This window comes from Agelaius tricolor, unplaced genomic scaffold (genome assembly GCF_023055355.1).
Source record: "Agelaius tricolor isolate 1412-34295 unplaced genomic scaffold, bAgeTri1.0.p SCAF_4, whole genome shotgun sequence".
NCBI lineage: Eukaryota > Metazoa > Chordata > Aves > Passeriformes > Icteridae > Agelaius > Agelaius tricolor.
Window position 1 is genome coordinate 6,374,627 of NW_027269264.1, and position 118,359 is coordinate 6,492,985.

Below are 118,359 nucleotides of genomic sequence, written 5' to 3' on the forward strand. Positions count from 1 at the left end.
GTTTTCCTGAAACACAACCCCAGACGTTAGGAGGGTATGACAGCAACTATTTCTTGGTCAGCTGACTTAGACTCTGCTAATCAAAATGCAGCACAGGTGCATGGGAACTCCCCAGCTATGCAGATACTCATACTTGAAAAACATGAGACACAGCTTGTGCGTTTTTTATACAACATGATTTGAAATGCCTCATAAATTGTTTTCACTTGATTAAAGAAAAGAGTCAACTTTGCAGAAAACAATTTATTAAATACATAAGACTTGGTTGCTACACCTAATTACAGACAAAATACTGTGAATGAAGCATGCACTTACCACAGACATCAATGACTATTTTCATTTATTTTAAATGGTCTTTATTTCTGTAAGTTAAGGCTGTACCAATACAAATTTTAAAAATCAAAAATACAAAGTCACACTACAATAGTAGCAAACATTGTACAGACACTGAAACCAATCTCTAATGCAGCAGAATCAGACTGCTTAAAGATTATCATGAGAGAATAAAAATGGAGGTGAAGTGCAATAAAGATCTGAATATCTCTGGAATTTACAGACCAGTAACAGTGAATGTCATACTCCAATTAGCACAAAAAAAATCCATTATTTTCAAAAGCCTAACTATCTGAGAACTAAGCAAGAGAGAAAACTCATAAATACCACCTTAAAAAAAACCCTCTTGGTCTTTATTTTCTTATTGAGGGCACTTCTGTACTCAAATACTTAAAGAATATTTTTCAAGACATTGTGGCAGACAACAGTACAATACACATTTGTTTAGTCTATCCCCATTAACAAACAGTGGAGTGTCTTGAAGAAGAAAAGTACATCACAACAACAACAACAAAAAATTTAACTGACACAAGTGACAGACAACTTTGTTGACCATATCGATCTTCACCAGTGAAGGAGCTTACCATGTATGAAGTTTGCTACTTAAAAATATGCTGCAGGCATGGCAATATGACATTCAATGGGTCAAAAATTTATCCAGTTGATGAGTAAAAGAATTACCAGCCATGGAAACACCACTGGGGATCTGAGGTTCAAAGTGGGTTATGAAATCCTTCTTCGTTTACAGCCACAAAGCCTTTTTGCTTGTTTTTCTCCTGATGCTGTGCAAGTACAGAAATAGGGTAATTTGAGGACAATGGGGCCAAACAGTTAATTGAAAATGGACTAATTCAAAAACTTGACAATGTTACTCACGTTTTCAGAAAAAGATCCAGTAATCTCCTCCTTCCCCCCAGATTTCTAGATTTGCAGAGCTTAATGCATTAAAATGCATCAAAATATTACTTCTCCCTAGTAAATTTCTGTTCAGTTAATCTCACAAATCCCAGAACAAGGGATCTGTGTAAGAAGGTGCCCTGTGTACAGGCAACTGCATTTGGAGTGGATGATACATAGCACTCCTCATGCTAAAGTCTCTGCCTTAAATAGCTGATTACAGCTGGGGCTTGCAAGGGGGTCTAAAAAAAGCTAGGTCCCAAATTCCACTGGGGTTTGGATAGATAATTCTTTCCTGGATCCTTTCAGCAGCATAGGCTAAGCTATATTTAAAAGGAAAAAGGAAAGCTGGTCCTGCAATATAAAGCACATCAGACAAAATGCAATTACAGGACTGACAGTATGTACACTGAAGGAATCACTGTGATTGGAAGATGGTATCTAAACCAGCACACCATTAATATAATCTAATCTGCATCTTGAAACTGATTAATTGTGGTGAAAAGCAAACAAATGCAACTAGAGACTGACATGCTACAGGCAGCAGGCTAGATCAGGTCTGCACCTATAGAACCCTTACTGCATTTCCAGTGTGCAAATGGGAAATAAAGGATGTTGATGGCTTTTCTGATTCAAATCTAAGCTGGAGATAATGCAGATATACCTAGCTTCACAATGGAAAATAAGAAGATGGGAAAAAAACAGCTGCTGTGTTGAAATCTGTTTTTTTGGCACATTAGGCCAACACATAGCAGTTAGAAAGACAAGTTGGTAAGACAATTAGTGCAATGGTGAAACCACTGAGACTCTGATCTACTCATACATAGAAGAAACATAGGATGAAAGACCATGCCTTGAATATTTAATATTAGGGCCACGCAGGCAGGAGTTCTGTGGAGTGAAAACTCTTCACTCATACTAGTGGAAGCACATGCTCATGTGTAAATGGCTACTAGACAACCAAAACAATGGAGAACCACACTGTAACTAGTCCCAGCTGGCTCCTCATCTGGTAAAGCAAGTCTGAAGAAGCTTCCAGTTTTTAAAGGACAATTACAGGACCTAACATTTCTGATGAGAGCCCTATTCCCTCCAACTGATAGAAACTGAGGTGCTGCAACAGGCTTTTCAATATTCTATCACTTGTGAAAGGTTTTAATCTTCAGCTGGAGTTTTGAATTCACCAGGTTTTGGGGGACCAGCTCACAACCTACTACACCAGATAATTTTCAGTGTATTCTGTATGCTTCCTTTAATATTGCCTTTTGTAAATGTCCTGGGTATCACTAAAAAGAACAACTACATTGAAAAATTTGGCATAAATGTTAACTTTTGGAAGTGTTTTACATCACAAGGGCTGTCAATTTTCCTGCTTGGAGACAGAGATGACTTCAGACCAATAATTCTAAGGATGAACTAAATGTATTCTTATTTTCCCCAGTCATGCAGTTTTTCTCATGACTTGTTATTTTGATTTGAAAAGTCTTTTCAAGACAGCCTTCATGTCTCAACAGAGATGGAAATATTATCTTAAAGACCAGCCTAGGTACAGTGAACCATGCCTGGTGGCTGGGAAATCCACCAGAAGTATCTCACATTTCCCTCTTGCCTGTTCGTTGTATGAGTACAGTATGATGCAATTTCAGCCTGTCAGAATCTTACAAAGATCAAAACGAATGCATATGCTTGTGCATTTACAATACTGCCAGATTTTACGCAGAGGGTAGAAGAGGAACTGAAAATGCAATGTCAGAATTTTGATAAACAGGGCTTGTCTGCCATGCAAGCAGTTGGAAAGAAAGAGACCAAAAATCTTGGGCTTGACTTTTATCCAAGTCTCATTTGGCAGCAATGTGTGGCTTCCGTAGAGGCAGAGCAGAGACTGGAATCCACCACTTGACCAGGGTGACACTTGTTTACAAGAGCCAGTTCACAACTGCTATGAGAGCTAACAGTTTCTTATGGTAATCAGAGGACTGCTTTAATTAAATGGTATTTTTGCATGCTCCAAAATTACTTGAGCAGGCCTGGCTATTCATTAGATCTATTACCAATGGTGTTACACATTCCCTCATACCCCTCACAATTGGTAGACTGTTGCTGCAGGAGGTGTGGCAAGAGAACATGGCTTTCTTTCAGGTCTGTTAAAGGTTTTCCAAATTAAAATCAATGAGAAGATACTTGAAAGAAAGATGGAGAGTTAATTTTTTTTCCCTTTTATTTCTTTTTTAAGCTTCAAGCTGGTAAGTGATAGATAAGCTGTGCAGACAAGATAGTAGAAATTTGGCACATCCCATCTACCACAACATATTGATTCCTTCTACAGAAGGCACTAAATACTGGCATAAACCAAGAAATGATCAGCAGAATGCAGTTTTAGTATGACACACAAAAATCCTGGCACAGCTTCATAGTACAATTTTCACTTACCTAAAATGGTGGTGATTATAGCAGAAATGGTTAGGGTTTTTACAAGTACCACGTAAACATACAAATGTCAGAACATCTAGAAGACATGCAAAATTTCAAGAGCAACATCACTGAATTACACAATGCATAGAGTTATTATTATTATTATTATTATTATTATTATTATTATTCAAGACAGTGTAATATTTTTAATAAACAAAAGGTTTTTTAAAACCTACAAACAGTTTTGCAAACTGTTCTTAAAAGAAATTGTTAAAGTCAGTGAGTGAGTGTTAACCTTTTAGAGCTTTAACTCTATGAATGAATTGGTCACTATGGAGAATTCAGTTAGGTGGAAATTTAGTTATACTTAAGCAAAATATGTTGGTCAACTGCTGTTTTGGAAGAAACTGTGCTAATCTTGTCAATTTACAAAATGGCAAAAAATACATTCACATTAAATATTAGAAAGATTAAACATTGCATGCAGGGGAAGACAAAATCCTTGTGTTAGCTGTTTCTCCTGGCACTGCTCACCATGAGACTAAGGGCTGTCATAGCAAAAATGCTTTTCAAAAGCAGAGTTAAAGCCTGCAGATAATTGATACAAATGGAAAAGATTTTCTAATTCTGGTGTAAAACAAAGTAGGATATTAAAGGATAAGGATTACGCTTGCCTTCTTTAGAAAAAAGGACAAAAACTTCCATTGTGTTTGCCAGGCTTTTCCACTGCCTTTCCACTGCTTTTCATTGCACTTGGATATTCTGTCACTTCTTTTCTTCCAGTATTGAGTAGTTTTTCTGCCTAGACAGGTCTCCAGATGAACCCTGATATGGATGTGTCACATGGACAAAAACAAGCACTGACACACATCTATGGCCAAGTGATGTCCCCTCCTGCACACCTCAGACTCATTTCCAGTGGGGCTAGTCATGTGCTTGGGAGGAAAGTGCAGGAACAGCCCGAGCTTGGTGGAAGCAGAGGCAAAGGCACACACTTCTCACAGCACTCTGCAGAAGTGGAACCAAATTCTCTCCGGCAGCAGCCCCACCCAGCTTTCAGGTACTGCCACAAATAGGTGCAAAATCAGGTTTGCACCATCTCCTTCCCTGACAGCTTTCAGATTTCATTAAGACATTTCATTTCACATTTCTTCTGCACATCTCTGAATGCCTCGGATACTTCTGCACCTGCATTTCACATCCATGGCCCCAGCCTTGTGCAGAGGAACTCAGTCTTTTAAGCTGCTCACAGAGAAAGCTCCTGAAGAAGGCAAAGCTTCCAAGATCTGAATCATAGGCACCAGGCAGAAAACAAAGGTCTCCACAAAGTGACTGACACTCCAGTCATTGTTCAGTGCACCTTTAGCCTTAGAGACAGTAGGATATTTGTCTCCATACCCAAAAGTTACTAAAAATCAATTTGAAGCCATTTAGTATTGATCCTTGGCTTCTATATCCACCACTGAAGATAGTCAGACAATGTCTCCTGCATCACTTTGTTTTCAGGCTGGAAATTTACATATAGGAAGTGAATTAAATGCGTGATAGTAGAAGAGAGAGAGGAATCCCAGCAGGAGCAATGTGGAGCAGACTATAAAGCTACACATGATTTAGTCCAGCTGAGAACATGCTATAAAGGTAACAAGGGCAGATTACAACTCAGTAAGATTACAACTTTCAGAGAAAGCAGATCAAATTCTAGGCATGAGGAATGTCAAAGAGTTTTATTTGTTCATAAAAAAAAGAAAAAAAGAAAATACCAGTTGAAGTGGCAAAGATAGTATCTGTTAAATTAATTAATTATTTTAAAGCATTTCGTCTTCTACTTTTTCCTAAACATTTTGCATTTTCTTGATGATTTTTCTCTCACTTGACTGTTATTTTCTTGACACTAAGAGACTGTATCAAACAGTAGTAACCAAAAAGAACTCACTAATCGATTCCTACAGTTTTGTTTGAAAGAACTTAACACCCCTTCTCATTCCAATTGAAACTACCCCACTGAATTTCAAAGATAGCACCTACCTTACCAGTGCCTTAAATGCTGTGAAAGAAACCTCTTTTAATTACAAAAGATCAGATTGAAATCTGAAATGGTACTGTTTTTTCAGATAGTGAGAAATGCTGTCTAATGAGTACTGAGCACAAGAACAAAAGATTAGGCAAAAGAATCCTAGTATCTTTGAAATAGTTAAGTCCATCTTTTAATGCACAAACAACTCATTTAGTGGCATTTATATAATAAAATAAATGGAGTTTAGTATGTATTACCAAATGCACTACCATTAATCGAGTGAGATACAGAAGAAATAAATTAATTTCTTGAGACAGAAATTCATCTGTTCACGTAACAAGAAAATTTTGTGGCAAACTCTTATTTTCCCACATCAGTTTAGGAATTAAAGCTTTAGATATCACCACTGCTTCAAATATGTTCCACTTGAGAGGATAGTGTCAAACTTTTCAACAAACTCAGAGGTGTCTCTGGGCTGTGGGGCTTCACAGCTTTGCAGGATTTTGCCACCGTAAATGCCTCTCTGCTGCTTCCAGGAAGAGTCAAGGTGCTGGAGAACAATGGCAGCAGGGCTTTGCAGGCATCAGCCACAGTGCAGTGGGGAGGAACAGGCTTGGAACCTGGTTTGCAGGACTGCAGCTGGAAGCAGTGCAACCATGCAACTCACCGGGGCTCAGAGAACGTGGATATGTCCTCGGAAGGGCCATTCCTCCACCGGCTGTGGTTATGCTCGTGTGAAAGAGGTGGAGCACTGATGTCCCTGGGGGCCCTTAGCCTTCCAAAACCCTTGAAGAGATCAAGCACAGCCTCATGTGTTTTTCGCATGCTGTCCTTTGGAAAGTATCATCATTTAATTGTGCTTAAAGCCTTCTCCCTTCTTGGCTTGCAGATGCCCAGCTGATAGGGATGCCCTTGAAAAGCTGCCCTTGGGCTCTCTGTTTTTGGAGAATCGTGCTGCAACTTTCCTGTTGGCTCTGCACAGAGCAAACAGACAGCTGGAAGACACCAGCTATTACAATGTCCACAACCACCAAGACATGGCCCAGCACTTGGGGACCATCACCAGAAAGTGCAGTACCAAGTTTCTGGCTAGGAATATAGCCATACTTTGCAACGGATGATCTCCTCTCTCCACTGTTCCTCAGCACTGAGCGCACATTCAGCACACGCAGGAAAGCAGAGAAATAAGAGAAAATACATCCTGCTCCTTAAGAACATGGAGAGCAAAGAAGCCATCTCTCCATGGTGACATTTAGCAAAGAACCCTCATTAAAGAGTAGACCCATTTCCTGCCATGTTTCATAGTGAGAAGTCCTTCTCTGCACTAACCCAGAGAGATGAACTGGTTCATTTCAGGCAAATAAAATGACAAATCTGCATCCTGTAGGTTCTCTTTTTTAACACACGTTCATGCTGCCTCTGGAAGTTCGGGGAGCTGGATGTGTCCCAATGTCCTGTTGTTTGCACCATGAGCTGAACTCCTCTCCATGACAGAGGGAGCCCAAAAGTTGCATACTGTTGAGGACCAGTCATCTCAGTGCTATTTGCCAGTCCATTATGTCAGTAGAGGACTACACAGCACACAGACATGGGCCTGGTCCTCCACATAGGAGTAAATTTAATCTCATGTCAAGTTATTTCATGACTTGAAAGCCTCTCACAAAAAGCAGAAGAGGGAAGGAGAGTGCTTCCAGCATGCGAGATGCGAGCCTCCAGAGTGCTCCCACACAGTATCCCATAACCCCACATATCCCATGCAAGGTGGGCTGCCCTGAGCACGTTATCCCCAAAGCACAAGGTCACTTGATGGGCAGAGCTCCCAGCCAAGAGCAGCCCTGCACACAGCGGTCCCCCTGCCCCACAGTGCAGACACCAGGAAGGAGGAATATTTGAGGATCAGAAAGGTAAGAGGAGTGAAGCCTTTGGGGTTGGGGAAGACCAGTCAATCACAATCATTTCCAGCTAACTGCTAGATGGAATGATCAGCCCATGCACCACATGTGCTAGTCAGGTCAGTCAATTCACTTATGGGATGTACACAGACATGATGACAAGAAAGGGTAAAATATGAGCTGAACAGGAAGAAACCTAGTGCAACAGGAATCTCATTTTCCTTTAAGGCTGTCTCGGCCTTAGGGCAGCCTGGGCTCTAGAGTGACACAGCACCTGCTCTTTCTGATCCCCATCTTACCACCCCACATCACTTGCGCAAACAGCAGAACAAGATTTGGTCACAAACATCTAAGACACGAACAGTTAACAGTACAACATTGCTTGTGTGTCACTCTCTACACAGCTTTCTAAGAGGGTAACAATATTGTAGAGACGGAGTATCAATCCATAGCCACTTCTAAAAAGAAAGTGCTGATACTCTTCATAAACAAGAACGTGCAACAGGGACACAGATTCCATTGTTAGATTATCCTCTATGTCAGTAGCCCTGATGCTGCTATCATAGAATTATTGCATTATGCAAGTGAACAAGGTATATGCTGTTATTTTAGATATCCCTTGGAATTTAGTTTATAATGTAGTTCATGACAGTATGTCATTCTCCTGCACTTAAAAATACATTTTGTTGCATAAATACATTTTTGAAAATAAAACAGGCAGTTTGTGACACCCAGGCAGCACAGACTTCAGTTTCAACTAACTGCATGAAGACGTAACATTGTGCAAAACCACAACATCATAAATACATGCATGGATGACTAAAAAACCAGAGCTTACACTGTCCAAAGTGTCCACAGCTCTGCCCATCTACATGTGCAATCATGTGGACAGATCCAAATGCATGTATTGTGCACAGCTGCATCCAGATCAGTCCAGTGACATCCACATATAATCCCCATGTTTGACTCTTATTGTGGTGTCCTGAGAAGGCCACGTGGGAAAGTCAGCACTAACATTAGTGCAGACCCCTTTGCACTGTGTAGGCCTGTGCTTTGGCACTTAGCCTCTTAAGTTCAAGGCCAAATTTTGCTCTTGGTAGCACTGAGCAAATCTCCCAAAAGCCAGTAGATAATTCTCAAGGCATCTAATACATCTACAAATGATCCAGAAGGGTCTGAATCTGCATTATCCTTTTGATATGCTTCCAATGGGACGCAGTAACTCAGCCAGGCTAATGACTCTGTGATGCTGGTAGATGAACACCATCCTCTGTCTCCCTGATGGGGTCTGCACCTCAATTTTTTAGCAGATTCAGCTCAGTACGTTGGCAGAAAATTACCCGACTTCCCCCTTTTTTTGCTGTCTTTTCTGCTGGGGAGCTGAGTTGAAATCACTCACTGACGAGGTCTAACATCAAGTTGAAGAAAGTGAGTGCTTAAAAAAATGAAGGCAAAAGAAAGGAGAAAAGCAAGCCCCATTTTGGAGCCAGCTAACCTCATCTTAAGGAAATCACAGCCTCACTGCTTCCACAAAAACTCAGCTTTTACATCAGAGTATGATGTAGTCAGGAGTGCAGCCACCCACCTGCAGTACCTCACTGTAGCCACTGCACCCAATCACCATCATACAGCCTGTGCTGGACAGGAGCAGGACAGTGTTTTGCCAGCTGCCCTTGAGTTCATGGTAAGAGGTGCTCAGTAACAAAAGCCAAGGCTGGAGACCACAGTTCTTTGTTTAGCCAGAGGGACAGGATGTTAAGACTTGGCAGCACTAGCCCGTGGCCACACTGCTGTATCTTAGCACCAGGGAGGGTGCACACCATTGCTATGAGCTTCAACTTGCTGCAAAAGCAGGTGTGATGCCCTCAGTCAAAACTGCAAATAACTGAGTTGTCCTCTCTCACCTAAAATAACGAGATCTACATGTACTCTCCTACCAGTATTAGACAAAACCATGAGAGTAGCTTAAACCCAAAGTCTCTCTCCCAGACAGTTAATAACCTTTCACAGTCTTAATACAAATGGCAATTAGACAAACTGTGATCACTCAATTCCTTTAACTGTCCACAAATAAGACTGAATAATAGGTTATATTAAATGCCCTTCAAAACTAGTAAGTTTAATTTTGTACTATATTACATGGGTATCATATTCTGTCCATATTCCTATTCTGTCCATTAACTTCTTCAACAAGTAGTCTGTGTGGGGCTGGCCCACCAGAACTTACCAGGCAATCTGCCATCATCACTGCTGGAGTTACTACAGATAATCACAAAGCAGAACAAAACTATTCCTATAATCACAGAATCAGAGTATGGGTAAGGTTGGAAGGAACCACAGTGTGTCATATGTTCCAAGCTCCCTGTTCAAGCAGGGTCATCCTAAAGCACACAGCACAGGATTGTTTTCGTACAATTCTTGTTTATCTCCAGTGAGGGTGGGTCTTCTCTGGGCAATCTGTTCCTGTGTGTGATTAGAGAGATGTCCCAGTGCCTTAATCATCTTTGTTGGCTTCCACTGGACCTGATGGAGGAGTTCCATGCCTTTCTTGTACTGAGGAGCCCAGAGCTGGACACAGCATTCCAGGTGAGGCCTCTCCAGGGCTGAGTAGAGGGGCCGGGTCACTTGCCTCAGCCTGCTGGCACTGCTCTTCATGATGCAGCCCAGGATGTCACCGCCTTCTTGGCCACCAGGGCACTGCTGGCTCACGGAGAGCTGCTTGTCCACAGGACCCCCAGCTCCTTCTCCACAGAGCTGCTTCCCAGCAGGTCACCCCCAGGCTGTGCTGGTGCCTGGGGTTGTTCCTCCCCAGCTGTGGGACCCTGCCCTTGCCTTGGCTGAATTTCAGAAGGTTCCTCTGTGCCCATCTCTCCAGGCTCTGAGGTCCTTCTGAAGGGCTGCACAGCCCTCTGGGCTATCGGCCACTGCTGCCAGCTTTGTGTTGTCAGTGAAATTGGTGAGGAGGCCTCTGCCCTTCATCCAAGCCATTGATGGGTAAATTAAACAAGACTGGGCCCACTACTGTACCTTGGGAGACACAACTAGGAACAAGCCTCCAACTAGAGCTTGTGCCATTGATTATGACTCTGGGATCTGTTGCTCAGCCAGTTCTCAATCCACCTCCCTGTCTTCCCATTCAGTCTATTCTTCCTGAGTTTGCCTATAAGAGAAAGCCTCACTGAAGTTGAGATAGACAAGATTGCTGCTCTCCCTTCATCCATCCACACAGTTGTTTAATGGTAAAAGGCAAATCAGGTTGGTCAAGCATGATTTACTTTTAGTGAATCCATGCTGACTATCCTGATCACCTTCTCCTGTGGACAGAGGTGGTCTCCAGAATGAGGCACTTCCTCACCTTTCCAGGGATTGGGGTGTGGCTAATTGGCCAGTAATTTCCTGGGCTCCCCTTTTTTCCTTTTGAACACTGGGGTAATATTTGATCTGCAGGCACCTCTCCATGACCTTTCAAAGGTGATCATGAGCAGCCTCAGGTATGGTGTCCACCAAGTCTCTAAGCACTTGTGGATGCATCCCATCAGGGTCCATGGACTTGCGGATGTCTAGGTGTTCTCCAACACCTTTCCCTCTTTGACCAAGGGAAAGTCTCCCTTACAACATTCCTTTATCCTGATCTCCTGGGTCAGACATCCCTGAGGGCTGGTGTTGCCAGTGAAGACCATTGCAAAGGCAGCACTCAGTAATTCTGCCTTCTCTATGTCCTCTGTTACCAGGATCCCTCCTTCACTTAGTAACAGGCCCATATTATCCTTCCTTTTCCTCTTGTTATTGATGTATTTGCAGACATCCTTCTTGTTGTCCTTAATGTCCTTGGCCAGATTTAATTCCAGTTGGGCCCTGGCTTCCCTCGTGATAATATTGAGGCTATCACAATAAGCACACACACGCCAATGCTTATCCCCTAACCAGACAAGCAAAGGTTGCTCATGTGCCCAACTAAGTCAAGGGGACCAGAGATGCTGCCTCACTGCTGCTGGACATCAGCACAAACCACCCTAATACTGTGGTAATCAACAATTTAGGCAGCATGTAGAGTCAAAAAGTCATGGGAAATACTTCTTTTGACCTCTCAGTTTAAAACCCAGGAGCGCCAGTCTTCTTTCTTCTGAGATCTGTGTTGAGGCTGAATTACAGCACGGATGTGAAACAACACTTCAAAGTGCTGCTTGCAGCACAGCACATGTACTGCCAGTGACTGGCCTCCTCAGAGCAAAGGGGTGGGCTGGGCAGGGGAGGAGAGGTGGGAAACAGAGATCTGCTGCCCCACAAAGGCCAGCTGATACCCATCCCCTCACTGCAGAACAGGAAAGGAAATGTAGGGAGCTATGTCAGATACTGCAATAGCTGTCACAGGGAAGTGTTGAGATGAGTACCAGTGGGGAGAAAGAGAAACCAGACTTCCCTAGAGGTCAGCTCCATGGCTGGAGCTCTCACCGGGCACTTTGAGAGAGGTCCTTGGCATGGAATGCTCACGCTACAGCACACACTAAGCACCACTGCATGAGTCCTCAATGGAAAACAGTAAAGAAATCCCAGAACAAGAGTGGTCTTGCAAAACTATTTTTCACTGTATCATACTAAAAGCACTGCTGTGAAAAGTCAAGGCAGTACAAACAGCAACCAGATATCTGGCCTCATCTAGAAACTGGGCAGCTGTCTTTCTGCCTTCACCTGAAATCTCTCTGTGCTTCTGTCTCCTTCACCAACAAGTCAGATATGCCATGGCACTGAAAGTCACAGACACAGCTTGTAATCACTTCAGTACAGTTATAATTTGGCGTCAAGTCCCAAAGCTAAGTTACAAAAGGAGGGCTCTATAATATGAACAATTGCTTGTGCCCACCAATCCACTGCCTACCCTGAGAGACAGCAGATGGTAAATGGAAGACTGTAGAACTGGTGGCTACACTACTATGGAGTGTCAGACACAGGAAACCAGACCTTTTACCAGCCTTGCTACATGTGGAAAAAAAAAGAGATTACAGCCAGGTTGTGTCCCCTGCATAAAGCTCCCTGGGAGGACAGATATTTATTATAGTAGAAATCTCTGCCCTTAGGCTTTTCAGTTCCACATCTGCTACCTATTTCATCCCCAAAACATACCTTCAGTAAGGCTTAAGTGAGGTGCAGACCCTCTGCCACCTCCCTCTCACACAGGAACATTTCATCCTAGGAACACAGAAAAAAAAGTTTAGAGGTGCTAGGTGGATTACTTGTATTTCTATTTGCTACCTTTCTTTCACCTCTTCTTTGGAATTAGTGATGATTAAAGTCATTGCACAGTTGCAGATCTAAAGAATTTGAAGGATATGCAGGAATGTGAAGAAATACAGACAAACAAGCATAAAGAAACTCAACAATTAAAAACTGCTATACAAGAAAGCCTCTTGAAAGGCTGTTTGGTCCAATACCCAGCAGAAGTCGGCCAAGGTTGTCTTTCATTGACTTCAGCAGGAACTCAATTACCCCAGCAGACTTTTCTAAAGCCTCACCACAGCCCTAGCACATCCTTGTGGAACTTAAACTAAGTTTATTTCCTTGAAAAGCACTGTTCCTAATTTTAAGTGTCAAGAATTATAACTGTTCACTGAAACAGCAAATTTCTTAGTGTTTTTCCCATACTTGTAGTAGAACAACTACATTAAAAAGTAGAAGAGTAGAACTTGTTATTTCAAGGCTTTAAGGTCCAAATTCTGCCTTCAGATTCACATGCACATTTTCCATTGTCTGCAATGGAAACAGATGATGTATAGCTAAGTTAAATTGGTATTCCAGCACTTAAAACTATCCAGCTTTTTACCTCTCTGTAGAATTTCTTTAAAAATTTCTGTAGAAATATCATTACACTCTCTATTGTTTTGTGGATTTCAAATGATGGCTTAAGACATAGTTGATGTCATTTTTCTGTACAGCTGGGATAAGACTGCAGATTTTTCTGTACTGTTCGTTTTCCCAGAATACTGAAAGAGTGCTCTATGTCAACAGATTTTATATTACATACACACATTGATAAAATACTAACAACCTATACTTAAAGAGGTGAAATTATGTGTGACAATGGTTTTGCCATTATACTTTTGCATACTGTTGAAAACAATACTTTTTAGCCTAAACAACAGCAACATTTTGATCCCAGAAAATCAACATACCCAAAAGTTTAAAATGGCATTTAGCTGACTTCAGGATTTTTGTAGTGTAAATGAGCCTCAGGAAACATAATAAAAACAGACAAAAATGCTGTAAATGGTTTTGTGAACTTACATTGATGCATTTCTTATTTCTTGGTCTTGCTGATCAAGAATAAGCTAGCAGGTAAGAAGCTGCAGCCAATGTTAAGTTTGTCTCCTCCACTGTGGGAGGTCATGTTACAATACTAAGTTGAAAAAATGCTTTAGAACAGAATTGCTATGTAAGCCTCCCTGGGGATTTACACTCATTAATGTGTGCATGTTAAAAATGGTATTTTCAGTCTATCTTGTGTTGCCTGAGAACCATTTCTATCCTTTTAAAATCTGCATTTGTATTATAACCCATAAGTACCTTTCATTTTTGCATTAACACTATAAATACTGTTAGTAATACTAAACTATTTCTGTTGACTTATTTGTAGAAAGAAAAATATATTATATGTTTATATATTCTTATAAAGTGATTAACACTGGAGAGAGGGCTGAGAGGGGGAATAGTGTACAATCACAGCTGATGTGTATTATTGAGCACAAATTCAATGCTTGAAACAAAAAGGAAAAGAAAAAAGTATTTGGTGTTCATTCAAGCAGTGTCAGATGACGAGTCATAGGATGCTGACACTATGAAGTTGCCAGTATTGGAGTGGCTTGCCATGGACTGGGCAGCCTGCTGGCTCAAGTTATTGCAGATCAGCACCAGCTGGTTGCTCTGAGCTTCTGAGAGGGTGCTGCAGCTCTGGTAGACACTGAAGTTGGTCTTGCGGCCAGGGATGTTCCCTTTCTCACACATTGTCTTCACCATCTTGGCAAGCTTGTTTTTCCCCAGGGCTTGGCAGTTGTACCAGTGAAGTGCAGCCAAGTTGACAACGGGTTTGATGGACAGGTAAAAAGGCGCATCCTCGTAGCGCATGGCCGGAGGGCGCCGCTGCGCGTACTCCTTGTAGTCCTGCACGGGGCAGGTCTGCGGGGAGTGCTGGGTGGCGTACACCCGCGAGTCCGTCCCGCCTCTCTTGCTCTTGGTACTCACATCCCCGTTGTCTGGCCCCATCCACTCCAGGTACTCCAACCCAGTCTCTGTCACTCGCAGCCGGATGTCTCCCCACTTGAGGGTGGACCCGTGGAAACCCGTGCAGTGTCCAAACGCCTTAGTGTTGTTCAGCCATACTAGGTTCAGAAGCCCTTCAGGATTGTACCTGCTCAATAAGCCTCTTTTGCGCAGGATAAGCTCATCAGCAAAGGTAAGCTTCATGGATTTGTGTGGCTTGTTTCCTTTGCCTTTACACCTCAGCTCTATCTGCTTTTGCTTTAGAGCTTCCTGGGACCTCTTGAACTCCTTATCCCTTGTAATACTGTATCCATACCTGTGCTCTTTGAGATACCGCTCCAGTCCACACTGATAGTTGGCCAGACTGTTTGGCTCATATTCAGACCCATCCTTTTGTCTGGCATCCACAAAGAAGGATGCAAGATAGGCGTCAAGCTCTTTGCAGGGGATGACATAGATCTCACGGGTCTCAGAGGGGTACTTGGAAATGAGGAATTCTCGGAAATTGCGGAGAGCGGTCTGCGTGCTGCGAATGGTCTTCTCATTCTGCTCCCTGCTGAGCTCTGCTGCTCTCTCATCCTGGTCTGGAAGAGGAAGAATGGGACAGAAAAGAGAAAGTAGAAGCAGTGAGTTTATGTGATGCACTTTTTCCTAAAACAAATTTCCTCAAAAAGGAAAAAACTCAAAATCAAGTTCACGAAGAGCACTGGTAAACATCTTTACATACCTGTCACATGACTGAAAAGCCAACTTCAGTTTAACAAATGACATACTATATGATACAAAACTAAGTGAGCTCCTCATGACACCGGGGCACAGTTTTGTGCATGGAGATTTATGAAAAGCACTGAGATTAAAGGCAATAGGCTTTTTACAACTAAGGCAAAGTGGAAGGATTTTCCATGGATCCCAATGTTGTGTGCAAGGCCCAGACTCAGGAATAAGCCCACTTTGAATTGTTTCATTTGTGAAACGAGAGGTTGTACTGGTTACATGTTTTTCCCCTAGGAAAAAAAAAAGAGCTAAAGCATCATATTTATGATGGTAATATTTATCTTTAATCAGATACATTTTTAAAGAGTGAAATAAATATAGCCAGAATGTACAGTACAAAAAAAGGCAGCACATCCAAGAGAAATGACAGGTAAAATTGCTACAGAACAATGTGCAATTTACAAATGTACAAGAATAAAGAAAATATAGTCAATATGTTCACATCAGAAAACATGGAAAAAACCCATGATTACACAGCCTCTCTATGTCATCAGATTGTATCTTGACAGAAAAAGTACAATTGTCTTTTCATTTTGCAGAAAAATCAAATTCTAGAAAAAATTTTATATTTAACAGGTTATCCTCATAGATCCTTACAATCAACAACATATCAAAACACAATATTCAGATGCTACCTCTATGATAGCTGTTACTGACAGCTGATTTTCTGGCTGATCATAAGAGAAGCATAAAAAGGAAAAGCTTTAAAGCTATGGGTGTTTTTAAGGACTGTTTTCTTGGCATGTGCAAACTATCTGTTTGAACAAGAATGGAGCTCAAAGCATACAGGTGGAACTGTCATTCTGAATGTGATAAATCTTTATGGTTTTAGAAAATTAAAAACAAATGCAAAGAAGGAAAAATTCAATTATTTAAATATTTTCTGGAATTGTACGTAAAACAGTTTTGTCTCTCTTCCACTTAACAAGCAGAAGAGGGGAAAAACTCCAAGCTCTTTTCTATTTGGTCTCATTGCAAAACCCATACATTCTGCCATCCTTTTAGCAGTGCCATAGCAACCCTCACCAGGTGTCTCCCACCTTAGATACACACACAAAGTGATATGAGACCAGGTGAAGTTCCCATTGCCTCTCTGTCAATCAGGTAAAGCTTACATCAGGCTGTGTAGCACACCCATGGCTTTGCACCAGTGTTTAGACACTTGCTCCTCTCTTCCCTGCAAGCCTATTAGCAGGGGAGAGGGCAGCAGGGAAAGGAAGGCAGTCTCTCCTTCCCTACCCTCCCTGCAGTGTTCCATGTGGTGCAGAAACACTGGTGCAGAGCTGGGCGGCTTCTCCTTCCACCAATCTACAGAGTGCCTCTCAGGAAAGTTCACCCCATCACCTCCATACCACATCTGCAGAGAGAGACACAGGGAATGACTTGCCCCAGGACTTCCCAGCAGGATAGAAGCAGGACTGAGCTTATAATCCTCATGATCAGGCCCTGTGCTTTCAGAGAGAGGCATCCTGCATCCACACCACTCACCCACTAAGAGAGGTTTCTCAAATCCTCTGCAAAGCACAGAGAAGTGGGCATCTGCTACTGAGGCCTTTGGGGGCTTCTGCAGGCAGGAGAAAATGCTGCTACAAAGGACTGAGGTTTTCTTGAACTGTGCTCCAGGGGAGCAAGAAAGGTCACCTGCCTGATTCAGAAACTCATTTTAATACTGATGTCAGTATCAAAGAGCTCTTCAAAGCCTACAGTGAAGCCTCATGCTCTAGGCAGTGTACATAATAGATCCTCTTAGTGTGGCTAGATGCAAGCTAAAAAAAAGAGACAGCCCTGTTCAAAGATCCAAAACAAACATTTACTCTGGTATTTTGTTCACTGCACCCACCACCACCACTTGTTATAGAACTGTGTAAGTAATGATTGCTTTGACTGACAGCCCACATCCTAAGTTCTATTTCAATATAAACAGCACATATAATGGCTCAGTTTTATAAATGTCATCAATCACTTCTTCTTAAAGGATAGCCTGTCACAACACAGCAGTGACACCCAGTCAGTCATTTATGTTACAGCATCTTTCCTCAATCTGCAAAGGAAATTGCCCTATCTACAGCGAACAGTTATAAAACCCATGCTGAATTAAAGATTCCCCCAACTTACATTACGAAAACAGTACCCCAGAAACACTGCATTCCTGCACTGGTTTGTTGTGTGCTACTTCACACGGCAGGTGGGAAACATTAAAGAAGAATGGGTCAGGTTTTCCTGCAGCCACATCAGGAGAGCTACCTCTACTTTGGTGAATCCAGGCTGAAGTAGTAGTAATGGATTATTCTCCTCCTACAAGACCACTCAAATATTGGTGGCGTATCATGTAGCATGGCATAAATGTGGGGAGTTTCCCATGTAACAGTTCCCAGATGTTTGCTTTGTCTCACTTTGCTGATCTTGCTGAATAGAGACCAAAGCTCTTTTTAACGTTCTGTGGAGCTGGTAGAAACTACTGGAAACACTGGTGGGGGTCTACACTAATTCCTTGACTACTGCAATCAGGAGCCTATTTGCTCTTGAACTTGAACTACTCAGTGTATCATCAAGTCTTCAGTATCCATGGGTTCCAAAACAGGGTAAAAGCACAGAAAAAAAAGCCACCAAGTCCTCCTAGAAAACACCTCTATATCAGAACATCCCCAAGCTGCAAACTGATGTGGGATAGAAGAACGGGGAAGTGTTATATATGCTTCCACCTTTCTTATAGTCTTCTGTATGCCTCTGTTGTTAGGTTTGAGGAATACAAGTACTCTTGTGTTACAGTCTAATTTCTCTCAGATGGTTGGTCAGAACCAATCAACCAAAAATTACTGTCATCATTGATCTATGAAGCCAAGCTACCCTTACTGTCTTTTCCTTGTCATAATGCAGTCTTTGGAACTAGTAGTACTGTTACCCCTGTTTCACAGATCACAAGCAGAAGCATAAAAAAATAGTGGAGATACATTTCCTGAGGTCCTGCCCCCTCAGCTGCATCACTGCACAAAGGACCTGGTTATAGGTCTTGTGTTTCTTATCATATCCCACACCACAGTTTCATTTCCAAGAAAACCAGAGTGTGGCAGAAAAAGACAGGAAAACCCACCTTACTGGGGGGTCCAGGGTAAACTCACAACTATGAGTTTGAAAAGGTGATGAGTACTTAAGATGTTCTAGTTCAAATGAAGTGAAAGAGATAAAGTGACCAGGCAGAGATTAAACAGAAAACCTAGTGGGAGCAGATGTCCCAGGCTAGCCCACGACCATCAGATGATCTCTCCCACAGAGGAACAGCTGTTTTCTGATCTTTTCATAATCTGATCTTAACACAGCCAAGACCTAATATTATCAACAGAGTTATCAAACTCAGGCTTGTTTTAATTTCAGCTCACACACATACACACACTTCGACTCCCTGGAAAGGATGTAACCTCTGTAATTACATAGGGCAGGAGGAAAGGCACTTGCTTTCATGACAGACACAGATTGTTAATGTTCAGAGAGCATTTGCACATCAGTGGGAGTCACAAACCTGAGTTATTATTGCAAAAAGTCTTAAACTCTGCATATGGTGAGCAGTGAGATCTCACAGATGTACATTAAAAGTAAGGTGGGTTTTCTTGGTCATAATCACATCACCAGCTGAGTCTTCTCTGCCAAATTTTTGTCCTGCCTAGGAAAATGCCTCTGCAGCAGTCCTGCTTCCACCAATATGCTTTCATTCAAGTGAAAAAGCATAGTTAACCACACACAAAGCACCACATATCTCTATTCTGGAGCGAACTGCCCTCTCTCCACTCCCCAACACCTTGCAGGTTGGCTCTTGCCCCTCTTTTTTGCAGTTTTGCAGTAACTGAAAAGTAGTGATATCCAGCCTTTGGGCCGTGGCAATACGCAGCCCATTATAACAGCTAAGTAAACCACAGCCTGCTCCTACCATTTTCTCCAGTCCCCTCCTGTTTCAAGAAGGAATCTATAGGCAAACAACACTCTCAAATCTACAGTCTCAGTGAGCAGAGGTCACGCTGTTTTACGAGGTAGTTATGGTCAAGTCAAAATGGGGAACAGCTGCATTAGCCTCTGACAAATGTGTCCCCCTGGAAGCCATGCTACTGCCGCCCTGTCAGAACCAGCTGAATGCCACTGTCATACCACAGCATCCCAGAATATTAGTACTTGTTCTGCATGCCAAACTTAGAAAGCTGACAACTGGTTTTCACCGTATCACAAGAATAAACCAGTGAATACCATTCTCATGTCTTGCTGCCAAAAATGAGGGTAAGGGTAAGAGCAGAAGGTGTCCACAGCAGAAGTGCCTCTAAACATTTGCAGAAACATCCTGAGATTAAGTAGAAAAAACTGCTTCTGTATTTTTTCTTGAATGTCTAACCCCTCTGATGTTGTTACTAAATTCTGTTTAACAGTTAAAGTTCCCTGTTCCCACTATATTAAGTTAAACTCTATTTTAACATTTAAAATGTTCAACTCTATTTTAACATTTTCAGAAAATACTTTCATTGGCATGTAAAATCTTATTAGAGAATTAATTAATATCCACTTATGAAAGACACTACGTTTTTGGCCAAAAAAATTATACTTCTTTTCAGTTAACCTGCTCCAATGAAATTATCTGCAAAATGTTTTATGATTCTAAAATTACAAAGCTTTAGATTATATCAAAGGAAAAAGGACATGGACTGCAAACAAATGAGTATGGGAATATTTATTCATAGGTATCTCCATGAAGTAAAGTCACTAAAATAGGCTGTAGTCACCTGTATATTTTTTGCAACGTACAGCATGGCCTGGTAATGAATGCTCACTCAGACACTAGAGCTGACTTCCAGTTTGTGCTTTCTTTCACTACTTTCTCACAAGAGCTTCAAAAGATTTGAGACGCAATTTGACTGCTGGTAAAGCCAACAACAAAATACAGATCGATATTAAGGGGACTTCTCCACAATCCTTAGATGTCAGAAAACCTGTGGCTATGACAAGGGATTAAGTTATGTTCTCCTACAACTGACTGTCTCACCAGTTTTTTTGGGTTTTTTTCAGTGGATAGAGCAATTGCTAACAAACAGTGCAAAACAGCAGCACTGTTGGAACTCCAATTTTTAAAAGGCTGCCTTCCTTCTCCACCTGATGCATGCGACATCTGAGCCATTCCAGCACAAAGCCATTCTAAAAATGCATTTTCTAAATAGAAAGTGTTCCTATTGGTTCACTTCATCTATTCAGCTATGTTCCTATCACTTCACTTCATCTGTCTGGTTTTGTTTTCATCATGGTAGTGGAAAAGAGAAGTGCTGCATTCCAGTTTTACCTTGCATTTCCCTTCTTCCACTGAACAATTTCATTGGCATTTCTGTAGTATGAGGCCATACAGTTTCCTATCTCCTTTTGAAGCTGTTCTGAGATGCACTGGCACGAACTGCTGCAATGCAAAGTGGGATGTATTTCCTGTGCATCCTGGGATATTTATCCATATTCAACCTTCATTTGACAGGAAGAAGTATACCAACTCCAGCTCTCCCAGGCTTGCCCAACACTGCAACAATGCAGAGCAGGATGCTACAGCTTGGACACAACATGGAGAACAGCAGAAACAGAAAATATTTTGAGAAACCCATATATCTGGTACATAGGTAATGTACAGACAAAATATACTCAGCTGGCAGCTGGAGTGGAATCTGCTATTTTATCTGGCCCATTCCAAGTCAGTCACCTGGCCTGTAACTAACCCTGCAACCATCTCCAGGTCTACCTGCCACACCTCATCCCACTCTTATTTCCATAGCTACTATCTTTACAGGAGGTATATAAAAATAAATTATTTGGACCTTTATATAATTGACATTTAGGGACTCAACCCTTCATAGAGGAGGAGGAGGATATAAAAGTCACACTTAGAATCTTCAATACTACAAACCCAAAACCATTAGAAAACTTTTTAAAAAATGTGAAACTCCATTCCTTTCAAAATAACTGACTAAACTTCCTTCAACAATATTCAGCTCTAAGATGTAACTTCTACTCTTTCAGAGCTCAGGTTTAACAAATCAGGTTGTTTGGTGAAATGGAAATTGGAGTAGGTAAGTGGGAAAATATTACCTATAATGTGAAGCTACTATCAGCTGTATGTTGAGCATGTGTCTTTTTATTCAGCCATATAATATTCTAATAATTCCCAACAGTTAATGGCTAACACCATTAGAAAACTCTAGGTACTGGTTTCAGTTTAAAAATGAAGAGACACTTTTTGATAATTATTTTCTTCAGATTAAATATTTAACTCTGGAAAACAGATTTTTTAATTTTTTTTTTTTACCCAGGATGTCTTAGCAACATAAAGAAAAGTTGCCTATTCAAAATACGTTGGTTACTTAATGCTTTGTGGCAGAAGCAATTAAAGGAATGATGGTAATGCTCTACACTACCCTGAGAACTGGAAGTTGGGTGATGCACAGAGAAGAGACACACTCATTTTCAAAGAGGACCTGGCTCAGCATGATTCTGGAAAGTGTTGCATACATACACTCAGCAGGGAATCAGTTTTTCTTCCAAGTAAGTTTCCAATTCCATAAAGCATATTTTAAGTGTGTTCTGGATTGGTGTCCCTATGATTAAGTATCTGCTTATGTAGAAATCAACTGCACTAAGTCATTATCTGTATAGAAGGTGGAACTGAATAATATTTATATGTATACAGTGACTTGATTCAAAAGCTGAAGAGAGGAAAGAAAAGAAGAAAAAAACAACAATGAGGAGAGTAAAACTGTAAAGATCTGAGACACGCTTCCTTTATTAAATTAAGTTTATAGTTTGAAAATTATACCCTTCTCATGGTGAAAGATCCTCTTCCAGCATAACAAAACCAAGAGTCTATATTTTTGTTAAGTCTTCCATCTTTCCATGCACCTACAGAAAAAGCCAGATTTATAGATGTGCAAGCAGATATCAGAAGCAGTGATTGCTTAGCCAGAAATTTAACTACTGGGCTGGTTTGCACAAAATCACAGGTAAAAATTTATATAGCGTTTTGGAATATTTGGCACACATTTTGGAATATTTGGAATTTTGTGCCTCTCTGCAGTTGAGAGCCCTGTGGAAGAAGAATGAGAAACAGGGCCCTTTCAGTTCAGTTTTCTCTAAGAAGAATTTTAATGTAAAACATGCAAAACATGCCACCTCATTTCACCAGAGGCTTAGCATGTTCTCAGCTACAGTGTAGCACCAGTTTTAATGTCATCACATTTAAGAAAAACCTTTAATAAGCACAGCAGAGAAAGCAATGCAAGAAGTCTGGAACGAATAAGGCAGGGCTATGAAATTTGCCTGCTTTTGGTTCACTCTAAACAGCAACTGAGAAGCAGAACTGGGAAATATGGGAGAGAAACAAAGATGAGGGGGAGAGAAGAGAGAGTAAGAACAAAGGATATGAAAAAAACATAACACCAAAGAGAGAGATTAAAACCAGATGAGAATCCTCATCATCTGAAATCTAATTTACATCCGTGTTTCAAAATGAGTCAGTCTAACTGGGGCAGCAAGCAGAGAAACAAAGAAAAGGAGAATGTAATAAATATTTTATTACATTAATCATAATAAGCTGCACTTTAAGTCTTGGCCAAAGCATATTCTTAAATCAAGCTGAGAATGTGAGCAGTTTCAGACTTAAGAGCATGAGGCCCACATGACTGTAATTAACATAATAAATCATACTGTGAAACTCTCTACACAGGCTGACAGCACTTGGTTGATATATTGCTTATTAAAGACTGCAGAAATTTTCCCTCTATTTTATTAAAGTGAATAAAAAAAGTACCCCTTCCTATTCTGTCTGAACTATCTACTAGTTCAGCCAGGGGAAGAGGAAATGTGTTGGCAGGCCATGGCATTTACTTCTGGTAATACAGATTGCAGCACATGCACTCCGAAGAACTGCATTTCAATATTTTTTCTCTTACCATTTTTAACTTAGTAAAGTACTCCAACTTCCTTGTTAGAGATCTTGATGTATCATTTCTGAAATTCTCTGTTGGTGATTTTGCCCAGCAAGACCAATTTGTTTTTACCTTTCACTGTTTATTGTCCAGTAGGAGTGAAGTAAGCTACAAAGGACATAAATTCTATGAAGAGCTCATGATTTACAAACCTGCATAAAGAACTTCCGTGCACACTTTGAACAGACATATTTCTTTTGTCTTCACTGGCTCAGAAAGCAGTATTTGAGAAGCAGCTCATCACATAGTTCTCCAGAGAGAATGAAGTCTAACACTTCAAGTGAAACAGCTTCTAAGATATATTTTTAGCCTGCTTTTCTGTTTTGTGCTGAATTCTCTCCTCCTCACACTCTAGAAAAAATGACAACAGAGCTTTAATTTAACCTTTACAAACACAACTCTCATCACATTAAAGGGATGGAAGTTTAAAATGCAAAGGCCCTACAAGACTGGGGAAGATTCAAAGCTAGGCAGAGGGCAGAGACATGAATACATCCCAGCTTTCGGAAGGAGGACAGCCCTCAAGCATCAGATACTGTGATAAGCAGCTGCTCACACACCCTGGCTGACCAAAGATCTCTTTATTCCAGACTAGCCATGGCATGCCCATGCATTTGCAAAGACAAAGGCTCCCAGGAGGTGCAGGAGCAGCTGGAAATTTTGCACAGTGAGGAGACAAACCTGCAAGAGAAGCGCATTCATCAATAGCTGGACTGTTGTTCATGGCACAATTAATTTCTTTCTGTCCTTGGATACGTGTTTAAACCTAATTTATCATAGTTTGATTGAGTAAATATTTAGTCACATTTTGCAGCTCTACTTGAGTAAAGTCTCCTTAAGTAAAATGAGGAGTTTCAGATGTTTTCTAGCTATGTATATTCAGGAGAATATACAGAAATTACATACCTCTCTGCTGCTCAGAATATTGTTATTATTTCTCTTCTGTATTTACACTGTCAAAATTTTCCTGTCAGGATTGTTATTTCCATAAAAATAATTTGTTCTTCTATATAGGATATGAACAATCAGTTCCCCTGCTACTGAATGAGTTCATACCAAAACTGACACAAACTAATTATTAGAAGAGGTGACATGGGACATAGTTTAATGGATATAATAGTGGATGTGTTATACATATACATGGCTATTTTAATAGACACCAGCACAATAAACAGTCTGATGTATTTAACAATTCTGTAAGTGAATGGTAATGGGACAAGTTATTGTCAAACTGTAAGTTTTCCTCTTTCTGAGGACTATCTTAAATGGGGGGGGGGGGGTGAGGGAAACAGAGGCATAAAGCCAATTCTTTATATAGAGAGGAAAAATAAAATTGCTAGGAATAGTGTTCCTGTCTGTTATTTTGTTTCCTTAGATTTATAGTCATAAGAGAAATGAAGTCCCAAACAAAAGGCAATGTTCCATCAAAGGACAGAAAGAAACTCCATATTCTGGCATGTTAACGTGACTGAAGGACAGAGCCTGTAACAATCAGGAGAGGGCTCCAAGTTGTGGACAAAATGAAATTGCTTCCATACAAAAACATCAACGCTTCTCTGGCTCATTCATACTGCTGTGCTTGACCAGTCACTGTCAGAAAGCAGAGATGAGGTACATACCCAGTGAAAAGAGAAATGAGTGTAAACATAAAATCAAAACAAGCTGTTCAAGGATCAGAGATTAACATTCTTATTTTTCACAGGCTTGATCTTTTGGTACAGGTTTCCTGATTGAAATAATACAGTACATTCAGCTGTTGCACTGAGGTGATGTGACCTGGAGTAGAATAGCTCAGAATACATTTTTTCCTTCTCTGAGCAAAACAGAAAATTGGCTTTTTTCTTTCATTTTTTCCTTCCCAAGTACACAGTAGAAAGCAATTGATTAAATATTATCAATCTATTGTTGTATGGTTTCAAGTGATGTTTTCATCATGAAGACCTATGAAGTTAATGAAAAGCTACAGCACACAGTGTCACTGCGATAGTCACCCGCAGTTCAATCAACAGGAACACCTGCAAAATTTCCCTTTGTGTATGTGCATTTACTGTTCAATTAGAGTTAAAGGGATTAACAGGTATGTATTAGAAGTTAGATGCAGCCAATGCACTTAATGACCAATGTATATAATTAAGTAAAGTTTTATTCAGACTCAGCAGGGTTCTCAGCAGCACTTTTCAAAAGAAATGTAGACAGGAAACCCCACCCCCCACTCCCACCATGGGCAGGACTTAGTGGGAACCATGACCTGGGAATTGCCATGTCTAACACAACATTTTTGTGATCAGCAGCATTCTTCCATTTTTGAAGGGCAGCAGACAAAAGTAGACTTATTTGGGAAATGAAAATGCAGTTCTGCCACACTGTTCCACTGAGGCCACCAGCCACATTCAAGCTGTTAAAAACAACCAGTGCTGAGAGCAGCTTTCCTGTGACCATTCTGTGGAGTGTCCCAGCAAGAACAAGTCATGAGGGAAAGCAGCCGTTCCACTTTCTCTCCCTAGAGGCTTTGATTTAATAGTCTGTTTCAACACTTCCTGGAATGGGCATATGCTTCATTTAAGCATACTTTATCAAAGAAAGATGGATTTCATGTTTCACTGTTTCCAGGATCTGAATGTTTTAGCAAGTACTGCTCTGTGCTGTGCCAGCCACAATAAAATACCTAAAATATCATCATGCTTCTGTTTTCTTTTCTGGAAAAATTCAAACAAGAATTTCAAATTTGTATTCCAAATTTTTCTCTGGCTCAGAGAGATACAAAATACACTTAGATATTTTTACTGATCTGTTTCATACTCAACCAGATTCTAGGTTCACTGCAAGCACAAAAAAAAGAGATGACATGACAGAAGACTCACTAAGAGGGATATAATTTAGGTATGAAGAAAATGGGAGAAATGAGTAGTCACTGCGTGCTGGCTTCACAGAACAGTTTATGCAAAAATGCCATATTCCCATCACTGAGACAGGTGAAAATAGCTCTCCCCCACTGTTAAAACCTTAGATCTTGAATACAAATGTGAAGTAGTCCTTCTGTGGGTATAGAATCATTGAATCATGGAATCGTCAAGGCTGGAAAAGACCTTTAAGATAGCAAGACCAACCACCCAGTTAGTACAATCACCATGTTCACCACTAAACCATGTCCTCAAGCACCATATCCACAGTGTTTTTGAATAGTTTCACAGGGATGATTACTCTACCACTTCCCTGGGTAGCCTGTTCCAATGCTTTAGAGCCCCTTAGATAATGAAATTTTCTCCAATATTCAACCATAACCTCCCCTTGTGCAGCTTGAGGCCATTTCCTTTCAACCTGTCATTTGCCTGGGAGAAGAGACCACCACCTACCTGGCTGCCCAGGCTAAACAACCCCAGTTCCTTCAGCTGCTCCTCATCAGACTTGTGTTCTGGATCCTTTCCCAGATTTGTTGCCCTTCTCTGGACATGTTCCAGCACCTCAATGTCCTTCTTGGAGTGCAGAGCCAAAAACTGACTACAGGATTTGAGGTGTGGTCTCACCACTACCCAAAACAGGATAACGATCACTTTCTAGGCCCTGTTTAGCCAGCCTCACACAAAGTGAAAAATCACTCTCAGAAAGTGTCCTGATCTAAACCATAAAGACCTGTGTTCCCTTTTCCTGCCAGCATCCCATCTGAAGTGCAAAAGTAAAGTGACTGTCTGAAGCCTTTCCAGGGTCAGCATCTCTCTTGGCTCCTGTGTTGCATCTCCTCTGCAGATCCAAATCTGACCCTTGTTTCTTTTTTCTTAAAAACTCACAAATCATAAGCTGAAAATAGCTCCAAAATGAAACAATTGCAAAGATCACACAAAGGAACTGATCTCTGATCAAAAGCACCATGTTAAATAATCTATTTCCTAAAATTAAAGTGATGTTCAGTACAGATGTGTCCAATTTTTTTTTATTCTTTCCTGTATCTTCCCAGACAGATGGAACCAGCAGAGGCATTATTTTCTTATTTTATACGACAGTATCATAAAACAGAGCACTTCACACAAAAAGTTGCCTATTTTAGACACCCTAGAGAAAGGGAGAACATAGCGTCTCAATTATGTTGGTTTGCAAAAGTCATTGTTTTCTACTTTTCATTGTGCATGCTGTTTTTTGCTGTTCTGAGTTTCATGTTAGGGTAATGGGGGAGAGAGTATATGCCTAGGTCTGAAATCAATTGTGATGCTCCAGAACACAACCATTCATTGAAATGGGCAGTTTGTCTTGTGGTATCACACACCATCTTCCTCAATACTATTCATGCTATGGTACTTAGAATGAAAAATATATATTTAAATGAAGAGTCAATAATTTTCAGTGATGCAATTTCTTCAATGTAGAACTCCAGTGAATATTCTCAACTGTTTATCAGCTGAACTTGGCATGCTTTACAAAACTAATCCTTAAAAACTGCTGGGGCCTGGCTGCAATAGTCCTTTTCTTTCCCTCCTAGCTTCAGGCAAATAACTTTCACAGATTGTATGGAAACAATCAATCTTTCGCCTTCCTCCATTACACAGGATTAGCAGGCCTATGCACCTTTTATTGCAGGAATTCAACGAAAAGCCCATCATCCCCAAACATCTCCTACACCAATCTACTTTCAGTATGAATACTCATGAATGGTTTCCTCAAAGAAGTGTATATATCTGTATCTATATCTCCAGTAAGACTGCTGCCAGGAGATGTCTCTTTGTGCTGCAGGTAGTTCCACTCAGAGGAGGTCCATGGTGAAAAGAGGAAACAAACCCTTGACATCAAGGAAAGCAGCATCCTAATCTTTTGCATGTATAGGTTTGTGATAAACACTTAGTATTAGGGAAAACCTCTACATGACAAAGTCCATTGCTGATTATACAAAAAGGCTGGCATGAGCTTTCTGCGTCTGAAAGGAATCTTCACTAAAGAAAATAAATGGGAAGTCCTGAAAGGTAATTGATACATTTCTTAAGCACAGCAAAAATCTAAAGATATTGTAATAATTGATGAATTTTCATTTCTGTGTTCTTCTGCAAACAGAACAGCTGTAGGAACAGCTGCATAAACAACTCCTGTATTACAGTTGCTAGTACTACAGGTTCATTTCTTTTTTAAAAGTTTGTTTGTCATGCTGTGCACCCAGATGATAAAAGCAATTACACAACTACTCTGCCAAGGCTGAACTTGTCCTCTTTATGCTACTGTCCTGCTTTTAAACAGAACTCTCTTATAATATTAGAATGGTAAGTAATCACAACCTAGACTTCTAGAATAAAGATGTCTAGCTAGAATTCTAGAATACAGACCCCAAAACATTAGATTATAATGTAACAGCATTTAGATGAGGGTAATTGAAGGCAGGAGTGGGCTTGCAAATCACTGCTGCAAGATCAGGTGATTAATCATGTCAATAGCTTCTTTTTTCTGATACTTATAACTATAATGATGTAATTAGTAATTTTAGTCTTCTAAATAAGCCAGGCCCTAGCAACTAAAAAAAAAACAACCAAAAACAAACCTATATTTTTTGTAATTATGTATCTCAGCACTTACTATTTTTAGTCCATTGACTAGAGCAGCAATAGATTTCCATTATGGGACCTAAAGAGTCACCAGTGGACTCTGATCTCTTTAGTACAACACAAAGAGAAGAGACAGTCTCACCCCTACATATATTTAAGTGGTCACTTGACCATATTCAGCAGCATACGTCCCTGCAGATAGGCTTCAAGCAGTCATTTTAGCCAAAACTCATCAACATTTGTATGTAAACCAAAAGTACAGAGATCAGCAGTTATTTAATGTTGTTGGAAGAACATAATTTAAATAAGAGTTTTATAAATTTCTTTCGATGTGATTATTTTTCTTGTGCTATTTGGCACGGTTCCACTGGGCTTGAAATAATTACAACAAGGATTAATTCTGCCTTTCTGTATGCTTTATATACACCCCTAAAAAAGGTGCTATTTTTTCTTCTTTGCACTTCTTTGGAATGTGCGAGGCTGACACTTTTTTTTATAGATAAACAGTGATTAAGAAGTTAGAGCTAAATCTAGTCAAAACTGTCAGTTCATAAGGTGTGAAGAGACTCCTTTCACCTCGAAGTTTTGTAACGTTTTGATGCTCATCCAACAGCTTCTAATCCACAAATCTTATATGAGGATCTTGGTTCTCATTTAATTTAAACTCACACCATTGCAGGCATTGCAAACAGAAAGAAGAGAGGAAAGGGAGAGACCCTACTTCTTCTGATAACAGAGAAATACTTAAAATATTCCACTAAGCACTCTACCTCGATATCCACCATCCCCAGATGCACTCCATTTTATAATGGTCATGTTCAGACAGACATTTATGAACACCTGTAACCTAAAGGGATATCCACACTGTTACAGAAAATGAAAGAATTGAGAGGATCTCAGAGCAGAGACATCAGAGCCAGGAAGGCTGAGCACTGCCCTCAGCACAGACCAGCATCCATCACAGCTCACATTCAAACACAGGTCCTTTTGATAACCACAATGCCAGGACAGTGAGCAGCACTATGAGAGGAGAGGTGCTTGTGGACACTCTTTCCCTTCCACACTCTGAAAATGCCTGTACACATAAAACAAGCAATCTGGCGATTCACTGATGGATCTACATGAAGGCATTGTGATGGTACACACAGAATGTAATCTGCTACATCTCTGACAGAAGCAACAACTCCAGTCAATACAGTCAATACTTCAAATGATTTTTTATTTTGCATCTCTGCTTACTACTATGCATTCAGCACAGTTTGTACATAGGGGTTGGATATCTTTTTTTTATCATGGGACTCTTTGCTCCTGTATTTATAGTGATGCACTAATGTTGAATCAGAAATGTCCTGCTGCACTGTCTTGTTAATACAAAACATATCTTCAGCCTCAGTCTTCAAGTGGAAATTCAGTATTCTTCACAAATTCTTCAGCAATTCTGTTTACAAAGCAAATCCTACGTCTCTCAGAATCAAAACTTGTGTTCATTCAAAATAAACTCTGTCCTTCTCTGAGCCACAGTCTCCTTCCATAGCTTTCTGCAATAACACCAAATCATTTCCATTCCTCATTTCAGACATCCAAATGTCACTAATTGACTTTCACCATCTATGGAATTACTATCAGCTGTCTCTGATATAAAAGCAAGGATGTATCACTTAAACTAAAGCTCAAGTAGTATTTCTTGCTGGTTGGATTGCAGCCTTTAATGATAACTTAAATAAGGCCTTAGTCCTGTAGATCTTAGGCCTTACACCAACAGTTCTAATGGGACCAGAAGCAAGGCTTCAGATATTGGAGATGACAAGGCAGAATTTAAATTCCCTGCTCTCTTTCAACTTTGTTTAGTTAAGCAGGCACTGAGTCTATAAATTAATAAAAGCTCTAGACTTTTTGACCTTTTTGACCTTTTTGACCTTTTTTTTACTTAGTTACTGCCTTTTTTTTTACACCAGAATGTAAAAGACTCACATCTGTCTGTTTAGGACAGAAAATTTTAACACAGAATAGATAAACATCCTCTTGTAGTTCAATATTGCTCAAATTTTATAAATCATGCCCCACTTTCAGTACATCACTCTTCATTAGGAGACAATCTAACAAAAGCACTGTAAATGAGCATCTAGTCTTTAATCAAACCCCTACATTTACCTGCAAGAATATGCTGTGCATCTGTAATAAATTCAATTTCCAACATTGCCCATCTTCTTGCAACTTGAACATTTAATAATGCCAGCTCTTCTTTCCCGAAGGAGAAGGCTCTATGGAAATGTGGGACTTTACTCACATATCAAGTTTTAGTCATATCTCAATCAGTTTATCTTCATTAAAATGCCACTACCTCTGAGTAAAATAACAGCATGTGACACCAACACTGGACCAGTCTGAGGAGAGGAATTGTGTAATGCTTTTTTGAAACAGCACAAGAAATTTAACCACTGAGAACATAACTGAATAAACTGGAATTTGGACAGCACTCTGAGAACCCATCACTTGGAGGTTCTGAGGGTTGATTTAGGCAGTGGGAGTAATCCAGGTGCAATCCCATTTTGCCCTCAAAGTTAGACACTAGACATAGACCAATCCTGTTTTTGAAACTATATAAATGCAGAAGTGTTGTGCTGCCTCCATTCTTGTAAAGTTTAACTCTAAACAGTAACAACTGCTGACCTTGTTTAGCTTCTGAGAACCTGGCAAAAACAGTTGAAAGCAGCTTGGATTTTTTAATGGATCTGTTGAAATATCTCTCCCAGATAACACACATTTAACATGGAAAAATTCTGCTTAGGTTTGTCTTCCATTGTCCCAAATTGCAAGTTTGAGACTTGAGCAAGTTGCAGAGGGAGGCAGGTAGAAACCAGGTCTACATATAGCAGTGATAGGTTACAAACTGAAAAAAGCAGAATAAGTACATTTAACACACAATTTGGGTTGAGTGGCATCAGGCATCCTGCCTTTCTCATATTTAGCAGTGCAGAGTTGGTTCTAAACCAGATGGAGTTTTGCAAGGGAATTTCCATGAGGTATGTTACATGACAGGACTACTGCAAAGTAACATCTGAGAGATTCAGTCATGCAAGAAATGGGTCCTAAAGAAGAATTTGTTTTGCTTTAAGACAATTATCATCCTTCCAAATTTCTAATGTTTAGTAGGGTTTTACTTAGTAAAACTGTATTTAACTTTGTCTGTTGTTTTACCTGGCAAGAAGATCTGCAGGCTCTTACCAGTTGCAAGATTTAGTAGTCTTCAATCAGATTTCAGGATGTTCAAGCTAAAGTCATGGGTTTTAGCTCTTGCAGTACCTGCTACAAGGACTGCATATAGGCAGTTTTTAGCCCATTTACTGTTTGTCTGTACTCTGTTTGATCAGGCAGTCCAAGGGCGCAGATGGAGAACTTGCTCTTGCCTTGTCTCCTCCTGGGATGGCAACACTAAAGAAGAAGCTGGAAGAGTGAGAACTGTCTTTGCTCAGGCCCAGAGGAAGCTGACAAGTCTGCTCAAGAAACAGACTGAAGACCTGTAGCTAACAGATATTCTTCACATGGGATAATCACTCAGCAGAAGTCAGCTGTTTTAACATGCTCTTTATCCAATAATGTTGATCTGTTTATGCCAATTCTATGTGCTTTGGCAGGAGATGAGAAAAATTATGGACACAGTGTATGAGAACTTTCACTGGGAAAATGGAAAAAACCCATTTTATTATGTATTAAAGTTTTATCAGTTTCATGGTTAAGGTTGTACTGATACTTCTTGTGTCCACAGACTGCTCTGATTTATAGGTAACAATTTATAGAAGCAAAAACCTCTTTCCTGGTACTGATAACCTGTCTCCTTTGCCTGTCCAGGTCCAAGAGTACCCATGTGACAAGGTGAAGGAAACATGAAACTCTCCAACTCTAGGCTACACTGGCTGAGACCCCTTTTTTTTATTTCATCAAGGGGGCATGGCCCAGTTCATGTTCTCCCTGACCCATGCACACAGCAAGGTCACTGCATGCTCTCTCCTATGACACACCTGTACCCATAATGGACCTTGCAAACCATTTTGCCTGTGGCTGCAGTACACTTTCTCAGGTGCTGGTGCTTAGTTGGTGCTTAGTTTCTGAATCCCCTCCAGGTGTATGTGGCTTCCATACCTAATGACTTATGTACCAGCAGGACCCTGATGCAATGCAACACATACACCCCCGCTGTACCCTCACTGAGCCAGGTGTGGGGGACACCCCCAAAATGCCTCTACCACCCCTCTACTCCCGCCCAGTGTCCTACCTGGCATCAGCTGCGCTGCTGCCTCAGGGGTGGTGGTGGGCACTGCCTGGGGCTGCTGCTGGCTGGAGCTGACCTCAGGGTCGGCACCCACCGAGGGCGAGCCGGCCAGCTCACCTCCCGGGGCCAGCTGTGGGATGGACGGCAGGGTCTCCTCAGCAGCTGCTGGTGGCTCCTCCTGACCAGGCAGCTGTAGGGCTGAGAGGGGGATGCTGATGGGTTTCCCAGCAGTGGTGATGGCATTGGAGCTGGTGGCTGGCACCTGCAAGGCAGCCACAGGGCCACCACCTGCCCCCCGTGCCGGGGAGGCGAGGGGTCCCCGGGGTGGCCGCTGCACAGCCATGCGGGGCGGGCCAGGCGGGGAGGCGCAAGGGCGCGGCGGGTCAGGCTCGGGGCCTGCGGCTGGCTGGGGCACAGTTCTGGTGGGTGCCAGGCAGGAAGGCCCAGCCGGGGGCTGCGGCTTGGGCTTGGACATCTGTGTCAGGGCCAGGGCCGGCCCATCAGCGCCGGCTGTCAGCTCCGCGTTGGCCACTATATAGTAGTCCTCAGGGAGCTCCTGCTTGATCTTCTTGAGGAGCACGTCACCGCCACCCTCGTCAGCAGCCTGGGCCTGGGCCTGGGCCGTGGCTGCTGGCCGCTTGCGGGGCCCGGTGGGAGCACGGTGCGGGTGTGGCTCAAAGTCACTGTCCTCGTCGGTGACAGAGGACTCACAGACCATGTCAAAGAGGGTGGCCTCATCCTCGTACTCCTCCACAGGCTCGCCCAGGTCTGACGGCTCACTGCAGTAGGAGAAGTCGCAGGAGTCACGAGTGCGGGTGCAATCCAGCTTGGCTTTCCCTGGCCGGCCTGGGTAGCGCTCCAGGGGGCTGGCCTGAGCCTCTGACGGCACCCCCAGCATGCTGGGGCTATCTGAGTTGAAGCTGCGGCTGTCCTGGAAGCAGACACGCTCCTGGGAACCGGCCCGGCAAGTGGCGGCCAGGGGCCAGTGGTAGGCATGGCCAGCACTACAGCCCCACATGGCTGTCAGGTTGCCATGGGCCCCCTCGGAAAGCAGGTGCTTGAGGTTGGGGATGAGGCTGCAGATGGTCCCATGGCTGTGGGCCCAGCTCACCAGCTTGGAGAGGTTTTCGGAGGAGGTGTGAAGGCAGTCCTCCATGGTACAGGATCAACAGCACCTGGCCGCTGGGAAGTCAGCTGAAGACACAGTTCAGATCACAGGGTCCTGGCACTGATGGTTGTGTGTTGCCAAGCTCATATTTACTTCTCACCTGCAGAGAAACAGAGCAAAACCCCACTCTTCAGTACTCCTAAAGCATGACCATATTTGCATGCGAAAATGAAACATTTGTACGCTCAGCTAAACCCACCCATTCCACTCTTATCTCATGTCCTTCAAAATATGCCTCAAAACTACACCTGGTCTTAAGCAGCCACATTCCTCATTCTCAGAACATCTCTGCAACATACAACTGAAGAGAAAACTGCTTTTCAAACAAGACAATTCAGTTTCAATAGCAAAATGATTAGAAATTTAAATCTCTGACAAAATATAAAAGCAGCCCAAAAGATGGTGATTGTGTGTTCATACCTAGGAAATGAAAATTAAACAAAATCTTAACACATACAATTAATCTTGAACACCAGGGTGGCAATCAAGCACCAACTGGATCTGAAGAAACAATGAAGTTTTACATCATTTATGCAGATTTCTCAACTGAATCAAATATCTCCTTTTCAACTGAATTTAAGAGGTATCAAAAGGAAGGCTCAAAACTTGAGTTTTCAATACAAGGAATAAGCAAACAAGCTCACCTTTCACTGTTCTATACTGATAGTCATCAGTTGCTCAAAGACTTAAGAGACTCTTAAAGGGCCTGCAAGACTTAAGCCAGAACCTTCTTTTAACTTTAAGACTTAGCATTTTGCTTTTTATCATACTGTCCATTTTCCAACATCTAAATCATGATTCAGTTCAAGAAAAACTTTTGCCATTTTCATCAAAACTATTTAGAAATTTGACATACATGATGACAGCAAAGTCTGCATGTTTTTCTTTGTATACAGCTAATGACAGAGAAGTCATCTCCAGTGACCACGGACAGCTAAAGTATCTGTGAACTTCTTTTCATTTCTGCAGGTCTGTTTGGAGGCCCTCCCTAACCCTCTCTCTGCTGTGCTTTGTGAACACATGTAACCTGCAAGCCTTGGAGTTCCTGTTGTTCTCATTTCACTTTTGTTTTCATATAAACAAAAAAGCCCATTACATTTGTCCCAGATCAAATGAAGTATCCATGGCAATGTTATACCTCATTTTATTCCTTGTCCTCATCTACACAAGCATTTTTAGATACAAAATGAACTGCGTCAAGGCTCAAAAAGACATTCACACAGTGGCTAATTGCCCCTGGGGAATGCTTTCCCTAAAAATCAACACAAATCACTACCTGCCTGCCTAGTTGCTCCTCAGTCACCTGTCACCAGTTAGCTGCAGATATCTGTGTTTGCTCTGCTGCCAAGGGAGATGAGGAGGCTGTGTTTCAATGATTTTGTAGCTTGCACATCCCTGCCCCTTCACTCCTATTCACCAGGCAAGGGTTGGTCTGTGGAAACCAAAACTGGAAATAAAATAGACAAGTACTGCCTATGATTTTCCCCACCCTCCTGGGTTTTTCCACCCCACCCACTGCGAGTCTTTGGTGGGGTCAAGAATGGAGCCAGCATGGGAATTTCTAGAAACTTTAATTTCTAGGTATTTTTTCAACATCTTCGAAATTAAGTATGGAGGAAATGAATGAATAGGAAGAAGCACATAATTAGGAAACAAAATTGTGTAAAATTCAAGCTTGTTTTTGCAGTAGCTCAAGACAGAGGGCATACACAGAGAACAACTGCTACAATAAATTGAATTCTAGCCCACATGCAAACAGAGATCTCAGAGCATCACCTGCAACACAAAGCTCCTTGCATGACCAGTGAATCTGTGAAGTATAATACATGCAAGAAGATCCCTAATTTGCAAGTCTTTTAGGCACTGGAGAAGACCTCCTTTTTCAAACATACGACTTTCAAATATCTAAAACTTCCTTTTTGTTATATTTTATTTGTTTTAAAGCTTTTAAAGATCACGCTTAAGAGGGGCCAAAATATCTGTTTCTTCTAAGAAATCCCAGTTTCTTCTTAAAGACTAAGGAATCCATGTTTCTTCTACCACTCATATTCAAAGATATGTACTCACAACGTACCCTGCCACAGAATAAACACCAAAACACAGGAGGAGGAATACCATACTCATAGCAAGGCAAAGAAGACAATCTGGGAAGTGAAAAGGGGAAAGGAGGGAGAGCTAATACAGTCAGAAGCTGCATCTGAGTAAACCTTGTGTGGTATCATGGAGCTGCTCAGTCACCACACAAACAGGAATGTATCTTGGGAAGACAGAAAGACCCATTTGGCTAAAGGATCACTTTCCCCTTAGAGAAGTGAGATAAAGTCTGCCACTGTCTGACTGCCAAGGTCAAGATTGCTTGTGCAGTTACTCAGAAGCACTGTGTCTTCAGTTTGCCAACTGCAACAGAAGTTGCAAATGGCAGTTTGGGAGGGAGGGACTCATGCTGTAGAAAGCACAGAAAATGCATCATTATGTCCCTGGTTTTCTGGAGGGTATCTTGTCTGCTCAGTCAGCAGGATCCTGGCTGACAATCTGCTCTTGTTTTCTAAATCACATTTTAGAGATTATGTAAGTTCTTCATTCAGACTGGCAAGATCTGATAAGATGACTCATGCTTAATAACCTGATAACATGACAACCCTGAAATCATACAGTAACATGATGTAGTTTCCATGCAATCTACACTGGTATTTTAACTGCATTACAGAAGTCTTAATCTTCCACAGCATTTCTTTGCAGTTCAGAGCCTACAAATATCTAAATCAGAGTGAAGCACATCTGGGTGCTGGAAATTCACTGCAGCTATCTGGACCCTCAAGGAAGAGTTGAATTTTATGTCTTTTTTTAGATCTTAAAAACTCATTTACAATGTACCAATATAATGACTAATGTGGACAGAATGTGTGCTGTGCAAGAAAGTGGTATTATTGCAAAACCATGCCTTGAGATCTGTTAATACATTAAGGGGAACACCATTTGATTTAGGAAAGGCAATATTTTCTCTATCCAGAACCAGAGTTTTGCCATAGTAGATCCATTTGATGACCAAAGGACAATGAAAAATAGCAACATTTAAAGAGTAGCCCTCCTTCATGTTCTAAGATGGGACTTGGCTTAGCTACTTTATTGCAGACAAAACTCTTCCTGATTTTGCACAGAGCAGTAGCAAGACCCCCCTTGTTATGAGAGGCCCTTGCAGCAGGCAAGTCCCAGGAGCAATAGCAGCTGGCAGCTGTCCAATATGAACCCTTTCCTTTATCCTATGAAAAGAATGAACAAATACCACTGGGGAGCAGAGATCTGGCTACCTCAACTACATTTTATCTTTTGGCTCCTTGCACATGAAAGTCATAGAGTAGAGTTTTGGTTAGGACCTTATGGAATGTTCCTCAGACTCAAAAGGAATTCTGTGATATGGCTCCCTCAGAAAGGAGGCCAAAAGAGATGAGGATGCCAAAAGAGGTGAAGGAACTGAGTGCAAAAAATGGGATGATGCAGAGGAGTGGAGTGGGAAGTGGGTGTCCTCCAGCAGTGCCTATACAGTGGAACATGGATTTGGTGGACCGATAGCTCAGAGAGGGTGATGGGTGCATTTTGTTGTAAAGAAGGAAAAAAATAATTTTGGGATTCTGTCCTCTCACAGAACCCCAGGTAGTTAGCAATGGATTGCCTCCCCAGGGTAATCATAGATAAGTTGATTCACACTAACTTGCATCACACATATCTATGTTTGAAACTCTATTACCATTACTGATTATTAGTACTTCCATACTGATTTTTTTCAAGGGACCAATATAGCCAGGACTACATTAAGAGTCCTTTTGAGACATGATGCTAAGGCTGATACTACTGAAAATTTTCTAAAAGTTCAAGATTCTCAAATAAGAATACAATGCAAAATTTACTTCTATTAATAATAAAAACAATTGTTCTAATCAGACAGCTGTATAAAAACTAAAACCTGATTCCTAAAACATTAAAAGGTGTAAAAAAACCTGCATTTACTCATTTTACATAACATGGATTTCAAACTAGTCTTATAGCAGCTGAAACCTGACTTTTAAGTGTTTTTATGGAGAAGCAATGCTTTTTCAGCTTCTACATTTAAAAAAAGTCTTAGAAAGCCGTTGGGCTCTGCTTTCTCATACTTGCAAAAGAAGCTAAGAATATTTCCTCTGTTTTCAGTCTCTCCACCCTGTACAAACTTACTAGGCTATTACTCCATCACTGTCTGAAGGAGAAGCATTGCTTCATTTCTTGAAAGATCTACCTTTCCATATTAAAAGATTTGGCCACCATAGTGTAAGTATCTATCTAATTCAAGATTTTAGCTAATGGACAATACTGGGGCTTCTCTTATTACTAGAATCTCATAAGCCAAATGTTTAGCCTTGATAAATCATAGAGGTCAATAACAGCAGAAATCCCAGTGTAAATTCATCCACAAAGGCAGAGTAGTACTGAAGTCTTCACAAAGGCCTGCTGCAGTCCCACAGGCCTTGCTAGCCATCAATCCAGGATCACCTGTATATTTCTCTTTCACAAAGTAAGTTGCTGAAGTAAACTCAGCAGGAGCTGCAGCCTTGCCCAGATAGCAGGTGCTGCAAATGCTGGGGGCCATAGCCATGCAACAGAACACCCAAAATCACACCACTGCTAGTCACCTTCTCTGCTATCTCCTATGAGAGCACTCCTGCTCACAGTGGTGTTAAAGCTCAGCCTCTTTGACTCAGTGTTTTGATTTCTTCACCGATATTACAAAGGAGGTCATCAAGATGACACAGGACCAGGACAGACAACCAAAACAGACCAGCAAACTGGAAGGAATGGGAGTAGGTGAGTGCATTTTCTCTGATTTTTGGTTTCTGGAGTACAAAACTTCCATGTCAACTCAAATATTACTGCATTTACTTTCTGCTTGAAATAAAGGCTATGAAGCAAGAAGAAGCAGAAAGAAAGAGAAAGAAAGCACATAGAAAACAATGGCATTGTATAGGCAAGGTATGAATCAAGTAATTTACCCAGTTCACCACAGAGAGAAGGGGTTGACTTCCACCTCTGATACCAAGCGTATATGGCTCCTTTTGTTTAGCAGGGTGTGTTTTTAATTGAATGTCTCTTAAGGAAAGAGAAGGGCATACATTACAGAGGAAAGGCTCACAAATCCTGGCAAGGTCTGCAAGCCTGTGAGATAGTTTGGCAATATCATGTATTCTTAAGCTAGTGAGCAATTCTCCAACTATGCTCATTTGTCACTTAACACAATCTCTGAATGGTGTCTTCAAGGGAAAAAGAACCTCTCACCTCAACAAAATCACTATTTTCAACTTATGTAAGTTTATGCTGTTTGTCTGTGATTTTAGCTCTGTAAGAAATAATTTAGAAATAAATAGGGATACACAGTAGGAACAAAACAAAACCTTCATGCTAATTTTCCCCCTCCAAAATTCTAGGATCCCAAATTTTACATAAAGTCAGTCATTTATGTGTAGCAAGACCCGACCCTCTTGTGAGTCTCAGAGATTTTTTGCTTCTATTTTGGGCTTTCTGAAATCTGTAGGAGCTCTGCTGCTGAATAAGCAGGCTTTACTCTCAATGAACCAGAATTACAATTCCTATCAATAACAAGCAGCACCAAGAATGCTTTCCTGAGAGAGGCGCTCAGAGGGTAGTAGGAAGAAAATACAATACATTTGTTTCTGGGCAAGTAATCCTGTACTCCGTTCAGAAAAATGTCCTGGTTGTCTATCACATTTACTCCACAAGGCTGCAGCTCCTTCTAAGTTGATGGTTAGTGTTCAGGATGCTTTCCTTGCCAAGTGTGGCACACCTTCAGCTGCAGCCATCATCATGGCAAGCTGAGCAAAGCAGCAAAACCTGTTTGCTGGAGAAACGCCTTCAGCTGGCTGCGACAGCATTTAAGGGTTTCCTCACCTTTTCATGTGGAAGACTATCACAGGATTTAGAACCTCTCAAGGGCTTGCCTCATTCACAAAGTAAAATGATTCACCCATTGACAGCAGAATTGACTAGGGAATAGTTTGGGGGCTCAGTCCTTAATCTGAGTGTAATGCTACAGGTACCACTGCTTCTATTTTGGTAATCTTTTTCACCAGCACCTACTAAATGGATCTGCGTGAGTCCTGCTCTTGCAGTGTGGCTGAAGGTCTCAGAGAGACTAAAAGAGCACCAGGAGAAGCAGGTGAAAAGGGAGCAGAACAGATGGTGCAGGAAACCTGATCAATCTGAGCTAGACTGTGTACGTAAGAGCCTCTCCTATTACCTACATGCCAAAGTCTCAATTAAGCTTCCTGAGACTCTTCCTCTTTTTTTCCCCAGCTCACAGTGATTCTTTTGATAATTCCTCAGACATGTTAAATCTTTACCATGAATCCCTGACCAAGCCACCCCTGTGCTGGTGCTTCCCTGTCATGAGTTTCATTCCTCAGAAATATAGGCCTGATTTGGTTGTTCTCATTTGCAGGGTATAGAATCATCAGAGAACGGTGCAGAAATGCACAGAACTGCTTCTTCTTGCTGAGGAAAGTTCTTCTTTCCAAGGACCATGTCTGAAAAAAAAGTGACTTTTCGACAGTACTTGAATGTATCTGCTAAGTTGCTGAGTACCTCCAGCTCCAGAGAAGTCAAAGCACTTGGCAGTGCAATGCTTCATCTTTTTTACCATGTCTTCCTTATGCATCCTATAAAGGACATGTTCTACCACGTTCTTCACAGAAGCTCTATAGCACTAATATACTCTTGTAAAATATCAACACTCCATGCTACTTACAACTGAGCAGTGTACTGCTGAACCCAGAAAATATTTTAGGATTTTGAAAGCACCAAATGCTGCTTGTTCAATTCAGCGTTTAGCAAATGCACCCCTGAAACTTTCTCTCAAATGACACATATCTCATTTTGTTAACAAAGATACTTCTCACTGTGATCTGCAACAAAGACCTGAGAGACACATTGACTCTGTGGCCTAGCTTAAAAAGACTGTGTTCCTTCAGACTGACAAATGAAAGCAAGTTTTAGGACTAGCAGTTCTGCAGACTTACCATTAGATGAACTGTCCAATGACCATTATGTACCCCTGGGTTAGTGAGCAGAGAAAAGTGTGGCAGGAACAAACATTTTAGTTGTACTCATGTTTTTCTCCACTAGCAGCAATGGAGGTGATGTAGCAAGAATGATGATCCGTGCAAAATCCATCCTGGGTTTCCAAGCACTTGGAAAACTGTAACTGTGATTTGTGTGAATTTGTCTCTACCTTCCACTGAGGTTATAATGGGTTTGACACTGAACTTTTCCACATGTTCAAACAAAACTCATCCTTTTCATCAAGTATCTTTCAACAGCAAAGGCAAAATGCATGTTTCCATTTCTAACATTTTTACTGTTGCACTGTTCCTCACTCTTCCTCACTCCTTGAATACATGTAGGACCACTGTTGCACAGAAAGAAACAGTGTTGCAGTGCAATCAAACTATCCACCTTCAAATTTGCTTAGAACAGCTTAATACCCACTGAAGTGAAGACTCCACTGAGTGCAGTGGCCATTGAACCAGGTCCAAAGGTCTTATCTGTGAGGCTGGTCTTGCTCAATGAATAATGTCACTGCAGCCACCTCCCTTGATGGATGAATTTTTGACAGGCTAGAAAGATGGGCTAAGGCCTATCGTATGAGGTTCAGCTAGACCAAGTGCTGAGTCCTGCACTTTGGCCGCAACAACCCCATGTAGTGCTGCAGGCTGGGGGCAGAGTGGCTGGAAATCTGCCCAGTGGAAGAGAATCCAAAGATGTTGGTCAACAGTAGCTGAACATGAGGCAGAATATGCCCAAGTGGCCAAGAAGGACATCCTGGCCTGTATCAGCAATTGTGTGGCCAGCAGGACCAGAACAGTTCCTCTGTACTGGGCACTGGTCAGGCTGTGCCTCAAGTGCTGTGCTCAGTTCTGGGTCCCTCTCTACTGGAAAGACACTGAGGTGCTGGAGTGTGTCCAAAGAAGGGAGCTGAGAAATGGTCTGGAGCACAGGTCTGATGAGAAGCAGCTGAGAGAGCTGGGGCTGTTTAACTTGGAGAAAAGGAGGCTCAGGGGAGACCTTATCACTACATCTCTGCAACTCTGAAAGAAGGGTGTAGCCAGGTATGTTTGGTCTCTTCTTCCAGAAAACTAGCAAAAAAATAAGAGGACATAGCCTCAAGGGGTTGAGGTTGGACATTAAGAATTTCTTCACAGAAAGGGGGACTAAACACTGGAATGGGCTGCCCTGAGATGTGTGGAATCACCATCCCTGGTGGTGTTTAAGAAAAGATTGGATGTGGCACTCAGTGCCACAAGTATTATACTTGAGATATCAGAGATCTTTTTCCAACTAACTGATTCTGTGATTCTGTAATTTTGATTTCTGTTTTTTGAAAAGCTCAAATGGATGAAAATATGCCTCTACACTCACATAATTCTTTCATCATTGTTCTTAATAAGATTTTTTACCTCAGTCACCAGTACTTAATCCCTTTAGTAATCCAGATTCTCTTGCTTTGAGTTCACATTTTGTCTACCAAAAAATAAGACCTCTTGCTCTATTTTTCTCAACCCAGTATCTCTTATAAGTGTTAGAAATTCTTGCCTCCACTTTTAATGACTCCAAACTGTGTTTTACACAGAGCTGGCATCATCACTCAGAGCAAGCTGAGCAGGGTGCTGATGTGACAACAGCAATACAATTTTCCAGTGGAAAAAAATGGCCCTGGTTTTGCTTTTGCTACAAGTGGGTCTTGCAATAACCAAGCAGGGATTCTCAGGTACACCAGTACTCAATGCAGAGTCTCTGGGGTAAAGCCTTCTCTGAAAAGAGACAAAAATCATAGAGACAAGGAACTCTGCATCCAGTCAACACCTTAATAGTTAAACAGCTCTGGTGCAGCAGTGCCAGGGTGAAAACCTGATATTCACGATGCCTCCATGAGCTTTGTCAATATGAGTGTCAAAGGCAACATCAGCATAAATGTGATGGTGACAACAATGTACATTTCTACATCTTGCAACCAGTGCTACAACACAAAGGAGTACTTGATAAGATGCCTGTGCATCAGGATTAGTAAAACATAGCAGGGAGTTTTACTGTAGCCTCAGGTAAATCTTGGCTACCTCTCATATTTTATTATCTATATATTCAGTGAAGCCATTTTTAGAGAAAGAACACATCTTCTGGGAAAGCATTTCTGAAAAGTATATCAAGAATAAGATTTTAAGGTCCTGAGCACTTGAAAAAAAAATCTCTATTTTACTGAAGTTACCAGGGAGCTTACCTATCATGGATTAGTTGTCTTGTGTTGTTCTTAAATTTGTTCCAAAATCTGCCTTCACACCATTTTTCATGATAACCTGAGACTGAAACTGGATTATATAAAAGACTCAGCTTATGTGTCTCAGCTTGCAGTTCAGAATCATTCTTTATTGGAGAAATTGTATGTTTGGAAAATGTTTAAAATATATCCTTCCCTGAGTTTACAATGAAGTGAGTGTACCCTCTCTAACTTTAGAATTACAGTTAGAAGAATCAAGCACACAAAGCCTGAAGGCAAGATGTTTTTCCCCTGGCTCTTCGTTTTCCTAGAAATTATATTAAGAGAAAGTCTGCACATGATTTACTGAAAAGAAAACAGAAATATTAAAACTGACTTGCACAAAAATTATGAAGACCAAACATCCCTATCTTCTTACAGGGAAACCAATGCCTTCAGTTCCAGCCCAAACAATTTAACTATTCCATGCTATTCCTCACAAGCAAACACAAGCAGCTTCTGTGGATGAAAGGCTTTACTGTGCCAGATTTTATTTGTAATTTTTATTTGTAGGATTCCTTTCATTTCAGAGCTTTTCTAAACCAGTTGAAAATTGGAATAGTGCTATTATAGCAATACTGAAAACATGCATTACTTGGCTAAAAAGTGCCAGTGAAATGAGACTATTAACCACCTATGAAAAATGGAGGTTGTTTCCCACAGAAATTAGAAAAACTGTAGAAACTCAGCATTTCTGTGTAAGGATGAAACTTCACTCCCTTTACTAGAATTGAAGGATTTGGGTTTTTCCTTTTTTTTTTAACACAGGGTTGGTTTTTTGATGTTAAATCATTCTCCAATTAATTCTCTTAATTCTCAGTAAGAAAAACATTCTGAACTGTCTTTACAGTGTGCTTTTTGAAGTATCAACAATTATTGTTATAACTGAGCTATTGGCATCACTCTGAGGTCCTGTCCTGCAGCTGCTTTTTAAAATCTTTTAAAAAACACCCAAGTCTCAGAGAAAAGAGTTGTTCTTGGCAAACAATTTTGAAAAAAATACAGGAAACTTAAAGAGAGCAGATTATTCCATGAACAGGCTCATATCCAACTGTGCATAACAGATCATATGCAACTAAGTCCCTAATAAAAGTTCCTAGACCTCACTTTGACATGATGTAGAAAAAGCAGTGATATAAAAGCTGCCCTAGAAATGAGCCAGCAAGGATTTGCATTTAAATGTAAGCCAGACAAAAATACAGGGTAACATCCTCTGGCTGACAGAGGACAAAAAGAGTAGAAATGCTTCACTCAACTATGTATCAAGTTTTTTTTTATCCCTAGAAACATATCTAGCTGTGTGCCTCTAACATAATATCACTCATCAACTGAATTAAAATTAAAATTAAACCAAGGTTTAAACTAGATTATATTTTAAGATTACTGTGATGAGTTCCCTGAAAGTATGCAGAGATCAATGCCTCATGATGCTTACCCACATACAGGTGAGGGGTTGGTGGCAATCCCACAGGGCAAGCAGCCTGACCTACCATTCTCTTGATGAAGAAGATGGGGAATGGGACATCCAGAGATCTTAGAGACTGAGCCCACCCAGGCCACTCTGCATGCCACCAAAAAAACTTGCAGGTCTGAGTTCAGTGGGGCTGGAGCTGTGGAGGCTTCAACAGCTGTACATGAACAGCCCTTTGACATTGGCTGGCTCAGTCAACCCAGGCCTCAGTTCTTACAAGCATTTATGTAATCAAAAGCACTGAATGGCATGTTCAGAGGTCTATGTGAACTCAACATCTATAAAATCTGACCCTGAGGATCTGAAAACCTAACAAAACTCTAACTAGGCAAGTACTGGAGCTCTGGTCAAAAGAATTAAATGTGTTTCTCAAGCAAGCAGAGTTCTTATTAACATCAATGCAGGATTTGACATGCACAACATGTAGATTTAGGGAAGATGCATGATTAAGAAAGAGACAGAAACTCCAGAATATTCAACTGGCATGCAAAAGACTTTGGAAGAAGAGCTCTACCTATTATGGAGGACTCTCAAGTCTTACAACTGTGGTTTATTTCCTCCTAGAGATTCAAAACCCAAACTGTAGCCTTTGGACAACTGAAGTTCAAAACAATGTGCTACATACACTGCTGAATGTTTGGCAAAGTAAGTGAAAACAAGACTGAATATATCACATGACCAGTAAAATGGAAGCAGGTGTGTAAGAAAAAACACTCATATATGCTTGGATGTATTGTTATATACTTGCATCACAAATCTTCATTAACCTGTGGGTGCCCCATTCCTGGAAGTGTTCAAGGCCAGGTGGGATGGGGCTTTGAGAAACCTGATCTGGTGAGTGGCATCCCTGTTCATGGCAGAGAGGGATGGAACTAGATCTTTGAGTCCCTTCCAGCTCAAACCATTCTATGATTCTGTGACTCATTAAAGTCTGTTCTTGTTATGCTTTATTAGTACTGGACTTATTGCAAAAATAGATCAGGAAATTCCTTCCAAAATTACCCATTTCTCTTCATACTGGTTTATTTCATTAGAGTGAAAAATGGCTCTAAATACAAAATACATGCTGGTCTAAATAAAACCAATTACAAGCAGGATAGGAATTTACTGTAAGGTATACACCTCCAAAGCAAACCTTTAACTTTCAAGAAATGGATCCTGACAAACTTCTTAGTCTCCAGAAAGATAATTAAAAAAAAAAAAATCAAAAATACACATTTTTCCATGTGTGATCCTCCTCTCCTCTCCTCTCCTCTCCTCTCCTCTCCTCTCCTCTCCTCTCCTCTCCTCTCCTCTCCTCTCCTCTCCTCTCCTCTCCTCTCCTCTCCTCTCCTCTCCTCTCCTCTCCTCTCCTCTCCTCTCCTCTCCTCTCCTCTCCTCTCCTCTCCTCTCCTCTCCTCTCCTCTCCTCTCCTCTCCCTCCCCAATTAAATAACAGACACTCAACCAAAATATTTATTAAAATCCAGTATGTTTCAAAGAAAACAGCAGATGTTTTACTGTGTCAACCTGACCATGTTTCTAACTAATTCTTTCTTGTGGTTTCATTTAGTCCAGCCTTTGACTGGAATTAGTAGAAAATATACAGTCTTTCCACATTAAAAAAAAAAACAACCAACAAACAAACCCAAGGGAAAAAACCCAACACACCTCTATCCCACAAATACAAGCTGAAGTGTCATACTGTATAGGCATTCCAAGGACATTGATATCAATATCTAACCTCTTCTAACTCCCTCCAGATGTGAATAACCTATAATTAATGCCAAACACTGAAAAACAAACAAGAATAACTAAGGATTACACTAAGGGAAACACAGAGCTTTCTAACATACTAATTCTTAATCTAATCTTTGAAAACATTTTCTACAAGGACATGCACAGATTTGATACTCATTCATTCAACTGTGTCATGGAGTATATTTGCATTTAAAACCAGTCAGATCTCTTACACAGACATCTGGACATTTCTTGTTTGAAGAAATAAAACAGAACCTAGAAGAGCTATTTTAGAATTATAGTGAGGAATGTCACAGGGTCTTATTTAGACATTAGAACTCAAAATAAAAAAGAAAAATGGTGAAAAAGAACACGCTGACATTTATACAGGATGTAAGTGTACTGAACTGCCCTGACCAATTTTTTTAAATTTCTGCTGACATTTTTTCAGTTGGATTTCACTGGCAGTGCACTTAGACAGTTTCATCTCCTCTCAGAAAGACTTGTTTCAGTCAAAACTCCTGATTATTTACTAGTATGTTGAGTCCAAAACAGAAAAATCTGTACTGTGAATTCTTGCATTGATGTTTCACAGCGTTGTTGAGGTGTCTGAAAACAGAGTGGTTCCTTCTAACTGCGAAGTGTTACCATTGACATACAGCTGGGAGGGAAGCAGTGAAAATTACTGACACCAAACTCAGCAGTGATGATACTGTCACATCTCTCTAGATAGCAAAACTTCTGAATTTGCCAAGGCAAGACATCCTCTAATCCTCCTACAAACTGTCAATACTGGAGCAACCTCAGAAAGAAGTCAGAGGGACAATCACCCCTTGTCTTACACCATATCTGGGTCTGGAGCTGAGTTTCACCTTGTTTTGCACTGACAGTATTTCACCTTTACCTGCAGACATCTCAGCAGTCACTGTGGTACATACAAGGCAGGAGAAAACAGAATCCTCCAGATCTGAATGCAGTTCCTCTCATAAGTTCCACCTGCCCAATTGCAAGTAAAAGGAACATGTTGGCACCAAAAAGAAAAATAGAAGTGCTGACTGAGTATTACCACTGAAAAATGTCCCTGCTGTGTTTAACTTCCTGACCCTTCTGATGCTGTCAGTGCAGTCTAAGGTGTCAATAGCATTTGTATGAGACTGCACTGAAGGGTCAGAGCAAGTGGGCATCTCTAGACACAGTCCCATGATGTGTACCAAAAGCCAAAGGAAATGCTGTGAACCAACTTTTAGCAAAGCAGCCTCCTGTGTGGGGACATTGCTGGTGTGCCAAATGGAAGGGTGTATTTCACTTACTGTCCTGGGAGGCTCAACATGCCACTGTCCTGGCTAGACAGAAGGTTGGGCACAATTTCTGACCCACGATTTTCTGCAGCAACAGAAAAAGAAAGTCTGCCACACACAAGAGGTGAACCACACTTAAGTCTTGTAGGACAGACAAACATGTTGCTTCTTGGGTTATCTACACTACGGACAAGATGATCTTTCTACAATTGCCTTTTAAAATGTAACCATTTCATTAGAGCAGAAATGCAATTACTGAAATGTTGCCTCTGATGAAGCATGAATGCTGGCACTTCTGTTCCTCTTTGTAGCCATGTAACTGCCCATGTCCACAGAAAAAAATGGCACAGAAAGCACCCAAAAGCTTTACAAAACACAGGACATCTGAGAAGTCTGAGCAACGCAAATTACATTTGCAAAGGGCAAGCTCCACAGTTTTGTAAGGCCCAGCAGCAGCATGAGACCAAATTGAACAGGTCCATTCCCCTTTTAAATGTCTTTTATGAAACTGCTTTTTGACCAATTAAAAACATGTAGGTCCTTCAGTTTGGCCCTCAGAGATGGAAGTGTGTCCACCTTTGTCAAAACCAGGTTTCATTTCAAGCTGCACCATAGAACACTACAGAGGAGTCTATTCCTATGGTTGCTAAAGCAAGCAGAATGCTCAGGGACATTAAGAGAAATTTAGCCTACTCGCTGTCTGCCAGACTGGAACAACTGGACTTAGGAATACTTCTAAAAGAGATACAATCAAAAATAAAGCCTCTCACAGCATTTTAAAAGGCCTGTGTTTAGAATAGCTGTGCAATACAGGGGTAAATCTGCCAAAGACAAAAAGGGAAGAAATTGAAATCTCTTGGCTGTGCAGTTTTGAAAGATGATAGATAGAGGAAAGGCAGTCAAAAGATGTCTCTCTCTGCAGCACAGCTGTGCAAGTTAAACATTTCATAGCTAAGAGCACTGTATTTGGTAACTAGCCATTATTTTTTTTTTGTTTTTTTAATGTAAAGTTTCTGGTTGTTCTCATCCAGAGTCCAGTCCTACAGACTAGGCAAGATGGACAGTGCGAGGCAAGGGGAAGGAGAGCAGCCTCTGGGACAAATACAACATTTGGCAGGCAGGATTGATTCTGTGCCAGTAACTAGAAATGATATTTGAGCCAACCATGTGAAGATATAAGACAAGCAGAAGAAACCCACTCTGGCATTGCGTTCCAGTGCAGATCACTGGGGCCAGTGGCAACAGGTGAGAGCACTGGAAGATACCTTGCCACTAAGCAGATGGTGCTTGGTGACTCTGACCTGCTCACCTGGGTGGCTGCAAATGCTTATCACTCAAACATGGTGCAAATCTGAACCACAGCCAACATTGGGCAGCACCCAATGATGGGGCTGTATTTATTAGCTTCATGCTTTACAAACAACCAGTTCACTTCCTTTACTTATGGAATATTTGTGAAGCCAGTAATGCACAAAGTCTATGGCACCAGCAGTTAACATTAGGAAAAGACTGATTTAAGAAATGAATGTAAGCAAAAGGCTACCAAAATCCCCAAAACACAGATATATATTTAAATGAATGTCCATAAAGAAGACAAGTGGCGATGTCTAAACCACTGCACTTAGCTTCTCAGTGAAACAGAGCAGTGCTGTCACCTGCCTCTGCTTTAACAAGTGCTTCCACAGAAAGTTAGACTAACTTTAAAAACTTCTATTAAGAAATACACTCTTAACCCAGATGTTTAAATCAAATACTCACTGCCAGCTTCAGCAAAGGTCACATGAGCCTGTAACTTTCTTAATTCTTCCTCATATCATTTGACTGCCACGATTTGCAGCCAACATTTGTAGTAGTTTTACCATTCCGCATAAAAGCATGCAGAAATATGTGAGCCATCTAGATCCATCCAGAGGGACTGGTAGAAGGTAATCTGAAGCTTTCCAGCATGGTTCAACTTCATCAGCTTCCTTCAGCCCCTGCACATGCTGCTGCCAAGCATGTCACTGCCAAGTGGCATTCCCAGTTGACAGTCATATGCCAGATCCTGAGTGATGCACAGTGAGGGCACTCACTTCATCTTCCTTGTACCTTCCCATTAATGGCACACTAAATTCCTTTGCCACTAAGGTTAACAAACAACATGTAACTAACTAGTGTGATAGTTTGCAGTTTTGAAAGCAGACGGGATTTTGGTCAGGTACAAGAGCTGGAGCAGCATGTGTTCTCCTTGCTGCACAGCATAGAAGGGAGAGTTGGGAGCTGTCTTGGTGAGCCTGGCATGCATACATGCCTGCAAAATTAAATTCACAATCCTTTTAAACCATTCCAAACCACCCTTAAAACAGAAAAATCAAGATTACCCTTTATGGCAGTTTCTAGAAAACATACTCTATTAACTGTGAAACTTAAGCTGGCAACCAGACAGGCCAAGGGTTTTATTTACAGCAGCAGTTCCTGAAAAACAGTTCTCTCCAGCAGTCTCAGACTTCCCACTCACAGCCCACTCAATCCCCAGCATGCACATCAGCAACTTTTATGAACACAAAACAAAACAGAATAAAACAGGATTTTGTCAGAACAAATACTGTCTTGCTACAATTGTCCACCCAGTTACTCTGTACTCCTCTAGCATAAAAAACAAATGCATCCCATAAGAAAGAGCAAAATAGCTTTCTGTCAGCAAAATGCAGGCATATTGTTTTGCATGGACAAACCTGGTGGCTTGCATGCTATGAGTGCAGTAGAGTGCACAAGGTTCACAAGCACTACACAAATCAAGCTGCATTTCATGACGAGCATCAGGCAGCACCAGGTAGCCCTTGCATTGCCCATTTTTAATTTTTGCTGTTTAACTGTAGCCCCTTTCTCCTGAAGATATCACTAAGACACCAGCCTCAAAAAGACACTGTTGAATATTGGTCTCTCCTCTTATTAGGAAGATACTATTGCTTTAACCCTGTCTGTGGGGAAGGGTTTTTTGTGTCTCATTTCCACCACACAAGTAGCTGCATGAACAGTATCAAGACAGACTATTGCAAACTGCACCATTCCAGAGGGAACTGTAGTCTTCTGTCCAGAGAATCTGATTCAAAATCTGGTATTCTCTTGAGAGATTTATACCAAAATACAGTAAGCTCCTTCAGGAAGCACCAGTCCTGAGCCACTGGCTTTTGAGGAAAACTCAGTTTTAAAGTTCCACCTCATCCTCCCACCTAAACACCATTCTGGCATGTAATCACCTGATTATCTGGTGCACTGGATAGTTTCTTCTGATCAAGTTAGATTATCTCTAACTTGAGGGGCTGGAAACTTCTTCATATTTTTTGAGTTGTTTTCATCCTTCTCTCATTCTTTTTCTGAGGATATTACTCACACCTATTCTTCAGAGTTCTCAAGCAAAGTAGATTTTCAAAACTTTAGGCATTTTTTCCCTCCACAGCATATTAGAATAATGAACTACCCCAAAACTTGAGTCAGCAGTGCCCTGGCAGCCAGGAGGGCCCCCGTGTCATGGGGTTCATCAGGCACAGCATCACAGCCAGGCAAGGGAGGGGATTGTCCTGCTCTGCTCTGCTCTGCTCTGGGACAGCCTCACCTCAAGTGCTGGGGGCAGTTTTGGGTGCCACAACACAAAAAAGACACAAAGGTAATATACAGCATCTAAAGAAGGGCCATGAGGATGGTGAAGGATTTGGAGGTAAAGCCATATGAGGAATGGCTGAGGTTACTTCGTCTGCTTAGCCTGGAGGAGACTGACGGGAGACCCCATTGCACTTAAAACTACCTCATGAGAGGAAGAAGAGGGGCAAGTACTGTTTTCTTCCATGTGGTGACCAGTGACAGGACTCAAATTAAAAACATGAAGCTGAGTCAGGGGAGGTTTAGGTTGGAATTAGAAAAAAGGTTTTTCACCCAGAGGGTGGTTGGAAGAGGTTCTCCAGGGAAGAAGCCACAGTACCAAGCCTGACAGAGCTCAAGAAGTGTTTGAACTATGCTCTCAGGCACATGCTGTGACTCTTGGGATGTCTTGCACAGGGCCAGGATTTGGGCTCAATTATCCTTGAGGGTCCTTTCCAATCTACATATTCTGATTCTGTCACTCTATTAAAACTGTCTTCCTGCAGTTGCCTGCCCTCAGAGCACAGAAACACTAGTTTCTTACAGCAACTGATCATAACTGCTGCTTTTCACTGTCTTGAAATGAAATACTGGGACCATTGCACACTGCAGTCAAATACAAATGCAAACCTTGCATTTTAATGCCAGAACGACAGCCTTAGCAGAGAAAGCAAATTATCCAAAAAAACACAAGCAAAGGAGTCGTTTACAAAATAAAAGCTTTTCTCAGGCAACTCCTATAGAGAAAGCCCAGACAGAACCTCCCTGCTCTTCTGATACCAGGAAGATTGTGTGAGTATCAGGTGTCTGCTCTACACTTCTATCAGATACAATAAATAATACACAACTAATGCAGAATATCAGTTTCATTCTGTTCCTGCTTACTGCATGCATTACCTTATCTCTAGCTGAATGCAAAACATCTGCCCAGACCCATCACTGGAGACTGAATTAAATTTCCTTGGCAGTAATATTATTATATATGCAGCATGTATACCTAGTGCTGCCTTTTCTATTTTCTATCTTAAGCATCTTGGAAATGTAAAAGCAATTCAATTTGTAACCCACTCAAATACTTTCTACCAAATAATCTAATGGGTCAAACCATGTGAAAAATGGTAATGTCTCTTTCTTTTGTCAGTCCTCTGACAGAAACCAGGAAAAAAAAAAACCCACACAACAAAACCAAGGCATTGTTTGTCAAATAGTGTGTCACATTAGCAGAAATTTTACTTTGACATCCTCCTGAATTCTCAGTTCCTTGTAGTATAATTATACATTCAGCGAAAGTGATACACTTCTATTATTTTCGAGAAAGTATCTTGTAGAAGCAAAGTATAATTAAAAGTAGTGCAGCATTTAACACAAATGAAACCAGAAAGGATCACACTTGAACAATAGTCACAAGAGAAAACCAGTGATGGCTGTGAGAGTCTTTCAATGTGGTCATTAAGTAGAGACAAAAGGTGAATCAAGCAGATGAAAATGACCTATTTAACTTAATTTACTTGACATTCAATAAAACTTCAACAATATACCTCATGCCTTGGGGAGAAAGCATTATTTCTCACAAAAGCATTATGCAACGGGAACAGTGGACCTTCCTGCCAGAGGGCTCTGCATGAGTCATGGGGCCTGTGCTGGATTTGGGCCAGGTAGAGTTGATTTTCTTCACAGGCTGGTAAGGGGCTGTCTTCTGGATCTGTGATGAACACCAGGTTGATAATATAGAGATAGTTTTGTTACTGTGAAGTACTGAGTCCTTGAACTCCAGGCCCTTAGCCAAAACTGACCTCTAGATGAACCCTGCAACCAAATGTTATATGATATTTGTATCCGTTCATTAGCAAAATATGCATGATCATTAGCATTATGATATTTGTATGATATTTGTATTCATTAGCGGAACATGTAGTGCGATAAGAATGAATTTATCGTTTTGGGTTTAGAGGCCAGACAAGGCCATGAAATCAGACATCTGGCCTCATTTGGAGGTATACGGTCAAAGCCGACTCCCTTGGTTCCTCCTTGAGCCCTGGCCAGGCTTTGGGTAGAACCCAGGAGGAGGATGAAACCTTATGTTTCCACACTAGAAGGTACATAAGATTGTTTATTCCACAATATAAAAGCCAGCCCCTCTCACAGCAAAGATGGAAACCTCGCTTACAAGTGGACACACCATGTAGGATTTCTCAGTTACCAGGAGTGGCCCTCCAGTCCTTCACTGAGACCAGGGCTCCCCAGCTGATGTGTGGATCTGGATATTGGTAAAGTATTCGTGATGTATCTTTCTTAATTACAGTAGGCAATCTTTTGTAGTAATGATTAAGTGCGTTGCTTAGCTTATCCTTTTGTAATCCTTTGCTGTGTTGAACTATAGTAAATTACACTTCTTCCTTAAAGTTGGTGGATGTGTCTGTTGTACTGACCCTGCCCATTGGCAAAATGTATTGCTCAGCAGGGCTTACACAGAGCCAAGGCCTTTTCTGCTGTTTGTACTTCCACACTGGTGAGGAAGTTGGGAGTGCGTGAGAGGCTGGGAGGGGACACAGCTGGGACAGGTGACCCAAACCGACCAAAGGGATTTCCAGACCATGTGACATCATGCTCAGTACGTAAAGGTGGAGGGAAGAAGGAGAAAGGGAGGAACATTTGGAGTGATGACGGTTTTCTTCCTGAGTAGGCATTACAAATGATGGGGCCCTGCTCTCTTGGAGATGGCTGAGCACCTGCCTGCCTGTGGGAAGTAGTGAAATAATTCCTTGTTTTGTTTTCCTTGTGTGCATGGCTTTTGTTTTCCCTACTAAACCACCTTTATCTCAGCTCCAGAGTTTTCCAGCTTCTATATTTCTGATTCTCTCCCCAGTCCCACTGGTGGGGGAGTGAGAGAGTGGCTGTGTGAAGGTTGGCTGCTGGCTGGGGTGAAATCATGACAAGGGCCTAGGTCCAGCCCTCTCAGTTGCTGGTTGGCTGTGAGGAGGCTTTTACCCCAGCCAGTACTGCAGACCTCTGCTCAACCCACTTTTGAAAAGAAACACTTTTCCTGGGATACCCATCCTGTACAAAAAGTGCAAGACCACAGGAAACTCATTGCACCTACAAACTGCAGTGTATAAATCTGACAACCCACGAAAACCCCAGATAAATGTTAGGCTCCTCCACACAAAATCCCTGGTCCCTCTGCACATCCAGGATCCCACCTATTACCCCCCACCCCCTATTAAGGCTGCCCTACCAAAGGCTGCCCTAATTATATGAAAAGATTTGTGTGGTACCATCAAGGCAACCCTGTGTGTCCCAAATGCCTTCCTACTGACTTGCCAAGCCAGTCCCCAAACCTTGATAATTACACCTGTGGGGGCCAGGGCAGAGTTTCATTTAAGCAAAGACTCCAATTCCTTCCTCCTCACAGGAGTCTCAAGAGCCACATGCAGATGCTCCTCTGTGTTACTGAGAAATCCCTTCTGAAGAGTGATGGGTACACTGGTCACCCTGATTTTTTCTGAAGACCTAGAGTCTCCAAAAAGTAAACAAACAACACACAAACAAACCCCAGCTCAAGTGAGAAAATAAAGAGACTAGCAACTCCCTTGGAACACATTATGGAGATCACTGCCCAATGGCCATTGGTTGTGGAATAAAGGCATTTGATAAAAAGGACAGACATAACCCGAATTTACCCCAGCTATGCTGGAGGGAACAAGCAAACTTATCTTCCAACAGAGCACAATGTAGACAAGTAGTGAAATTCACAGGTGGAGGTAGACATGGAAAGAGACCAAACAGCTGATGTCTACATGTGCTCACTCAGACTTTCTGCTTTTCCATTGTACTGGCACAGTGGTAGTGCATCAACAGTAATCAAAAGTAAAACAAAGAGCATTTGTCTTTGCTCTCACCTTGTTGAAACGTATATTCCTCATGCCCCATGTGGATCTCACAGCTACAGACAGGGCACCAACATCAGGACAGAGCCACAAGGGGAACTGCTGCAATAAGGGAAATCAAAGCCTTCCACTGAAGGAGCAACTTCTCCTCCACAGGGAAAAAAAAATCATTGATCCCACAGGACCAGTCCTGAGACTTTAAAATGCACACATACATGATGGATTTATACCTCTTTTTCTCATAATGCCTGCTGAAGTGGTTCCAGGTTTTTACCTCCCCCATCTTTACAATCTTTACAATTTTACCATGTAAATACTCCTGCACCAGTTAAATGGTGTGTAAACTAAGCTAATCAAACACAGCCAAACTGTTTAATCAGTATTTAGGAGGTCAGCAGAGGTGACACAGTTTTAAACATGCCCGACTGGAAAGAGGTCACTTAGCTTTACAGAGTTAACTATCCAACAGGAAAGCGCTGAATGTTAACACACACAAACAAAAATGGCAATGGTTAATCATGCATATTTTTGATATGTGGACCTTAGCTGCTATTTTTCTTTAACTCCTGGCTGGACCAAAACAAATTTTGGCCATCTCTATGAGACTGTTCAAATGCATACAGCAAACACAGCATGTTAAAGCAGTTGCAGCACATTGAAGGGAACTCAATTTAAGTGCAGAATGTTGCTTGCAAATAAGAAGCTGGGTGAATAACCAACCTCCATATAAACTACCTTCTGCTGTATTTCAGTAATGCTCCACTATATCGTGGAGCTGTTGCAAAACATGACTTATTTGCAATGCTCAGTATAATGTATTCTCTTGTGGAAAAAAACAAATGGTAAATCCAAATTTACAATTTCTTTTCCTCCACCAGGCCACCTTTTTTAATTCCATACATGTGAATGCCCTGCAAAGAAAGGCTCCTGTACACTGCTATACTGAAATCAGTCTCATTATTTCCAAATAGATTATTGAACCAGAGGACAAAAGCTAACTGAAGGGTAGATTATTCAAGAAAAAAACCAAACCAAACCAAAACAAAACACCAACAGGGAAAAAATGCTTAGAACTTAATTATCTAGTAAAACTTGCAAGCATTAATTGACTAGTGCTTCTGTATCTGAGAGGTTAACTCAGCTGCATTTTGCTGTATAGTACCATAATGTCTAATATGTTACAGGAATGAGCCCTTAGACTATTTATGGTGAAACAAAGGGAAAAAAAATCTACCTTCTGTGTGTTTATGCATATTGCATTTGTAATTTTCTGGCCTTCTTCACTCATCCTCACAATAAGTAACTTCTGTTCCTCAAATCAACACAAATTTGTGAAAACAAAATATCTGACCCAGGTCTGCCCAGCCAAAAAATCTTCGTCACCAGTATTTCAATCCAATCACACTGCCTGTTCAGCAAACACTTGGCACCGTGCTTGATTTTTAGATTGATGACGAACACCAGGTCTGACAAAATGGGTGGAATACTACATTGCTTGTTTAATTCATAATATTGAGTTCAGAGAAAATTTGTCATTTATGGGGTTTTTAGCTGTACGCTGCTATGAAGCAAAGCTGTGTGCAGAAAATGGAATTTAATTGAAAGAAGTTGTGGACACAAGTTATTTGCATGAGTTTTTTGCATATCTTGGTTCGGAGACATTAATTTTAATCTTGTAAAGAGAATCTACATTGAAATGTGACTTGAAATCTAGAAGATTTGGAAAATATCCACCTGACAGTGGATAGTTAATAATAAATCATTACAAACACAAAACAAAACACTTCTTTTTAACTTGTTTTTTTTTTTTTCCACAATAGTTATAGTAATAGTACTTTTGGAAATCAGAGCTGGAAATGTTAAACTTGAGTGGTTTGAAATTAAGTCATCAGCACTTGTCAAGTCTGGTAAAATTGCTAGGATACACATATCTGGCAGAGACTGTGCCAACCCCGTTATGGAACAGTTTCAATTGCAATTTACTGGTTACACAATAAATGTTTGCCTCCCGGGTTTAAAAAAATTAATGCTGGCACTGTAAGAGCCCAGTTTTTAAAAGCACACCCTTGTTTTTATAGTTACAGATCAGAAAGTTAAAAAAAAAAAAGAAATTAAACATCATTCTTCCCCCTAACAGAGCTAAAAAAAGACAGTATGAAATCCAGCTTTTGAAAAGGAAATACTCACTTTCCTCATTAAACATGAAAAAAGGGAGAGTCTATAAAAAGCTTTCAGCTACAACAAAATCTGAGCAAATATTTAATCTCAGAGTGTGAACTGGCATGACCTAGTATGACTGTGGACTGCCATAGGGGAGTCCACAGTCCACATGATGGAAAGCAGAAAACATTCCACTGCATGAGTAGTTGGGCATGTTCTGTACAAAGCTGGCTCAACAGCAAGAATCAAAATCTCACAGATCAAAAAAAAGTAAAAAAAAAAAAGAAAAAAGTGCCAGCTTCTACATTTTGAGACAGTTCATTAATTTTTTTCCATCCTGCAATATTTTGCAAATTCCAAGCTATGACATTTGGAGTGTTACCAGCTAAAATATGCTGGCTCCTTATGGTGTGTTGCAGCAGATTTTGCAAACTATCACAGGGCGATGAGGGTTTTCTCTACAGCTTTGGGAGAACACTTGTAACATAAATACACCCTCTCCCCTCTGTACTTAGATTGCAAAGATACCAGCAGTATAGAAATTACAGTCTGTGACTTCAGGTTTAAGGAGAGGAGACAGAAAAGTTATACTGCAACACCAAGGACATACCAAAAGCTCATCTTTTCCTAATTTTGGGAAAAGATTAGCTCTCTCATTCTAGAAACCTGCTATGCACAACTGCACAGAAGTACCTGCTGTAGCCCAGGAAAAATATAAATACCGTGCTAGTGTGTGGTTCAGCAAAACAGAAGAGAGGTTCCTCACTGTCATGCACCAGCATATCAGATATCAGCACTGTGACAAGGACAAAGCTGAAGATGTGCCAATTGAGAGGTGTTCTCATTTCCCCATAGTGCTTTCCTCTTTATGCCACTGATATCCCTCTGCACACCTATTCCCATATCACATGGCTAATGAGCTTGTTTTGATGCCTAGCCCTGACCCTCCCTCCTCCCAAAAATTGTCCCTCATCCCATCCCCATCGGCCATCTTGCCCCATCAGCAAGGAGCGAAGTTACATCCTTCCCTTTGCACAGCAATTTTTGTTAAAAAAAACACATTTTACACCTCGCATCCTGTCATCTCCAGCCCAGACCTCCAACCTGTTGAGATGATTTTGAAACTTGATTCTGTGCTCCCATACCTATGTGTCTCTTTCTGGCCTCATGCTCTGCACAAACGCAATACAGAGAAAAATGTGTTATTTCTTACACTGTATTGTTCAGGAAAATACTGGATAGGGCAGATTCCAGGAGAACCACAGCTCACTCATTCCATAAGTCAGACACATGCTGTGCAAGACCTCTCTTTCCTCTCTCATCTGACAATGGAATGTCATGTACATTCTGTCACATACATGTTTAATAGTAACAATAAAAATAAAAATAAAACAAAAATAATAATAATAATGATAACGTGTATATATCATGCTAATAGACTATATTATATTTAATGATACATAATATAGAACCGAATTTCAAAATAAAATTATATTACTTATACGTATTATTGAACTTACATATGTATATGTATTTATAAATAAGCATAATTTTATATTTGTATACTATTACTATTTATATATGACACACCTTTACATATTAATAAAATATAATAGCAGCTATTTTGGGTCACTCCTGAAGAACCTATTAAGTGTCATTTACAGTTGTAAACCACAGTTCTCGACCATGTGGAAATTCACACCTGCAAAATAAATGTCTGGGTTTAGCAGAGCCATACTACAAAATCTGGTTTTTTTAATTGGAGACACGGAAGGGTGAGATAACGACTTCAAGTACCAGGGTAGCAGTCGAGCTCTGGCCTTTCCTGGGCAGCTGCTGTCTTGGCACTGCTCAAACCTATCTTGGCTTACAGCTAAGAGGGCTTACAGCCCTGCTCTCCCTGCCCACTTACTGGGTATCCCTTACGACTGCCCAACACAAGAGGGGTAGGAAAGTGACTCAGATTCGAAACTACCTTTGGCTAGAGCTGCATTAAAGCACCATTGTGGTCCTTTAGTAAGTAACAATATTATTTGAAGGAGGACTTACAAATGGTTACTCACATGAAGGGACACCGTTAGCAAATGGCTGTATTCGTAAACTTTGCAATGTATGAGAAAGAGGAAGAAAGAGAATGGGGGGAGAGGGGAAGAGAAAGAAGAAAAGAGATAGAAAGAGAGTGAGAGAGATCACTGGTGCTGGATCCAGCCAACGGGGGCCTTTGATGTCCTGAAGTCCCTCACAGTGCAGCTCGCTGTCCTTTTTCACGTTGGTTGCTTCGGGCAAACCCCCCTCCATGCTTAAACAGGGCTGGGGGTGGCAGCCAATTTATATGTAAATGAGGAGTATCGGGAGGAACAAAGACATTACAAAGACTCTGGATCTAGCATAAGGGCAGAACAGGACCGTGGTCTCTTTAGCATCACTCTATCTTTAATCTGGTTGATTGCAGCAATAAGGACCTTTCAACTCCTCAGGCACACCATCCACACACCTCATGGCGTGTCTCATCGTGTGGCTCCAGTTGCTTCATTTAATTTCATTTTATTTCATTTGAAACCTCTAACCTACTAGATCATCAGTGGTTTTGCTTTTCTCCAGCCTTAACCCCATGAGAATAGACAGTGAAATTCTAAATGACTAAAACCAGTTGCTGTCAACTTTAAATATCTTTTGAAAAAAAATGCTGTAGAAAATAATTTTATCTTGGAGACCTTTCTTGCCTATTTTTTTCTCGGAGATGCAGCTGTTCTTAGGTCAAGGGACAGAACAATCAAGCTTTCAATACTCAACATTGGTGATGCAAGAAAGCTTCCACTGGACTAGATGAGAAGTAAAGTCTGGTGTACATTTGGATGTTTGATCACTGCTATATGGCTATGTTGCTGTTTTCAAAAAATATTAGAGTGTTTTTTTCTTTTTGAATACCTGATTGTCCACACTGATCAAAGACACTCACTTTACTGAAGATCACAGAGGAAAGCAATAGGGCAGACCATCCAAAAAAAAAAGACAAAATAAATGGATGAAATAAACAAAGCTGAAGAGAAAATGGGACAGGAATCTCTTTCCTCCCCTTATCTCTTCCAGTTATCTTGGGTACTGTTTGTAAAACAGACATGTAAAATATTTAAGGTATGATGACTGCTTTTAGAAAATAATTGCCTTGAACAATAGAAATAAAAACTTGCAGAAGGTCACAGTACTCACTCAGTGAATACCATTAACCTAACCCTGTGATTCTGCACTTAGAGGAAAAATTTTGTTCCTGCAACTTTTCATTGAACTAAAATCCTAAGATGCCCAAGATGTCCAACAGAACTCGTAATGCCTCTGAGCTAACATTAGTCAAGTGAACAAAAGTTTGAGATCCTGCCTATTGCTAAACAAAAATAAGAAAAGGGAATGAAATGTGAAAGAACTCTCCAGCGATACAAGGACCATGACAAAAACTTACTGTGCAGAAAATGTGGAAAATACCTGTAATTGAGAATAGCCCCTAGATCATGCAGAGTAATTTCTTAGCATACAGTCAGGCAAAGCAGAGGCTCTACAAAGATCCAACAAAACCTAGGATCTGAGATAGGTACTTTTCACCATACAATACTCAGAAGAAAACACATCCTAATTGTGTATGTATGACTGCGGATAAACTACAACACATTCTCACGATGCTGAAGGCACTGACTACTTTGTTTCCTTTTTGAATGTTTAAGTTTGGATAGTCATATGACCAAGATATTTCATTTACTTCAGGAAAAACACAGATGGTGAGTGGCCAGCCAGGAGTGTCATTAGGGAACCTGTGAGGTCTACTCGTTACTACAGAAACAAGAGAGGACTGGCACCCTGTAATTTCTGTCTTGCAAGAGAATTCACTGACTAGTAAATAAAGTTCATCAATTAACAAATCAGAACCAAGGTCAAGTAAATGAAGATGAAGCAGCTGGGCTCCATTGGTTCTCTTCATTATTCAGAGTAAGGTATATATCTTTTGAGTTCCTTTAACTAATTATGCAAATCCATAGTGGAAACATTTGATACAAACTAACACTCATTTTTAAATATTTTTCACAGAAAGGGACTAGAAAAGGCAACAAAAATTTGCTCTACTTTTAAGTCACTAACCTTAATCTCACCCTGTGTTACTTGGCAAAAAAGGTGTGCGGCAATAACCTTTGGAAGCAGAGCCAACGTTCAGCCAGTTACACTTGAATTACCAGATATACAACAGTCCTCAAGAGAACCAATTGCCACACACATTTCTGCGAAAGTGCCTTACAAACAGCAGTTAATTTTCACACCACCTCTGTGAGCCCTGCCTGGATGGGTTATCACTCCCAGAGTGCAGATGTGGAAAAACAGTGGCACCATGGAGATGAGTGCCAAGGCTGGGATTACACTTAAAACCTTCAGAGCTCTTCTGTCTGCATTTATTGACTAACAAGGAAGGAGGGCAGAGAGGCATAAGGCTGGGAGACTGGAAATACCAAAGGATGCCATTGCTGAAACTCCAAGTATCCGTGGAGCTGCAGTGAGTGGACCCATGGACAGCCAAGTCAAACTGGCACCAGGGTGAGGCTCGGTGGCCTCTTAAGGCAGGCGCAGCTGGTGACTGCCAGGTGTGAACAGCTAAGGCAGTAAACTGCTGCTGCTCTAGGAACTCGTGACTATAAATCCATTATCACTGTGTGAATGAAACAGAATTATACTGTGCTTTGGAAACTTTCAGTAAGTTAAATTATAGAAAACTTCCTGGTGTAATACCAGCTACCAGTGCATAGATGCATCAGTACAGGAGCAGTATCAATGCATATTTGGTTACAAAAAAACCCCAGCTTGCTAACAATGGCTGGAGAAGTACTTCAGCTTCAGTTATGGTTTCTCCACAAGTTTTAAGTTACTTTCTGAACACCTAGCTATTTTAGTGGAATACAAAGAAGAATTCTGCTACACTCTTGAGATGAGTTAGTGACAACAGCAAAAATAGTAACTCCAGGGTGTATCTCTCTCACAAGTTTTACACTGCATATAAGAACACTTATTATCCCCACAACACTATCTGTTAATGCTAAACCACACCGTATCTTTTTGCCAATTCTTTTATCCATTACTTTTCTGGGTGCAAGGTTTTTAAACTATCCGGTTTGCTTTTTAGGTTACCTATGAAGGATTTCAAAGAGCTAATGAACTTGAGCAAAAGGTTAAAAAATTGGTTTTTGCTCAAAGCCACAGGCAAAAGGGGAAGATTGGAACTGGGCATGATTTAGCCAGGTTGAGCACCAGGCTCAGCACAGGACAGTAGATGAGTGAATGAACCACGTGATTCCAATTTTTGTGTGGCTTTAGAAGTGAGAAAAAAACAGGTTTAGCCAAACCTGAAATGACGTTTGAATAATCAGCCTGAGATAACTGACAGATTCAACCCCCAGGGCATTTTTTCCTGGCTTCTGGTAAAACCAGTCAGTCAGAAACGGTCTGAAACCATGCACATGGTGCTGTGGGGCAGGCGCACATCCCCAGTGTGCTGCTGGCTGAGGTTATTAGGTTAATTACACAACCACGTGAGTACAGCCCTGTTGGTCTGAGCTCTGAATTATATGGAGGAGAACTGAAGAAGCCATGAGAGAAACAGGAACTGGTCATTCCTGACCTAAAAAGACCTTTTGGGGTTACTCTGTTCAAAGAAAAAAAAGTTAAGGAAAAGAAGCCTGGTTCCTTAGCTGAAAAGTTGCCATCCAGAACACAGCAAAGGGATGTTATCATTTGTTTCATGCAAATTCTCACTGCTGCTACCAAGCACACTAAATGCTTAGTCCCATTTCTCTTCAAATCAACAGAAAAATGAAAAACATTACTGTTTGTGCCAGTTCACAGCCAAGCTTTACCATCTATCACAGTTTTAGCATTGCACCACCAGTGGCAGAGGTTGTATTTCTGAGAACGGTAAGTGGGGGAATGGCAAAGAAGGCAGTCAAAAGCAAACTTCACAGATTAACAATTCAAATGTTGAAAGCCAGCCACATATAAGGATGTCATTTTTACTGAGTGAATTGTTTTGTTCCTATGACAGACCTTCACTCACTTGAATGGAAATAGCCGTACTCTACATCTAGTACTACTGAACTGCCAGCTGTGTTCAGGAGATATTTATAACCATTAATGCTGCAGATGGAAGGTGAGTTTTAATGTATCATAGTTACTCCTCTGGCTGGAGCTCTGTCTGACAGCTGGAATTGAATTGCAGAAAGCTCAATATATCTCTCCATCGTTTTCACTCCTTCCCTTGCATGTAACCATCCCTTCCAAGCTTGCTTCTGTTTTCTGGCTTGCCTTCTTGCTCCCGCCTCGTCTCGGTAGCAAGCCAAGTTAGTGTGGAGCTGCCTTTCCCAGTGCTCACCACAGTGCCTGCTTGGGCTGGGGATCAGAGGGACCCCTAGGAGCTCCCCTGTGGGACCTGCCAGGAGGCTCGAACCTCACGTGGGACCAAACCCCACCGCCAGGCACTTGGCCCCCGGCCCTGTTCTCGTTGCAGCCGGCAGACCCCTGGGGCCCCAAACCACAGCCCCCTGCGCCTGCCCACCTCGTTTTCAGCCGGGAGCTGGGGGTGGGAGCGGGGCGGGGGCTGTAATGGTCACTTTTCTTTCTGCAGGAGGATGCCAGGCGGGGCGAGGGGCTCCACTCCACTCCATATGTTGTGTCAAACCACGACCCCTCAAGCACCGCTGCCTCCCCCTGTCCTTCATCGGCACGCCCCGTGCAGCCCGGGGAGGCACACCGAGCCCTGCCACTGCACAGCGCCCCGCAACAAGGCCGGGGGACCCGCGCCTGTGCCCGGTGCAGCTTCCGAGAGAGCCCTTGGCCGCGCACAAAGAGAGAGCGAGCCAGACACGGGAGTATCGCCCGCCCCCGCGGCGGGCAGCGCTGGATGCACACACACGCACCCCCCGCACTCGCATCCACACGCGCGGTGCGGCCGGCGGGTCACGTACCTGCAGGTGCCTGTCCGTGGGAGCGCGGGGCGGGGAGCCGTGCGATATCGCCCGTATTGCATGGGGGGATGAGGGCGATATCGCTCGGGGGTTGGGGCGGGGGGGCTGCTCTGCTCCCTCCGCCCTTTTCCTCCTCCTCCTCCTCCCCGCGGTGTGTGTGGGGGTGTGTGGTACTCCGCGCCAGAGGAGGCAGCGGCGGGCTCCGGCTCCTGTCAGCCACCGGAAACCGGCGCCCGGTTCCCCGCACCGCAGGAAGTGTGCAATGGCACACCCGCACACCGGCCCGGACTGGCAGCGCACCGCAGGCTGGGTGCCATGCACACTGCACACGCACAACACCGCAGGCTGGGTGCCATGCACACTGCACACGCACAGCACCGCAGGCTGTGTGCCATGGCATACCGCACACGCACAGCACCGCAGAAAGTGTGCCATGGCATACCGCACACGCACAGCACCGCAGGCTGGGTGCCATGCACACGCACAGCACCGCACAGCACTGCAGGCCCTGTTCCATGGCAAACTGTACACACACAGCACCGCACAGCATCGCAGGCTGTGTGCCATGGCACACCACAAACCACACACCGCACACACACGGCACCGCAGGCCGTGTGCCATGGCACACCGCACACACACATGCACCACGTTGGGCGGCACAGCCCGAGTCTGGGCACAGCACAGAACCTTGAGGGACACCCAAGGGACACCTGTCCCTGCTGGGGGACTGAGGGGGGGCAGAGAAGGGGTCACCATGCCCCCTCTGCAGGGAAACAGGATCTGCGTTCCCTGCGTTGCTATGGGCAGGAGTGAAAACAAGGAGAGATGCATGCGTGTGAAATGGGGATGTTGCACTAAGGAACACCTTCTCAGCTGACATAAAGTAATGTAATTCTCATTATTCTGGTGGAGGTCTCCTGATTTGCAGCACCTCACCTACTCAATTGTGTCCAAACAGCTACTACTCTGTTGTTTTGTGCAGATACAGAAACATGTGATTTACTGTTACTTTTTTTTAATTTGGTATCTGCCACGACCTGTTAATTTTATGTGGACTATGTACATATACATGCACACATCTGCACACACACAGTGCCCATGCGTAAGACAATAAAAACTGCAATTTGTGTCTTGTGAAAACTTTCCTAATTTGCTTGCAACTAGAGACCCTATCAGTAACATTGCTCTTTTTTTTTTTTTTTTTTTTTTTTGAAGTTGATCTGGATGCTGGTTCTCCCACAGTAAGCAAGGCACATACCAAAGCAAATTTTGCTCATCTCCTCAGTTGGACTTTTTTTACCCTGAATCACTCCAGAAGGAGACAGGCCTGGCTATTAGCCTTTTAAGCCGGCTGCTTCATGGCCCAGAGGTTTTTCTTTCCTCATCTTCCTTATGCCAACATTTGCAAAACTTGAATGGGCTAACACATGCTTACTAGCTAAGATGGCAACAATGCTTACACAAGAGTAAAATGGTGGCAATCTGGAAGTGTATTCATGCCAAAAGTAATGCTCTTTCCAGATTTGCCTGTGAGGTGGCAGGGGAGTTTGGTAGCAGCATTAACCTTGCCTAGGGAAGATTGCCATCCCTTCTGCTAGTGTTATTTTCAGTAGGTTGTCATGATCATGGTGCTGCAACGAGCAGAGGTCTATAATACTTAATTATTTAAGATTTCAGTGGTAGATTCCTAAAAATGAAGAACCCTAACAGAAGGAGTAATTATTCCAGGGAGAGGAGAGAAAGTCTGCCTCCATCCGTCATGATCAAATACATGACACCCTGCTTTCACATCTTACTTTTAAAGCAGGGACCTGTAGTCAAAGCACTGGCAACATTAAGAAAAAGACCACAACGTTCCTGGACTCTGCTGTGCCCACAAAATCCTTGCAGGGACAGGAATGATCTGATTTTCAGAAATATGCCCCCACAGTACTGTACAGGCCATCACACACTCCTCGTGGGTCAGAGGCTGCATGGGTCGTACTGGTTGAAACCAGTGCCCTGTTTGCCTCTACGATGGGCTGCTCAGCTGTCTTTTCAAGACCAAATAGTTACATTTTCACTAACAACAATAAGGAATTCCTGAAGAGGACTGCCTTCCAAACAAACACTCCTCATCTCTGGGAGCCCTATAATCAAGCTCACATAATCTTCAGTCAGGAAACATAAGGGGCTTGCTCTTCACTGTTGGCCTTGATCACTCAAGTCTTGATCAGTCTTGATCACTCGTTTTCATTCTTTTTCTTTGTTCTTCTCTACTTCTCTCTTCAGTAGCCACAGGACAAAGCCTCTCTCCTCCTCCCAGCTTCTCCCCCTCTTTCTTCTCCTTCTTCACTTCTTCGTTGTTAGGAGCAGCCACAGGTCACATCATATGCTCTATCGAAGAGCTCAGCTAAGCTTAGTACAGTGTCACCAGTACCTCAGCACAGAATTGTAGTTCTGGATGAGCTTGTGTTAGCTCACTGCCTGTGTTAGTGATTGCACTGGGAGGGCAGCAATTGTGCGCACTGGTGTTCCCAAGCAAGAAAACAAGGTTTTCTCTGGAAAGGAAAGCTACTGCTATTGACCCAACAGGACTGAGCTGGCTGCTGCAGGGTGGACAGACACAGAGACTTTGCTGCCTCTGCAAAGCCAAGAAACTGTTGTGGTGAGGAGTTATTGCTGCCATTTCTCCTTCATCACTTGGAATAAAACACAACCAGGCATACATCTGACTTGGTTGACGTGGACACCTGCTGGAGGTGCTGAGCACCCCTTCATAGATGGTCCACATGTCCAGGTAAGGCAGCAGGGTCCTGTCATTAATGCAGTGGGCTGAGAAAGAAGATGTATCACATCCTCATCCCAGAACTAGCATGGATTTTTTTCTGTGACCTCTGACAATTTACTAACCCATGTGCTGTGACCCTTTATCAGCCATAGCAGGCTGTTTGGCAAGGGTGAATTGTCTTACTCCAGATGCCAGTGCCAGGAAAGCTAGGGCTTATGGTGCTCAGTGGAAGCTCATGCTCTCCCCTCCAGTACTCCTGGGCAGCCTGCCATCCCATTAACACTTGTGCCACCAGCAGACCAAAAACAATGGGCAAAAGCATCCCAGATCCCACGTGAACTGATCCTTCTGCAGAGAAATGCTGGTTGTGAAATAGGGTGTACAAGCTGTCAAACAGGAGGGAGAGGAATCACCATCCTCCTGTTTGGGAACACCTGAGTCTGCTTGAAGAGAGGTCCAAAGCTCCTGGCAAGTGACAGCAACATCACAGCAGAGATGATACCACCTCACAGAAAATGTGCAGGCACCAAGTCACCACATGGCTTTGTTGTGAACTGCTCAGCTTCCCCAGCATCACTCCAGCACCACATTGGTCAAGAGAAACAGAGCAAAGCTTGGCTTTTCCCAGGGATGTCCTCCATGAGATAAGATGTGCACCGACTCAGTCTGGGCTGGTTCCTCTTTTGTTCAGGACTGACAGGTGGGCTGGATTCTGCTGAGTGGTTTGTTTCTGCTGCCCAGCTCTGCCCTTCTTTTGATTCAGGCAGCAAGGAAGCTGAGTCACATCCCCGCAGTCTGTGCCCTTGCCATGCCTGCTCTCTCCTGCCCAGCTGAGCAGGGTGTGCCAGCACCCACACAGACTCTCTCTCAGCCGCCACCACCAGTCATGAGCCTGACCTGGCACCAGAAGCTTTCTTTGCCAGCTGAAACACAAAGGTGAAACACTACTCCATGTGAAACCCCCCAGCCCTCACAGCAGGAGGAAAGCTGTCCCGGGAGGAAGACAGATGCAATCAGAAAATACTTCTGATTTTAGCAGAAAGCTGGCCGTACACTAAGGACCTACCACTAGAGTAGTTGGGATGAGAATGAAAAATGAGAAAGGCCAAGAATGGTCTGCTTTACCAGCTGTAGGTTTGAAATCAGAACTGATTTTGTCACAGGAAGAAGGGCAGGATCAGGCCACTGCCACAACAGGCTTTTTTTTGCAGCAGTTCCCCACACAGACTGCTATTAGCACATCTGCTCCAAGGGCTGCTCATCATGGCTGGAACCAGCCAGACACAGATCATGAACTTGTTTTTACAGGTGTGTTTCTCAGAGGAACATGTGCCCAACAAAACTAGCTCCTGCTGTACAAAAAGTTAAGCTGGAACCACTTTTGAGTCAGAAAAAATTTCCTGGCACAACCATTATCTTCCTGAAAAAGGTAGCCCCTTGAAAAAGCAGTATGAGTTAAAAGATTCATCTTCCTTTCTAGACTTCATTTGCCATGATCCAAGCAAGATTTTACTCCATCATTTAGCTGGAACATGGAGAGAGTAGTATCTATAAGGTCCCAGAAAGTCCTAGAAGAGCTCAGGGCCAAACCTTGTGGTGTCTCACAGTGCCTCTTCCTCCTCTGTAACATTGTAAGGGAAGCAACAGACAGCCTTCCAACATGCAGGCAGACAGCTAATTCTTCACTGAGGCTTCCTCTACCTCAACATCTATTGCAAAGAAATGAGCACCAAAAATCTGGGGAGCCAGCTTCCCATCCCAAGAGCCTGTGTGTCACTCTGGAATACTACAGTTCCCTCTCAGAGAATTAAGCATGAGCTAGACTCACCTGACTGACACACTTCTCTAGGTGAAAGGATTTGGTGAGAAACAGGTCAATATTAATGGGCTGGCTCCCTTGTGGGACATCAGTGCTCCTGAAGGGCAACAGGTGGGTCTGTGGGGCAGTGCAGCTTACAAACACCCAGCTGTGAGGACTCAAGGTCAGTGACAGAAGGTGGGTGCCAGTTTCCTCCATGACTGCAGGAAGACAAATGGTCTGACTTGCAGAGAACTGGTGTGACGAGTGGAGCTGGGGTATTACAACACACACCTGAGATACTGGTGGTTAGTAAATAAGGAATCCTTCTCTCATGACTGTGCAGAGGGCCTTGTATCCCTGTGTTTTCAGTAGCAATGTAGCAGAGCTGCACTGGTGTAGGCAGGGTCAGAATGAAAGCCATTAAGTGCCTCTTTGGACGCCAGCTTTCTGGCACTGAACTGGTATGCTGCTATTGGGAAGTTCCTTTGAAAATTGCAAATAAATATGGAAGTGAATAAGTTCTTGTCTGTGGAGTTGTTGTTTTTGGGTTTTTTTAGGTTTCCTGTAAAAAACACTGGAACTGTAATGTTTGAAAAACAAATTCATTTACTAAGGCAAGGCAAGGCAATATCAGAACATGATCCATTTGTTTAAGAGTGGTCCTTAAAGAGGAAGATCAAGCAGGCAACTTCTCCCTCACACCCCACAGCTTCTCTTTAGGTAAGGAAAGGTTTTTAAAGCAAAATCTGTGAAGTATCATATCTGCATTCCTGGAACATCTGTAATTAAATACACACAATATTTCAAAGCAGAGCACTGCTGGTTAATTTGCCCTTCACTTACCTGCCAGACCAAAAATTACACTATGGGGGCACTACATGATGCTCTAATCATGATGCCCATGATTTCATCACTTTTGGAGAAGATTTCAGAACAAACTCACTTTTAGTAGACCATGGTCCTTCAGCTCTGCTGGTCATTTACCACCACATCTAGGTGCACCCTGCTCAGCAGTATTTCAACACTTGTAATCCTGCTTTTAACACTGACCTGACATCCCTGCTCCATCGGTCAGAAACAAGGGCACTACAAGAATCCACAAGAGAGGAAGGCATTCTTCATTCTGGGACACTAATGGGACACAAGCCCTCAAGGAGCCTGATTCAAACAGGAAAGCTTGAGGAGAGTTGTCTTCTGCTCCAGCCACCTGGATTGCTGGCAATCCCTCTACTGGACTGCTAGGATATGTGTTGCAAATACTGCTCTGCCTGACCAGGGCAGGTCAGACTTACCCAGGTGCAGGAGCAGGCATTTTTCTGGTCATGTAGGTAACACCAGGCTGAATTAAAAGGGGTGATCAGGCAAGGAGTGCCCTGAGCTTGTTTCTGAAGTAGAAAGTTGTGTGGGACAACCTGAGGAGCAGGGATTCAGCTATCACAGTGCACTGTAAAGGTTTTGTCTTTTTCCAGTAATCACTGATTACCAGAAAACTCCTACCCTTCTCAAACTTCCTTTGGAGGTTCAACACCCAGCCTATAGCACCAATGAGGGCATGCTTATTTTCCTTTGGAGATCCAGAAGGAACGTGGGGGAGTAAGTACCAGTACTAAAGACCACCCAACTCACAGTCACTGGATTTGTTATGACTGCAGTTATTCATCAACTCTAAAAGAAAACCAGCACAACAAAATACCTAACTTCAGGTCAGGGCTACGATCAAAGTGAGTTTGAGTGTGATTGATTAAATGCAAAGCAGATAACAGCTTATGAAAGCTTAGAGACATGGTAATGCCCAGTAAAAACACCCAGCTTTTAGGTCACTTCTCAATTTTTCATACCCTGTCTGGGGCAGCTAACAAACTGACAGAAGAAAACCTGTTAGTTTTCTCCACTGAGAACCTCAGATTGTCATTGTAGGCAGTCACTTTTCCTTCACATGTGCATGATGCTGAAAAAAGCAGTGCAGACCTCACAAGGATACTTCACATTTACACCCAAGCATATCAGAGCAGAACTAACTTTCTGCTGGTCCTTCCTTTGTTAGTTTTGTTACTAGGCTGCAACTAACAATTAGTGTTAACACAGAAAAAGTATATGAAGATCCACAAGGTGCCTTTGGAAATTCTATACTGTTTCACAAGAGGCTTGAAACACCCTTGAGAATCCAGTCTGTGTGTATTCAGAGTTGTGACCATACAACTCTGTTTTGTATTAAATTCCTGTGGGTTTTGGTGGAACAGGATATATCTCTGGCAACAGCAGGTGAGTGTCAGCTCTTGGATGAAATATACAGGTAAAGAAGAGCAATTTAAACAAAAGCCCGAATAATTAGTACTGAAAAAGTGTGTAATAACAGCTCAACAAGAAACTCACTTGAAAGCAAACAGGAGACTAGGAACTACAAATGTGTGCTAATTGTATGAGAGAGATTTGTCTGAACATACAGTGTGCAATTTCTCCATATAGGATAAGGACACTGGGCTTTTTCTGTCTAAGAAACCATGATGCTTTGGTGTCCAGCCTGTGGCCTCAAGTTATTACCTAATGTTTACCTTTAAAACACAGAGAATGGATTTAAAACATAACCGGATCATGCTCTTCACCCACCCACACTGCTAGCTGTGAGTTCTTGGGCTCAGCATCCCCCCAGAAGGGGGTGGCTCTCTGCAAATGGCATATGAAGGCTGTAGCAGACCCACAGTGCATCCACTTCTCTTCCCCTCAATGCTAGGCTGTGAGGGCTGAACTCCTGTTTTACAGGGTGCCTTAAGGAGCTCACAGTGCAAACGCAAGAAGATGGAGAGTGGGGAAATCTTTGCAATGATAGAACTGGAATCATGCGGGAGCTGAGTCATGGTTCTACCACAGAAATCCTGGAGCTATTTCCAACCTTCCTTGCAGTTGCCCACCTGTAACAGGCTGACAACATAGTCTCATATGTTGTGTCTTTGGGAGGCCCTCATTTTCTTCAAAGAGAAGAAAATAATAGCAGAGAAGTTTGTAAATATGAATATGGGGTATTATTTACTTAGGATATCTGGCTGTTACAGGAGCATTTATTCCTCTGAAAAAAAAAACAACAAAAAAACCCACAAAAAACCAACTGAGCCAGTGTTTCCTCCCAAGGTTTCTGGGTTGAGGCAACCATGGTATTATTTGCTTCCCTCCCTTTTTGGCCTGGTAAATTTCAAAGTTTGAGAGACCTGTTTCAGTGAACAGATGTGACCTAGACACTGCTTTTACAGTAAAGTCTGGATCTCAAAATTCCCCTCTATCATATTCAGTTGTTTAGTAGAAATAGTAAGGTATGAATAAAGAAATAGCTGACAACATCCTTCTGGAGAAAATATTACAAATAGTATGAAATATGTTTCTTGGTGAAAAAGATCCATCACACTGACTTTCTGTTATTTATTCACCCAATACTACATCTCACGCAAACTCACAATCAAAGTTGTGACAAAGATCATGATTGAAAATAATGGTATTGTACTTATCCCCCATCCTGCTTAAACTTAAACCACAGATGAAAAGGTCTGCTTTCAGAGTTGTTGCTCATGCCATGTGACTCCTACAATTGGGAGAAAGTGAGAGCAGGTAAACAAGCTCAAAATTACTGCTCACATTTAAGAAATTTGATAGAACCCACTTTTCCTTCATTGCTTCACTTTCTAGTGAGGGAACCATAAAGCTTGAGTTTAACCATGCCATGCCAAGAGAGTGTGCACACTTTTCTGCCTCCTTGGTTGTTAGGTTCTAATGTGCAGGCAGCTTCCCAGTCACACCTTGTGATCACAATTTCATTGCAAAAGCTGTCTTTTAGCACTGAGCAGCAAGTGGCAGACAAATCAATTGCTGCACACAGACATGCACAAGTGATGTCATCTTTGCAATGCCAAGTGCTTTCTATGCCCCTTCAGGGCCCAGCAATCACTTGCAGCCCTGCAGCCTTTGACCCAAGCTGCTGTATCAGTATTTCCCCCTTCTCCTTCCTGTGCTGTTGCCTTGGCCTTCCACTTGCAAATCTCAGTAGATTCTCATAGAAAGCAATTGCTCAGAGTCCAATAATCTCATCTGTCTTCCCCTTGGGTTTCCTATCTGTTTTGTAACTTTATTTTGTATTAAGGAGAAAAGCAAGAGTTAGCAAATAGAAAAGTAGATAATAATCATGTAAATAACCCGTAAGCATTACCAACCATAAATATGCACAAATGGAGTGGCTGCCACACACCACCTGTGACTGCTTAAGTGTGATCCTCTCAGCACTGACAGCATCACATACAGGAACAACCAAGAGGTAGCTTGGCTGGCTCCTAATGCCAAGAGCAGAGTTGACAGAGGAGAAAGCCTGACAACAATAATTATAGTCACTTTCCTCATCTTCACTGCTTGCTGACTCTGTAAAGGACACTCTTCTGGGGGCCACACTGCTTCATTACTTGGCTGGATATTTGTCAGGCACTTCCTTTTCTTTCTGTTCTTTTTCCCCTACAGTAACTTCAAGTTGAAGTCTGGACCACTGTGCAGGTAAACCCGTCTCAAGAGGTGTGATGATACTGTCCCCACACAGCTGGCACAGTCTTATTCTCAGCCCCTAGTAGAAATGGTGGGAAGCAGAGCTACAGACCACCCCAGTAAAAGATACTCTCTCTATGTATTATTGCTTGAGCTAGTTATATTTAGTTAATTAGAGCTTAACTTTGCTATACAAAGCACCATCTTATTCTAGGACAGAATGATGCATAGAACTAATTAAGCAAGACACCATTATATAGACTATATGGATTACATGGACATTATATGAAGATTCACTGGGTTTGATTTTTATCATTGATTTGATTTTAAGCATTCAGGCTAACACTCTTCCAAACCAAGTCTCTCCCCAAAATATTACTCTCATTGATTATTTCAGTGGTTCAAATAAATATGACAAGTCCTGGTGCTCTGTCATCTAGAAGTACACACCTTACACCTCATTCCTGCTCTGGAGCAAGAACTTTATACCAGGAATGAGGGAAGGGAGGTAAGACGCTGCAAGGCACAGACACAGATTTTTAAGTTGCTGCAAACCTGCTTATCTCACCCTATCCCACATGCGACCCGTGCTTTAGGCAGAAAAAGATGGTGGTGCCCCTTGGCGAGTCTAGCCCCTAGGCAAGCCTGCGGCAGGCCGGGCAGCAGGGCGGGTGCCCAAGGCAGCCCCGCTGCGGTGTGCTGCCTGCTCCCTCTGCTGGCACCGCCTGCTCCCAACCCCGCCGGAGACACGCAACTGCTGAGCCGGTGGGAGACGTCTAAACAGAGCCCTTGAACACACCAGGGCCACATTACCTTCGCAGTACGACGAGCCATCAGTCCTGCTCACCAGTGTCAGCAGCCTGCAGATCGTGTCTCTCTTATGCACGTCCTGGAGCCATTCTCTCCATTTATCGTCACCTAAAAAACCTGTAACTTTCTCTCCAGTTACTCACAGTAGCAAAACAGTCACAAGTTTTTTAGTCACTTCATTTTTATGGGCCTCCAAATCTGTGAAGTGAGAAATAGAGTAAAAAGAAACACTTTTGACCTCATGTAAAAATCCTTTGCAGAAGAAAAATATCTGCAATAATTCCTCTACTATAGCATCCATTGTAGGTTTTGTCCTAACAGTGAACAGTGGACCTTTTCAATATCTCAAGATCATTAGCCTTTTAAAATAACATCTGATAGGGATGGTCAATTCATACAAGCTTTGTAAAACCAGTACAGGGCAGAAAAATACTGTTTGACCCCGGTGAGAGGAAAAGTTAGCGCTTTAGTTAAAAAGTTACTTAGTCAGCTCTTACAGGAAACATGCTGTGCATCTCCTAATCATTGGTAAGAACTCATATCTCCTTAGACATCAGAGAAAACATGATAAGAAATAAAAGTCTCTTAGGTTTGCATCTCACAGTGACACAGGACAGTCTGCAGTCAGAAAAAAATAAAGAGGTGAAAATTAAAAAATCTGTTCTTGAAACACCAGTATTTTGGGACATAATTGTTTTTTGAAGCTTTACAGGAAGTTATTTTAAAAAGCCAGGTTTGCTCTTGGGTATTATAATCAACTTGAGTTGTGATTTCTTTAGCAATTACAAAATCTATTGATCTTATACTGCATCAGCAAAAAATGAGGACTGGTGTTTTAAAATAGCATTGTAGTTACATAAGAAAGACCAGTATTCTGCTAGTGTTCAAAATTTAACTATAGCAGCATCTTTTCCAGACTCAGTGTTAGCATCATATCACCTTTAATACTAGAATTTCCTGGCATGAAAGCCATGAATAGCTTTAGCTTATCTAAAATGAAAAAAACAGAACCATCAGAAAATTAAAATGATCTGGATATAGGCTGTGCACAGGAAACAGTAAAATCCATAGAGTAAGGTTTTTGAGTGCTTTAGAAATTCTGTTTTGGAATATACATCCTAGTTTTATCCACGTGGTAAAAATGCTAAATCAGAATCTGTGATTAAATCCCACACACTTCCAATATCTGAATCTAACAAAGAATTTCTATATATCTGTATCTATCTATATTTCACAATATTGAAGCATTTTACTGTAAAGGAGGAGGCTGATTAAGTGAAGTAGAATTTACTTTTCCAATCCATCTGTAAAAACATTTCTGAGGACTTGATTACAATTATTAACTTAATGGAGAACTTTTTTTTTCATTATTAATCTGTTCTCTAATGACTCCATTTTGAAGTGTGTTAAAAAAGGTTTCGAGCTGTTTTGATAAGTGTTACTTGTGGAAATCACATTTACAAAGAAGTGTAGCATTTTTAACATTATGAAAGTTCTGACATTGTCTTCTGTCCAACACTACTTAATCAGTAAATACATTCTCTGGAACAAGAAAACACTCTGTAAGAGGAGCAAATTACATACAGATGCTATATCCTGTTACTTAATGAAATTATTAGATTATGACTGATTTAACTAAGAAAAGACCATATGGCTCCAATCTCTCGGGGGAGATGAAACAAATCAGGTTATTTTCCTACCAACTCTTCCTGGTACGAGCAGGGCACATTTAGGAGACACTGCTCAGACATGTGCAGAGCACAAGCCCCACACATTGACTGGATTCTTTCTGAAGATACGCTGGCTGCTAAAATGTCGGTACCTGGTTTAATAAAAGCAGTGTAACCTTTTGCACTCTTCCTGTTCACAGGATGCAGGAGTGCAGAAAAATCCAAGGAGTTCTTGCCTGCACTCTTCCCAGAGCCCCAAAAAGCTGAAAGCTCCTCCAATCCCAAATCACAGAGTGAGAAGCTGCTCTACTCCCCTGTCAGCAGAGGCTTTTCTGGGACAGCTTTTCTGGCTCTCCCGGTACCTGTGGCCCTTGACAAAGGCCTTTGTCCCTCACCTGTGAACATCTTCACAAAGTCGGCGCTCGACATGCTCATAACCACATCAGCTGTCACGGGAGGCTTTCCGAAGCCAGCGCTCCCACCCTTGGTCTTCAGGTCAATGTACCAAGTGCCTCCACCATCGCCTGGACAGAGAGTGAAGCGCGGTGAGAAGGCAGCAAGCGCTGCTGTGCCCTCCCTCTCTGTTGCCCCGCCAGAGGCCCACGGCCGTGTGCGTTTGCAGCGGCTCCGTGGCAGCCCGCACGCCGGCGGGGCTCCGCAAGGAGTCACCTCTTGTCCCCTGTGACGCCCCAAGCGCTGCGGGCTGGGGCCGCGGGCAGGAGAGCCCAGAGGCCGCGCTTTGCTCCCAGAGCCGCTGGCAGCTGGCGCTTCTGCCGTGGGTCCGAGAGCGCCCTAAGCGTGGCCACAGCAGCGCCGGGACAGAGGGACGGCAGCTCCCGGGGCTGCCCGAGCGGGCCTGCAGCACGAGCTGCAGTCACAGGACCTGAACAGGAGCCGGCCTGCTTCGGGACCAGCTTCCACTTCCACAAAGCGTTTCTGTCTGAAAACACCGGGGCCTTTTGCCAGGCAAGGCTGCGCAAGCAGTGGGCTTACCAGAGAGCTCAAACTGAAAGACACCCTGAGTACTTCTCACGTACTCCTCAGTCACTGCCCCTTGAATAACTCGGAACGTCTCTGCAACAGGACCCGATGGCATGGCTGCAGCAGATTCTGTCTTTGCCTTGGCCGCATCTGCTCCTTCCTGCTGGGATCTGCTTAATTTCTTCTCCTCTTTGAATGCTTGGGCAGCACCTCCAATAAATTAATTCTTCTGCAAAGGCTTCTAAACTGTAAATCAATTTACTGCTTTTGTTGCCAACTTTCAGAACTCTCTAAACATGGACAGAGGGTTTAGAAAGGAGACATTGTTTATTCTGCCCGAGATGCAAAGCAGAGATTTTCCACAAATCAAGCCAACCAAGGATTAAAATGTGAGAGAATTCACACACTGAAATCTACATAAACCTGCCTATCTAATACACAGTTACCCCTGCCTACTGCATAATTGCTTAACTTGTGCAACCTTACGCAGTGTTACTGCACCTGCATAGGCCTCTTCGGGGGTCTCTAGTGGTCCCTGCTGGTCGTTTGGGGAGATGTCCCCTACTCAGTCTCAAGCAAAGTTCAGTTCAGGACGTGCAGAACATCAGACTGAGTGTCCAAGAAGATGTCATCTTCTCAGACAATTTCCAGGCAAGTCATAAAATACAAAAGCTTTCCATAAACATTGAGCAACATCTGCCTAACCCACCTGATAGCATCATTTTACATTTAAAAGAGGGGTTAAAGGAGAGAATGATACCATCAACTTCCATCTGGATCAGAGATCAAAGGAAGGGACAGGGAATTCTGTTTAAAGACTCAGAGCCTAAAGATCTAGAGAATTCTACGTAAAATACAGAGAATTCTGTTTAAACACATCAACTTGATCAGCATTTTACTTTACCCCAGTGAACATTTAACACTAAAGAAAAGTTTTTCCAATAAAGGAAAGCTTTTGCAATTTACAAAGCCAATCAAGTGGAACAGCCCCTTAAAATGCTGTTGAAAGTCTCTTAGGTATCCTCAGTATCAAAAATACTTAGGTCTGTTCTGTGAGTCCCTACTGAATAACCTGCACTGGCAGCCCAAGGAAATAACATAATCTGTCCCTGGCAGAACAGTCCTAGTGTGACTGCTCAAGGAGTATTTCCACCAGAAAGGTACACTTTCAAGCTTGCCTCCTCTGCTCTGGCCTTATCCCTATTTTGACACTCCAATAAAAGAGGTTCAGCATTCTTAGTTGCCCTTCAACTTGACACAAACCAATTCTGAAAGAGCAAAAGCAAAGCTTTTCTAAAAAAAAACCCAAAACAGTTCTGCACACATGATGATGTTTTCAGAGCCGATTGCGAGCCTGAAAGATCATCCCACTGTCGCCAGGACACTCAGGGCCCAGCTGCCAGTGCTCACCAGCACCTTGCTCGCCACCTCCTTCCGCACGGCCGCATTTCCCCTGCCCTCGCGGGCTGCAGCCGGGTCAGCCCGGCCGGGGGCGGGCAGGGAGGCGCAGCCGGCGGAGGGAGGCAGCGGCAGAGCTGTGAGCGCAGGGACGGCGGGGACAGCCGGAGCGGCAACGCGGCACGGCGGCCTTGCGCAAGGCGAAGGCCGGTGGGCCAAATACCGACATGAAAGGAGTTGTTCTGAAAGAGAAGGGCGCTCCACGTTCTCCTGCGAGTAGCTGCGGGGTCAGGAGCCAGCTCCGGGTGAATGCTGCACCATCGGAGGGAAAGGCATTTGGGAGAGCAGAGGGGTGTCCTCCCCCTGCCCCCCAGGACCGTGGCGTTTCTGCAGTGTAGAGAGCAGAACACAAGACTTCTTTACAGCAGCCAGCAGTATGTATGCATTATCACTATCACTTGAAGTGTTTGGTCTCCAGAGGACTCTGGTTTCCAGTGCTCGATCTTGTTTTCCTCCCATGCCATGTTCGGCCTTTCCTTCCATGTCCTGGTGCGTGCCAGCACTTCTGCTATCCTTTAGCTGCCAGATCTGAGCAGACTGACAGTAATCTGGGATCAGCAGTCCAGCAGTCATGGGCTGAGCGGTGACCAACTCAGACACCACGATGTGGGGTAAGAAGCAGACACTGCCCAGTGGAGCCTGAAGCTTTTGGGCAGAGCTCCTGGGACTGGTGGCACTGGGAGGTAATTAGGGCACACAGATCTCATGGAGCTTCAGGCTGAGCACAGCCACGAGCGCAGTCCAGTGTGCGGCCTGGACTGGGAGCGGTCACGTTGCAGCCCACTCGTGCTGCCCCCTGGCTATAGCCACCCTTTGCTGTGCTACCATAATGCCCAACATGGGATTATGGTAGCACTCCTCTCCCTCCTTCAGCACCCCCAGCCCCTTGTGCCTGGTGAGAAAGGAACCTGTATTACTATTTTTCAAGATTCCAGGGACTGCAGGGCAGAGGTAAATTAGTTTTATAACAGAATTTAACTGCCTTACCTCATCAGTATCTGCAAGTATCTGAAGGGGGGTGCCGAGAGCATGGATCCAGGCTCTTCTCAATGATACCAAGCAATAGGTCAAGAAGCAATGGGCAAAACAGATGAACAGGATTTCCCACTCAAATATGAGGAAGAACTTTTTTACTATGAGATTGACTGCACACTGGAACAGGCTGCCCATAGAGGTTGCGGAGACTCCTTCACTGGAGATATTCAAGAACCATCTGGATTTAATTCTGTGCAATGTACTTTAGGACAACACTGCTTGAGCAGGGAGGGTGGACCAGATGTGACCCAATGTGGTCCCTTCCAAACTGACCCATTCTGTGATTCTGTGAACTGTGATGAAAGCAATGCAGATGTGACATTTTCAGTGCAGGTCAAGCAATTTTAAACAAGCACAGGCTCTAAAAAAAAGTTGTAAACTTTTGTGTTTCTAAGTTAATTAAGAAATAAATCCTAAGTGTTGCAACCTTCTCAGCTTGCTCAGAAGAGTGAATGATCCAGAATCTGGGCAGTTTTTTGGCTGCCATGAATAAACATTTTAAGAGGTTGCTCCATCTGACTTTGCAGATGCTGTCACATGAAGTGGCAGCCCATGTGTGTACTCGGGCACTTACAAAGTAGAGACATGCATCATTTTACCAGTGAGCGTAAATCTTTACCAGCCAAATTTCCAAGGGGAAATTGACTGGCTGCAGGGATGTAGGGGTAGGAGAAGAGAGAGAGCACATGAGTATGCATGTCTGTGAGCGTACCTTTGCATAAGAAGAAAACATGCTTATCACTCAGTATGGCTGTGCAGCCTCAGTGCAATACAGAGATAAGAGAATACGTGTAGGTAATAAACTCATTAAAGGAGAGAAAAATTTGAGGTAATAATTTACCAGGTGTAACTAAAGCTCTGTTAAACTGACTACATTACTTCTACTACTAAGCCAGCTTAGTAAATTTGGCATAGCACTTCTAGCACTGATCTGCAGGGTGACATTTGCTCTACCCACCTTTTCTATGGGATATATGTGCACAATCAACTACATGGGAAAAAACTCACTTCAGATGTCCTTCATTGACCCAGAGGAGCAGAAATAAAGAAAACACCTGGAAACTAACTGCATTCTTGAGACAGAATTAGTTTAATTATGGACATCTTTTTAATGAGATTGAGTTATTTCTTCTATGAAAACCTCACATTTTATCAGTATTTCTTATACTGCATCAGAAAAACAAGGACTAAAAATTCAAAACAGCATTGCAGTTATATATGAAAGGCCACTGTTGTGCTAGTATGGTTTCCTCTCACAGTTTAGAATTAAGCTGTGAAAGCATCTTCTCAAGTTTTATTGCTAGTGCCATGTTTCCTTTAATCCTTAATCTTCCAGTCATGAAGGCCAGAGTTGGCTTTAATTTACCTAAAAAGAAGAAGCAGAATCATCAGAATAACACAGGAAGTGGAAAAAGCCTTTGCACAGGATAACGTAATGTCACCACAGTGAAACCTTAGCATCTATACTGCTACCAAGTCCTCCTGGTGTGAGCAGGGCACATTTAGGAGACACTGCTCAGACAGGAGAGCTTTTCTGGCTCTCCCGGTACCTGTGGCCCTTGACAAAGGCCTTTGTCCCTCACCTGTGAACATCTTCACAAAGTCGGCGCTCGACATGCTCATAACCACATCAGCTGTCACGGGAGGCTTTCCGAAGCCAGCGCTCCCACCCTTGGTCTTCAGGTCAATGTACCAAGTGCCTCCACCATCGCCTGGACAGAGAGTGAAGCGCGGTGAGAAGGCAGCAAGCGCTGCTGTGCCCTCCCTCTCTGTTGCCCCGCCAGAGGCCCACGGCCGTGTGCGTTTGCAGCGGCTCCGTGGCAGCCCGCACGCCGGCGGGGCTCCGCAAGGAGTCACCTCTTGTCCCCTGTGACGCCCCAAGCGCTGCGGGCTGGGGCCGCGGGCAGGAGAGCCCAGAGGCCGCGCTTTGCTCCCAGAGCCGCTGGCAGCTGGCGCTTCTGCCGTGGGTCCGAGAGCGCCCTAAGCGTGGCCACAGCAGCGCCGGGACAGAGGGACGGCAGCTCCCGGGGCTGCCCGAGCGGGCCTGCAGCACGAGCTGCAGTCACAGGACCTGAACAGGAGCCGGCCTGCTTCGGGACCAGCTTCCACTTCCACAAAGCGTTTCTGTCTGAAAACACCGGGGCCTTTTGCCAGGCAAGGCTGCGCAAGCAGTGGGCTTACCAGAGAGCTCAAACTGAAAGACACCCTGAGTACTTCTCACGTACTCCTCAGTCACTGCCCCTTGAATAACTCGGAACGTCTCTGCAACAGGACCCGATGGCATGGCTGCAGCAGATTCTGTCTTTGCCTTGGCCGCATCTGCTCCTTCCTGCTGGGATCTGCTTAATTTCTTCTCCTCTTGGGCAGCATCTATGGGAAAGATTACTTTTCTCTTTCAAATGCAAACCACTTTAAAAGTGTATGTAGAATCATAAGCAGAGAACTCCATTTGAAAGGATTTAAGCTTCAAAGTAGGGAAAGTGGTTCTTTTACCATTTCAGTATTAACACTGATAAAGGATAATTTCTCCACCAGGAATCTGAATAGGTGTACATCGCTAAATGTAATTATGTAATAAATTTTGATTCCTGACAGATCAAAAGAACAGCAAAAATAAAACCACAGCAAAATTCTAATTCTGACTTTTTATAGTTCATAACAGCCATTCACACAACAGTTTTCTAATGTTTTCTAATCCATACACTACTCCTGACAACATTAAAAATAAAAAATCAGTGTTTTTAATAGCCATTGCTTTCATCTCAAAATACTTCTGTCTTGTCTATCTTTTAAAGAACATGCATATTTTCACAAATTCTTCTGCAATAGCTTCTAAGGTGGAAATAAATTTATTGCTTTGATCAGTGGCTTACTTCACCCCAATGAGCATGCACATTTAGAAATAAAGGAAAGCTTCTGCAATTTACAAAGCCAATCAAGTGGAACAGCCCCTTAAAATGCTGTTGAAAGTCTCTTAGGTGTCTTACGTATCAAAATACTTAGATCTGTTCTGTGAATCCCTACAGAATAACCTGCACTGGCAGCCCAAGGAATTAACATAATCTGTCCCTGGCAGAACGGTCCTAGTATGACTGCTCAAGGAGTATTTCCACCAGAAAGGAACACTTTCAAGCTTGCCTCCTCTACCCTGGCTTTATCCTTATTTTGACACTCCTATAAAAGCAGTTCAGCATTCTTAGTTGCCCTTCAACTTGACATAAACCAATTCTGAAAAAGAAAAACCAATGCTTTTCTAAAAAAGAATTTCTACGTTTCACCCAACAGCTATTTTAAATGTGCAAATTGTGCACATTTCATGTAAGAAGCCATGGCGGATTTATGTCATATTCTTTTGTATAAATGAGAAAGGCAAAGGAGATATTCCCGTAAAATATGCTGTTTCTGCAAAATATGCTGTTTGCAGTCTTATTTCTTTTTTCAGCAATACTTACCTGTGACCTCCCTACTACCACAATTCCGATGATTAAAAAAGAATTCTTCAAAATAATGCACTGACTTTACACTATGGAACTCCTACAAGAGGTACGATTTTTTTCCCCAGTTTTAACTACATAGTCATTTCCATAGATCTTACTCTTCAAATGAGAAAATGGTTTTTGCTAAAAAAGCTTGAGTGGAGTCCAAATTCATAGGAGAAAAAAAGAAAAACAGAGAGCATTCATTATTGTGAATTGAAATTAATTATGGAAATTATGGACTTGTACGCATAGTGCTTTCCTTACCATATCCTTCTTGCTTCATAGCTGTAGTGTCAATTTCAACATCTAAGAAGAAGTCAGGCATCAGAGGGTGACCTAAGAGGGAGGAAAAATGTATTAATAAATCCAAGTAAATCAGATTTGCACAGTAAGAATCCATTTCATCTGAAACTACAGTCAAGTAGTACTGTATCTCAGTTCAAATTTGAAGGAAAAATGTAGCATGAAGTTACATGTCTAGAATTTTTTTCATTTAAAATCTGACCTAGAAGGCTTCTAAGGTTGCAGTGAAGAACATTGGAGAAGAAAAACAAAAAAAATCTATCTCATTAACTGTTAAATAGTAATATATACATCTACAGTGCAGGTAGGTTTTCTTCTCATTAAAGAATTTCTTAATATAATTTAATAGACATTTAATTATTAAACTCTCAGTGGATCCATATGGCCTTTCTACTAAGGCATGTTCTCAAAGCTGAGGCAAAGCAACATTTTTTAATAAACTAATTTAAGAACTCTGAGAAACAAAACTGTATTAATATTCTCCATTTATTCTTCCCTTCTTCTTGAATTTACTTCTCACCTTTAAAAGATGTCTTTTACCTGGTGCAATTGCATAAACATCAAAATCCTTAACTCCTTCTTCTCTCAGCAGAACTTCATCAATAATGAAGTTCCCAGTGAAAGTTTTTGGTTTTGTCAAAATGCAATATGCAGCATCTGCCAGGATGTCCGTTTTCCTGCACTGTTTTTCTATTCCAGCTCCTCCCAGCATATCCATAGCAGCTGTATGTATGGCTAGAAAGTTTGAAGGGTAAGAAAACAAAGCTTTAACACTGATGACGTGGAATTCTCATTTCTTTCACAGGTAAACAAACTTTACATTCGTTTCACGCAAAAGGAAACTCTAGAAGACAGAAGCTGTGAAATATTTCCAACCAATAAATAATTCTTTACAAGCAACAGTAAAAATCCATGAAACTATCACAGGAATCAAAAATGCCAGAACATTTTCTGACAGTCACATCCCTCTATGTATTTATCAGCCCACCAGTTTTCCACTAGTTGTTCAGGACATGAAAAACTAACAGGACAACAGTTTTCCTGAAAGTGAATGTATGACACATCAGTTATAAAGAGGAATTAGCTTTGGTGATTATCACACTGAAAGTCTTGATGCTTAATTTTTGTCTTTTGATAACTCCCATGAACTACTAAAGTGCTTCTCCTAAGTTAATAAACCAAATAACAAAACCCTCTCATGACTTGTTCAGTATTTCACAGAAAGGCTGTGTTAGACCTAAGAATAAAATCTACATCTCCTAGGCTTCTGATTCTTTTATTAAGCAATTCTGTTACTTCTGTGCCATTCTACTAGTCTTCTTTATGGTTCTCTCATGGATCTACTAAAACTGTAGCATGCTGCTATCTAAGTCTGTGATTTGCTCTTGAAGGCTGAGGTATCCATTCCATTTTTTTTCTTTCTATTCCATGGAAAAGCTATCGGGTTGCAGCTTTTGACATTTGCCATCTTACTATTTTTCCCTCATATGTTCTGCTTCATTAGTTTTTCCCATCTGCTGTTTAAAACTCAACACTCTGCCCTCAAGTTTTGAGGGAGATTCACAAATCCTTTCCTACATATCAGGCCAGAACATCAGGGAAGCAGAAGGATAAATCTTGAAGGATAAATTTTTGTCTTCCTTGCAGTGCTTCCATTCCACACAAAGTACCAGCAATTTTGGTACAGAAATGATCCCAACATTCCATAAATAGCAAAAAAAATAGGCACTGGGCAGGACACATGTATCTAAGCTGGATCATTCATTCACCTTTCAAAGTACATACTGGGAAAAAGGACCAAAATCTTAAGCACTGGCCTGAGAGCTCCTGTCCAAGTGTACCCTAGGAGAGTGCAGAAGTGTGTAGATGTCCCTATTGACTTCATTACATTAGTTTTCTGTGATGAGAATTAGCTTCTAGGTTTCATTTACTGTTAAGCAACCTCAGCTTGCTTTTTTTTTCAAAGCAATTGAACTGCTACAAACACACGACTAAATAAAAAGTGACAAATAGATATACTGCACATACATGTAGGTCTACCTAGGTCATTTTCTCATCTTTAAGGAAATCAATAAATTTGCTTTTTTTTTGTCTTCTGAAGTGATATATGCCCAGCAAGATTTATTTTTTTTAATAGCCACCAACAGTGCAGAGAATATATTTGTCAAATACCATGATGAAATTTATCAAGTTCTCTTAACTTAAATATATTTTATTCTGAAGATTCATTAAGCTGCTCACTTTCCCTGTCCCACAGGTCTGTCACTTCTCTGTTACTGTTAACTATTATTCTTCTGAGCACAGTTACCCTATCTGCATAGATTGAAGCAAAGAGGTTTCAAACAGTACTGCCTCGTAGTCTGGCTGCACATTATTATATTCATTTCATATAAAGGGATGCAGGTTTGCCTCTAATGCACATCAGTAGGCTTCCAGTTCTGTCCCAGGACATCTGTACTATTCCTCTGCTCTCTTTGTGATGGGATTGCCCCTTGCCCTTTTGACAGATGTCCTCTTTCACCTTTAGATAAATGGAGAACTCTGGCATTTTAGTACCAATATACCTTCATGTGTTTAAAGAATCAGATTTATGAACCGATGCTGGCATCCATACTAACACTGAGGGTAATCAGATTTGTATGAGATGATAGTGGGCTCTTAAATTAAGAACTTTTCAACTGTATTTCAGATACCCTGGAAGTCTGTAACACTGCCTCTCTGGAGGTTCACAATAAGGAAGTGAACTTTATCACTTTCGGAAGATAAACCTTTCAAAAGCACATTTTTTTGTACTGGAAAATTCAGACATTATGATCTTTTATACTTTATGTCACATCAGTTTTCATGGAGGCACCACTGAATGAGCAGGCATGATTTCTGCAAACAAAAAGCTCTGCTTGTATACTCTTGATTTTATAAAAAGCTTAATTACTTTTTTTATTTCTTTGCAGCATCTCACATAGATTCTCTTAAAAAGCGTTTATTAGAATATATACTGTTTTCATCTGTAAATTGAATCTTCCTACACTTCCAAGCCTCATGTTCTGCAGGATCCTGTGGGGAACAAGTATCAGCTGCACTCTGTAACCAGTAGCAGCTCCCAGAGTGTTCTCTTCTTACTTTAGCAGGTATGGGTATGTTACCAAGGACACAGTGGAAATGTAATGCTCAAGAGAAAGATATAACTGTATTTGGTTTGGGTTTCCCACTTCTCCACATTAAGAATGTCAGATTTTATAGAAGCTTATTAACAGCACCAAAAATATTCTTTAATACCAGATGATATCTGAGACACAGGTACTACTACTGATTCTTGGAGTGCTGCAGCATAAGACAAAACTATAAAGAAATAAGGTATTCAACTGTGCGATGCAAGACTTAATGTAACCTGCTTATAAAGTTAGCTGCCCCAGTGAAAATGTTTCCGTTGTGGAAAGGGTGGAGAAATTCTCACAGGTTCATTTTTCCCTTGCCATTATTTTTCAGGTCAAATTATTCAAGTGGGCAGGAGAAACAGCCATGTTGCACAATAACTACTTATTATAACCAGCTGGTCTCTGCAGAAAAAAAATCTTTAGCTTTTAACAGGACCCATAAAGCCACTGACTCATTTCCACAATAGAAGTGGATGTTTTTCCAGCACATCCAGAATAAGAAAGCTGTGGGGGATCCACATAATGTGTCTATACAGCATATGAAGTGTGCACTTACAAGACACAGGCAATCTTGTAACACCCTTTTTAAGGTGTTAAATTAAATTGGTTGTCTGCAGTTTCATACCATGTCTCTCTATCTGAATGAGATAATCTGAATTAATTCCTTTACAATCCCTAACTTTCATAGAAAATATACATTGTTAAATCAGTCAATGACCAAAAACCACACAATGGTAGGTAGAAGGTCACCTCTGTTAATGAGAAACCAAGTTACTCCCACTTACTGGATTCTGAGAGGATATAAAACCCATTTAACAGTGCCATTTTAAAGACAAGACAAAGGAGATGGGTGGGATCTAGGGAGCTAAAGACCAAGAATCAGGTTTCATGGTTCTATACAAATGACATAGATACTGGGAAATCTCCACTGAAAATTTTTTGAGGTCTTCCTGGGGCACTCAAGAAGCAAGTATGTGGAAACAAGTGCACATTTCTTTTAATTGCCTCAGAAACAAAAAAAAATACAACACACACTTGAAACCTGAAAGGTGAACTTTGACTCCACCACAAGGCAATCCATATTTTGAAGTTATCCATGTAATTGCCTTCAGTACATCACAAATGAAGACCTTTTGTCTTCAAAATAGTACAGGTTTTGTGGTGATGTAACGATCATGAACGATATAATTTTAAAAGTCAATCCCTTACCAAAAAATTTCTGTGGGTAGAACTCACAGAGTGAGTAGAACTATGGGACATCCATTTACTGGAAGCATTTAAGATGCAAGCGTCCAGACCAATGAAAAAGGACCAAATCTGTCAGGCACACCAACCCAACTGTTCAACAGATGATCAGCTACTGTATTCAAGCGGAGAAATTTGGCTGATTTTGTCTGAAACAGTTAAGTTTTCCTCACATTTCTCACCTTAGAGAAAGTAGATCAGAGAGTTACAGTTCCCACTAAAGGTTGAAAGGCGCCTGCAATTCCTAACAGCAGAACATTGAAAAGTGTCTGTGTACAAACACTTCTTAAACAGGAGCACCATCCTCAGAAGAGGATCTTGGTTCATATTTTTATCTTCTCTTCCTTCTTCTTTCCTTGCACTCGTTAAGGAAATAAACACTGTTGTAATGTTTTCTAACACAATGACTGGGCTTACACCACTAAGGGGCAGGATTACCCTGTCTGGTATTGATTTTAACACTCTGTATAATTTCTGCCCATAAATGTATCTGGGGAAAGAGACTGGCCTCCTTGGCAAACAGCTGGCCAAGCCTCAAACAGCAGTCCTTATCCTCACTGACCCACACAAAGCAAATTGAAGCTAATACAACATGGGAGCATTTAGCTATTTTTCTTCCAGAGAGCTCTTTAATTTCTTGTCATTTGCAATCAGATGGTTCTGTGAACAGCTCTTCACAGAACTGCACTCTGCCAAAACTTCTAGGAATAGGCCTTTTAAAAATTATTTCCGCATGTACAGAGGTATCTATCTTGTCAGTAAGCTCCTGCTATCTAACTAGCAAGGAATTCTAAAACATACACAGATGTTCAATACCCACTCATTAAAGCATACAATTATTTTTGTGATTCTGTCCAAAGAAAAACACTGGCTGCATCAGAAAAAGCACAGGCAAGCCAAACACCACACACACGCTTCAACTGTGTGGTTTTAAACTAGATGAAGATGAGTTTAGATCAAAGTGACAACAGTCTAGTGAGAACTACAATGAAAACCAGAACCCATGCAGGATGAAGAAATAAAAGAACTGCTCATAACATATATAAAAGAACATAACATATATAAAAGAACATAACACATAGAAGAACTGCTTGAATCTATTCCAGAAGAAGTCTGAAGTATATTCAGTGTCAAATAAAATAAGCTTTAGCAGACAAAATACAGAAAGTCAGTATTTCAGAAATACTAAAAAAAAAAAAAAAAAATTACCTGTTTTAGGCCATAAAGCATTGACAGCAACTTCTCCTCTAAATTCTTCTGCCATTCCCAAGACACACATGGACATCCCATATTTAGAAATGGTATAAGCTAAGACAAGAAGTGAAAAAATAGAAAAGTTTAGACTCCATGTAAAATCTAATTTTAATTATGAGAGGAATATAAAACAGATAATTGGCTCACATGGAAAATTCAGGGCTTTCAGAAAAAACAAACAGCACTTTCCTAGAGTCAAAATCTCTCCCTTCTACCTGCCATCTCCATCAGCTATAAACTGTAGTCTGTCATCTTTTCACTGCAAACAAAATGAAAACTACACATGTTCTGCCAAAAAGAAAGCTGAAGCCTAGCTGCATGCTGGATTTTGTCATGGTTTTTATGCAGGCTACACTGACAAGGCTGATCAATTTTTTTTAAGATGCCTAAGGCATAGCAGCTGTTACGAACCAAACTAGAATCCTATAGACAAAAAAAGTGGGGAACAGGAGTTCTATATCCTTGGAAACTTGGGAAAAGAACTGGAACTTGCTGAAGTTTAACATGACAAGTGTCCAAAATGGAAAGGTTTTGCTACAGTTTTAAAATGAGCAACACTAATTTCAAGACAACATGGAGTTTTTTTTCCATCTCAAAATAATTTCCATATTAAAAGATAACACTGAGCTTTATCCATACTAAAAAAAACCAGGAAGATGAATCAGTAAAAAAATAAATTTTGGGTTTCCGTCTCTATTTGGAGCAGAAAATATGTAATCCTAACAATTCCCATAGAAAAATCACAGACTTACCCTGAAAACAAAAAGCATGGATGAGGCCTTGAAACATGCCCTACATTTTCCCACAAAACGATTACTTGTAGGTCAGGTACAAAATGCTGTGAGGAACCATTAGTGCCAGTCTGTATGTAGTGCTAAAGATACAAGACCTGGCATTCTGCACTAGCACTACTGCACTTCACCAGGTACTTACTTGTTTCTCACAAACTACCAACAAAGGCTCTGAAAGCTACTCACCACAATGATTTTTGAACCACATGGGATTCAGATTCATCGGTGGACTAAGGTTCAGGATATGGGGGTTCTTACTCTTCCTCAAGTGGGGAAGACATGCTTTAGACCTGAAAGATAGATTCAGACAAATCAGTTGCCTCTTATTTTATGGAACACCTATAATTACAATAAAAACAATAGTAGTAGACCAGTATTTTCACAACACACCAAGACAAAGCCTCTTCTCATATCAAGTATTTAACTGATGTAAAGAACAAAAAAAAAAAATCTGTCAAAGATCACTAATCTCAGGCCTAGTATTCATTCCTGCAAATTGGACCACATTCTCAAATCAGTGCATCAGTTTTGACTCAAGCTAATTTTCCAGATACTCAGAGGCCATAATCTCTTTATAATAGTTCTGGTAGCGGCAACAAAACACTCTAAGGCAACAATGAAAATTAACAATGTAGAGCATCATGTAGTCATAAAAATATTCTCTTCTGATCCCATACTTATTTCTTCTTTAAAACCATATTGAAGAAATAATACTGCATAGCAGAATGCTATTACGAATATTCCAAAGAAAACTGAAACCCTATTCTCTTCTAAGAAAATTCTACTTTGAATTCACACATCTCTGTAAATTGGAATTTCTGCTTTACAGAAACTGTCTTTAGACTTCACTTCTAGCACTAGGGCACATGTTTATATTTTATCTCTGCTTGTGAATTTTTAATCAAGCTTCACAGGGTGAAAACATCACCACATTAGTGATCAACAGTTCAAATATTCCAACAGGACCCACGCATACTCTCAGCCACAAAGGGAACAACTTCAACACCTTCAATTCAAAATCACCATAGTAGTAGTAAAGTAAATGATTTATGACCTCCTTAACTGTCTTGGGTCTCAACTCTTTTCAGTGGAAGGTTCACTAACAGATGACTCAATTTCTTAATACATAGGAACCAAGAAACTTAGCTGTCATTATTGAAACTTGGTGGGATAAATCCCATGACTCATTTGCAGCCATTGATGGCTACAGCCTGATCAGAAGGGACAAGGGAGAAAGGAGGGATGGAGGGGTTGCCCTCTACTTCAACAAGTGCATTGAGTGTGATGAGCCATCTCTGAAGAACAACCTGTGAACTGAAGAACAACAATGAGCAGGTAAAAGCCTGTGGGTAAGAAATAGAGACTGAACAACAAAGGGAATCTTGTGGTTGGTGTCACTACAGGTTCCTGACCAAGAGTAGCCTATTGATGAGACCTTCTTGCTCCAGCTACAGAAAGGATCACACTTACGGGCTCTTGTCCTACTGGGAGACTTCAGACACCCCAGTGTCTGAAGGAAAAGTAGCAAAGCAAACTGTAGGCAACCCAAGAGATTCCTGGAATGCAGGGAGCATAACTCCTTGATCCAGGTAATAACCCTACCAGAAGGGATGCCATTCTGGACCTGATGGTCACAGACCTAAGTGAGCTAATCACGGACATCACAATGGGAGACAGCCTGGGCTGCAGTGATCATGCACTGGTGGACTTCACAGTTTGGAGGGAAATGGGTCAGGCAAAGAGTGAAGCCAGGGGCCTGAGCTTCAGAAGAGTAAAATTCCAGTTCTTCAATGAGTTAGTCAGTAGAAACCCTTGTAACACTGCCTTCAGAAACAAGGGAGCAGAACAGAACTGGCAGATCTTTCAGGACACCTTCCATAGAGCACAAGAGCTAGTGATCCAATGGCAAAGAAATTGGCAAAGAAGGCAAGAGACTGGAATGGAAGAGTACAAGAACTGCTGGTCAAATTAAAGGACAGGAAACAAATGCATAGCCAGTGGAGATAGGGAAAAAGTATCCTTTGAAGAATATACGGACTTGTTGTACACATTCGGGCCAAAGTGAAGCTGGAACTGAACTTTACAAGGGATGCAAAGAATAACAAAAAGGGCTCCTACAGATCTGTCAGTCAGAAAAGGAAAGCAAAGAAAGTGTATACACATACACCCTGGGATAAGCAAGGCTGGAATACTGGTAGCAACTGATGACAAAAAGGCTGAGGGGCTCAACAACTTTTTTTGCCTCAGTCTTCAATGGCAACTTCTCTTCTCACACCTGTTAAGTAGATGAACAGAAGGATGGGGATTGGGGGAGCAAAGTGTTTCCCACTTGAGGTGAAGATGAGGACTCTGACCATGAGGAGCCTGAACATACACAAGTCCATGGGGCCTGATGAAATGCACCTCACAGTCCTGAGGGAATAGGTTGCCAAGCCACTCCCCATATTTGAAAAACTGTGGAATCAGTGAAGACCCAAGTGTCTGGGAAAAGGGAAATATACCAATGTTTAAAAAGGGTGGACAGGAGATACCTGGCAACTACCAACCTGTCAGCCTCACCTCCGTGCCTGGGAAGATCTTGGAACAGATCCTCCTAGAATCAGGAGGTGATCCTAGGACAGGGAAGTGATTTGGGACAGTCAGAAGGTCTTCATCAGGGGCAAGTCCTTGCTGATCAACCAAAAGGCTTTCTACGACAGAAGGACTACACCAGAGGTCAAGGGTAGCACTACAGGTGTCATTTAGGCTGTATAGCTTTAGAGAAGGTTCCTTGTAACATCCTTTTATGTAACTTGAGGAGAGAAGATGTAATGGGCAGACTGTTCAGTGGATAAGAAATTGGTTGGACAGTGGCATCCAGAGGGTAGTGGTCAATAGATCAGAATCCTGATGGACATCAGTGACAGGAGGTGTCTCTCATGGGTGGGTATTGGGACCAGCGTTAGTCCATGTCTCCATCAATGACACAGATGAAGGGATCAAGTGCACCCTCAGCAAATTTGCAGATGATCCCAAACTGAGTGGTGCTGTAGACATCACTAAAGGTCAGGATGCCATCCAGAGGAACCTGGACAAGTTTGAGATGTGAGCACAAGGGGATCTCATGAGGTTTAAGAAGACCAAGAACAGGTGCTGCTCCTGGGTCAGGACACTCCCAATATCAACACAAGCTGGGGGATGAACGAATGGACAGCAGCCCTGTGAGCAGGACTGGGGGGTGCTGCTGGGTGAGAGGCTGGACATGACCCAATCATGGGCACTCCCAGCCCAGAAAGCCAAATGTGTCCTGGGCTGCATCCAGAGCAGCGTGGGCAGCAGGGGAGGGAGGGGATTCTGCCCCTCTGCTCTGCTCTGGTGAGAGCCCACCTGGAACCCTGCATCCAGCTCTGGGGTCCCAGCACAGGAAGGTCATTGGACTTTTAAGGTAACTCCAGAGGAGGCCACCAAATTGATCAGAGGGATGGAACAGCTCTCCTGCAAGGACAGGCTCAGAATTATTCTGCCTGAAGAAGAGCAAGCCCTGTAGTCACCTTACTGCAGCCTTCCAGTACCTAAAGGGGATACAAGAAGGTGGGAGAGGGACTTTCCACAAGGGCATGGAGTGAGAGAACAAGGGGGGATGGCTTTAAATTGAAAGAGGGTGGGTTGAGATTAGATATTAGGAAGAAATTCTTTACTCTGAGAGTGGTAAGGCATTGGAATATGTTGCCTAAGAAACTGTAGATTCCCCACCCATTGAAGTGTTCAAGGCCAGGCTGGATAGGCTCAGAGCAACCTGGTATTTGGGAGATATCTCTACTTATGGTGGGGGCTTGGAAGCAGACAGTTTTAAGGTCTCTTCCAGACCTTGGAAGTTGTCGTGGTTTGAGAGGAAGTGGGTTTTCTGGGATGCTGTGGTCACACCAATGGGTGTTCAGATTTGAATATTGGCACCTGGTGTGGCCACTGGGGACATTGGATATGCCTCTGAGAACACAGGGGTTAAAAGCAGAGCACTCCCATGGGAAGCCCTCTTGGGTTTCCATGAGGGAAGCAGGTCAGACCTTCCCTGGCCCAGCTGCTGGCTTGGTGGGGGAGGGGAAAAGCCATGCTGCCGGAGGGGGGGGGGGGGGGGGGGGGGGGTGAGGTAGGCCTGGCCCTGAGGGTGGAAGAGAGAGAAGCACCAGGAGGCATCGGGTTTTTAACCCATTTTTGGACAGTGAAAACTTTACAGAACATTAACCTTTCCTAGAAGAGAGATAGAGTGGAAGATGAAGAAGGAAATGGGCAAGTGTGATGAAGGTCTGGGCAAGTGAAAGAGTTGGGAGAGAAGAATCTCAGGTGGGAAGAAATGATGGAGTGGTTTTAACTGGACTCTACTTGTATAGCCATGGACAGAACCATTTTTCCTGTGACACAGAGACTGCATCCAGGGGGAGGCAATGGCTCGGAGGCTCGGAGCCAAGAGGGTTCAGTGTTGGTACCCCTCGGCCCCAGGGGGTGAAATTTGAGGGGGACGGGTGTCCCAAAAGTGAGACTGTGCTCTTTTTGGAATGGGACAAAGCATCTTTAAACGATGACCCTAGAAGCAGCTCTGATCCATGTGCAGTGGTGAGAGCACTGGACATGGAAGGAAGAGGTCACGATGGCAAATGATCTCCAGGCGGTGCCACGAGTGACACGGAAACACACGAGATTTCAACGGAGTTTCCTGGGGAAGCCTATGGCACAAGAGGGACTCCTCTCCTCTTGATGAACAGAGAATTGATTATCTAAAGGGTGGTGATGGACCGAGAGTTGAAATTTGGGGGACACGCGTACTGGAAATTTGGTGGGAGGAGGAGGAAATGTATTTGTAAGGTTTTCATTTTTCCTGTGTGTTCCTTTTTACATATAGTTATAGTGTAGTTAATAAAGTTTTCTTTTCTTTATTTCTAAGTGGGGGCCTGGTTTGCTTATTCCTGGTCACATCTCACAGCAGAAACCAGGGAGAGTGTATTCTCATGGGGGCACTGGCATTGCACCAGCATCAAACCATGACAGAAGTAGACAATGTTTTAAGCTTTCTTTCAGCCCAATCCATTCCATGATTTAACAATTCCATGATCCTATGTCAACAGGTATACTCTGTAAGCTGGGGAATCTTTCCTAGTACCACCTCTACACAGGCAAAAAATCCACACCTTTTTTTATAAGCTATTGAAATTTTCTGAACATTAAACTGAAAGTAGGTCTCTACAAATTACAATCAGATTTAACATACAAAGCAAGGAGAAAAAAGGGCAAAAATGCTTCACTAGGTTTTCTCAATTGAGAATTACAAAAATAATGACAAAGACGATTCCCTTGAGAGGCACTGATTTTTCTTATGCTTTTTCCCTTCCAGCACACAGAACCTGATTTTTAATCTTTTCAAGGTAGAACAGGACAAAAAATACACTTTAAGAATTCCCCATTAATTCCATTAATTTGGAATAGCTAAATGTAACATCAAGAAAATCACTGCTGCTATTGGGTGGGGAGGAGAAGATGGAACTTCCTACAGCAATACAGTTGAATCCATTCAGCAATTTATGAAGAGCTAGGAACCAGACCAATCTGCAGAAAGGAGAATGACAAACAATCTGTTCTAGACGGGAGGATTGGACTAGATGACCTTTAAAGGTGCCTTCTAACCCAAACTATTCTTTAATTCTGTGGTGATACTTTGATACAAAGCTTTCTGATCACACCAAGCAACATCTGGATTTAGAGAATCTCCATCATCTTACGGGCTTTTTTATAAACCCTGTGAAAATCCAAGTCTTCATTTTAGGACAGTCCTTTAAATGACATTCTGAAAGTGTAAAGATGATTCAACCTGCTAAATCCACCTCCTAACATGTGCAAAATAAGGAACCTGGGAATTGTGAAATCAAATCTTAGTATATTCGTTTAAATAAATAACAGAATTGATAAGCTGAAAGTAGGTGGAGAACACTTTGGATCATGAAGTTACAAGTTCAACATTTCTCTTTTAAGTATGGTAAGTTTTACAACATTTCTCAAGATGAGAAAGAAGCTTATGAGAAGAAAACTGACAAGTAAGATATTGACTTGATGTATGCAAAAATGTAGTCATTTTGCTTGAAATGAAAGAGCATTTAACAAAGCCATGCTGGAGCTTCATTTGAAACAAATGACTTTTTTTCTTCCTACATGCATGGAGGGGCTTGTGAACATTTAATGACTTCAGTAATAAGGTTTCTGTTTACTCCAACTAGCAAATAATTCTTGGAAATATTAATTCAAATCAGTTGACCAATAACTGAGCAATTTCCTTTGAGCACATGCAGAATATCTGCACTCAAATTCTAGGGCAGCAAGACAGCTACAGAATTTCTCAGAAAAACTGAAATAACATCATACATTCTGTTACAATTGCTTTGCTTCCTTCTCTCAGCACTTACGTAAGATAGGTTCCTCGTACATTGACATCCATCATGAGATTGACCTTCTTCGTTGCTGTTTCCAAAGTGCCCGTCAAAGAGATGGCGCTTGCATTATTCACCAAAATATCAATCCCTGGTTTTAAAGTAAGCCATTTCACATCAGCATTTAAAGAAAAAAAACATGAGTAAGGCAGGCAGTTCTTTTTTTCTCTTTGTTTGAACAATCTGCCTGTTAATGCCTGCCTTCCCCCACACCTTAACTTACCTCCAAAAGTCTTCACAGCTTTCTCCACGGCATTAATGATTTGTTGTTCTTCTCTCACGTTCACAATGCATGGCAAAGCCTTTCCTCCAGCCGCTTCAACTGCACAGTTAAAAAATTAAACATTTAAAAATTTGCTCTCAGATGGGACAACTAACATGAACGTTCTGAGAACCTCTCAAGCAATGACACGCTTCAAGACAGCACTGAAAATCACACTCTCAAATTGTGACCTTTTTAACATGTCATATGAGGAACAGGGAAGCCAAAACAGTATCTTAACACTGCAAATGTTTATTTTATACATCCAAGTAGCATAGCATTTTTACATTTATATACATACATCTATCTTCATTACGGTAGCATTACAGCATTCCTGGGAGGCAAGAGAAGCACTAAGCATATTTTAGTAAAGGTGAACTCGAACTAAGAGTCTATGCATTTTTCCACTCAGGTACAGTAATTAAGCAAGGGTATACAATCAGTCAAGCACCTTCATTTGTTACAACTTACTTTCTTCTGCAGCAGTGTAGATAGTCCCTGGAAGAGTAGGATGGGGCTCAGCTGTCTTGGCAGCTATCACAATGTTGGCACCGTCCTTGGCAGCTTTCAAAGCAATGGCCTTGCCGATGCCCCGGCTTGCACCTGTGATGAAGAGAGTGCATCCTGCCAGTTTCCTAAAGGTGAAGGGGAAAGTGGACCGTAAAGAAGAGAAGAATAAAGCAGAACCTGTTAATCATTTGACTTTTATCAGACTCTAAGGGCAAATGTAATTAGCACAGTCTCCCAGCCAGAAAAACGCCTTCATCCTTTTACTAAGAAAACAGCCCAAAGAACACAAAAGGGATGGCTACAGCTACAGAGAAGTACTACTGATGTAAGACCATATCCCAAGTTTGCAAACACTATAAAGAAAGTTACCCAGTTACATTTCTCCCTTTCTGTAAAAAGATCCAACACACTGTTTCACAACAGAACTGCTATGTTCTGCAGCAATGGAAAAGGAGTAATTTGTAAAAACAAAAGGCCAGTTTCCAACAAGACAACACACCTACACAGATCTCTGAATTCTATTAATCACAATGCTCTAAATACAAAAAACTGATGTCTCAATGGGTTATAAAGTCTGGAACCACAACACCATATGCAAATGCAAAAGCTTTATTTTCAGAAATGGCAATTTTTCTCTTAAATTTTTCTCCATACTCAACAGCTTCCTAGTAACTGTGTGTAATCCAGTGGGTCTTCCCAGAAACAGCTCCAATCAACTGAGAGAAACTATCAAGTTTTAAAGCTTAAGAAGGATGTCTGGCTAACATAGCATCCCTGAATTTTTGGAAAGAGAAATATCAATTCCACAAACATATGCAGTGATAAAGTCTTTTAGACAACAGGTTTGCATATGAAGGAATGTGTGTTTCAGTGCTTTACATAAGGGTCATGTTTCATTATGTAACACCGTAGCAAAACCCAGGAGGTTCAGGATTTTAACTTCAGTTGAAGAATTCATATATACTATGTGCAGCAGTTCACTTTTTGCTCGCATCACAAAAGTCACACCACAAATGTTACAGAAGCTTACACTCTGAGCTTTTTGCTCACATCACAAAAGTCACACCACAAATGTTGCAAAAGCTTACACTCTGAGCTTCCATTAATTTTCCTTTCAGACTGGGCCAAACTTAGCATTGTTTCTCCCCGTCTGGTTTCAGATGTGTTTTTTCCCCTCTAATCTGAGCACATCTATCACTTAAATGCTCTCTAGGAGGATGTTTGCTTTCAAAAGGCAGAAAATTGGAATGGGGCAGAAAGGGGGAGACACCTCTTCCCCTGAAGAGGCAAGGCTAGGCATCTACAGGATCTCAGAAAGTCAACCATGTCCAGAAGATGTCATTTCAAACAGCTTTTATCTGCAAAATATTAAGAGTCTTAGAAAGAGTCTTAGAAAGACACAGGAAGAAAAATATCTAAACAGAAGAGTGAATGACAAAAAATCTACTGATATGAATTCAGTCACACACACAGTGAAGAAAGTTAAACTGTGGAATACATAGTTAAAGTGTAAAAGTCAGTGAAGTAAGGCCAGAATCTAGTTTCTACCTCCTTCAACCAACCAATATGAGGTCAGCATAATTCACCTTAGTCAGAGAAGAGGTAAATGGGGTCCAGTAGGAGGCAGCTCTGGAGGAGAAAACAGCAGAGAAAAGCTAATAGAGCTTTAAGCCCTGCCTGGGGCTGGAGTGATCTACTCAGGAAGACAAGAAGGTGTATCAAAGACTAGCAGGGCTATGCAGGGAACTTGTGACTTAGCTCTCAAGAAAAGTGTCATAGAGGGAGTGGGTGCAAAGACAGGCCACAAAGAAGGAATTAGAAACACTGCTAGGGCACATTGGGGTGGTGTCAGTAAAATCAAAGTTCACCTGCAGCAGAAGCTTGTGAAGGGCATCAAAAGCTCAGAGACTTCTGCTACACTGGTAGGGAAAGCAGGCCCTTTGCTTAAGAGAGTGGGTGAATGCAAGTCTTTTAACACTGTCATAGTATTTTTGCTTCATATTTATGACATGATGCTATGATCTGAATGCATGTGCAACTTGACAGGTAAAAAACTAGTTGGTTGGTCAGGGTCAAAGGGTGGTGGTTAGTTAGTCATATTCGCAAGACTAAGGATTTATTTCTTAATTCACTTAGCAGCCCAGTAGTTTAAAGTTCATAAAGCATATCTGCCTGGCTAAAATATCTTATGACCTGTATTGTGAAGGTCACATCTGCATCACTTCCATTAAGAGTTGAATTTTGCTAATAAGACAGAAAACATCAAATTCACATCTGTGCCCTACAATCTTCGAAAACAAGATTGGTTCCTTTCTCAGCACAGACGACTGCCAATGAAGACCTTCAGATCACATCAGGGACAGACACTTTTAATGACTTACACAGATGCTAGGAATTTAATAATCCTCTTTATAACACACAGGAACTAATAATAACTTATCTTCCCAGCTTTATCTGAAAAGCCAAAAGGCAGAAAACACCTCTAAATTAAGATCCTATACAGGAAGAAAATTTGGCTGCCAAGTAAAACAGTAGTAGAAGACTGTAATACTAAACAACAATAACAAAAATAATAACAAAAATAGCAACAACAACAATACTAGTAGTAATAAGTAATTATACTTCAATAAAAATATTCCACATGAAATTACTGATACACTGCCTAATTTACATTAAACTCCTCCAGTAACTGCTTCGCTTCCTGTGTCTTTATTCAAGTCCCCTGTACGACCCGGACTGCTCGTCCGAGGGCTCCGGTGCTGCCCGGGCCCCTCAGACACGCGTGTCCTCCGCCACAGCTCCTCGCCCTCGGCCGGCTGCGCGTCCCGCTCGCCCCGCACGGCGACAGCGCTCAGGGGTGTCCCGCGAACCCCCGGCGGCCCCGGCCGCAGCCCGCCCGCCCCGAGAGGCCCTGGCGGGCGGCGCAGCCCCGTCCCGGCGCGGCGGGGACACCTTACCCGGTGTTGGGCAGCATGGCGGCGCAGGCGTCCGGGCCGGGCCGGGCCAGGGCTGGGGCCGGGGCGGCTCCGGGGCCGCTCCGCTGCGCAGCCGCCTCGGCCGCTCGGGGCGGGGCGGGGCGGGGCGGGGCCGGGGCCGGGGCCGGGGCCTCTCTCCCGCTGGGCCCCGCCGGTCTACCCGGGGGCATGGGCACAGCGGGGGTGGCGGGCTCGGGGCTGTGGGCACAGCGGGGGTGGCGGACTCGGGCTGCGAGCTTACCTGAGACTGGAGAAAGGCCTACGCGGGTTGAAGGGTGGATCTGGAAGGCTTTCCGTATCCTTTCGTTTTCCCGTCCTGTGTGAAATTTTGCTTTGGTCTCCTGCCAATTGCACTCAAATCACTGGAGCTTTGCCTCCATCTCATCTTCTGGAGTGCTGTGTCCAGTCCGGGACTCCTCAGGACAAGAGAGACAAGGAGCTACTGGAGTCAATGAGGTGGGGGAGCACAAAGGCGATCTGGGGCCTGGAGCCCTTCTCTTCTGAGGGCAGACTGCGGGAGCTTGGCCTGTTCAGTCCAGAGATGAATGCGAGGGGATCTCCTTAATGCATATGCGTATCTCTAAGGTGGATGCCAAGACCGTGGTGCCAGACTCTTTTCAGTGGTGCCCAGAGACAGAATAAGGAGCAGTGGCCATAAACTAAACTACAAGAATTCCACTGAAACATGACAAAGAACTTCTTTGTGTTGAGGGTGGCACAGCACTGGAACAGGCTGCCCATGGGGGCTGTGTCATCTGCTCTAGGTCACCGTGCCTCGACAGGGTGGTTGGAGTAGATAATCTCCAAAGGTCCCTTGCAACTCTAGTGATTTTGTGACTCCCTGTTTATTAGATAGCCTGAAGTAGGATCCTGTGTCTTTGTTCACCCAGCCACACCTGTCCTGTCCTTCATCCTTTCCACTAGTACCTCTCTTATTTCACAATAACTTCAAGGTCAGCCCTCTCCTCTGTGCCCTGCACGTATAACTTTTCCTCATCCTCCCTCTGTTGCCCAATGAAGACTCTGACTTCCTCCCGTGCTTGCCATGCTGACCACCTGTTACTGTGGTTAGCAAATCTTCCACCGGGTTCTACCTCTGGCTTGTCTTTCCCCCTTCAGCTCTCACAGAGATTCTGTGCAGCACTGAGAAGGCTTCAGATTTCACCGAGAGCTGATGGCAGAAGGGGAAATTACCTGGTAGATCTGAACCTGCTGGAAGAATTGAGACAGATGGTTTTACTGACTTCAACAGAAATCGAAGCAAGCCCTGAGCAGATGAACTAGCCTGTGTATTAATATAATGGTGGTTGTTGGGTCCCTTCACTGCAGTTCACAGTGTTGCAGGGCTGCAGACTCCTGCATGACTGAGGTCAGAGCAGGCTAAAGGGGCCAAGGGCTCTCTGAACACTTTGCAACTTCCATAACGTCTCCCATACCACCTGCTTTGCTAGGGTTGACATCCTGCACAGATGGAAGTGATAGTGCTGTGCTAAGATCTTCAGGCATGCTTTTCCTTCATTCTCCCTGCAGCCACTCGGCCCAAATGACCAATGCACGGCTTGACTGTGTTGGTCATTTGGCATACCCAGGCTGTAAGCCTCATGCCTGCAGTGTTCTCCATGAAAGTGAGCCGTAGTGACTGTGTGTAGAGAGCTGCCTTTCACCTATGTTCACAGGTACCTGCAGGAGAAACACCTGGGCATCATGGTTCAGCCATCTTCCCCTTGAGTGTTTGTTTTGTTTACTGGTTTGGTTTTTTTTCTCTCTCTCCAGAATGTAATAGGGGAACTGAAGTGATGGGGCTTTTTGCTGTATCAGGAGGGTCAGTTTACCTCCTGGAAGGTTTTTTTAAGCATGAGGGGCAGAAGGCTTTTTTTAAGCATGAGGGGCAGAACAGGCACTGCAGAAGGTCGAAGGCTCGAGCACTGGGTTTCAGCTCACGCCGCGTCACTTCAGGTGCTGAGCAGGGGAGCATGGGTTTTCCGTGGGCTGAGCACCCTTGCGTCTGTGCTTGCAGTCCTGTGTTCTGCTCTCTACACTGCAGAAACGCCACGGTCCTGGGGGGCAGGGGGAGGACACCCCTCTGCTCTCCCAAATGCCTTTCCCTCCGATGGTGCAGCATTCACCCGGAGCTGGCTCCTGACCCCGCAGCTACTCGCAGGAGAACGTGGAGCGCCCTTCTCTTTCAGAACAACTCCTTTCATGTCGGTATTTGGCCCACCGGCCTTCGCCTTGCGCAAGGCCGCCGTGCCGCGTTGCCGCTCCGGCTGTCCCCGCCGTCCCTGCGCTCACAGCTCTGCCGCTGCCTCCCTCCGCCGGCTGCGCCTCCCTGCCCGCCCCCGGCCGGGCTGACCCGGCTGCAGCCCGCGAGGGCAGGGGAAATGCGGCCGTGCGGAAGGAGGTGGCGAGCAAGGTGCTGGTGAGCACTGGCAGCTGGGCCCTGAGTGTCCTGGCGACAGTGGGATGATCTTTCAGGCTCGCAATCGGCTCTGAAAAGACTGTCATGTGTGTCCTCCATGGGACGGTCTCAACACACTTGCAGCTGTCTTTGGCCCTGTCCTTTGAGTAGGGTGTAATGTATGTGTTTACATGCTTCCTCTGACTCAGTTCCATTAGCTCTCATGGGAAAATCTTCGCTACCTGTCTCACACTGTTAGGAATATGTCTTTGGGGAATATTAGGTTTTGGCTGAATCTTCCTCATCTTGCCGTTGAACAAACTGTCTCTGGAGTGTACTATTTTCAGGAAGGAAGAAAAACTTCAGTTACTTTATTTCTTTTCTTTTCCATCTGAGAGACTTTTTTGTTTATGGCATAAACTTACATAAGCTCATTTAATTGGAAACATTTATACTAATTTAAGAGACATTACACCAGCCACAGTGAATGTATGGTACAGGCTTCCAGGTACTCTGGAGACAGCGGATGATTATTCAATTCCACTAGCACTACAAGAGCCTCTCCAGGAGTACATGTGCTTTTAGTGACTCATGTTAGCCCCTCTACAATGACTGTGGCAGAGAGCATTCAGTGGCAGGAAATTAAGATCTCAAGTGCCTGGCACAACACTTGTTTGTTCAGTATCAGGACTTTGAACTGAATTATAGAAGATTGCAGGGGTTTTTAGAACTGGAATTTGCAAATGGCAGTACATCTATTTTACCAATGTTTTAAACAGCCAAGCATCTACCTTCAAAGCATCTTCTGGGAGCAGCTATTTCTATAGACAGCATTATTTGCCACAACTCCCTCACAAACAGACTGTTTAACACAGCAAGATAACATTTTCAGCCCACAAGGATGAAAATATTAAAGACTTGTACTGCATATTATAAAGTTATATCTGTTACCAAAATGGGAAAAACATGGCAGTTTCATGAATAAGTCACAGTAACTTACCTAATAGCACATTTCATTTACCAGGATTCATATTAATGTTTCTTTTTAGGATTTCTTTTTAGCAGTGATATAAGCACAGGCAGGACACTACTTGCCATATCAAATATTTGCATCTGTTCCAACTTACAGAAAGTCCCAAAACTACAGTCCTATTTAGTCAGAATTCCATTTATTTAATAAAAATGAATATTTGAAATCTAGCTTTACCCATTACTCAAATAAGTCATCTCTATTCCCTTGCTTGTGGCCTTATATTGGTTTCAGATTTTGCATCAGCATTAGAACTGCATATCCTCTAAGACTGTCTTTTTCCCCTCTTTCGCCTGTAGCCATACTCCAAGCTTTCCTGGAACAATCCAGGATATTTGATTATCCTTAACTTATGGCAGTGCTCAGATTAGAAGAAGAAGTAAAAAACTGCCAGCTCAAGTATTTTTTAAGCTATCTGATAGGAGATTAATTTTGGTCTGGTTATGCATGATCTGGTTAATCACATTGAAGTCTAGACAAATGAGTCCAGGTTTGTACCATTATCAGTTACTCCTCACTGTCTGCGACCACCAATGCTCTGCATGTGCATCCACAACATGATTCTCACAAAAGGGAGTAACCTGCTTCAGACACAGGTGAATGCATATTTTGCAGCCCTGAGTGGCATATCACATTGGGCAGAGGCAAAAATATGAGGAGGCTTAGAGAAGGCAGCACAAAGCGCAACTATCAGGTGCCCCTGTAGTGTTACTCAGGGCATTATAAGGACCTTTCCATGATGGAAAGTGTATTTGTGGGCTCAGAGAAAGTCACCTGTGAAGTTGTGAAGATTGTCCAGGAGATTATGATCTGGGATCTTCTGATCTATACAGAGCAAATGAAACAAAAGACGGGCGCTTAGAGATAGGGTTGATGTTCTCAGGTCTGTGCCAGGTCTGTACTCCGTGATTTTTCTGTTTAAGATCCCTACTGCTCCATGTTTAAGGTGACAGGCAAACTCCAAACAGGAAAAAAAACCACCCTCCGTTGCCAGCTGAAGCATTCCTAGTCTCTTCCTGTGATTTCCAACCCACAAGGATACCTGTAGCTCAGCTGTACTGGTATAAAACTGTGTGGTCCTGCTATGAACCAGAATGGGAAATGCAGCCAGAGAGATTATGTCTTTTTTCTTCAAATTAGCCCAAATGAATTCTGCAACTTTGTTAAAATAATTTAAAAAAAGCCCAACCCAAGAACAAAACCAAAATAAAACAACAAAAACTCAAACCACAAACAAAAAAACAACCAAACCCACAAACCCATCAAACCCAGTAAAATCTAAACAAAATAGCAAAACAAAAACAATAGAGAAAGACAGTTATATTTTGTTCCGTAACAGTAGGAAAAAAATAATGGAAGTTGGATATGTAAAGCTGGGCATACATGGATCTTTGTGCAGAACAGAAAGTATACTATGAATGTATATGCCTCCAACAATAACTAATGTAGTGTTGAAAGTATAAACATTCCTGCTACATTATTTTAAGTTACTTCTTCAGTTTGTGGTTCTGATTTATCTGAAGTCAGCGAGGTCTTTACATCTAGTCATGTAAGAATTTACTCAAATGGACAAATCAAACTATTTGGGTAAAGCATTTCCATCCAGAAGGATGTTCTCTGTCCTTCTAGAAGCATCTCCTTGCCACCTGCTTCCCTTGAGAATTTCCTCTGATGTTCACTTGGGTCTGTTTCTCCCAAAGACCTCTAGCCTACAGCAGTGCTCATGGTGCCTCACTTAACCATGCAGCTGACTCAGATATCATGTTACACTGGGATGATCAGGATCAAGCTCAGTTATTTTTTTCTTCAGAAATAACTGGCTTAATTGCACGTGTCCTCTGATTATTACTGTGCAAACAAAAATGTGGAATAGCAAATAACCTGAGTTAGGATAAGAACAGCTAAAACACAGAATTCTATCAGAATTCATTACCTAGTTAGGAACCACATTTTCCACTGCAAGGTATTTCATTATCAATTCTAAACAATTTTTGAATCCTTAAAAAAGTATTTCCATGATCTTGCTGCAATGGAAGCATCTTTCTATACATTCTGTAGTCTAAAATCTGGGTTGGTTGAAAGGAATTGATGATTGAGAGACATAAAGTTCAATAGCAATATAAGAAAGCTTCAGAAACTGATAGAAGGTTGAAGAGCTGTAAAATGGAATCTGTGGTCAACCTCATTAGAGCTTTTACTGTCATTCTAGCAGTTTTCCTCTTAATGGCATGAATGCACAATATATGGTGTGGTGTGGCATGGCATGGCATGGCATGGCATGGCATAGTATGGTGCATTATGGTGTGACCATTGTGCTCTCAAATAAAGTGCATGAGACTACCTTTATATGAAATAGCTTCCCTTGCCAAATGAGACTGTGTGTTAGTAATTCACCTTTGATGAGGATTTTCTGTCTTTTCTAGGGAATTTTTAGATCAGTGTCTCTTTAAAGTCTACCTGTCTGGGTTTTCTGTTTAAAGCATGACTTTAGTGCTTATAGGCAAGCCTCCCTTTTCCATATTCTTCTATATAATAAGGTCATACTGTGCAAGTCAATGAAGTTTATAAAACCTGTGAGTCACTGCCAGCCTGAAAAAAATGAAGCACATGTGGTGAGCGATGGTTGCTGTTTAACTTTTTTTCTTTTCTTTTTTTTTTTCCCCCCAAGATCTTTGGAGTTGGCTTTGAGGAGGGAGCTGCTGTTCTGGAAGATGTGTGGAAACTGGGGGAGGGCTGGAAGCATTGGCTCAGTCGGTGAGAGCATGGTGCCAATAACGGCCCATTCATTTAAGAGCTGGACTCCATGATCCTTGTGGATCCTTTCCAGCTCAGATTATCCCGTGGCTCCATGGAGATCCTCGAGGAGGGCACGATGACTAGCCAGACGATTCTGTTCTCGCTGAGGTACTTTAGGAAACCGGGAGCAGGAGGGAGCGACACGGACTTAGACCACACGAGGGTGCGTGTGAGTAGTAAGGATGAGGCGGTCGCCGAGTATTTCGGGAAGCGAAACGCTCGCAGGTAAAACCCCGCTGTGCAGGGGTTTCCGCTGACTTCACCTAGCAATCACTGAAAATAATCACCATATTGCCTATATGTACTCTAGACAGCACGGACACAGTAACTGCATGCTTGAAAAGCAGTCACTTAAAAACACCATGTCAGACCTAGGGGATTTTTACCTTTTTACTACAACAGGAACTTGAATAAAGGAAAAAAAAAAAAAAAGGAGGAAAGCAGTGAAAAGGAACAAAGTGCACAGTTTAGGGATGCCAGTCCAAGACACAAAGAAGATACCCCGAAGATCTTAACTTCCGTGTTTGTACTGCTGCAACAAGGAAATGTTCCCTTAACAGCTAGCATTATGAGGACAATGCAGCAGCACAGAATTAATCGGCAGAAGAGATCCTTCTTGATTTCTTAAGTAAAGCAGAAAGCAGGTCTTGCCAATAGGCATGAAATTCTAAACAAAAAAATCTGTAAGGCAGAGAACATCAGCCTGAAGCAATAGCATCCTGCAAAAATATTAACTATTAAAACTCATCCAAGAAAGAAGTGAAAGATGTTTGAAACAGCTTGAAAATTAAGTAACATCCATCAGTTTTAAAGCCGCTGGAGGCATTTTGTCCTGTTTTCTGCTCAGCCTAAGCCTAAATGAAGAACAAATACATGAATTTTTTTTTAGGGGGGAGAACACAAGGTCATCTTGACAAATCTCACAGATAGAGCATATTTCTAAACCCTTGATGTTTTTACCTGACCTTGAAGATAAGAGAAGAATCTCAGAAGGACCAAGAAGTAGACAACTGTTTTTAAGTTAAGAGAAAAGTTTAATCGTTCTTGACTTGAACACTTATGAATCAGGAGGTCAGGAGGCTTAAGTTGAAAATATTGCAACAATTCCAAGGAGAGAACATCAAAGTCTGTTCCTTTTTTCTTACTAATCAGTAGATAAAGGAAAGCCTTCAATTATTAAAAAAAAAAACAACAAAAAAACCAAAAAAAAAAACAAAAACAAAAAACTAGTGGGAGACTTAATAATAATTAATTTGAAGCCAGGAGGCAAGTCATACATTCAAGAGCTAGAGAGTATGATTTTGATAAAGCAGTGGTGTATATGCAAGACATGAATTCTTTTTGGTAAAATCTTGTTACATTCATTCAGCATGTGTTGGCTGAAGCCAAGAGAAAATTTTAAGCAAGATATACTGATAAGTGTTTTGGCTTTCCCTCTTGTTTTTAACAGACTAAATCCATGAAACCTGTAGGGAAAGAATCATACAAAACTATTTCTTATTTAAAGATTGCATGGCATTTCTCAGGGATTGGTGGTGGGACCAGTGGTCTTTGAACCTCCTTGGTTGGTGCCACAAAGTGGGAACCAGTGCACTCGCAGCAAGTTTGCCAATGACACTGAGCTGTGTGGTGCAGCCAGCATGCTGGAGGAGGGGGATGCCTTCCAGAAGGACCTTGACAGGTTTGAGAGGTGGGCTTATGCAAACCTCATGAAGATGAACAAGGACAAGTGCTAGGTGCTGCACCTGAGACAGGGCAGTCCCAAAGACAAAGACAGGGCTGGGCAGAGAATGAATTGAGAGCAGCCCTGAGGAGAATGGCTTGGGGGTGTTGGTGGCTGAGAAGTTTGACCCAACAATTTGCATTTCAGCCTAGACAGCAAGAAGTGTCCTGGGCTGCATCCAAAGCAGCATGGGCAGCAGGGTGAGATAGGGGATTCTCCCCCTCTGCTCTGCTCTGCTCTGCTTGACCCCACCTGCAGTGCTGCATCCAGCTCTGGGGTTCTCAACAAAAGAGGGAGCTGCTGGAGTGAGCCTGGGCCACAACCCCTGCCATGGCAGGGTGCTACACTAGCTTTAAAGTCTTTTCCAACATTAAACATTCCATCATTCTGTGATGAACATGATGATTTTCTGTTTAGACAGAGTAAATAAGGAAAGTCCAAGTTGTACAAGTTGCTGAAGACTACATCCATAGTGTCTAATCGTGCTAGAATTTAAGTGTGTCTTCCAGTATTTCAGACATCTCACAGACACTCATAAAGCTGAGAGTTTCTCTTTTCAAGATAACAAGAAAAAAAAAAAAATTACCAATATGGCAGAATTTTTTGGTTCATAGAAATTGTAGTAGGATAAGCTGCTATAAGACTTAGAAATTTGAAAACTTTATACAGGTTTCCTAAATTCAAATATAGGATATTCTTTGGTTGCATTTTGAAAAAGCATTACCATTTGCCATTTCCTGTGCAACTCTCTCAGGCTGATTTGTAACAATGTTGTAGTTCCACCACGCAAATGGACTGTAAAAAATGTGCTGCATAACAGAATGCTTTTGATTTAAATGTATAGCAAGAAATTTCTGGAAATAAAAACTGTATTAACAAAGCTGGCACTTGGCCACAGTTGATTCCATCCTGGTTGCTGCAACCTGTATCACCTGCAAGGTTGTTTACTTATGGAACCAGGTGGAGTACAACTTGTCCCACTGCTGTCCTCAGGAGCCTCTGGTACAGAATATATAGCCTTATCTCAGCTTCACATTGCAGATCCTTTGTGTGATTCCTGCTTGTTATGAAAGGGTGACTCTTAAAAGTGTACTGCTGTAGCAAATTGCTTTAATACTGAGAAAGAATTCCAGTTTCCTGCTTTGCATCATCTGCTCCTCAGCCTCTTCATACAAAAGCATAACTGCCAGCTATGTCGGAGAAAAAATCCAAGTGAGGGAGTGAAGCGGTGAGGGAAGGCTATCTCTCTTCAAAACATTCCACTAACATTTATAATTAGAGTCTACTTTTAAAAAAGCAACAGAACACCTCCTTTGTTTATATCTTGAAATGAACTGTCAATGTAATGCTATCAGAGTTGCTACATCCTTGGTCTTCAGGCACGTATGCAAGGAGGAGGGTACAATGCCTTCCTCCCTCATTCTTTGGACAAAGGATTAAGACTATCTGACTTTTGTGTTAAAATTTAGAAAAGCAAGTTATAATGACACTTACTATGCATCCTAAACACAGAGAGCAAGTCAGTACTTGGTTCCTTAAAGATTGTGTGTATGGTTTTCTCTTTGATAACTTGCAAATCAAAGCTTCTAATTTATTAGAAATTGACAACAAAAATACAACAGTGTACTTTTCACAGCAGTAGAGAAGATGGGTAATAGAATACTGAATTAATTAGTCATTCCATGGGGTTAATAGAGCTGAAGTATGGGTGAGAACCACAATTAGAATATGTGTTATGAAGAATAAAGGTTTGACAATGAAGATGTTATGAATCATTTACAATTTACAATGCAAATAATCTGTAAAATGTCACATAGAAGAAATACTGCTGTATTTATCAAATGTTTTTGAGACCTGACTGAGAATTCATAACCTGACTGAGAATACATTCAGGTTTCACTGACTGTGGTCCTACCAAAATATAACTATAGGTAACACTGTATGAAGATCTGTAAATAAAAAGCTAATGCTTCACCTGAGAGCTGAGCTACAGAACAGAAACTTGTAGCTGAATCCCAGTTAGTCCTTCTCTCTGCAGATGTGTTTGGTCCCACTGGAGAAGATGAAAATGTACTATCTTTGCATAATTTCATGTTATTTTTGGACTTCCATAAGGTTTATTCACCCTTGGTAAGTATGCTAATAGAAATTAATGTGGATTAGTTAGTCTATTTGCACTTTGCTAAAGGCTGAGGATCAGAAAAGGTAATTCAGATGTTAAAGGATTTTCAGTGGAACAAAGGGTTAACACAGGCTCAGTGGTTCAAGGTGTGTCTTGAAGAAAGGACTTTGAAAAAGAATGCAGCACAGACACTGCAGACTGTGATTCTTTTAGCAATCACTACCATGAGGCAAGTTCCAAAGGAAAGGTTTTTCTAAAAGAAGAAACTAACAAGGAAATTGCTCCTGTCTGCCGCACCACTGCCCTTCTGATGAAAAATAACATTATTGGTAGTTGGAAAGATTTATTGCCACACAGTTCTTGCATTGAATCAAAGCATGACTGTCAAATTTTTTAAAAGAACCCACACAGACAATCTCATTTTTGAGAGAAAGAAAAGGAAAGAGAGCCTCTGAAGCAACCCTTTAAGAGGCCTCTGGACAGGAGAGCTGCTTTTCCACTTGCTCCAAGTATGCCTGATATTGGGGTCATCATCTATGACTGACAGGGTGTCTTGTCTACAGCAGATTTGTTCCAGCAGGTGTTCACAAACACTGGAGTTGAGGAGTCTTTCATAATCAGTCAAATCAATCTAATTTAAACCACTGGCCTCCAGACAGATGTACTCTCATCAACCTCGCTTTTAGTGTAGGAAGAATTCTCTCCCTTTGTTGCCACATTGCCATGGGTCTGTGGCTGGAGACATGGGCACCTCCACATGTTCAGGTGGCAGCAGGATCTAGGATCTCTGTAAAGGGCCAGGGACTTTTCCTTACTTGCTTGCAGAGCAACCACTGAACCCACACAGTTTACCTTCAGTATACCGGGTCTTGTACTACAGTAGCTGCATATTCGCTGATGTGACTTCTTTCCGACAGGGATGCAAATGACTGTAGGCAATGTTTTAGCTTAAACATAGCTCCTTTACTGCAAAGCTGCTCACAGTCCATGTTCCATTTCACTTTCTGAATATCGCTGGCACTTTTGGTCCTTACCCTGCTTGGAATATAAATTACAGGAATAGTGCATCTTTTGTCCAGGCAGTCAACCCATCCACTTAATTTACTTACCACTTCTGCATGTTTCCTAAATGACAGACACAGCCCTGTCTCAACAGCCTCTATGATGACCTAGGGAATTATCATACATGGGTCATGTCTATGGGACATGTAGGGCATCTCTATGGACCATGAAACATGGTCTCATATATTGAAGCAATACACTGAGATAAATATAGCACCGTTCAGTAACTTCACAATCTGTCTGCTACTGCCTGTCTCTGTTTGTGTGCCAGTCACTTGAATTAATATCCAGTGAAAACAGACATATAAGGATTATGCTTCAGTCTGTGACTGAACAAGTTGTCATGAGCATCAAGTGGGCTGGAATTTTCCCATGTAGCTCTTAAATCCTTAAGTAGTAGAGGGAAGATCAATCCTTTACAATTTACCACTTGATACGGAGTCACTCACTAAATACAAATGTTTGTGGTAACTCAGAACAATTCTGTCAGTCATCTATGAATGAGAATACTTGTGGCTAGAGGCTTAGCTCCTACAGTAACCCAGTCTTTGTCATTTTGGCTTTTCTCATGTCTCCTTGTACTCCTGCAGATTAGTACTGATAATACCAGACTTGCTGTGCAAATAGCAGAGTGCAGGTTCTTTCTACCTTTCCTCTCAAGATGCCACTGTTAAGACTTTCATTCTGCATGTCTTGGTTCAGCTGATACATTTTTTCAAAGCCTGTTTATTACTCTAAATAAAACAGCAGGGATCAGGTAAATGCCAGTTTTGGGCTTCTTTTTTAATTATTAGTGATTAGTAATTATTAGATTATTGGAGTTTTCTGTTGCTTATACTGCTTCAAATGGAACATCATAAAAGGAAGACTCTTTGCTAGCTACCAAATCATTCAGCCCTGTTAAGATCCAGTTCTGAACGTTGCTGAGAATTCCTTATTGAAAGTGAAACTCAAACTCGAGTGCTAGTGTACTGCAAACTTGAACAAGCCATCAAACTCGGTGAGGAGAAAGAGAAACTTTTGCTTGGTGCTGTGCATTATATATGTACATGTGTGTTTGTGTTTGCCTTAAACTTGGTCTTCGAAATAATGAGAATGAGAATAAAAATATGTGCACAAGGAAGGCTGCAGGATCAGTAAACTAGTCCGTCTCTAACACACTTTTTTCCCAAGTGGAATCACTCCTTTGTAGCACTCCTGCAGAGTCTGAGTATTAGATCTTTCTTATTTTTATGTGTCAACATATGTCTCGTTCTTGCTCATGCTATAAAAATTAGGAGCAATACTCCATGATGAAAAGGTATCCTATGTAATCCTATTGTTATGTAAATCAACCAGTGACTCAATTAGTAACTGCATTCAGCAAAGTACAGGCTAGTATAGGATTTATCCTGACATTTGTCACTTAAACAAATAGCTTAATTTTATTCTGAGCGTGCAAAGCTGAGCAAATAAAGCTAATTACCTCAGTGAGGTAGGACATCTGGCAGAGAAGGAAACTGTGCCTGTACTAGTTTCATTTTTTTCCTAGAAGAAAGTGAGAAGAAGTTACTGCAAAGAAAAACTTCCCCCTCCACACACACACAGAGACACATAATGCTGTGTGTGAAATACCACAACCATTTGATGCAGCATCTTTGCAGAAGGTTAACAATGGTTCACCAGGAGTAGGTTTCTAAACTAAGAGATGTTCTTGTTAATACCAGACAAAGTTCTCCCTAATGATAGGCAAAGCACTGCTTGATCAGCCAAATGTTTCCTGTTACTACACATCCACACAGCTGTCAACTCTTCCAGCCACAGTTCCAGGGAAAATTCAGGCTGTGAACACTTCCACTGGGTAAGACCAACAGCTTCAGCCTTCTGATCCACGCAGAAACCTCTCTGGGAAAAGGCACTTTCTTTACAAAGAGTTGCCTGAGAAGCCATCTTATAGAGCAGTTATTTTATAGATCAAAGGGAAAAGACAGGAAATATGCCAGCAATCAGAACTACTATCTTCTGATCTATGTGGTATTCTAATGAACAGGTCAAAGAAAAATTGTTAGAATATGTTCTAAGCTATCTGCAGCACTTATCTGAACATTATTTTAAAAAACAGTAATAAACCAGAAAAATTTTAAAAACCCAAAGCAACAAATCCACAAACAAAACAAGCAAACACAAAATAAAATAAAGAAATAAAACTTTCCAAAACAAGGATGTAAGCCAAGCCACTTGAAAAAATATCAATTAGAAATTCAGGAGAAGAGGAATTTAAAACAAATTAAGAAACCTTTTTTTTTAGAATAAACATAAGGACAGCCCTACCACAGTGAAATAAAGTCAAATACCAGCAGGACTGTCAAAAATAAACAACGTGATTTATTTTTTACAAAGGAAGTCAGTTAATAATAAGTCACAGTGAAACACAGTGAATGAAAAAAGCTGTGATGGTAATGCTTGGAGCAATGATTTAGGTTTATAAGTATTCTTGATTAACAAATATTTATTGAAGCATGAGGAATATAAGATAAGCATATTCAAATACACGGGATCAAGACTCAATCAAACAACTTCAAAAAATATTAGTAATTAAACATTCAAATAAAGCCAAAACCTTATACAAAATGATGATACAAAATTGTGGTTTCTGTATGTAATTGGGTTGAAAAAAATCGGTCTACAACCAGATATAATGTGTGTTAAAACTAATCTAAAACAAGGGGACAAAATACAACACAATCCCAAGCCCAGAAAAAGCTGGTGAAACAGTTTTCTTTGTTGCCTAACTGACACCACAAGATTATAAAATATCACTTCTCATTAAACCAAAGAGAATCAGTATCCACTGGCTTCAGTGGGTTTTATTATAAGGAAAAGCTGCCTTGGTCTGTGCAGTTATTTCCATGACACACTGTGCAGGCCCAAAGGTCTGACCACAGGGATCTAGCTGGCAGCTGGGACTTGACAACTATAGCCTGTGATAGTACCTGGTAGCAGCCCCAGTTAGCCGTTCACCACTTGGCTGGTAAGGCACTGCACTCCTGAATCCTCAGTCAGCATCAGCTTCCAGGCTTTCATCTGTGACTTCTTCCACTTCAGGTTTCTGCACATCCTCCGTAAGCTACAGTTTAGGGCTTGCATAATCTCTTATTGAGATTTTGATTCTGAAGTTCAGCTGTCTGAACTGTTTGGCCGTGTCCAAGCTCCTCTGTTTCCCACTTTGGGTGTAAAGAAGCTGTTGACAAGAACCCCAGAAAACTGAAACACTCAGGTTCACACGAAAATCCTTCAGAACACCTCAGTTTCATATGCACAAACAAGCTGATGGTGAATTTTCTTAGTATTTCTAGACACATAGAATCATAGAATGTTTTGGGTTGAAGGGATCTTAAACACTATCTGGTTACAACACCTCTGCCATGGGCAGGAACAATTTCCACTAGATCAAATTGCTCACAGCCCCATCCAACCTGGATTAGAACATTTCCAGGGACATGACATCCACAGCTTCTCTGTTCAAGTGCCTCCCACTCTTACAGTAAAGAATTTCTTCCTGGTATCTAACCTAAGATTACCCTCTTTAGACTTGAAGCCGTTCATTCTTGTCCTGTCACTCCATGCCCTTGTAAAAAGTCTCTCTCCTGTCTTTTTGTAGGCCCTTTACATACTGGAAGGTGTTATAATTTCTCCCTGGAGCTTTCTTATCTCCAGGTTGAAAAACCCCAACCCTCTCAGTCTGTCCTTGTAAGAGAGGTGCTCCAGGCCCTGCTTATTGCCATGGTTCTCCTCTGGACTCATTCCAACAGGTCAATACCCTTATGCTGAGGACCCAGAGATGGGTGCAGCATGCCAGGGAGGGGTCCCACAGAGCAGAGTTTGCCATGCTGATTTGGATGCAGCCCAGGATATGGTTGGGTTTACAGACTGCCAGCACACATTGGCTCACGGTGCTGCCAGCACCCAGCATTGCTGTGTCACATCCATCCTCTCATCTACCCCAAGTCCTTCTCCTCAGGGATGGTTTCAGACCATTCTTGGTCCAGTCTGTGTTTGTGTTTGTGTTTGTTAGTATTGCCCCAACCCAGGTGCAGCACCTTGCACTTGGCTCTGTTGAAGTTTTTGACATTTGCATAGGCCCCTCTCTCAAGCCTGTCCAGGTCCCTCTGGATGGCATCCCTTTCTCTGCAGCACACAGCCGAGTGTCACCAGCAAACTTGCTGAGGGTGCACTGGCTTTGTCACCAACAAAGACATTAGTGGCTGTCGTACACTACTCATCAATGGTCTCCACATGGACATTGGGCCATTGATCACAACTCTTTGAATGCAACCATCCAGCCAATTCCTTATCCACCAAGTGTTACATGCATCAACTCCAACTTAGAGACAAGGATGTCATGTGGAAGAGCGTAAAATGCTTTGCACAAGTCCAAGATAGATGTAATTCATGCTTCCTTCACCCATATCTGCTGTAACTCCATGGTAGAAGGCCACCATATCTGTCAGTTGTGATCTGCTTTTCAGCAAAGCCATACTGACCTCATTGCTTTCACTTCAAAAAGGGAAATGAAAACCATTAGAATGACCCTAAACTTCTTTTAGTGCTGCGTTCTTTCTTACAGCTCACTGGAAGCTGAATTGCTTTCTTCTAAGAACCAGAGTTCCCTTCTCTCCACTCACAATGAGCTGCTAAAAATTGTCTAAGAAAGCAAATAATCTGGCTTCATCCTTTTTATAACAGTGCATTTCCCTTCTCCTCAGGTGATTGATAGGGTGCGCTTACAGATCTCTTCCACAATTTTCTGCTAGTGAACATGTGTTCTTCACAAACAGTTAACTTGTTATTTTCCAGCACATATTTTGTGATATTGAACAGGAATCAACAGATTTTTCTTAGCAGTCTTATGCCAACAGCTCTGTGGAATTTTACTGTGGTATCACAGTGAGAAGACAAAGCAGCTGAAATGGGACTGTCACTGAAAAGTTTTTTATAAAGCAGTATGCAGTGTTTCTCTGTGTAAAAGCAATTCAGATTAGGAGTGGTGCAACTAAAAGCAAGCTTCTTCTCTTTCTTGCAAGAAATGAATTTCTATGATAAACCTTTTGTTAGTCTCTGTTATCTAATTTTGTATAGTGTCAAAAGGATTATTTAATTTTTCTGCCAGTACAGCTGTGCTCAGCTATAGGCATCAGCACTCTGGAAGGTTCCCTAATCTACATCATTCATGGCAGCAAAAGCTTTTCAGTGTTGAGCACACCAAAATAACAGGCAATCTCATGGTTGGGCTATTTCTATTTTGACTGTGTTTCCACACTGCAGCAATGGTGAGGAAAAAGCTCTGTGTTCACTTTGTGGATTCTGCATGCTTTAGCTTATGTATGTAATATACAGAAAACCAAGGGGAAAACATAGAAGGAATAGCTATGCTATAACCTTCATAGTAATATCTCAAAATAAGTTGATATATGGGGAACACTGATTGTAACATCTGCACAACTAAATGCAGATGGCTAGAAAAATCTGTGACTAAGCCAAGTGTCCACGGGTAATTTCTTATTTCTGTTTGATATCTCATTGATGCAGATCTTAAAATTGTTTTTAAGAAAGCCAAGCCCACAGAAAACCAAAACAAAAAGCTGAAATAGAGTCATTACCTTCTTCAAAGTGAAGTTTTTAATAAGTCTGTAATAAATTACTGGTGAGTACAACTAGCATAAAGGCTAGGCTGACAAAAATCTCACTACATAACGTATTAACTAACGTGCAGCCTTCCCTTTGTACATTCACATACTCGAGCATACAAAGAACCAAGGGCCAATGTAAACATGAAGATTAATTAAAAAGACTCCTGCTACATACTTCCTTCATTTGATATGCTGAGGCTAACTGCAGACAGGGGCAGACCACCTGTGCCAACCACAAAACTCACTGTTTCCATTTCCCAGTGCCTTTGAAAATGAGGTGCTCTTATTTCTACCAAAATTGTTTGTACAGCTTTAAACCATGCAGGCTCTTAATAAATGTATCTTATTTTAATGCAGTCCAAAGCATCAGATTATGAGTAGCCATTTATGCAGAAGAAATTATACATTCTTTAAAAATCTTGTGAGCCATTTAGAGTTCCCGGTCTTGTAATTTTCTTCAGGAAGCTCCATTTAGCTGGTGTTCTCAAAACTATGAGAGTTATGGTGTTCCATATCTATGGATCTTGACTACTGATGGGCAAGGAATGCAACAAAAGAAGCATTTCTATGGGGTGAAAAACACCATAGGAAAAGGGACTGGACTTCAGCATTTGTCATGCTGTCAGCAGCAGGGAGAAGTAGGGCGGTGCTATAACCATGCACTTCTTTATGAAGGATGTATCAGAAAAGACATTTCAAAGCAGGTAAAAATGGGGTACTCTATTTCAGTGAGACTAAGAAAAGCTGGCATGCAAGACAGTGCAAATGACACTGCTGGGTTTCAGCTCCAACTCAGCTGTGTCACCTTGGGCAATTATTTCTATGCACGTTCCTCCTACCATATTTTGTCTATCTGTATTGAGAACTCCACAAGATAGACCTTTCCCCCACTACTTTCAAGACAGACAGCTGTGAAAATGAGCCACATTGCTAGCAGAGGATAGGACTACTCTAAAGTGATCATTGATCATACCAGCTTTAATATGTCCATAGGAGAAGGACCTAAATCTTGGGGAAAAGTGAGTATTCAACAAAGGCTGAAAAATAGTGTCTCTTTGGAAAAATAAATTTTAAAC

At 42.1% G+C, this 118,359-nt stretch overlaps 3 protein-coding genes across 3 annotated transcripts; all 3 read right to left on the reverse strand.

Annotated features, from left to right (window-relative positions):
- Nucleotides 1-228: 228 nt before the first annotated feature.
- On the reverse strand, nucleotides 229-65,283 carry KIAA1958 (KIAA1958 ortholog). Its single transcript, XM_071424444.1, has 3 exons — nucleotides 65,018-65,283; nucleotides 33,357-34,621; nucleotides 229-15,383 (listed from the first exon to the last, which is right to left on the reverse strand). The coding sequence occupies exons 2-3, from the start codon at nucleotides 34,507-34,509 to the stop codon at nucleotides 14,338-14,340; spliced, it is 2,199 nt and encodes a 732-aa protein (XP_071280545.1). The 5' UTR covers nucleotides 34,510-34,621; nucleotides 65,018-65,283; the 3' UTR covers nucleotides 229-14,337.
- Nucleotides 65,284-71,509: 6,226 nt separating this feature from the next.
- On the reverse strand, nucleotides 71,510-77,940 carry LOC139588795 (hydroxysteroid dehydrogenase-like protein 2). The gene is made up of 3 exons (XM_071424448.1): nucleotides 77,577-77,940; nucleotides 76,979-77,107; nucleotides 71,510-75,111 (listed from the first exon to the last, which is right to left on the reverse strand). The coding sequence occupies exons 1-3, from the start codon at nucleotides 77,677-77,679 to the stop codon at nucleotides 75,053-75,055; spliced, it is 291 nt and encodes a 96-aa protein (XP_071280549.1). The 5' UTR covers nucleotides 77,680-77,940; the 3' UTR covers nucleotides 71,510-75,052.
- Nucleotides 77,941-81,124: 3,184 nt separating this feature from the next.
- Nucleotides 81,125-100,609, reverse strand: HSDL2 (hydroxysteroid dehydrogenase like 2). The gene is made up of 11 exons (XM_071424447.1): nucleotides 100,466-100,609; nucleotides 97,470-97,633; nucleotides 96,960-97,058; nucleotides 96,713-96,827; nucleotides 90,471-90,574; nucleotides 89,449-89,547; nucleotides 84,380-84,574; nucleotides 83,801-83,872; nucleotides 82,239-82,427; nucleotides 81,641-81,769; nucleotides 81,125-81,423 (listed from the first exon to the last, which is right to left on the reverse strand). Exons 1-11 carry the CDS (start codon nucleotides 100,480-100,482, stop codon nucleotides 81,311-81,313), a joined length of 1,296 nt encoding a protein of 431 aa, XP_071280548.1. The 5' UTR covers nucleotides 100,483-100,609; the 3' UTR covers nucleotides 81,125-81,310.
- Nucleotides 100,610-118,359: the final 17,750 nt, after the last annotated feature.

Bases quoted from the DNA above. Each gene is read 5' to 3' on its own strand.
- KIAA1958 (XM_071424444.1), bottom strand. From the start codon at position 34,509: ATGGAGGACTGCCTTCACACCTCCTCCGAAAACCTCTCCAAGCTGGTG. The intron at 15,384-33,356 runs GTAGGACACTGG...TTCCTCTTCCAG, and splicing joins AGCAGCGCAGCTGATGCCAG to ACCAGGATGAGAGAGCAGCA.
- HSDL2 (XM_071424447.1), bottom strand. The intron at 97,059-97,469 runs GTAAGTTGTAAC...TTAACTGTGCAG, and splicing joins CTACACTGCTGCAGAAGAAA to TTGAAGCGGCTGGAGGAAAG. The intron at 84,575-89,448 runs GTAATTTTTTTT...CAAACTTTCTAG, and splicing joins TGCTTTATGGCCTAAAACAG to CCATACATACAGCTGCTATG.
- LOC139588795 (XM_071424448.1), bottom strand. From the start codon at position 77,679: ATGCCATCGGGTCCTGTTGCAGAGACGTTCCGAGTTATTCAAGGGGCA. The intron at 77,108-77,576 runs GTAAGCCCACTG...CTCTCTGTCCAG, and splicing joins CTTTCAGTTTGAGCTCTCTG to GCGATGGTGGAGGCACTTGG. The intron at 75,112-76,978 runs GTGAGGGACAAA...CTCACTTCACAG, and splicing joins CTTTGTGAAGATGTTCACAG to ATTTGGAGGCCCATAAAAAT.